Raw genomic sequence first — 136,759 nt, forward strand, 5'->3', positions numbered from 1 at the left:
AATCTGAAACACTTTTGGCCCCAAGTATTTCAGATAAGGGACAGTGAACCTTTACAAAGTGTTTGCTTCAAACTTCTAAACTACTGAACATATTTCTATTCAGAATTTCTAACTGAAAACTCATTTATTTCTGTGCTGCTTCATGCCAGTAAAGGATTAAAGGTGGTGCTGTTAGGTACTTCCTGAATGAAGGGAAATAGAAGCGTGGGTCCCAGCTGAGTGCATCAAGCTGCTATGTGTGTCTTTGGAGCCAGCTGGCCCCCTATTGGCTGGGCCAGTAGAGCCTGGGACTAAATCTAGCCTTCCCTCACACCCTGCTCCCTGTGCCAGAGACTCATTAGAGAGAAAGGCTACTTCAGACTTCAGTGGTCAGTTTGCATTTTAACATCTCACAAATTAAAAACCAAATTAACACTGAGGCAATATCTTTGCATTATATGCTAGTTTAAGAGACACCCATTTCCTTGGCACAGGGCACATATTTTTGTTGTTGTTGCTTCACAAACACACACATAGCCCAAAAGAGCAATGATCAAAATAAAAACATAAAACCAAAGTGACTTACTTCACATGTCTTTGTTGATCATCATTTTATTCATTTGTTTTCATGCCATAGAGATGTCATTCCTGAAAGCTCTTCTTCCCTATTTTTTTTCCTTCACTTAGTTCTTCATTTCATCCTCAAAGGGCTCGTCTCCACCATGGGTGGAGGATGGAGAGGGAAATGAGGGCTGGCCACTGGGACACTGTAAGTGGCAAAGGCCACATCGCTAGGAACAGAAATTCAACGGGCCAAGCTGAGAATACTTTGTGGACGACCCAGGCACAAGGTCATTATCTTCCATCACCATCCGAAATTTAAAAAGTACCTCCAAAGGAATTGTTTAGTGCTTTGTCTGCAAAAAGCACTATAAACAGCAAACCAAGGGGACGTAACAGCCTTTAGTGGATCATCAGAGCACTTAGGGAGACGTACATTGCAATTAGCCATATGCTCGACTTTCTCAGCCCGATGAGAAGCAGGCCTGATGGCGTGGCGTCCTCGTGGTCCGGTGTCTGGGGTCAAAAGCAGAATGGACATTGAATAAGGACTAACCCACTAAGGAAAGCTACAAAACCATCCCATTCTCTGGCTTCACACACACCAGATGACAACCGTCTTCATGTGTTTAGAATTGCAGTCACTTGCCGAGCTAGTCTATATGCCCAGCTAGAATTTGTGGCTTGGAAGGCGGGAAGCCCTCATTTAGCTTAAATCCCAACCTTAAAATCATTGAGAATGTGGGAACAATTTACTCCATGTGCAGAGGAATCAGAGTACAAATGTGTTACAAGAATGTTATTATATATTAATATTCCAGGTTCAAAGTGGTTCACAGATGGGAACCTGACAGTGGTCTTTGTTGTTAGAGGTAAGGGGAAAGCATAAACTTCTAAGAAGTTTCAGGTGTTACTCTGACAACTGTGTGACTTTCAGGATGTCCTTTAACCATCATAAGCATATTATTTAACCTCCTTTAGCCTTAATAAAATATCTGTGACTTGGAAATAAACAGTATACAAAATGTATTGGTGTGTATATGAGAAAACCCCATCCTGTACCACATTAAAAAAAGAGATATAAACTTCATTAGATTTGTACAAGGTTCCAGGACTAATAAAAGGTGGAAAACTTTGGCCTTGGCAGATTATCTGCAGGATTGGAAGATGACGCTGAGCATATTCAGTCTTGAGCTGGAACAGATCAGTTACAGGAGGATTTGATTTGCTCTGTTTGGATGAGAATAAGACACTCTTCTTATGCAAATGAAGAATGATAAAGAAGATGAGTTCATATTGTGTAAAATGCAATATGATCTTTTGGCTCAAATAGCTGTATACCAGTAAATTAAGGATTAATTTGGTTCTGAAAATCATGCAAATTCTCTTTGTGAATTAGTGCATTAATGCAACTTTCTACTAAGTGACTTTTACCATGGGGAGAGAATATTTTATTACATTCTTCCTGAGGCAGATAACCCGAGGGAGAAGAGTTATGGGACTGAAGAAGACAATGGATGCTATTTTAGTTAGCTTTTCTTATTGCTGTGACCAAAATACCCAACAAGAACAGCTTAGAGAAGGGTTACTTGGTTCACGGTTTTGGGGGGTCAGCCCATAGCCGGCTGTCTCCAAGGCAGATCCACAGAAGCAGGGTGTGTGGCAGAGGGACGCTGCTCTCCTGTCACAGGGGCCAAAAGAGTGAGAGGAGGAGACTGGGGACAATATAGTCCCCAAGACTGTACCCCCAGTGGCCCACCTCCTCCAGCAGTACCCCATGTCTGAACTTTCCTGCGCTGGGACCAATGCTTTCAACGCATGTCTTTTTAGGGGGCACTCTAATGCCAAAACCGTAATAGATAGCATCCTTTTTTATAGCCTGAGTACTTGGTTCACAGTGCTTATTTGATGTGGGGTTGATTTTATGATCAGAAAATAGAGCAAGCGTGCAGTTACCATAATCTACAGCTCCCTCTTCCATCTTGGGCTCACTTATCCCATTCAGTACGCTCATCCAGAAGGAAAAGTCCTGCACAGGAATCCAAGAACCACAAGGATGGACGTCATCCCTTCATCTGGTTGAACACTGTTTTCTTAGCACCAGAACACTGCCCAAGACAGACGATGCTCAGCAACCATTTGTAGAATGAATACTAGTAGTTATAATTCTCTGAATGTTTTAGGAGTCATGAGCCTGCCTTTCTGAGCCTAAAAAGACCAAGCCTATCAAACACAGTTCTTAGAAATCTACATTGGCTTCCTATGTTTTGAAAAAAATAAAAATTGCTGTTCTTGATGTATAAAATCCAGCAGGGTTGAGCCTCTCTCGATATGTACTTCATTACCATCTTTGTGCAATATGTCACCAACTGCAGTGGTTCAGGCTGTCCCAGGGAGCACCCATACTCAGTCCTGGGAAGCTGTGAAGCGTGTGTCCTCTCTAGGGCAATTTTCATCCATCCCCACTGAATCACAGTCCCAGTTTATTGACCTCCTGGGTATAGAATATTCCTCATTTCAATCTATTTTCCCTAGTTACAAAACTATCCTGTGTAAGAAATTCCAAGCAACAATAACAAAATAATAACAGCACTGACATTTTCATTAAAGATAGGCACTTAGGAAAGAATTTATTGCATTAAATGAATGTTCTATTATCTAAGCTCAGTGCCTCTTGGACTACAGGCAAAATTGGGACTCTGAGCACGCAGAACACTTTACTGTGTAAAAGCAAATATAATGAATGGCTCATTTCCCTCATATTTCATCTCTCTCCCTTAACCTCTTGAATTTTAGACCCAACTCTATTTATATTCTTTTGTTTTATCGCTAAGGTTTGAGACATGGAAATGGTCAATTTGTCCATATTAAATTTGGACCTATGTTAATATATGTTTTTCACCCATTTGACAATGTTTTTTGAATGAGGCTGTTGATTTGAGAGGCCCAAAGAGAAACTTCCATTTCCCTGTGAATTTCCCTCCTCCCTTCCTTCTTTTCTTTGTCCTTCTTTTCCTTTTCTTTCTTTTTAAATCCAGGAGCATTCTACCACTGAGCTACACCCCAGCCCTTTTTACGTCTTTTAATCTTGAAACGGGGTCTTACTAAATTACTAGCCTTAAACCTACAATCCTCCAGCCCGAGCCTCCCAAGTACTGGGATTACAGGTGAGCACCCACGCCAGGGAAGAATTCTGTTTTCTTCTTGCTTCTCTTTCCTTTGTTTTCTTTCTCCTTCCTCCTGGAAGGAGAAACATTCCCAGCTCCCTTGTGATTTGTTGGCTCCAGTCCTCTTTGCTGTGTTTGTTTCAGTTTAACGTTGACATATACATTTGCACCTTGGCTCTCTTTATTAGGGTATGTACAATGTCATCTCAGCATGAATGAAGGTTTACACAGAGGAAAAACGTTCTTCAGTTCTTCAGATTTTTAAAAACGCAGTGTCTCTGGGTACATTTAGGATGGCACAAAACACTGATTTCCAAGGATTTGAAAGAATACTTAACATATATGAAGTCTATTATCTTCCATACCAAATTTCAGTAGCCATCTCTGACATCAAATTACCAATGAAATAGATACACAACAGTGGTTAGGCGCACAGGGTTTTTTTTTTTTTTTTTTAAGATAACAATTGATTATATTTGCTTCCCACCTTTACATAATTTACCAAATAAAGTTAATCTTTTTTCTCTCTCTCGCTCTCTCATGGGCCAGAGGGTATGTATTTCATAGACACTGCATTTTTTTAGCATGATTTTAGTATTTTATTATTTTAAAGGATGTGCATTATTCCTGAGATAGATATAAAAGAAAGATACAGGTACTATAAAATTATGATAGACAAAGATGAAAAACAAATAAAAAATGAGAAAAAAATGTTCAGATGGGGAAAACATTCTCTCAAAATGGACCTCTGCTAAGCAACACAGATGCAATACCTTGAACCTCAGGAGAGCTTTAATTAGTCTGCTTCTTCCTCAGGCGCATGCTCAGAAGCTGACTGTAAATTAGGGCACAGAAATCCAGCAGGGGCCTGGGTGGGTTAAGGGGGAAGGGCAGGATCTTAAAGGGGCAACAGCTATTTAAAGGAGGAACGCCTGTCAGCCAACCACTCCTGTCACAGGCCCCTCAACTCTACCACAAACCCCCTCCCCTATCTGTGCTCCCTAGCTCAGTTAACAGTACGCATGCTCCTCCTGTCAACGATGGGCATTATTCCTGATCTCTCTCTATCAGAATCTGCAAAGGGTACTCACTATCAATATTTGAGATTTTACTTTAAATCTGACTTCACGTCTCCATTTCTGCTGTCATTCTTCTGGTTTCAGCTCTCATAAGGTCGTGCCTAGACAATTATAATAGTCTCTCAAATGGCATTATGTGTTTGCCCCTTCCATCGCTGCCAAATCATCTTTTTAAAATCACATCTCTGCCACTTACAACACCACCTCAGTGATTCCCCACCACTTGTAGGAAAGCGTCCCACTCCCTGGCACTGCGCACCTGGCCTCCTGAGCCCGCCTTCTGTGCTCACAGTGACCACCTGGCCACTGGCTTGCACAGGCTCAGTGTCTTCCTTACAAGGACCGGGTCTTGGGACGTCGTAGGTGTGGGATGGAGAAGCCCTGAAGCCCCACCTGTAGCTTGGGGGAGTCCAGGCGGAGTGGATCCTTCACAGCTTCTGCTGAAGAGGACTCGGCCTGTTAAAGAGGACTCAATTTCTTGAGTCACCTAAGTTTTCCAGAATGAAACATCTTTATGTTCTTCTGAGTTTTCTCAGACACTTTCTTATCCAGTATGAAAAGAGGATAGATATAGTAAGTAAAGGTAAGCATTGCTGAAAAGAGGATGTTAACACTTAATGATAATGTTAGTAATAATCTGTAGCTTCCCAAAAGAGTAAAAGAGAGGAGGCAATATAAAATACTTTTAATAATCCAACACATGGCTAGAAAGGAAAGAAGATGGTAAGCATAAAAATACAACACGAAAAGGTAAAAGTCATTTCAACACTATCACTTACAATAAATATAAAGGGATTTAACTTATCTAATACAAGGTAGAGGATATCCAACTGGGTGAAGAAAAGGAGCCCTTCTTCCATAAACACACCTAAAACAGAACAAAACTAAAAGGATTACAGTAAAAAGATGAAATAAGAGTCAAATAACATAAGGATCCAGGTGTGGTGGCCCACATTGGTAATCCCAGTATTTGGGAGGCTGAGACAGGAGGATCACAGGTTCACAGCCAGCCTCAGCTACTTAGTGAGGCCCTCTGCAACTTAGTGAGATCTTATTTTAAAATAAATAATAAAATAGGGCTGGGGGTATAGCTTAAAGGTAGAATACTCCTGGGTTTAATATCTAGTAACACACACACACACAAACACACACTACTATAAAGAAAACACTAATAATAACATATAAGGTGATGCAGTAAAATTAATATTAAACAAAGAAAAGAACTAGTTCATTATGGTTAAAGGACTGACAATATTTTTATGAGCCTGTAGAAATAAAAAGAGAAAAACTCAGAAGCAAAAATTTGGGAGCTTTCCATATATTTATTAAAAACTAATAAATTCACCAAAAATTTTCAGGAATAATATTAACTACTTTAATAAAATGAACACACTTGATCCAACAGATTATAGAGACTCTTACACCAAACAAATGGAAACAATATATTATTTTCAATATGTAGATACAGTTTTAAAAAATACTACATACTAAGCCACCAGAAAGCTAATATAATTTCTAAGATTTAATATTATCTGTCTATAAAATATTTAAATTAATGATCACTAACTTTATTTTATTTATTTATTTACTTATTTATTTATTTTTGTGGGTCTGGGATGGAACCTAGAGGCATTTGACCTCCGAGCTACACCCCCTGCCCTATATTTTATTTTTTATTTTGAGACCGGGTCTCACTGAGTTGCAGAGGGCCTCACTAAGTAGCTGAGGCTGTCCGTGAACCACGATCCTCCGGTCTCAGCCTCCCGAAAACTGGGATTATAAGCGTGCGCCACCATGCCCGGCCATCGCTAATTTTAAATAGCAACAACCTTTAATGGAAACTAAAAAAAAAAAAAATTACTAAAGATAGCTTATTGGTGAACAAGTAAACTACAATGTCATGTAGTATTTAAAATTATTTAAATAGCCATGATGTGGTGGCCCACTCTTGTAATCCCAGCGTTTGGGAGGCTGAGACAGGAGGATCATGGTTCGTGGACAGCCTCAGCTACATAGTGAGGCCCTTTGCAACTCAGTGAGACCCTGTTTCAAAAATAAAAAATAAAAAAAATCCGACTGGGGGTGTAGCTCGGAGGTAGAATGCCCCCGGGTTCAATCCCTAGCACTGCAAATAAATAGATAAATATAAAAAATAGAAAAGTAATAAAGTAGACAAGCTTCTAGAGAAGATTAATAAGAAAGGGACAAAAATGAACAATATTAAGAATGAAAAATGAGGCTAGGTGTGGTGGAGCATGCCAAAAATCCTAGTATTTGGGAGGCTGAGACATGAGGATTGCAGGTTCCCAGTCGGTCTCAACAATTTAGCGAGGCCCTCAGAGAGCAAATTTCAAAGTAAAATAGGGCTGAAGGTGTAGCTCCAAGGCAAAGATGCCCCTGGGTTCACTCCTTACACACACACACACACACACACACACACACACACACACACACACACCAATGAAAAACAAAACAGAAACTCAGATACAGCATGATTTTTTTTTTTGGTACTGGGGATGGAACCCAGGGGCATTCTACTTCCGAGCTACACCCCCAGCCCTATTTTTTATTCTTTATTTTGAAACAGGGTCTCACTAGGTTGCAAAGGACCTCACTAAGTAGCTGAGGCTGGCCACAAGCCTGGATCCTCCCGTCTTAGCCTCCCGAATACTGGGATTACACACCCGGCAGCATGATTTTTAAAAACTGTAAAAGAGAAAATGAACAAGTGTGTTCTGTTAAAAAACAATAGAAAAACTAAATAAACAAGAAATATTTGTAGAAAAAATAATTTTTATAACTTTTATTGGTACATTGTAGTCATACAATAATGGGATAAAAGATGGTGGAGACATACATGCACATATCACCCAATTAGCCCTTACCCAATCCCCACCCATTCCCTCCCCCTCCCTCCTTCTCATGCTTAGCTTAGTGATTGACTTTGATATGTTTAAGTACATCATGTGCTTTAGAGAATTTCCCTCTTACCCTCACCCATCCCCTCAGTTAGGTCACCTTATTTAGAAAAAATAATTTAAAGTAATACAAGCTCTTTCTCCCTCTACCCTCAGCCTCACACACATAAAAAGTATCCTTTTGTCAAACAAGCTAAATCCAGATGGTTAAAGAGTGGTCAGTATAGACATCATACTTAGTGGAGAATTTTAGAAGCAAAATTAGCATGCTGGCAAGACAAGGATACCGCTGGTTTATATCTCAATACTCTACTGGGGTCCATGATCTGGGCAATGGAATACCATGCAACTATAAAAATAACAGTGGAAAAAAAAGGATTATGGGGAAGAATGAGAGGACTAAGGCAGGCAACAGGGTCCTGGGCCTGCCACGCTGTCAGTCTCCCTCCCCCTCCAGCGTGGCGGCCATCACCTCCGCCTACAGAGGACTCCTCCGGGTGTTGTGTGTTTACTCTGTAAGTCCTGCAGGTTTATATAAGCCAGGGTAGCTGGGGTCTGGCCATCTTTTGCTTACCTCTCTGCACGCTTAACCACGCCTAGCACAGAGTAGGAATAGAAACTGACTGCAGGCTGTGCTCCCCGAGGGCCCTGCTCCGCGCCCCGCTCCAGGGTTTGTGCAGGCGCTGGGTGCTGGGTGCTGCGTGCTGGGTGCTGGGTGCTGGGTGCTGGGTGCAGGCCGGAGCCGCCCGCGCCGCTCGCCCGCCGCCCCGCCCGAGCCTCCATCCCCGAGCGCGCCCGCCGCACCCACTTCCTCCTTCCTCTCGCCGGAGTCGGCGCAGACTGCAGCTGCTCTCAAAAAATTACTCTTTCCGACTGGAAGCCCAGAGGCCGGCCGCCGAGCATCCAGCGCCGCCGCCCGCGCCCGCGCCATGGAGGTGGAGGAGGCGTTCCAGGCGGTGGGCGAGATGGGCATCTACCAGATGTACCTGTGCTTCCTGCTGGCCGTGCTGCTGCAGGTGAGCCCCGGCCCGCAGGGGACCGCTCGGGCCCACCCTGAGGGGCTGGGTGGGGGCAGGAAGGAGTGTGCGTGTGCGTGTGCGTGTGTGTAGGGAGTGGCAAATAAGGAAGGCAGAATTGCATTACTTGGAACACGCCGCAAAAATGAAAGGGAACTGTCGCCCTCACCTGCGGCGCTGTCACCTTGGAATCTAGATCACAACAGCCAGATGACCCGCGCGCCCCAAAGGTCGAGCTGGGGCAGAATCCTGCGCTCCACTCACCCGCCTCTTCTGGCTCGGAGAGGCTTCTTCCAGGGGCTTTCCGTGCAGTGGATTTGTTTATCTCTGGTTTAAGTTCTGCCGGTTCATTCAGCCCGAAGCCAGCTTTGGGTTGAGACTATTATAAGCCAAAGAGTGCTGTCTGAAATGTGTGGTTACTACGTAAAATGCCTTTTTCATCATAAAGAATTCTCAGAACCTGCTTGACAGCCCAGCTTAAAATGGTGGTTCCATATGCTTAGTGTCATTGCACATTAATTTTGCCAGGCAAGAGTTACTCCTTTGCGGGCTTAAAGGGCCCACTTGACATCAACTGCTTCTTCCAGTATTCTAAGGACATGACATTCAGAATCCTTCACTAGTACCTATAGGAGCCTGCCATGGTACTCCTCCCTTTAGCATGTTTAATGAGTGCCCAGCAGCTGCTGGGATGTGTACCCAACAAGTGTCTGCCTTCAGGAGGATGATGGGCCCTGCAGGCAGGCAGTTAAACAGGTAATTAATTAGTTAACACGAGCTGATAGTTACTCCGCAGTAAGTACAGAGTGAGCATGGGTATCACCACCAATCCACAAGTCAGCCTTGCATAAGGCAGTGGCTCAACTGGAAGATGTGCAGAGGTCAAAGTTGACTTATTGCTTCTCTTTTCCAGATAATAAGTTCAGTTGATTTCATCACCAGCAGGAAAAACAGTTCAAATGATGGACTGATACATGAAGACAGTTCTTTCTCCTAGCAGAACAGTTTTTAGCTCACAAATAGGCAGTATTCTGAACTTTTTAAAGCTTGCTTTAGGTTTAAATATACTTTTTATATGGAGGGCAAATGTTCATTCTAAAAAATAGTATTTAATACAGAGAAAATAGAATTGCAACCATGATATCTGATCTCCACTTATAACCATTTCTTCAAGAATATTCTTGTTCTCTTCTAACCAAGAATTCCAGGAGCCAGGTGTGGTGGCGCACGCTTGTAATCCCAGCATTTAGGAGACTGAGACAAGGAGGATCAAGGTTTGCAGACAGCCTCAGCTACTTAGTGAGGCCCTCTGTAACTTAGTGAGACCCTGTTTCAAAATAAAGAATAAAAAATAGGGCAGGGGGTGTAGCTTGGAGGTAGAATGCCCCTGGGTTCCAGCCCCAGTACCAGCCAAAAAAAAAAAAAAAAGAATTCCAGGAATGTACTCCCTGTCTGAACAGTCCTGCCTGCCTCCCCACCTCCCTACTCCTACCTTCTACTTCCTTCTTACCTGCCTAGCCAGGTATCCACTGACCTGGGGTAAGTTTGTCTGGAGTAGAGTGCGGCACTGCAAAGGCCAGGGTTTTGTTTGAGGGCGTGCTAAGTTTCACTTACTTTTATTGATGGTTGACCTAGTTGGTTGGAGTTTGCTACCATGGAGTTCCAAGTCTCTGACCCTGATTGTTCACTAAACCTTGTCTGACATTTGGTCAGTCTGTGGCGCAAAGACAGGTCTTAGAGTGTTTTTAGTAATGCCTGACTTGTTTACCTTGTGGGTGTGGGTGGGGAAGTGCCCAGGAGCTGTACCTGCACCAATGAAGGGGTCTAGGCTAGAGTGAGTCCTTCACAGCCCTCCGTGGTCAGGACTCAACCACCCCACTGAGATCCAGGGGGTGGTAGGCCACCCTCAGCAGTCCTGGATGTGAGTGGAGGCCCCCAGAAACTTCTCTATGAGTCATGGATGAATTCATCTTTCTTGGGAGGGGGGTGTTCTTCTTAAAAAATTGGCTTAACTAGAAAGAGGAAAGAGGGCTTGTCTGCTTTTGACATCAAAGGACTTTCCTGACTATTGCCCACAGAAAGCAGCAGCTCTTTTAGAGAGAGTGAGGCAGAGCTTTAAGTATTTTTTTGTATTGGCAGTTTGGTAAATCTTAACCATAGCCAGGCACAAAACTAGAGGGTGGAGATGAAAACTTTGTAGACCTTTTTACATTTTTTTCCTTCAGGCCCATTGTTAATATTTTTAACAGTTTTTACTCAGAATACATCCAAGTTCAAACTAAGAGGACAAAACCACATAACAAAGCCACTTCACTAGGTCTAGTCAGCCACTTTCCTGAATTATCCATAGTACCATGTATCATAGAGAATTGCCACACCATCTGGTTTTATTTGCTAAACATCCCTTCATACTCCGTACAAAGACCATTATGAATGTCTACCGTGGTCAGCTTCCAGATACATAAAGAAGAGATACATGTCAGATACATGTCAGCTTCTCCTCAGCATGAGAGGATGCAAATACTCCAATAACAGAGATATGTGGCTTTAACATACATTTAAAAAGTTAGAGAAAAAAGATGGCTCTTTGTAAAAATAGTGACTTATGAATAAGCAATTAGATTTACAACTTTACAATTAGAACAATTCTTACTATCAAAATATGCTTGCCTTCCCTAGGGTTGGAACTATTTGTGGTATTTAGCAATGAATAACTGTACTTAGTTTATTACTGTTCCTCTTTCTAGTGCTGTTAGGATGCCAGGAACTGTTTTATATTTGTATATGTGTGTGCTTCTTTGCCAGGGTGTTTGGAGGAGGCAGGATGAAATAAAATTCTTGTTTCTTTCTTCTCTTAAACATAAAACAAAACTGTACCTTGCTTCTTTGCTTAAGCCAGAGGCTCCAGCCCCTTCGTTTTCCTCAGGATCATGAATCATACATTATAGTATAATTCGCACAGAATTTAAAATGTACATTAACCAATAGGAACATGTAACCTATAACAAATATTAGTTTTGCCAGCAAAATCATGATGTTATACTGTGAACTTCATCTTGAGTACAGTATTCTTTTTTTTTTTTTTTTTTTTTTTTAGTTGCTGGGGGTAGAACCCAAAGGCTTTCTACCTCCGGGCTATACTCCCAGACCTATTTTATATTTTATTTGGAAGTAGGGTCTCACTGAGTTGCTGAGAGCCTCACTAAGTAGCTGAGGCTGGATTCTAACCTGTGCCATCCTCCTGTCTCAGCCTCCTAAGCGTGGGGATTACAAGCGTGCGCCACCACGCCCGGCTGAGGTCCAGTATTCTGAATTTAGGAATGTGTTATTTTTATAATCCCAACTATGTTTTTCAGATCCTAGAACGACAGAAGCACCAATGTTACCCATACAACAAATATCTTTTCACAGCATTATAGAAAGTGGAATAAGGAAACAGGTGTTTTGCAGAAGAGGAAACTATCATATAGTCAACACATAAAAAATGTTTACCTTCAGTGGTCATCTGGGACAGGCACCTTAGAATGCCGGAAATACCAGTCACACTTACTGTATTAGCAAACATTAAAAGATTTAATGTTATAGTGTGGCGAGATAAAGATATATAGAAACTATCTTGTTTACAAAACAATTTGGAACCATATAATAAAATTAAACCCATCATTGAGCTCCTGAGTATATACTCTATAGTATAGATTGAATATCTGTATAAGGAGTTATTTATTGCAGCTCTGTTTTTAGTAACAAAAATTAGAAACTACCGAAATGACTTTCAAAGAAGGACTAGATAAAGCATGGTGTATATCTGATAGACTAACAAATAAAAGGAATGAACTTAACTATATATTGCTATAGGACTGAATCTCTAAAACAATGTTTCAATGTTAAGTGAAAAAAATAAGCAAAATGATAAATACATGTAAGTTTTACTATGATGAAGATAGCAAATATTCTTTTTTGTTGTTGTTGTACCGGGGTTCCTGGAAGCCCTTCTACCTCCAGGCTAAATTCCCAGACCTATTTTGTACTTTTTTATTTTGTGAAACAGGGTCTCTTAAGCCAGCACGGCTGGCTTTGAACCTGCGTGATCCTCCTGTCTCCACCTCCCAAACGCAGGGATTACAAGTATGCGCCACCACGCCCGGCCTGATAGCAAATATTCTTAACACAAATTTTAAAGACATCCCAAACAATACTCTGTTTAAATAGTTGAGATGTGGCTCAGATGACAGCTGGTTCTTTTTTTTTTTTTTTTTTTTTTCTTCAGGTCTGGGGATAGAACCCGGGGACATTCGACCTCCGAGCTTTACTCCCTGCCCTAGTTTTTATTCTTTATTTTGAAACAGGGTCTCACTAAGTTACAGAGGGCCTCACTAAATAGCTGAGGCTGGCCGCGAACCATGATCCTCCAGTCTCAGGCTTCTGAATGCAGCGTTTCCAAGCGCGTGCCATCACGCCCAGCTGACAGCTGGTTCTTCTAAACTCCCTTCTCTAAGCAAGTGATGGAGCTGACGGCATAAACACTAGTGAGGATCTGTTTGTATCACAGGCTTTAAGACCAGCCTTCAGCACGCCAGGGGTTCAGCCATGATGAGAGCCTGTGGGTGTTAGCAAGAGCTTCTCTGTGTTGGCTCCCAGCCCCATCTACCAGGATTCCCTGCTACTTTGCACAAATTGTATGCAGCTTCTACCTGAGCAGTTTGTTCTGTTGGCCTTAGACAGTGGCTTGGAGTTTGGGTGTCATGAGAGTTTATGAGGAACTGGGGAACCCTCACCTGGTGTTCTTTCCACCAGTTTCAGTGGATGGGGCCCTGAAGTTAGGGAGACCAAAGCCCCACTTGCCCCCTGTGGCCCCCAGGAAAAGTTGTCTTTAGGCAGATACTACCCCCTGGTGTCACGCAGGTGAAGTCTCATGTCTGACATTCACCAATTTCCATCCAGGGAGGCTGTGGAGATAAGGGAAGCCTCCAGAAAGTGTAGAGGGCTTCCTTAGGTCCAGAGCATCTAAAAAAGTGGGATGTGCTTTGGAACACATCTGTCCTGATGCTTCTGTAGCACCCAAATGCCAGCAGCATGCCTGGCAAGGCACCCTCAGCTGTCCAAAAGAGAAAGGCTTACCTTCCAAGACAGCACAAGAGAAGTCATTAAGGCTGTTAAAACAGGCAATGTAAATAGGACAGAAAGGATGCTGGGCTTGGATGCTGTGTTGTCACTGTGCCGGATAACCTTAGGCAAATGACCCCGCAGTACTGTGCATGGGAAAGTTTAATTCCTTTTGCAGTCTTAAGATTTCTTAAAGTTGCCTGTTGTCTAGTAACTAATTTGAATAATTAGTTGACCTTGAGGTTTTCAGAATATTAGCCTGGTCTCTCACCACTGTTAGTGGCTGTGTTAGAAGAAAGAGGTCATCACATTCAAAGACACACATAGCTTGCCAGTCTCCTTTTTGAGGAGTCAAAATTTTGGGCTTGAGAAGAGTGGTGATCAGTCAACAGGCAGGAAGTGAAGTCCAGGGAAAAAGAATGGCCCCAAATCATGGCTGTGTGGGTTTCTAGACTTTGAAAAAGAGGAAAAAATATGTAACAAAAGAAAACCAAGAGCCAAATTATGGTGTAGCCATATATTGAAGCATTACACTACAGTCATTAAAATTTTCAAAATACAAGGCTGCTCATTTATGAACACAGCAAGGCATTTGAAACATCCCTGAGGGATAAAACTGGGTGATCACACACATTTCTGCAAGAAGATGAATGTCCACGTTTACATAATAAAAAGTCTAGGAGGCTATTCACTATTTATACAGAAGGCTATAATAAATGTGAGTATGTTTTACTTCTGAGTAGTACAAGATCTGCTGATTCCTTTTGTCTTGTTTTCTGCTATCACCATATATTATTTGTAAAGTACTATGTGATTCCCATGAAGGAAGATGTTGGTTTGAGCTGGGTCATATGGTAGGTCCATTCCCATTCTTCTAAGGATCCTCCACACTGATCCCCCCAAAATTATTTCTAATCTCATCTTTTTCTGCATTCTCTGACATCCCAAAGAAGAGCCTGCATGGTACAGTTAAGTGGTATGTGGAAATTGTATTAAACAGCATTAAAGTTAAAGGAATTTTCTGTTTTCATTTTTTACCCAAAAGAGAAAAATATTTTTTGTTATAACAAAGTGAATGAACTAGAATTGAAGAATTAAAGAAGGTTCAGACTTTGGCAGAAAACATCACCTAATGACATTATTTAGTTTTATTGTTTGTTTGTTTGTTTACAGTGCTGGGGGTGGAACTCAGGGGCATCTATTTCTGAGCTACACCTCCAGCTTTAGTTTTTATTCTTTATTTTGAAACTGAGTCTTGCTATGATGCAAAGGGCTTCACTAAGTAGCTGAGGCTGTTTGAGAACCGTGATCCTCCTGTCTCATCCTCACAAATGCTGGGATTACAAACATGCACCACCACACCTGGATTTTACTCTTTATTTTGAAGCAAGGTCTCACCAGGTGCAGAAGGCCCACTAAATAGTTGAGGTTGTCAGCAAGCTGCAGTCCTCCTGTCTCAACCTCTCAAGTACTGGGACTACAAGCATGTGCCACCATGTCCGGCTTAAAACTACTTTTTAAAATTATGAAACACTTTGTTTTTGTTTTTGTTTTTGTTTTTGTTTTGGTGGTACTGGGGTTCCTGGAAGCCCTTCTATCTCCGGGCTACACTCCCAGACCTATTTTTTATACTTTTTTTATTTGGAAACAGGGTCTCCTAAGCCAGCGCGCGCAGCTGGCTTTGAACCTGCGCGATCCTCCTGTCTCTGCCTCCCAAGCGCGGGGATTACAAGCGTGCGCCCCCACCCCCGGCCTTAAAATTATGAAACACTTTGAATGGAAAAAAATAGAAAGAATAATGTCACTAATACACACACACCTATTTCCAGACATAATCAGTGACAGTATTTTGCTATATTTGCTTACAGTTATGTCGGTTATAGTTCAACCACAGAGGCAGGAAACAGAACCTCTAGAATGGAGATGTGTGGTGTGTGTGATTGTGTGTGAGTGTGTGTGTGTGTGTGTGTGTGTGTGCGCTTATGTATATAAATTATGCACAATGTATTATAGAGCCTTGATCATACACTCTGTGGGAGCTGGTTCAGCAGTCACTATAATGTTCTTGTCTCTGTGTGTGATGTTGGAGCTCGAGGTCTGCAGGGCAGGCCATTTGGAAGGGACAGTATGACCTGCAGCCCGTCATAATTGGCTGGAATCTGTACCATTCTTGCTGCCTCCAGCCTTGGTGAAGTGGATGCCTTTCATTCATCATAGACTTAATCAGATCCCTGGTCAAGGAGTCAGAGCAGCTGAGGGAGCATGCAGGTGAAGGAGGGGCAGTGCAGGCCCAGCTGCTGTGCCCTGCAGAGTAGGCTAGCCAGTGAAGGGCTAAGCACAGGAGGCTCAGAAGCACCTGCCCCAGCCCCTGGGCCCCAGAAACAAAAAGAGCCGCCCAGATCTTGCCTGCAAATAACTCTTGTAGCCCACCATAGACAAAAATGTACTAGGCAACATGTGTCTGTGTAACATTGTGTTTAGTTTTGATTGTTCCATCTGGCCAGTGATATCTGTATTGATACCCAATTTTATTTTTATATTAATTTACTTTAGTTAAAACACTTGAATGATTTTTTATTTTTTGGTGGTACTGGGGTTACTGGAAGCCCTTCTACCTCTGGACTACACTCCCAGACCTATTTTTTATACTTTTTTATTTGGAAACAGGGTCTCTTAAGCCGGCGTGGCTGGCTTTGAACCTGAGCGATCCTCCTGTCTCCGCCTCCCAAGTGCGGGGATTACAAGCCTGAGCCACCATGTCTGGCTCACTTGAAGGATTTAAAAGAGGACTTTTTAGTAAAGAAGAGCAGACAAGAAAAAAAGGACATCTTAATGTCTTGCAAGGCTACTTGAGTGACTGAAGTTTGGGGAAAGCTGAGCTAGCCTGTAATATTTCACAGAACCCTAAAACTGTGTTCTTTACTCTTCTGACTGTTATTGGGTTCTTGCTCCTGCCAAAGAATTCCTTCCCCTGAGTTTTGTTGTAATTAACTCTCTAGCCGTCTTTCATAATCCCGCTCAAGTACCGCGTCACACACAGTCCCTGAGTACCCTGGGGAGGATCCACATCCTCTTCCTTTGTTCTCTCCCGGACTTCCTTTCTACCAGGGCTCAATCGGTCTGGTATTTACAGCGTTGGATAGAATCGTCCTCACTTGAATGTATGTGCCTTGAAGGAAAGATTTGGGTCTCACCATGTTTGTTATCATCTGATCTACATCATACAGTGTGTTGAAAAGTGTTGCTAAAACCTTTTTTAAAAATTATACTGAAATAACAGGGGCAGTAGTCAAGTGGTGATATTCCCATTTTACTTGAAAGAAATATCGATAAAATAATTTGTCCACTCATTTTCTGTGTGTGTGTTTGTGTGGTACTGGAGATAGAACCTAGGGGCATTCTACCTCCAAGATACACCTCCAGCCTTATTTTTTATTCCTTACTTTTGAAATAAGGTCTCAGTGAGTTGTAGAGGGCCTCACTAAGTAGCTGAGGCTGTCCATGTACTGTGATCTTCCTGTCTCTGTCTCCCAAATGCTGGGGTTACAAGTGTGTGCCACCATGCCTAGCTTGTCCACTCTTTTTTTTTTTTTCTTGCGGGTCTGGGGATGGGACCCAGGGGCATTCTATTTCTGAGCTACACCCTCTGCACTATTTTTATTCTTTATTTTGAAATAAGGTCTCACTAAGTTGTGGAGAGCCTCAATAAGTAGCCGAAGCTGTCCGCAAATCGCTATCCTCAAGTCTCAGCCTCCTGAATGCTGGGATTACAAGTATGCGCCACCATGCCCGGCTTTGTCCACTCTTAGTTTAGCAGTAGGAACAAAGATTGGGCTCCATAATGACTGGCTTTCAATTCATATGTCTATGTCTTTGGCCACACTATTCTGTAAGGAATTAGTTTAAAAGTAAGTGTGAGCCGGGCGTGGTGGCGCAAGCTTGTAATCTCAGCATTTGGAGAGACCAGAGGCTCTTGGTTTGCTGACAGCCTCAGCTACTTGGCGAGGCCCTTCGTGACTCAGTAAGCCCTTGTTTAAAAAAAAAAAAAAAGACTAAAAAAATAGGGCTGGGGGTGTAGCTCTGAGGTACACTGCCCCTGGGTTCCATCCCTAGTACTGCAAAAAAAAAAAAAAAAAGTAAGTGTGGTAGGCTTTTATGTACATATTGGTGTATTGGGTTATTTTGGAGGGATATAGAATTATGTTAAGGTTTTTTTCCTATAGGACAAAACAACTCATAGAAAATTAGAATTTGACCGTCAACACAAGTAATCATACAATGAAATATTGCCCATTAAATAATGCAGCCAACTCAATGTTGTAAAAATTAAGAAAGGAAACACTGGTCTACAGTGGTTCATTGGAGCATTCAGAGATAGATTTGGGCTTGAACTGCACTTTGAGGCTTGAGCTTAGTGGAAAATGGAAAGGTCATTTCAGATGGAAAAACAAAATTTGGAAAAGCATAAAAGGGAGACTCCCTATTTTTGCTATACAGAGTGTGGGCCTAGCCAGCACACTGGATATTCTGTATTTATAGCTAAGATTCATTAGAAAAGCAGAATATCAGACTTTGGTCAGACTCTGCTTATTAAAGTCTGAGAAGCATTAAGCCGGGTATGTAAGGCGCACACTTGTGATCCCAGCATTTGGGAGGCTGAGATTGGAGGATCGTGGTTTGAAGACAGCCTCAGCTACTTAGTGAGGCCCTTTGCAATTCAGTGAGACCCTGTTTCAAAATAAAGAATAAAAAATAAGGAGCCGGGCGTGGTGGCGCACGCTTGTAATCCCCGCGCTTGGGAGGCGGAGACAGGAGGATCGCGCAGGTTCGAAGCCGGCTGCGCTGGCTTAAGAAACCCTGTCTCCAAATTAAAAAAAGTATAAAATAAAAAATAGGTCCGGGAGTGTAGCCTGGAGGTAGAAGGGCTTCCAGGAACCCCAATACCACAAAAAAAAAGAACTGGTACCTCAAAACATTAAAAAAAATAATAAAGTTTGAGAAGCACTGGATACTATTTGTATTGGGCCATGCAATTTGCTGTCGACTGGAGAAGCCTCCCATTTTCTTTTTAGGATAGGCCAGTTAGATGTGAATGAATTAAAGAGGTCATTGCTCAAGGTTGACCGGAGCTGTGGCTTAGACTTGAGTATACAGATTCATGTGCTTTTACATTACACAGTGGAAAAAGTTGTGTTTAGGAAATTGCATAGCTCTATGCAGAAAGCTTGAATGTGGGTTAATTACAATTGGGGCCAAGGAAACATCACTTTTCAATTAATATGTTTTGACAAGAATAGTTTCTTGAGGTGTTTCAGGAAGACTGATCTGGTGGCATAATGTGGTTGAATTAGTATGGAGAAGAGAGCATTTCAGGCACTAGTTATTCAGAGTAAATATATTTCAAAATTTTTGTGGTGCTGGGGATTTAAGGGGTGGGTGGTGATGATGATGATGATGATGGTGGTGGTGGTGGTGATGGTGATGGTGGTGGTGGTGGTGAGGATGGTGGTGGTGGTGAGGATGGTGGTGGTGGTGATGGTGGTAGTGGTGGTGGTAATGGTGGTGATGGTGGTGGTAGTGGTGATGGTGGTGGTGGTGGTGAGGATGGTGGTGGTGGAGGTGGTGATGGTGATGGTGGTGGTGGTGATGGTGGTAGTGGTGGTGGTAATGGTGGTGATGGTGGTGGTAGTGGTGATGGTGGTGGTGGTGGTGAGGATGGTGGTGGTGGAGGTGGTGATGGTGATGGTGGTGGTGGTAATGGTAGTGATGGTGGTGGTAGTGGTGATGGTGGTGGTGGTGGTGAGGATGGTGGTGATGGTGGTGGTGGTGGTGATGATGGTGGTCGTGGTGGTGATGGTGGTGGTAGTGGTGATGGTGGTGGTGGTGGTGGTGGTGGTAGTGGTGGTGGTGAGGATGGTGGTGGTGGAGGTGGTGGTGGTGGTAGTGATGGTGGTGGTGGTGGTGGTGGTGATGGTGGTGGTAGTGATGGTGATGGTGGTGGTGTTGGTGTTGGTGTTGGTGGTGGTGGTGGTGGTGGTGGTGGTGGTGGTGATGGTGATGGTGGTGGTGGTGGTGGTGGTGGTGGTGATGGTGGTGATGGTGGTGGTGGTGGCGGTGGTGTTCTGCCTCTGAGCTACATCCCAGCCCAGCCCTATTTCTTTTTTTTTTTTTTTTTTGGTGGTACTGGGGGTAGAACCCAGGGTCTTTCTACCTCCAGGCTATACTCCCACACCATTTTTATATTTTGTTTGGAAACAGGGTCTCACTAAGTTGCTGAGAGCCTCACTAAGTAGCTGAGGCTGGCTTCGAACCCGTGTGATCCTCCTGTCTCAGCCTCCCAAGCGTGGGGATTACAAGCACGCACCACCACGCCTGGCCTCCTATTTCATTTTTTATTTTGAAACAGAGTTGTTTCAAATGCTAACTATGAAAAATAGATACTATCAGTAAGTCAGCCAATCAGTACTTATCAGATATCCCTTTGTACTGGGCAATGAACACATGGTTCTGCCTTCATGATTAGGGTCTTACTTACTCCAGTATTGCTTTTGTTTGGGTCAATCAGATAACGGAGTACTAGATGCAGAAAAGACTAGTAATGGCAACGATAAAATCATCTTTGGTGGTGTCCCCTTGTTTTCCCTGAAGAAAATCTCTGGCCCCCAAATCAGGTGGCTCTCATTCGTATCCTGGATTACTGTTAGTGGTAAATGAAACTTTGAATGATCCAGTTAGTCGTCCCCTGTCTCATTCTTCCTCACAAAACAAATATCACACTTCACCATGACCTCACAGTGCAAGCTATTGTGATGAGATAATTTATGGGAGACTCTTTTGGTTTCCTGAGAAGTATTACAAGAGCTCATAATGTTGTTAATATGAAATTACTTTAAAAACCTTCCCTTTTTGAGACTTTTAAATTTTCAATCCCCTAGTGTGTTTTAGTCATTTTTCTACTTCTAATTACATTGAAAGGGAGAGAGGGGAAAAAAATCCAGCCATCTGTGGCACTTGTTCTTCTTCCCTGGAGGTAGAGCCAGAGAAGATAATGATTTACTTGAGATGTTGTTAGTCCCACTTGGAAGGAGAATGGATGTTGATTTCATATTGTGACTTAAAGGTCCATCTGCTGATGGGTGCCATTTGTCGAGATGCGAATGTGTTTAGTGATACAGTAATAGCAGAGAAAATAATGAGAGAGCGCCCCCCACCGGGAGGAAAGGAGCAGGATGTGTGAGCCATGTGAAGTTGTCCCAGCCAAAGGTGGAAACTAAGGAAATCCACCACCGTGGTGTGTGTGCAGGTGGTGCGTCTCGTGGCTAGGCGCTTGCCAAGCCACCCTTGACTTCCTGTGACGGTGTAGCCCTGTGTGTGGTCTGTCCTCAGAGTGTAAGCCTCACCTCTCTGACCTAACCTCCTGTGACCCTTGCATGGCATTATCCCTCCATATCCTTACTGCCTGCAGACTCTGCCACCCATGGCTGGCAAAACTGAGTATGTTATGGGTTTCTGAGGTTCCACTGAGGCTGGCACTGCAGAGAAGAGTTGCGGGGTCTGACCTTTCTGGTGACATACAATTGTGGCCTTGTGTGTTTTGTGGAGGACTTGGAATGTGTATGTATTTGTGTGTGTGCACATACACAGATGCATCGGGTGGGCCAGGGAGGCATGGATGGGAGGACGGCATAGAAGATGAGATTGCAGATTGCCAGGAATAAAGTCAGGTAATAACTGGTTCATACACATAATACCGATTAACTAGGTTTCACTGTTCCCTACGTTATGAATACAGGTATATTTGAGTATCTGTCCCTTGTTTTTTAATTACTTTCTCCAAATTGTAGTGTTTACTGAGAATAGTAGCCTTCATCATGAAGCACACTTCCAATTAGAGGACCTCTGTACCTAGAACACAGCCTATCCTAGAACAATCCAGATAAAAATATGTGTTAGTGTGTAGCCAACAGGAACTTAGGCCAGTGCTGGCACCTGGCGCCGAGCTGCCTGTGCTGCTGTTACTGGTGATCTGTCCTGGTAATTTGTTCACAGCCTCGCTGGATGTGTTGATCTGGGTCATTCGCTTTGGAAGCCCAAAGTTGAATGGAACATAAATATGCAGTGAAGAAAGCGTTTGTGTTCTAGAAAACTCTAGATGGAGCTCCGGGGGTGAACAGAGGCAGGAGAGGACTTCTGGAGGCTGGCGAGGAGGGCAAGATGGGAAGGAAGGCGATATCTGACGCTGCATCTTGGGGGATGGGAAAAGTCCCCCCTCCAGGTGAAAAGAAAGCTGAAGGGAGCTCATTGAGAGAGAAAGCAATGTCAGTTTGCTTTGCCTGGCGGGAGGCCGTGTGTTCACCAGCTCTGAGCCGTCTCCCCTCCGTTCCCTTGCTCTGTGATTTTCATTTCTTTATACACATCAATTAAATTTCAGCAGATTATAATCAAGGGGTGCAGGGACTAAATGGATGACAGTGGCTTTGTGATTGTAGTGACTGCTAAGTGAATCATCTGTCTGTTCTTGTGATTATTATGGTTTTTATTTTTATAAGCTGATTACCTCCCCTCCTCAAATGTCCTTAGTAGTATGCAAATAAGGGTCAGGGAACATGTGAGCCTAGGAACATGTTTTCTTTTGCATCTTATAATAAATCAGCACACCTACTGCCCTGTGGCAGCTTTGTACATCGACAGAAAGGCCCACAGTCCATCGCTGTGAAATAGATTGGGACTGCCTTGGGTCCTTCAGCCTTACCAAGAAGGAGAAATCACATCCTAGGTTTTACATTAGCTTTCTGTTATGACGCACACAATGTCGTGACTCCTCTCTTTCCTTGACAGTAATTCCATCTTGCAGTGGTGATAAATGGCTCTGCCTCTAGCTCCTTCGCTTCTCCACTTAGCTGAAGATGCCCCTGCAGGTCAGGGTGTATGGAGCCCCTGCTTGCGTTCCCTGCACACTGGAGAGGAAGCTGTTGGCAAGTCTCTCCAACTTCACAGGACTCAGCCCAGAGCGCACATCCATGTGTCCCAGAGAAATCTTATGCTTTGTGGTTTTTAGACACTTATTCTGTTTAAAAGTATATTAAGGCCGGGCGTGGTGGCGCATGCTTGTAATCCCCGCGCTTGGGAGGCGGAAACAGGAGGATCGCGCAGGTTCGAAGCCAGCCGTGCCCGCTGGCGTAGGAGAACCTGTTTCTAAATAAAAATATAAAATAGGTCTGGGAGTGTAGCCCGGAGGTAGAAGGGCTTCCAGGAACCCCAGTACCACAAAAAAAAAAAAAAAGTATATTAAGACACCAAGTTCAAAGCTAATGGAGATGGTTTCATGATTGTCACTCTGGAGAAGACTAATTATGTGTTTTCTTTTTTGGTACTAGGGATTGAACCCAGGGGCATTCTGCCACTAAGTGATACCCCTCTTCAGCCCTTCTTATTTTTTATTTTGAAACAGGCTCTCACTAAGTTTCTGAAGATCTCCCTAAGTTGCTGAGACTGGACTCAAACCTGTAATCCTCCTGTCTCACTCTATCAAGTACCGGAATTATAAGTGTGTACCATCATGCTTGGAGAATTATGTAGTTTCTTAATACATGTTAAGCTTGAAATAATAATTTAACAATGAGAGCTAATATAAATGGGAATCTATAGAATACAAAAGCCACAAAGGACTCAACAACTTATAAAGCCAATTGTGAGTAGCAGCCACAGAGCCTGAACAGTCAGTGACAATTACACATGTATTCAGTAACTAGTGAATGAATGAACGAATGAATGAATGAATGAAGCATTTTTCTTTGGTGTAGGACAATTATGGTTAAATTAAACCAAGATCATATCCAAGTAAAGGTTGTGAAGTGAATATATATCCCTGGGATTTTGAATTTCTTTAAATCTTATTAGTTATATGCCATATTTGGAGTGGTATTGGTTATTGAACCCAGAGGCATTCTGACTCTGAGCAATACCCCTTGCCTTTTAATTTTTTTTTTTTTTTTTTTGAGATAGGGTCTAACTAAATTGCTAAGGCTCTCACTAAATTGCTTAGGCTGGCCTCAAATTTGTGATCCTCCTGGTTCAACCTCCCATATACTGGGATTACAGGTATGTGTCACTGTGCCCAGTTACATACCATATTTTAAAATACTATCTATTCAAATATATGCTATACTCACCTGCTTTAGTAAAGCAATAGTATGGATACTGTTTTCTGAGACATTCAACTGTGCTGCAGACAATGTCTTGTTTAGATCATGATTCCAAGGGCAAGATACTCCTGGCCAGAATGGCAGTCTTTGAAATCAGAGCCCATGATACGGCCTTCGCCTCCAGTGTCAAACCACCTAAGCAGAGTCCTCAGCATCAGATATGCCCAGATATGAAAGGAAAACCCATGGAAGGAGCATAAAGTCCTCTGCAGGTCGACTGTTCTTTATGTACTGCGTGAAGCTTTCTTCTCATAGGGTTCTCCTTGGTTTCTGATGGGGTTCATTTCTGTAGCTCATAAAAACACAAAAGCAAGTAGCAGACCCTTGGAGGCCTGCAGGCTTCCTGAGTCCTCCCCGTGCACAGCTCAAGTCTGCAGTATGTGATTTCGTGTGTTTGCTCTTTCAGCTCTACGTGGCCACGGAAGCCATCCTCATTGCGCTGGTCGGGGCCACGCCATCGTATCACTGGGACCTGGCTGAGCTCCTGCCCAACCAGAGCCACAGCAACCAGTCAGCTGGCCAGGACCAGGCCTTTGGGGACTGGCTCCTGACCGCCAACGGCAGCGAGATCCACAAGCACGTGCACTTCAGCGGCAGCTTCACCTCCATTGCCTCTGAGGTATCCACAGGCCGTCACCCCAAAAATGGCTTCCTTCCTCCTGATGCAACTCGTCTTTTTCTCTTATGATTTAAATTTCAGCCACATCTCCGGGTAACTTTCTTGTAAATGTAAAAGTTAAAGGTCTTACTGTACCAAAGGAGACTGTCATATAAAAACACATTCTATTCTTTCTGCTCCCTATACATGGGAGAAGCATGTGTCTTGCCAGTTGAGTTAGGTGGAATTCTTAGAAACTCCAAAAGAGCTAAAACTCCTATTTTGATTATAGCGTCCTTTGAAAGTGAGTTAAAACTTTCATCTTTATTGCAAAGGAAAGCAAGAGAACCGTAGTGACCCATCTATAACATCTGTTCATTTTAAAGTCCAGTTCAGTGTGGAGGTCACAGGGACCACCTTGGATGCACAATGTACAGATATGGTTCTACTGGTGTGAGCAGGAAGCTCTGCTTTGAGGGGGCTTTGCAGCCAGCCATAGGCTCTGGTCCTGCCTAGCCAGCCAAAGAGAAAGACACGGAGGGTCCATGGCCTGGTGAGTTGAGACCCTAGGATAGGAGGGGCCGGAAAACACTGGTACTGCTTGTGAAGACATTGAAATCCTCCCATCTCTATTGCCTACTTGCCAGGGCTGTCCATGTGCCTGTCCCCACTTGGCCTGTTGTTGGACCCTGTGACCCAGTTAAAAGGGTAAATGCCTGGAGCGGCAGGGAGCCTCGGGGCCCTTGCACAGTCCTTGGTCCTGACTGCCACGAAGCCCTCTGACCACTCCCCTGCAGGGACAGCGCAGCGGCTGCCAGATGCCCTGAACCATGGCCAGTGCGGGCCCTGGACACGCTCTGCATGTGTGTGTGCAGTACGGCCCCAGCCAGCCTTTCCTATCGTCGTTTTCTTTTTTTGCTCACTAGCCTCTGGGTAGAACATCCTAAAAACAGAAGATAAGCTAAGGGTGGTGTTTACTTGGTCTTTCCTTAGAACTGATAATTACTAGATTAACTTCTTAAGCAACTGCAAAGCAGCATTTCCAGCGAGAACCCAGTCGTGGCACTGCTTACTCAGAAACCTCCAGTGACTCTCCCACCGCACACAGGACATAATGGAGACCCAAGGCTCTCACACGCCGCAGCGGGCTCGGCTGTACTCTCCAGTGCTCCTGCACTTCAGCCCTGCCCACTCCTTTCCCAGTAATATTACAGTTTCCTGCACAGGCCCCGGGCTCTCAGCCTACGCCTGTCATGGGGTAATGATGCCATCTCCAGCCACCCTAGCATTTACCTGTGCCGTCCTCGGCCACTTTCAATGTCACCTACCCTGTGAGACCTTCCCAGCTCACTTCCCAGAAAGAATTCTCTTTTGTTTCTGCTCTGGTAGCATTTTGCTTGCACTTATGCTACCAGCTACCAGCTATTGTTTTTGGCTCATCTGTGTGTGTGTGTGTGTGTGTGTGTGTGTGTGTGTGTGTGTGCGCGCGCTTTACTGGAGATTGAAGCCAGGAGTATCCTGCCACTGAGCTATATAGCCCTTTTTCTTTTTTAGGTTGAAACAGGGTCTCACTAAGTTGCTGAAGCCCTTGCTAAGTTGCTGAGATTGGCTTCAAACCTACAATCCTCCTGTTTTAGCTTCCCAAGTGCTGGATTACAGGTGTGCACCACCATGCGCGGATCAACTCTCTGTTTTTTTGTTTTGTTTTGTTTTTGTGGTGCTAGAGATTGAACCCGGGGGCATTCTACCTCAGAGGTATAACCTCAATCCTATTTTTTATTCTTTATTTTGAAACAGGGTCTCACTAAGTTATGGAGGGCCTCACTAAGTAGCTGAGGCTGACTGCAAACCTGAATCCTCCTGTCTCAGCCTCCCAAATCCTGGGATTACAAGCATGGGCCGCCACGCCCAGCTAACTTTCTGGGTTTTTTTTTGTTTTGTTTTTGTTTTTGTTTTTGTGGTACTGGGGGTGGAAAACTGGGGCTTTCTATCTCCAGGCTATACTCCCAGACCTATTTCATACTTTATTTTTAAACAGGGTCTCACTAAGTTGTTGAGAGGCTCACTAAGTAGCTGAGGGTGGCTTTAATCCTGTGCAATCATCCTGTCTCAGTCTCCCAAGTGCTGGGATTACAAGTGTATGCCACCACACCCAGCTTAACTCTCTGATTTAAAAGGTTTTTGAGGTCAGATATCATGTTTGGTCGCCACTGTACCTGCAGGACACACTAACAGCTGCAGTAACCACTGCTGCCACTAACATATTCACATAACAAATGGCATTGCAGAATGACTACCACATGCCAGACACTGGGAGATTTTACAACCCTTGTCTCATTTAATCCTCGCAATAAGTCTATGCAATATTTTTTCTCCATTTTAGAACTGAAGAAATTGAGCCTGGCGTGGTGGCACACACTTGTAATCCCAGCGCTTGGGAGACTGAAACAGGAGGATCACACAGGTTCAAAGCCAGCCTCAGCTACTTAGTGAGGCTCTCAGCAACTTAGACCTTGTTTCCAAATAAAGTATGAAATAGGTCTGGGAGTGTAACCCAGAGGTAGAAAGCCCTGGGTTCCACCCCCAGGACCCCCCCCCCACACACACACACACAAAGAACTGAAGAAATTGAGACTTCTGGAGGTCTCAATTTTTTATTTAAACCCAAATTCATCTTCACTGAGAAGCCTGTATTCTTAATTATTGTACTTTTTAGGAAGTTATCCAATCCAAATTGGCATGCACATCTCTTAAGGTTCTTTATTTGTTAGGTAACAGTAGCCAAATAATTTTTAAGTCTTTATTTGTAAATAATTTTAAAGTTATAGAAATTTTAAGAATAGTATGAAGAATACCCTTACATCTTTTAATTTTATCTCTTGCTAATATTTTGCTTCAGTGATGTTACTGTTGTCTTTGTTTTTTCTAAGCAGTCTTAAAGTTGCAAATACCAGCACTCTTTTACATCCAGATACTTCAATGTGTATTTCTAAAAGTAAGACTTTGTATTATAACATCACCTAGTACAGTTATCAGGTTAAGTCATTTGGTATTGCTACTAGAGTTTTACTTAAATTTTATTAGTAATGTTGATATACCATCCATATCTGGTTTTATCACTTGACCCAATGTAGTCCTTGATAGAATTGGATTCTTTGCTAAATGTACTGACCAAATCATTCAGAATTACATATTCTATTTGGATGTTATAACTTTTAGTATCCTTTGACTTTCACCTTTTATTCTCTTATATATGGATATATACATGTTTATGCACGTGGTATGTGTGTGTGTGTCTGTGAGTGTGTGTGTGTGTGTGTGTGTGTGTGTGTGTGTGTGTGTGTGTGTGTGTTGAGCTCAGGGCCTTCGGATGCTGGGCAAGGGCTCTACCTCTGAGCTATATTCCTAGCATTTTTAGTTTTATTTTCAGCCATAATCTCACTGAGTTGCCCAGGCTGGCCTCAAACTTGTGATCCTCTTGCCTTCACCCCCTTCCAGTAACTTGGATTACAGGCATACACCACCACGCCCTGATTATGAAATTGTTGATATTTTTAAAGAATTGACACCCTTTGCCTTTCCTTTTAAAAATGAGACCATCTTAGCCGGGCATGGTGGTGCACGCTTGGGAGGCAGAGACAGGAGGACCACGCAGGTTTGAAGCCAGCTGCGCTGGCTTAAGAGACCGTGTTTCCAAATAAAAAAGTATAAAATAGGTCTGGGAGTGTAGCCCGGAGGTAGAAGGGTTTCCAAAAACCCCAGTACCACCAAAAAAAAAAAAAAAAAAAAAGAAAAAAAAAAGAAAAAAATGAGAGCATCTTTATTTTTGTCCTACCTGATGATCCCTCCTTTTGGTTGGTTAGGTATCTCTGATCAGAACAGCCTATAAGCAGTGTTTCCTTCTCAGGATGTCACATCTGGAGAGACACGAGATCCATCTGCCCACTTTCGGTGATGTTTATTTTTATTATTATTCCAGCTGTCTTCTGAGATTCCCCCCCTCGTAGCCTTAATTATCTTGGGCTCTAGCGGACGCTGCTTGCTCCGAGGTCCCGCCATGGAAGGTTGCTGCTTCAAGCAGCTCCCTGAAAATTGTTCCATGGGTCCTGCCATGGAAGGTCACTGCCCTAGGCAGCTTCCTGATAACAGTCTTCTCGCACAAAAATGACACGGAGTCGGTATAATAATTTGGAAAAAATATATTTAATATTTGGGGGATCAGGGAAGAGAGAGATGACAATTCTCCTGGCCTTCTGTAGTTTAAGTCCCTTTTTATTGAGGGTTTAAACAAAGCAAACGGCCAGGAGGTCACCAGTTAAGTTGAGGATTACAAGGTAAGTTTTAGGGAAAGACAGTCTTGGCCCAGATTTGGGGAGTGGCACGGTGAACATTTCAGGGAGAGCAGGAGGTCATCAAAGTCCGCCTTTTGGTCCCATCAGATCCCAGAAAGTTTGTCTGCTTGCAGTTTCCACTTAGCATGTGTTGTGTAGATAGCTAAGCGTCTGAAATGGTGACCTCACTGCATAAGCTAAGACTGCTTTCAACAGTTACTATTGTTTCATTTCAAGGAATAAAAAAAGAAAATCTCTGGGATCACTTTCAGATTATGTAAATGTATTGTTCTTTATCAGATTCCCACTTTCAATTTAGTATTCATTGATGACTCTTGTATGGACCAACCTCAGTGGTGGCAAAATGGTTACTTCTTAGTCCAGCACAAAAGAGCAAAAACAGTTTGAAAAGGAATAAAGCAGGAGAAAGCAGCCCACCTTCCCCTCCATGTTACTAGTGTGCATCCTGCTCTTTCCCATAAGCAAGAGCCCTCCCCCTTGGGTGCTTGTCTATTAGCCTATACGTCTTAAGTGTGTACTCACAGATTCCTGTTATTTTCAATGACTTACACTTTATTATAGACCTTAATTATTCTGCTGCTCAAAGAATCTCCAGTTTACTAGTGGGAACCTTTTCAAGCTGGCTTTTGCATCCTTTTAAAACTTTTTAATTAAAGTTTTATTTTGAAATAATTGTAAATTTACATGCACTTGCAGGGAATGGTAAAGAGAAAGTCTGTGTACTATTTCCCCAGTTTCCCCACTGGTAACATTTTCCCAGACCATTCTGTGCTGTCACAGCCAAGCACCTGACACTGATACAGCTGAGACACAAAACATTCCCATAGTGGAAGGGATCTGTCTTGGCCTTAGGCTCCCTCCAGAGGGGTGCCCCTTCCCTCCCTTACTTACTTTTTCCTAATCCCCCCTGACTATTGATCATAACTTTGTCATTTGAAAAATGACATAAAAAGGGAATCATACTGTTGGAGCCCTAGGGGACTGACTTTTTCTACTCAGCATAATTCTCTACAGGTGCATCTAAATTGAGTTATATTTTTGCAATTATTTAATAAGGCTTAGAATAGAGTAAATTGATTTTTAATTGTTTTTCAAGATTGTTTTTGCTATTTTAGCTCCTTTTCCTTTTCATATAAATTTTAGAATTTTTGTATCTATATCTACTAAAAATATTTTTGGGATTCTGATAGGAGTTGTCTTAAACCCTTATATCAGTTTGGGAGAATTGACATTTTTTAGTGTGTTGAACTTCCAGTATATGAGTACTATATGTTATTATTATTTTTTTCAATTTTTTTTTGTGGTACTGGGAATGGAGCCCAAGGGCATTCTACCTCCAAGATATACCCCCAGCTCTATTTTTTATTCTTTATTTTGAGACAGGGTCTCACTGAGTTGCAAAGGGCCTCACTCAGTAACTGAGGCTGTCCATGAACCGCGATTCTCCGGTCTCAGCCTCCCGAATGCCGTGGTTACAAGCGTGCGCCACCACGCCCGGCTACTGTATGTTATTTTGAATTTCTTTGATTTCTTTCATCATTGCTTCATAGTCTTTAGTATACGAGTTGTGAACATATGTTGTTAGAAAAACACCTAAATATTTCTCTTTTTTATTTTTAGTGCTTGGAAGTAGGACTGTATTTTAAATTTCAGTGTCTAGAAATTTAATGATTCTTATATATTTATCTTGTATCCTTTGATCTTTGTGAAGTCCATAATTCTAGGAGTATTTTTTTTTTTTTTTGTGGTACTGGGGGTGGAACCCAGAGGCTTTCTACTTCCGGGCTATACTCCCAGACCCATTTTATATTTTATTTGGAAACAGGGTCTCACTAAGTTGCTGAGAGCCTCACTGAGTAGCTGAGGCTGGCTTCGACCCTGCGCGATCCTCCTGTCTCAGCCTCCCAAGCACGGGGATTACAAGCGTGCACCACCATGCCCGGCTAGGGGTATTTAATCCTGTCAAAATAGAGGCAGTTTTAGTTCTTCTTTTAAAATCCTGCTCTGGTTACAGTTTCCAGCATGAGGCCAAATGAAAACACAAGCAGTGACTTAGTGAGGTACGTTTAGTCCTTCACTATTAAGTATAATGTCAACTCTTTAGTTTTTGTAGATTTTTAAAAATCAGGTTGAGGAAGTGTTCCCCACTTAATATTATTTTTCGTATTACGGATTTAACCCTGGGGTATTCTATCTCTGATCTACACCGTCATCAAAAAGTATTTTTGTAACAGGGTCTTCACTAAGTAGGTAGGCTGGCCTTGAACCTACAATTCTCCTGTCTCAGCCTGCCAAGCCACCATGCCTGGCTTCATTTTAATATTCTTGAGAGTTTTTATTATAAATGTGTTAAACACTTTTTCTATATCAGTATGGTAACAGTATGATTTTTCCCCCTATACATTCTAATTTTGTAGATGTGTAACACTGATTAATTTTTATACATGGAGAAAGAATATAATTCTTATTATATATTGCTGAATCTATTTGCCAGTAATTTGCTAAAGACTTTTTGCTTTTATGTTTGTAAGAGGTTTTGGCTTATGTTTTTATTTTGTATTATCTTTTTATCTTGGTAACAGGGTAATACTAGCTTCATAGAGAAAATAGGCCCATTTTGTCCTCTGGGAAGTTAACCTCCCTCTGTGTCTTCTTGGTCATTTCTAAGCACTTCAAAGATTTTTGGCATAACAAGATATCCCAGAGTTATCTTTCACCCACCTGCCCCAGCTGTGGCATCTGTCATTTCTCCTGAAAGCCCTGTTTCCATCAGAGTGACCTGGGTATCATTGGTGCAGAACTGTGCTTAGTACTTTAAGTTAGTCAATGTAGCAACACTCTGCTCCGGTACATCAGGCACTCAAAAAATTTAGTGAAATTAATGTGGCTGAAACCACAATTAGGAGCCCTTTTAGATATTACCAGAAGGATATAATCAGGAACAAACGTTCACTGAGCAACTACTACTTGCCTCATGCTAAAAAGGTTTCCAGAAAAGGAAGGAGAGCTGAAGGACCCGATGCTTCCAGGCAGGAGGACTGGGCACCCTGACCCACTGTGTGTGGTGTTGACATCCCAAAGGCTCACAGTAAACAGTGCTCGACAGGAGACTGAAGACGGAGGGAAGGAGAATCAACCAGATAAATTAGAGGGCTACTTCTCCCAAGACAGAGTTGGTCAGAGTTGACAGAAGAGATGGAATTACATGGTTCCCTGGCAAGTGTTGACACTCTCTAACCAGGTCTGAGAGCGATCACTTTCTTCTTACCACCTGCGTACTAGCCCATTAGGGTGCGCCTGGGAGTTGCTGCCGCCTCCCCGCTGTCTTGTTTGCCTGCATCTCTTGTCTCCTTTCTCCTTCCTCCCTGCCTTCCTTCCCCTCCATGGTTCTCTGTCGCTGTCATTTTATCTCTGTAAATGTTTCTGTTTCTCTCTGTCTCCCCATACATTCTCCCTGTCTGTATTTACCTCCCTATCTCTTTTTCTGTTTAGCTGTGTTGCGCTCACCAATTCTACCTTGCTCCTCTCTCCCTCTCCGTCTGTCTGTCTTTGTGGGCCTCTGTGTCTGTCTCTTGCTCTGATGACCTCCTCCCTGTTACTCATCTTCTCATCTTTTCCGTTCTCATTCCCACCCAGTTGTAGCCACTAAGACACACACACACACACACACACACACACACACACACACACACACACCTGGTGCAATGGCGCACACCTGTAATCCCAGGACCTGGGAGGATCACCGGTTTGAGGCTAGTCTCAGCAACTTAGCAAGACCCTCAGCAACTTAGTGTGATCCTGTTTGAAAATAAACAAATAAATAATAAATAAATAAAAAGGGCTGGGGTATAACTTGGAGGTAGAATGCCCTGGGGTTCCGTTCCCTATACAAAACAAAAGAAAAAAACTTTTTTGCTTTAAATCATACACCTAATAAGCTGTTATTCTGGGATTCAGTGAGCCCATAGTCTTTTGATTGCACCAGTGATTTCTAAATTAATAACAAAAACAAAAACTTTTTTTGGTTGTAAGTGGTATCTTAGATGCCATGTCAGTTTATTTTATTTTATTTTATTTCATTTTTGGTGGCACTGGGGGTAGAACCCGGGGGCTTTCTACCTCCGGGCTATACTCCCAGACCTATTTTATATTTTATTTGGAAGCAGGGTCTCGCCAAGTTGCTGAGAGCCTCACTAAGTAGCTGAGGCTGGCTTCGAACCTGTGCGATCCTCCTGTCTCAGCCTCCCAAGTGTGGGGATTACAAGCCTTCACCACCATGTCTGGCACCATGTCAGTTTTAGAAGAGCTAAATGCTTTGCCGTCATCATTGAAGAAGGGCAGGTTTTGGGGAGCCCCTCTGATACGCCCAGCCTCCCATGTAGCCCCAGAAACACTTGCAGGACAACAGGGCAGAGAGCTCGCTCTGCCTGGGCCGCCTGCTCTTTGGCAGTGGCGTGGCAGACGTGCTGGTGGCAGGAGGGGTCGGGGTAAACTGGCAAGAGGGTCAGCATTGCATTGACTGTGGGAGGCGGTCCCTGGGCACACACACTGGGCCTAAAGCCATGTGGATTGAGACTCACCTGCCTTCGACGGAGTGAATTCTAGGAGAGACAAGAAGACCACAGTGACACCCCTGTTGTAGTTTGCACATTGACAGGAGAACGTGGGCTCGTGGCAGTGGAGTTGCTTACTCTGTCTCCAGCGGAGCTTGCCCTCCTTCCCGTGGCCCTCCCACTGTGGCCCAAAACAAGCAGGAGGGTGCGGGAGGCAGCCTGTCCTGAGTGGTGTCCTGCACTCAAGGTTGCTTGTATCTGACTTGTGAGGAGTCTGGATAGCGTTCCTGCACACACACCCCTCAAAGACGATGGCGCACGCTTGTAATCCCAGCATTTGGGAGGCTGAGACCGGAGGATCGCGGTTCGTGGACAGCCTCAGTTACTTAGTGAGGCCCTCTGCAATTCAGTGAGACCCTGTTTCAAAATAAAGAATAAAAAATAGGGCAGGGGGTGTAGCTTGGAGGTTGACTGCCCCTGGGTTCCATCCTCAGACCCGCAAAAAAAAAAAAAAAAAAAAAAAAAAAAGACGGTGGAAATAGTCATGATTCGGTTCTGCCTTATTAACTGTCAAGCCCAGGTACGACATGTTTCCTGATACAACAGAAAATAACAAAGGAGTATTAAATACAATTAACAAATTCCCTGTGCCTCAGCAGCTTACTGTGCGACCAGAGCTCTGCGGCCATCTGCCAGCGGCAATACCACCCTCCTGCATCTCTCTTCTCGGAGTAGACCTGGAGACCTGACTAGGGCCCGCACTGCTTTGCACTTTCAATGCAGAATCTCTTGTTTTTGTCCAAAGTCCTTTGGTTTAATTTGGAGGTTGAGGTCCAGGGTCCACACCCTCTGCCCCGGGTTCCATGCATGTGAGTTCTGAGCGAGTCTCATTTGGCTTCTGCCCTGGGAGTTGGAATCGTGTGTGGGTGGTCTTCTGAGTTCTGGGGTGGTCTGCAGCAGATGGTATCAGAGGCTGGGATCCAGGTTTCCTGCTGCTGCCCAACCCACAAGTTAACAGAAAATAGGAACAGCGCAGAGGAACAGCAGTGGTGCCCAGGATGGGCCCCCACCACTCCGCAGTCAGCGTCCTTCGCCGTCTCTGCACTGAGTTGAATGAATCTTCATTACCCAAGTGCAGCTCTGAGCCAAACCTCTACGTAAGGGCGATAATTCAATTTTGGTTGCTCTCTAGATTTTCAGTTGCTTCTCCAATTTCCAGAGTGGGAATACTGAAACAATCTGTGGTTTATAACAAAAATAATATTTTATTTCTTAGTTTAAAAATTTAAATCAAAGAACAAGTCATCTAGTCGGGAATGGCGACATACACCAGTAATACCAGTACTTGGAAGGTTGAAACAGGAGGATTGCGTGTTTCAAGACCAGCCTCGGCAACTTAATGAGATTCTCAGCAATCTAGTGAGACCCTGTTTCAAAACTAAAAATATAAGAAACGACTTGTGGGATGGGAGCAGGTAGGTAGGAGATAGAATGTCCCAGGTGTTCAATTCCCAGTACAAAAAAAAAAAAGTTATCTTTGCCAGGCGTGGTGGTGCACGCTTGTAATCCCAGCATTTGTGAGGCAGAGAAAGGAGGATTGTGGTTCGCAGACAGCCACAGCTACTTAGTGAGGCCCTCTGCAACTTAGTGAGACCCTGTTTCAAAGTAAAGAATAAAATATAGGGCTAGGGGTATAGCTTGGAGATAGAATGCCCCTGGGTTCCATCCCCAGACCCGCCAAATAAAAAAAAAAAAAATTGTCTGTATCTATCATATGAAAGTCCTGAAAATAAATATCAAGTTGTGCAGAACTCTGTAGTTTAGGATGTTATATTTAAAACACACATTTTAAACTGTGCATGGTGGCGTACACTTGCAATCCCAGTACTTGAGAGGCTGAGACAGGAGGAACGCAGGTTCAAGGCCAGCCTCAACAACTTAGCAAGGCCCTCTGCAACTTAGTGAGACCCTATTTCAAAATAAATAAGATAGGGATGGGAGTGTAGTTTAGAGGTAGAAGACCCCAGGGTTTTATCCCCAGTACAACATACACACAAGAAAAATAATAAAAAAAATTAAAACACAGTTTTAGTGCAGGGCGTGGTGGCGCACACTTGTAATCCTCACGCTTGGGAGGCGGAGGAGACAGGAGGATTGTGCAGGTTCGAAGCCAACCTTGCTGGCTTAAGAGACCCTGTTTCCAAATAAAAATATAAAAATAGGTCTGGAGGTATAGCCCGGAGGTAGAAGGGTTTCCAGGAACCCAAGTACCACCAAAAAAACAAAAACAAAAACAAGAAACTTAAAACTCTTGCCCAGAGCCAGGTGTCGTGGCACATGCTTGTAATCCCAGTATTTGGGAAACTGAGGCAGGAGGATTGCAGGTTCAAGGTCAGCCTCAGCTACTTAGTGAGACTCTGCAACTTAGTGAGACCCTGTTTCAAAAAAAAAGAATTTAAAAAAAAGTAGGGTTTGGGTGTAGCTCTGAAGTAGAATGCCCCTGGGTTCGATCCTAGTACTGCAAAACAAAACAAAACAATAACAACCTCCTTCTCTGCATTTTGGGGAAGGTTGAATAAAAGGTTAGGTAGATGTGATTCTTTGGGTATTTAATGCAAAGAAAAAATCAACACCAACCCTCTAATTTAGTAATCTTTACTATTCTAAAATGAGCTAATAGCCATTGGGGTGAATTTATGTTGCAAATTGCTGTCTGCTGTATTCAAATTATTCCCTGAGCTCTGACTCATAGAGAAAACACCAAATATCACGGAGACACACAATTATCATGCTTAATTAATGTTTGCAACCAAAAAGTGGAAGGTTGGAATCTTTAATATCATCGTGGATATTGAAGAGCTGAAATTAACTGACTATTATCTTGAGATTAATATATTTTCCCCAAGCCATACCCTGGGGTCAAAAGACCCGGTATTAAAACTATTTGAAAAATTCACTGCAATTAATTGCTTTAGGGGCTAATTTTTTTAATGTCTCGCTTCCTCGTGGCTGTACTACCGACTATTATAGCCTGCACACTTCACGCATTAAGTGGTAATTCAGACTGACAACTACATTGAAATGCAGCAAGTTAGTTAATCACCGTGAAACTGTTCCTCAAATGCCCTGGCCAAGTACACCCTAATCACGGGAGGCCTCTGATTACCTGATTTTCTCCTGCAGGGAGACTTTTCTGTACAGAGTTGTAGATAATTTTTTATGGGAGGTACAGGACAGGGGAGGCCTGAAGTTTGATTGGAATTGTTCTCAGAACTGTTTGGGAGCTTTCACAGCAGAGCAGTAACCATCACCCTGGCTGCTCAGAGCCCTCAAGGCCAGCCTTTGGGGTGTTGGGGGAAGTCCGTGTGTTCTAGAACAGCACCCCTGCGATACTGACTTGATTGGGCGTCAGGGTTGTGGCAGTGGTTGCCATGTGACTTGGTTTCCCCTCAGAGAACTATGGGGCCACCGGGAGCTCAGCCGACAGGCACCTGTGTGGTCTGGTTTGGCTGTTGTGGTAGGGCTGCCTGGACAGCCAGAGGAAGCTGCCCTCTGTCCCTGAATAGCCCTGTGCTCTGTCGTCCTTTCTAGCTAGTTGCCCTGGGCTCTGGAACAAGAAAGTATGGCGCTGGCATTGAGATACTGTATGTGAAGATGCCGGTAAGACTAGAGCGTTCACTCCTGTTACATCAATAATTCAGCAAGTATTATTTCTGGCAGATGCTATAAGATCAGCATTTGCAATACAAACCTGCCCTTATGGAGTACGCAGCATCGTAGGGGACGGACAAGTGAACACGTGATTCAGCACGCATCAGGTTTGGTGGTACTGGGGGTGGAACCCAGAGGCTTTCTACCTCCGGGCTACACTCCCAGACCTTTTTTTTATTATTATTATTTTATTTGGAAACAGGGTCTCACTAAGTTGCTGAGAGCCTCACTAAGTAGCTGAGGCTGGCTTCGAACCCGTGTGATCTTCCTGTCTCAGCCTCCCAAGTGTGGAGATCACAAGCGTGCGCCACCACGCCCGGCCATGCATCAGGTTTGGAACAATAATAGGGGAGATTTGGCAGCGAGGAGAGAGGGCTGGCTCTGTCGAGATGGTCGGCAATTCTCAGGGACATGCTGCAGAGGATGAATAGGGCTGAGCTGGAGTGGGGGGACTAGGGTACAACGAGTATGAATATCTGTTCCCATCAGGGTTCAGGCTTCCTGGCAAAGGTAGAATGAGCATTCTGTTGGTTTCCTCTTGGTGGCCGAGCCCTTACCCACCATTGCAAGGCAGTGGACCCAGATTATTCATATATGGGTAGGCAAAGTCGGTCACCTGCCCTGAGCCCAAGGAAATGACCCTAGGCTTGGTGTAGATTCATTGACTGCCTTCTCTATTAGAATGGCCTGTGCATATGGCATGTTTCCCAGCTATTATTTCATAAAATGTTGTCATGAACGAGGAGAATAGGAGAAGGAAGAAGAGAATGGGCAGCTTAGGTCATGGGGAAGCCGAGGCAGGGACACACTCATGACGCTGACAGAGCTGACGGGGCGTTGCTCAGAGCAGTGACCGGGCGTGCCTCCTTTCTCAGCAGTAGTCTTCCTGATCATCATGACCATCTTGAGAAACATCTGCTCTTCTTTCTGACCTGGTTACTGTAGGAAAGGACTCAGCAGCACAGCTTTTTTCAGTGGAGGAAGGAAAAGAAAGAAGCCTGAGGTGCGTGGCTTCGAGTTGTGTGGCTGCACTAGGTCACACAGACAGCAAGTCATCATATGAGTACAATTTTAAAAATGGAAAATTTGAGCTGGGCGTGGTGGCACACGCTTGTAATCCCAGTCCTTGGGAGGCTGAGACAGGAGGCTGAGACAGGAGGATCGCAGGTTCGTGGCCAGCCTCAGCTACTTAGTGAGACGCTCCATGACTTAGTGAGATCCTGTTTCAAAATAAAGAATAAAAAATAGGACTGGGGGTGTAGCTCAGAAGTAGAATGCCCCTGGGATCCATCCCTAGTACTGCAAAAATAAATAAATAAATAAATAAAGACTGGAGAGTGTAGCTCAGAGATAGAACACCCCTGGGTTCCATTCCTAGTTCTGCAAAAATTAAGAAAAATATTTTTAACCGGAAAATTTGTTATGTGTTTGTACTTAAAATGTGTTGTGGAAAGAGATAAAGCCCAAGAAAAAAGGGTAGCCAAGTATGAAAAAAAAACAATAAAAACCACTTTGGAGGTTGACTTGAAAGTGGATTTTCTCTTCTCCCTCACAGGCCTTCTTCAAGCCGTTGTCCGAGTACACGGGCACGTTTGACACTCAGCCTTCCTTCCTTTCTTCCTCCCTCCTTCTGGTAGCACCTGATTCTTCTACTCTAAGTCATAGGAATCTATTTGTTTCTAATATTCCTTTTTTCTTTTTTTTTCTTTTTGGTACTAAAGGCTGAGCCCAGGGTCATTCTACCTCTGAGTTACACTCCAGCCTTATTTTTATTTTGAAACAGGGTTCTCACTAAGTTGCTGAGGCTGACCTCGAACCTGTGATCTTCCTGTCTCAGCCTCCTGAGTACTGGGATAATGCTTTTAATAGCCCATTGACTTTCTTCTATAGTTTCTTGAGTAGAACAGATACTGAAGGTTAAAAATAGAGTCTCTATCCAATATACTGTTGTTCCTATGCAAAAGGTAGCCGTGAGGAGGACCAGTAGGTAATGTGCATGTTGGTTTGGTAGCTGGTTGTAGGATGCAGCAGCCTGCCTCTCTGACATACCTCTGATATCTGTATTTTTCCTTGCTCAGCTGCTAATTTTGTGTTGAGCATTATATAAGCATGCAGTTCATTTTAAAACAGAACTTTAGTTTTTCAGATGATCATATTTCTGCCTTGTCAAAAGATGATTGACTGGACTTGTGACGTTTCCATTAAGCTTAAGATTCAATTAATTCAAGGGACATGCTAAAAATCACCTTTAAAACTCATCTTCAAGCTTTCCTGCCTGTTGATCTCATCCATCCTGCTGGCTTCACGTAATTCCTGCTCACGGACGACTCAGTCTGGATCCCCTCCTTTCCGGGTCTCCGGGTCCAGCGTGAATGCATGTTCTCCCCACTCCGTGCAGGGCTTTAATGGGCCTTCCCACTGCCCTTTGCCACCTCCACTGCACCCTCTGTATTGCAGCCAGGGCAGCTTTTATTGACCTGCATCTATACTTTGTCACTTAATAAAACACTGCTTATTCTTAGTCCCTGAGTCATAAAAGCCCAAAGATTCAATGAAAAGCATCCCCAGTGCTTCACTAGTGTCTCAGTCCTCCTCACCTCTGTGCGCCTACCTTTTGTCCCCTTTAAGAGCTGGAAGGCTCCGCGTCGCACCTGGTGCTGTGCGCACACCTGTATTTGCCATATTTATGGGCCTCTCATCTTTTATGTTAGAGGTACCTGCTGTTGGGTCGGCCCCAGCGGTGCCTGCTTTGCTCCCAGGTCTGTTTTCTTCAGGTGAGTGAATGATGGCCTCGGTGCTTTTAATGGCATGGCCCGCGAATCCTTTTGGAAAATAGAGTGTAATAAATGCTCAACTCATGAACTAAAGTTAGTGATTGTGGTGAGTTTATGAACGAAAATACAGATGTTGGTTATAAAACAAAAATAGATTTAGATAGGTCAGCCTAAGAGACTGAATATATTTGTTTTTAGATTCCTCCTATTCTGTTACTGTACATGAAAATCAAAACGGATTTTCTGCTTTTTCAATTTAAAAATGATTTTTCAATTTGAAAGGAATTTGTATAGACTGAACATTCATTCTATAGCATTAGATTTGGTCCGCCATTAACAATAATAAGAAGAAAAGCATTAACTTAATAAACTCTAGGCAATAAGGGCTTAAATGATTTCCAAATTTGTGATTTTAGCAGGGTGGTGGCACACGCTTGTAATCCCCACGCTTGGGAGGTGGAGACAGGAGGATCGCGCAGGTTTAAAGCCAACCACGCTGGCTTAAGAGACCCTGATTCCAAAAAAATTTTTTTTTTTTTTTTTTTTTTTTTTTTGGTGGTACTGGGATTCCTGGAAGCCCTTCTACCTCCGGGCTTCACTCCCAGACCTATTTTATATATTTTTTGAAACAGGGTCTCTTAAGCCAGCCCGGCTGGCTTCAAACCTTCCCGATCCTCCTGTCTCCGCCTCCCAAGTGCGGGGATTACAAGCATGCACCACCACGCCCAGCCCCTGTTTACAAATTTTAAAAAATATAAGAAAATAGGTCTGCGAGTGTAGCCTGGAGGAAGAAGGGTTTCCAGGAACCCCAGTTCCTGGAATAAATAAATAAATAATAAATAAATAAATAAATAAAAACATATTTGTGATTTTAAAGTTTAAAGCCATTTATTTATTTATTTATTTATTTATTTATTTATTTATTTGTGGTACTGGGGTAGAACCCAGGGGCTTATCTACCTCTGGGCTATACTTCCAGACCTATTTTATACTTTATTTGGAAACAGGGTCTCTTAATAGCGAGGCTGGCTTCGAACCTGTGTGAGCCTCCTGTCTCAGCCTCCCAAGTGCTGGGATTACAAGTGTGCGCCACCATGCCCGGCTAAAGCCTCATATTTAAAACACACATTTCCTGGGAATGTCAGGGCCATACTATTTAGGTTTATTATAGTTTAATTTTCATTGTGCTAGTATATCCTGGTTTGGGTTTTGCCCTGCCACTAAGATTGACCAATAAGGCAAGAAAATGAACTAGCAACTGAGTCTTGCCTGGTAGACCTCTTTCCCAAATGATAAAAATAGTTGCACCATTGTGTTTTCTTTAATACCATAGGAATCACTGTCCTAGTTATCTTGTCTGAGCTTTGACAAAACCTTTTGATCACATACAAGGTATGAGATATACATATAAGTGACTTTGAAAAATACTTAAAATTGAAAGCAAACAAAACATTTAAGCCATAATTCTGGGAGCTGGGGGCTGTGGAAATCTGGTGCACAACATATTGTCCTCAACCCTTGAGTTAGTATCTCTGCACCAACCGTCTGCTGTTCATCTAGATCTGCTAGGGAGATCTACTGGGTCACAGCTTCACATTCTCTACTTTGCCATTTTAAAATCCACTTTGCAATTTTTCTATGAGTTTCCGAATGTATTCCAGGAGAAATGGGGAGCTACATTAGCCCAACCAGCACTGACTTGAGGAAAACTTACTAGAAATTACTTTGACACTTGGAACTGGGAGCCTGAAAATCAGAATTTGGAATTTGCTGGCCAAACATCCCTTGGGCTATTTTCTCCTAGAACTAGCATCCAAGTTGACAGTTATCTGGTTGCTGGAAGCGTGGTATTATAGCCTTTTTGATGGATTTGAGAAGTTTTCCAAATGTCATCAACAGAGTAATTGATTACAGAGTAGCCAAATTAGCCATTTCTTACTGATTAAGCACTAAAAAGATGAGTGTGGACCTAGCTATGTTGGCCATATAAATAGACTATCAAAAATTGAGGTGCAGAATAGTCAAGGCTTAAGTTATGGGGCAGATTTTATTGTTTTTTGGGTTTTTTTTTTTTGTGGTACTGGGGTTCCTGGAAGCCCTTCTACCTCCGGGCTACACTCCCACGGGCTACACTCCCAGACCTATTTTTTAACTTTATGTGGAAACAGGGTCTCTTAAGCCAGCGAGGCTGGCTCCGAACCAGCGCGATCCTCCTGTCTCAGCCTCCCAAGCGCGGGGATTACAAGCATGCACCACCACGCCCGGCTCTACAGGGCAGATTTTAAAAGCAGGAAAATTCCAAAGTGAACACTAAAGCATGAAAAACATAAAAGCAAATGTTTGAGTTTCAAGGTATTAAAAACAAGTACATTATTCCTGTGACCAATATAGGTCTGTCTTTTCTAGAACAACCCAGTGTCTAATATTAATTCCTTTTTAGACCTGGAAATATGTCATCATAGCTATTTTTCATGAGTCAAAAATTCTTCCATTGAGCTGGGTGTGGTGGTGCACGTTTGTAATCCCAGCGCTTGGGAGGCTGAGACAGGAGGATCACACAGGTTCAAAGCCAGCCTCGGCTACTTAGTGAGGCTCTCAGCAACTAGGTGAGACCCTGTTTTCAAATAAAGTATAAAATAGGTCTGGAAGTATAGCCCGGAGGTAGCAAAGCCCCTGAGTTCCACCCCCAATGCCACAAAAAAATAAAAAGTAAATTCTTTCATAGAAATATCCATGTATTCCAGATAAATTATTTTCCCCAAAATAAAAATTCTTCAAATGCTAGAGCTCTTTTCATCTCTTTTATATGAAACTTTAGAATGTATCATCCCTTCCTTTATAGATCCTTAAATCAAGGCATATTAACGTGATATAATAGTTTTCAATGACCAAGACCATACTTCACATGGAGGTCTGGAGGAGGTGAGAGGGTGTTTGAGCAGAGGCCCTAGAGGGAGTGAGATAGATAACTAAGGGGGGTAATCTGAGCATGAGTAGGATGCACAGAGTCAAGGTTTTAGAGGTGACACTATTATTGAAGATGGTAACCTGATTGTCTATGAAAATCCAAATACTTAAATATACAATTCCTAGGGTGTTATCAAAGACTTGAGCACCTTCCAGTTTTCTACTTCACCATCCCTAAAGTATAGCCTTGTCCATCACGTACCTGTAATAGAGATTTTTTTTTTTTTTTTTTGGTGGTACTGGGGTTCCTGGAAGCCCTTCTATCTCCGGGCTACACTCCCAGACCTATTTTTACATTTTTTTTTTATTTGGAAACAGGGTCTCCTAAACCAGCGCGCATGGCTGGCTTCGAACCTGCGCGATCCTCCTGTCTCTGCCTCCCAAGCGCGGGGATTACAAGCGTGCGCCACCACGCCCGGCCTATAATAGAGATTTTACAAAGATCTCCAGCTTTCATCTGGGCATTCTAAACAGTGGACAGGAAGAAGAGGCCAAGGGAAAACCAGCTGACTCATAAAGCGAGTTCCTGGGAGCTGTTGCCTGACACCACTGCCCAGAACTTGAAACATGGCCGTACCAGAACTCTAAAGGAGACTGGGACATTTTTAGTTTTTATTCTAGGTAGTCACATGCCCTATTCTGTTAATATTCTGGTATTCTGGTATTCTGTTAATATGGAAGAAGAATGGATGTTTCAATGACACTGTCATCACTGCCTAAGGAAAGTGTTGTCACACAGTTGGCTAATTCAATCTTCAGATGAATTTCCACCTTCTAAATGTTCCACTACCTCCCAGTAGTGCCACAGGCTGGTAGCCACACCTGTAACTTATGGGTCCTTGGGTGGCATTTAAGATCTGAAACATAGTACTCCTCCAAGTACTTTCCTCTACAAGTTTTTTTTTTTTTTTTTGTGGTACTGGGGTTCCTGGAAACCCTTCTACCTCCGGGCTACACTCCCAGACCTATTTTTATACTTTTTTAAAATTTGGAAACAGGGTCTCTTAAGCCAGCACGACTGGCTTTGAACCTGCGTGATCCTCCTGTCTCCGCCTCCCAAGTGCAGGGATTACAAGCGTGCGCCACCACACCCGGCTTTTCCTCTACAAGTTTATCTTCTCTGCAGAATTGTTCTCGTCACCTGCATAATGCTCAAATATATGCCATCTTTATTATTGTGTGTGTGTGTGTGGTAGTGGTGATTGAACCCAGAGGCATTCTATCTTTGAACTACACTCCCAGCCTGTTTTAATTTCTAATTTAGAAACAGGGTCTCGCTATGTTGAGAGTCTTACTGCTTGCTGAGGCTGTTCTCAAACTTGTGATCCTCCTGTCTCACCTTCCCAAGTACTGGGATTATAAGCAAGTGTCACCACGCCCGGCTTATGCCATTTTTAATAAAGCATATCAAAAACCAAGTGTGGTGTTGCATGCTTGTAATCCCAGCATTGGGAGGCTGATACAGGAGGATTGTGGTTCGTGGCCAGTCTCAGCTACTTAGGCTCTATGCAACTCAGTGAGACCCTGTTTCAAAATAAAGAATAAAACGTAGAGCTGGGGGTGTAGCTCAGAGGTAGAATGCTCCTGGGATAAGAAAGAAAGAAAGAAGAAAGAAAGAAAGAAAGAAAGAAAGAAAGAAAGAAAGAAAGAAAGAAAGAAAGAAAGGGAAAAAGCATATCAATAACTGCTGGGCATGGTGTGCACACTTGTATTTTCAGTACTTGGGAGGCTGACAGGAAGATTGCAGATTCAAGGCCAGCCTCAGCTACTTAGTGAGGCCCTCTGCAACATTGTGAGACCCTGTTTCAAAATAAGGAATAAAAAATAGGACCAGGGGGTATTGCTCAGAGGTAGAATAATCCTGGGTTCAATCTCTAGTACTGCAAAAAAAAAAAAGCCTATCAATAACCCATGATCTCACATACCTGCCCAGATACTGTCACATTTCTTGGCTCACCTTCATGGCAAACCTTCTTGAAACCTGCAACCTGCAATTCTTCAACCTCTCCCAATTCAGTATTCTCTAGTCTGGCTCCCATTCTCACTCCATTGAATTGAGGCTTTTTAAGTGTCCGCTTTGCTCCAGATGGGCATGTCACGCCTCTGTCGCCATCTTCCTTGACCTCCAGTGTAGCATTCAACATACTGGACTATCCCCTCCTCTCAGAATCAGATTTCCTCTCCTCGCACTCTCCGGTTTTCTTGCTGCCTCTCCGAGTTCTTCTTCTGAGTTTTCTACACTGGTCCAGCCTCTGCTTGTGGGAGCGCCTGGACTCCAGCCCTGAGCCGTCTTCTCTATCTGTAGTTTCATAACCACTCAGAGCCTCTTCCATGAGCTGGACTCTTGTCCCAGTGCTTGCTTTGCTGAGCTGCTTCAATGTTTTATGCGCATGCTCTGTATGGACATGTCTAAACAGAACCTTGACTCCTCACCACATAAGTCACATGTCTTGCAGCCTTTTCCATCTCCATAAATGTCACAACCACCCACGAGTGGCCAACACTCGGGTTCTGCTCCTCTTCCACCCTCCACTTCAGCCGGTCCTGCCATTATGCCTGCGCAGAGAAATATACCAGTGCCTAGGTCCTCCCTCCTGTGGTCCGAGAAACTCAGGCCCCTTCCAGGTTTGGCGTTTACCACCCCATTCATGTTGCATCCTAAATGCTTTGCTGCTTTGAAATTCTCAAGCCAGGCATGGGGGTGCACGCTTGTAATCCCAGCATTTGGGAGGCTGAGACAGGAGGATCACGGTTCACGGACAGCCTCAAGTACTTAGTGAGGCCATTTGCAACTAAGTGAGACCTTGTTTCAAAATAAAAAAATAGGGCTGGGGGCGCCTGTCAGTGGTAGAATGCCCTTGGGTACCATCCCCAGTACTGGAAAAAAAAAAAAAAGGAAAAAGAAATTTTTTCCACCAGATAAACTAACTTATTTAAGCTCAGCCCTGCAAAGTATCAATCAGGACATGTATAAAATACATCAAATTTTTTTTTTCCAAAGTGTGACAAGGATAGCTTTTAGAACAATTTGGAACAATTCCTAGTGATCCTCACAGCCATCTGAAACCACATTAGCATAAACCTTTCTTTCCACATTTCTGTCAGCATTCTGGTTTTCTGTACCTACCCCAATCCTACCAGATTTGCGTGTTAAGCTCTGTTTAAATATTCTATGTGTTTCTTAGCCTGCTCTTCAAATCAGTTCTCCTGTAAGCCAGTTCCAAAGGTCCCTCCACATCGTCAGGTATGGCTGTGGTCGATGGCCCCACTCCTCGTACCACTTTTCTTTGTTGGTCAGTTTTCTGTCATTATAGCAAAATATCTGAGATAATTAACTTATAAAAATAAAAGGTTTTCCTGGTTTATGGTTTTATTTCTTACTTTTGATTTAATTTTATAAGATTTATTATTATTTTGTGATGCTAAGGATCCAGTCCAGGGTTTCCCACATGCTAGTCAAGCAGTCTACCACTGAGCTACATACCCAGCCCTGACTCACGGCTCTAGAAATTCCAATCCATGATCAGGTAGACCAGTTGCCTCTAGACTTCTGGTGGAGTGCTGGATGGTAGTGGCTGGGAGTGTATTGTGAAGTGAATTGCTCATGTCAGGGCCAGGATGCAAAAGATGAAGAGGAAGGGGATGGAGTTCCATAGTCCTCTTCAAGGGCTACACCACCAATGACCTAAATACCTCCCATTAAACCCTGCCTCCTAAATGTCCCACTTCCCCCTGCTATTAACACCCTTCTGACCACGCCTTTGCCACATGGGTCTTTGGGGCATCAGCCATCCAAACTTCAGCAAAAGTCTAGAAAAAGCAACTAAGCAGCTGATTAACCTTGTTAAAAATTACATGTAGAGCTGGGCGTGGTGGTGCACACTTGTAATCTCAGCATTTGGGAGGCTGAGATGGGAGGATCACGATTCTCAGAAAGCCTCAGCTACTTAGTGTGAGGTCATCATCTTTGTTTCTTTGTTTTGTTTTTTGGTGGTACTGGGGTTCCTGGAAGCCCTTCTACCTCTGGGCTACACTCCCAGACCTATTTTTATATTTTTATTTGGAAACAGGGTCTCTTAAACCAGCAAGGCTGGCTTCGAACCTGCACGATCCTCCTGTCTCTGCCTCCTAAGTGTGGGGATTACAAGCATGCGCCACCATGCCCAGCAGGTCATCATCTTTATATATGTCCCCATTTTTTAGTCTTTTTTTTCTTCATAGAGATGTTCTGAAGGTGTCTTGTCTTTAGCAATCCAGGCTTATAGAAAATATAAGGAGAAAGAGAAATTAGATGTGCTTTCTGAGTCATCATGACTGGTTTCCAAGCATGGGACAAGGGTGGGGAGGAAAGGTGGAGAAGGGCAACCAGGAAGGATAGCAACTTGCAAGTTCCAGACAAGGAGGACTTCTTCATACACTCATCATGGCTCCCTCTAGGGAAGGAGACTGGAAGAGGAAAGTTGAGCAGTCGGCTTGTTCTCTGAGGTTGTTTCTGTGGTATAGGTACACTCTTATCCTGTAGCCAAATTCCACTAGCATATCACTAGTCAGACTTCAGATAACAGTGCTTGAAGTACAAGATGATAGATTTTTCTAAGTTTTCCTAAGTTGCCCTAAAGTAGAAAATAATGGCAGATGAGGAATTTTTTATTGTGGTAAGTATATATAACATAAAGCTTACTATTTTAATCATATTTAAGTGTACAACTCAATGGCTTTAAGTACATTCACACTGTTCTACAACCATCACCATGGTCCATCTCCAGGACTCTATTCACACTGAATAATGACTCCCTGTTCCCGCTCCCTCTGGCTCCTGGTAAGCACTATTCTACTTTGTGTCTCTGTGTAGCTACCTCAGATAAGTGGATGCTCCACTGAATTCTGCTTAATAGTGGGCCCTGTGGTGGAGGAGTTATTACCATGTACAAGTTTTTATTGTACATTACTAACTCTGTCCATCTCTTTCACTGTGACCTAAACATCTCTCTTTTGTTTTTTTTCTTCTTCTAGTGGTTTTTAATTGCCAATAGATCATACAAAGTCAGCGTGGCGAGCTCCTTTTTCTTCAGCGGTGTGTTTGTTGGTGTTATCTCTTTTGGCCAGCTTTCAGATCGCTTTGGAAGGAAAAAAGTCTATCTCACAGGTAATCTGTTAGAGTGTTCATGAACTGAATATGAGGATCTATTTTCTTAAGGTTCTTAAGAAAATAACAGGGGATCTATTTCCTCAAAGTTCTTGAGGAATTGTCCTGGAGGATACAGACTTTATTTTTATTATACTGGCCAGAGACCAAACTGTGGCAAGAATTGGGTCTCCATAACCTTGCAGGGAACCCAGTTCTAACTCTGAAAATGCATCTGTACTGAGGCACTTTATGCAAATACAGGTTGAATATCTCCCACCTGGTTAAAGCCAGATACTTGTGTTGAAATTTTTTATAAATTATGGTACTTTTTTTCCCCTGTGGTACTAGAGACGAAACCCAGGGGCATTCTACCTCAGAGCAACACACTCAGCCCTATTTTTTATTCTTTATTTTGAAACAGGGTCTCACTGAGTTGCAGTGGCCTCACTAAGTAGCTGAGGCTGGCTTCGAACCTACATGATCCTCCTGTTTCAGCCTCCCAAATGCTGGGATTACAAGCGTGCACCACCACGCCCGGCTACGATGGTACTTTTTGTAACCCCCAAATTGCAATCTGTGCTGTGTTCCTAAGGAAAGCAGCAGCAGACTGAGACAGTCTTCTATATCCATCTCCTGGTATCTCTCCATGTTGATTCATTTCAAACAAGCTCTACATGGCTTAGTGTAGTTCTCTTGACAAGCTGAGTATAAGCGAGGATTTTCAATTTCTAGCATTATTATGAATAATTGAAAACTGTGTGTGATTGACAGAAATTGTAGAACAAGAAAAGGGAACCTGTTTTTCTCTACAGTTTTCAAGAAAAACTGTTCGAAAAAAATATAGCCCAGAAAATTCAAGTTTACGAAGGCTTATTTTACAAACTAATGAATATAATTTATTACTTTCATCCAATTCTACTTTGCCTCTGAATCACTGAATATTGTTCCTCCCTTTCTAGGTTTCGCTCTTGACATCTTATTTGCTATTGCAAATGGATTTTCCCCCTCATATGAGTTCTTTGCTGTCACTCGCTTCTTGGTGGGCATGATGAATGGCGGGATGTCCCTGGTGGCCTTTGTCTTGCTAAACGAATGCGTGGGCACCGCCTACTGGGCACTTGCAGGTACTACCTAAATCCATGCACATCTGGGCCTGGTGAGTGGCTCCAGAAAACCTTGCAGGGAACCCAGTTTAACTCTGAAAATGCATCTGTACTGAGGCACTTTATACAAATACAGGTTGAATATCCCTTATCTAAAATGCATGGGACCAGCCGGGCGTGGTGGCGCACGCTTGTAATCCCCGCGCTTGGGAGGCAGAGACAGGAGGATCACTCAGTTTCGAAGCCAGCCATGCTGGCTTAAGAGACCCTGTTTCCAAATAAAAATATAAAAATAGGTCTGGGAGTGTAGCCCGGGGGAGCGTAGCCAGAGGTAGAAGGGCTTCCAGGAACCCCAGTACCACCAAAAAAATAAAAATTAAAATAAAAAATTAAATCAAATAAAATGCATGGGACCAACAGTGTTTCAGATTTCAGAGATTTTTTCAGATTTGGGAATGTTTTCATAGTTGTAATGAAATATCTTGGAATGGGACCCAACCCTAAGCACAGAACTCATCTACATTATATTTGCCGCTTATACACATAGCCTGAAGGCAATGTTATACAGTATCTTTAGAGTGACCATATCACAGGAGGTCAATGTCCTATTTGAAGTATCATGTCCGTGCTCGAACAGTTTTAGATTTTACAACATTTCAGATTTTGGATTCTCAGAGCGGGGACATGCAGTCTGTATTAGATTTGAGTTCCCGAGTTTGCCCTGTGTGACATCAGGGGAGTCATTTTGTTCAAATTCCTCGACATTTATAAAGTCTCCCCAGGGCCTGTGTCACAGATGGAGACCTCGCCTCCCACTCCCGGCCTGTCTACAGATTGCTGCAGAGAGTGTCCGTTTCCTCAGACGGCATCAACTGCTTTTTGTATTAAAGAGGGAAATAATGCAGAGATAGGAAGTACTAGAAACTGCTTTCTTGGAAACTTATTAGATTTTATTAACTCCTTGTTTCATAGCCTTTCTTATTTTTACTCTTTTTTTTTTTTTTTTTTTTTTTTTTTTTTTGCAGTACTGGGGATGGAACCCAGGACCCAGGGACATTCTACTTCTGAGCTACACCCCAGCCCTATTTTTTATTCTTTATTTTGAAACAGGGTCTCACTGGGTTGCAAAGGGCCTCACTAAGTAGTAGCTGAGGCTGTCAGCTCAGAAGTAGAATGCCCCTGGGTTCCATCCCCAGTACCAAAAAAAAAAAAAAAAAAAAAAGGAAGGAAGGAAGGAAGGAAGGAAGGAAGGAAGTAAAAAGCAAACTGCCATAGTAGAGCCTGATGCTTTGATGAATGTTTTGATGGCATTCGAGACCAGGATGAGAGAATTCTCTGGTGGTGGGGACTGGGACCTGGGGCCCAGGACAAAAGGAAAGGGATGGAGCCTGGAACACTTTGGGGAGAGCTTCTTTCTCTACTCTCCAAGTACCAGGGTCTTGCCCAGAAGTTTGTCCTTGGCCTTTCTTTTTAAGCCAGTTTCTCTCCAGCACAGTCTTACACACCCTTATGGCTTCAGATCCACTTGTGCACTGTGAGAGGCTGGAAAAACTGTACTTGATAATTAAATAATATTTGCAGTACCTGTATAATACTGTGTGAAGTATGCACAGAAAAGGTCCCAGTATAGATTGAACGAATATATTTCTAATTAGCTTATAGTGAGGCCCTTAACAAGAATAAGGTTTATTGAAAGTTACTGAGAACTGGGAAATGAAATAAAATACTACAACTATAAAGATTTGATACTTTCATATTTTTATATTTTCTTGATATCTTTTTTTAAAAAACTGATTCACAAGTCAAACAAAAAATAGATAGTCCCAGCCACCTGAAAGCAACCACGCTTAACACATTGCTCTGTGTCTTTCCTGAGCCCTTTCCTGTGCAGATCTGTTCCATAGCCCCGACTCCTAAGCACTTGGGGTACGATGGGTGGACAAGACGGGATGGGTGAGGGAGGTTCCCTTGCTATCATGAAGCTTGTCCTTTAATGAGGAGAAAATACCAAGCCATTTCATAAAATTTTAAGGACAGTAAAGAAAAATAAATGGGACAATGAGCTAGACAGGGATTTAGGAGTAGTTACACTCAAGAGGATGGTTAGAGAAAACCTCAGTGAATGACAGGAAGACCCTGTCAGTGAAAGTCTAGACAAGAACTGTCAGCAAAAGAATGGCGAGGACCAAGGCCTGAGGCTTGGGAGCTTCTCGGAGGGCATGAAAGGATGCCTGGGGTTACAGATGAAAGTTAGGGGAGGAGGGAGGTGATGTAAGGTTGGGAGGGGCCCCATGACCTAAAGCCCCTGAGGAGCCAAATGATCAAGTGACCAAAGGATCAAGGTTCGCAGACAGCCTCGGCTACTTAGGGAGGCCCTTCATAACTCAGTGAGACCCTGTTTCAAAAAAAATAAAAGAAGACTACATAAATAGGATCGGGAGCATACCTAGGAGGTAGAGGTAGAATGTCCCTGGGTTCTATTTCCAGTACTAAAAAAAAAAAAAAAAGTTTGCTCTAGTAGGCTCATGAAGAATACATAAGAGGAGAAAGTAGAAATTGAAGGATCACTTTAGAGGCTGTGCAGTTGCCATGTGCAGCCCACAGTGGTTCAGACGAGGAGAGGAAGAGGAGGAGGATGGAGAGGAAGAGGAGAAGGGGGAGAATAGGAAATAGGAGGAGAAAGAGGGGTAGGAAGGGATGATTGAGCGGGTGGGACACGACCTCCTGTCTGAAAACTGGGCATCCTTCAGGAAACGAAGCCAGAGCTATACGCTATTGTCTAACCAGCCCCAACTGAGCTTTCACTGAGTACAAAGTGAACAGGAGCGGCAGACTTGAAATTAATTAAAAGTATGCAGAAACTAAATCCCAAACAAAACAAGTATAAGTATCAAAAGTACAAAGCCACCGCGATACTCCACAATTATAAAATGCAGAAGTGGTGATTTGAAGTGTTCAATTTCTTTTCTTCTTTTCTTTCCTTTCTTTTTTTTTTTTTTTTTTTTTTGTGGTACTGGGGATGGAATCCAGGGGCTTTCTACCTCTGGGCTACACTTCCAGACCTATTTTATTTTAAATATTTTATTAGAAACAGTGTCTCACTAAGTTGCTGAGAGCCTCACTAAGTAGCCGAGGCTGGCTTCGAAACTGTGCGATCCTCCTGTCTCGGCCTCCCAAGCGCTGGGATTGCAAGCGTGCGCCACCACGCCCGGCTGAAGTGTTCACTTTTTAATTAGTGATATGAACTAAGTAACAGCGTTATCACATCTACAGCTCTAGCGTCATTTCCAGACATCCATGTGCAGCTTCTTGCTAAACATTAGATATGACTGTCTGTGGCCCTTTAAATGCCGATGCTTTCTTTCCACCTAAATCAACATGGTCTTCTGGGACCTCTGCTCATAGGAATGTCATCACAGTATGTAAGGCCATCAGTTAGCTACCTGTGAATCATTTCCTCTCGTCCATCGTATCCAGCTGAGGCTAATTCTTAATGGTTGTGCTAGAGATTCAACTCCTAGGAGCCTATCTATGGAGAGAAATCATTTGATTCACATAACCAGGCCATGGAATCAGGTCCTAGTGATGCAGGGAGCAGGAAATCTGATGCTTTTTCCCCTGCTCCCATCCTCTCTCAAAGTTTCCTTTGCTCAGTCAGAAATGGGCCCAGTAGCCAGCCGTGGTGGCGCACGCTTGTAATCCCAGTACTTGGGAGGCTGAGACAGGAGGATCGCACTGGTTCGAAGCCAGCATCAGCTACTTAGTGAGGCTCTCAGCAACTTAGTGAAACCCTGTTTCCAAACAAAATATAAAATAGGTCTGGGAGTGTAGTCCGGAGGTTTGTAATCTCAGCATTTAGGAGTGAGTCAGGAAGATTATGGTTTGAGAACAGCCTCAGGTACTACTTAGTGAGGCCCTTTGCAATTCAATGAGACCCTGTGTCCAAAAAAAAAAAAAAAGAAAAGAAAAGAAAAGAATAAAAAATAAGGCTGGGGGTGTAGCTCAGTACCTCAAAAAATTAAAATAAAATAACATAAAAATAGCAGTTATAGAAAGTGTATCAAAGACATAGCGCTTACAAGGATACTTGGCAAGTCAAGTGTGTTTAATTCCTATCCCAAAACTTATCTCAAAAAAACATAGAAGCCAGACGTGGTAGTGCATACTCATAATCCTAGTACTTGGGAGGCTGAGACAGGAGGATTGCAGGTTTGCAGCCAGCTTCAGCTACTTAGTGAGATCCACTACAACTTAATGATATCCTGTTTCAAAATTTAAAAATATAGGACTGGGGTTGTAGCTCAAAAGTAGAATGCTCCTGGGTTCAATTCCTAGTACCACACAAACAAACAAAAAAAATGCCTAAGAATTCTTTAAAAATCTATGGTTGAGCAGGCATGGTGGCGCACACTTGTAATCCCCGCGCTTTGGAGACGGAGACAGGAGGTTCATGCAGGTTCGAAGCCAGCATCACTGGCTTAAGAGACCCTGTTTCCAAATAAAAAAGTATAAAAAATGGTCTGGAAGTGTAGCCCGGAGGTAGAAGGGTTTCCAGGAACCCCAGTACCACCAAAAAAATAATAATAATAAATTTATGGTTGGTATTTCTCCATCAGCATGCTGGGGAAAATAATGTCATGCTCCAAGGAACTTACAGTCTACTTGGGAGAGAGGCAAAAACCAAATATAAAATATGGTACATCTAAGCCGGGCGTGGTGGCGCACGCTTGTAATCCCCACACTTGGGAGGCAGAGACAGGAGGATCGCACAGGTTCGAAGCCAGCTGCGCACGCTGACTTAGGAGACCCTGTTTCCAAATTTTAAAAAAAATGTAAAAATAGGTCTGAGAGTGTAGCCCAGAGGTAGAAGGGCTTCCAGGAACCCCAGTACCACCAAATATAAATATATATATATATATATATATATATATATATATATATTACATCTACAAATATAAAATATGGTACATCTAATGGTGGTAAATTAAGCAGAGAATGGCGGTAGGGAGAACTTGGGAGTGGGCTGTGATTTAAGGCAAGGATTTTAAGGATAGCCTCTGTGGTAAAGATGAAGACCCATCACTGCAGGAACCACACGACCTAATAACCATCCCACCCATGTGGCACAACTGTTTCCAAGCCGCAGCCACAAGTGCAGGTGGAGGTTGGCACAATATTCTGTGCAGAAGGCCTTCAGCCGAGCCCTGCCCGGGCATCTCATCTTCATGTGGTTTGTACTGATCTGCTCTTCCTCCATTTCCACTCACTCTCTGGCCTTTCTTGTCATTTTGTCTAATGATGCTGAACATTTGAGTAGACTCTAGCCTTGCTCCCCCGCTCCAGGGGCAGACCTCTCTGGAGGAAGGGGCTGGCTCCCTGAGTTGGGGTTGGAAATGGTGCTGCATGTTTCTTGGTGCTGGAAATGGGTGCATCCTCCAGTGACGGTTCTCTTCTCCCCAAATTAGGATCGATCGGCGGCCTCTTCTTTGCAGTTGGCATCGCGCAGTATGCCCTCTTGGGATACTTCATCCGCTCCTGGAGGACTCTGGCCGTCCTCGTTAACCTGCAGGGAACAGTGGTCTTTCTCTTGTCTTTGTAAGTAGACTTTCTTCTTCGAGTTCTAATGTAATAAGCAGAAGGGACTTGAGAGGATGCTGGTCAGGGAGCGGCATAATCCTTCGCAGGAACTTGCCTTCCCTGGCTCTTGGGAAGAGCTAACAGCCACAAAATTTCCAGTTATCAGCAACTCCTGGGAAGAGAGATGCTACTTAATCAATCCAGAATGCAGGTATTAGCCAGGCAGTACTTGAGAGGCTGAAAAGGAGGATCCCAGGTGCTAATCCAGCCCCAGCGACTTCATGAAGCTCTCAGCAACTTAGCAAGACCCTGTTTCAAATAAAAAATAAAATAAAATAGAGCAATAGAGCTAGGGGTGTAGTCTGGAAGTTATAATGCTTTCCTGGGTTCCATCCTCAGTACTACTACTAGAAAAAAAAAATACAAATATCTGTTGTTTAAAGTAACCTCTCAGTAGATTGCATTTCAACCTTCAAGTTATTGGCATAGTGAGACAATTTCTCTTTTAACCTAACTCCTCAAGCTTAAAGATCTTCATTCAGGCTACATCAGACCCTGGGTTAGCAGTGTGGACCTGTATGAGGTTGTAGAGCCAAGCGTTAAAACTGAATATGTCGACTACAGATGAGTCTCATTTCAGGGCCTCTAAATGTGGGCTTGGGCAGAGGGACTCAAGGCAGCTCAAGGCTGATTCCCTGGTCAGAGCCAGGTCACACTGCGGTGGTGACCTACCAACTCCAGCCCATTTCACTGATGTTTAAATGTGGCCTGTGCAAGGTTTTTCTTCCTGAAGGCATTTGATCCCCCCCACACACTCACACTGAGAATGGAACCCAGAGGCATTCTACCTCCAAGCTACACCCCCAGTCCTACTTATTTTAATTCTTGTTTGTTTGTTTGTTTGTTTGTTTGTTTTGTGTGGTACTGGGGGCTATTCTCCCAGATCTATTTTACACTTCATTTGGAAACAGGGTCTCACTAAGCTGCTGAGAGCCTCACTAAGTAACTGAGGCAGGCTTCGAACCTGTGCGATCCTCCTATCTCAGCCTCCCAAGCGCTGGGATTACAAGCGTGTGCCACCACACCCAGCTTAATTCTTTATTTTGAAACAGGGTCTAAGTTGCAGAAGGCCTCACTAAGTAGCTGAGACTGTCTGCAAACCTTGATCCTCCAGTCTCAGCCTCTTGAATACTGGGATTACAAGTGTGTGCCACCACACCCAGCTCATTTCTTTATAATTATTGATTCATATATTATGGTACTGATGATTGAACCCTTGGGGGTCTTCTACTTCTGGGCTCTCCCAGCCCTACTTTTTTTTCTTTGTGGTACTGGGGATTGGACCCAGGGACATTCTATCTCCAAGCTACACCCACAACCCTATATTTTATTTTATTTATTTTTATTTATTTATTTATTATTATTCTTTTTTGTGTGTGTGTGGTACTGGGGTTCCTGGAAGCCCATCTGCCTCCGGGCTACACTCCCAGACCTATTTTTACATTTTTATTTGGAAACAGGGTCTCTTAAGCCAGCAAGGCTGGCTTCGAACTTGTGCGATCCTCCTGTCTCTGCCTCCCAAGCACAGGGATTACAATCATGCGCCACCATGCCTGGCTTATTTTTTATTTTGAAACAGTGTCTTACTAAGTTGCTGAGAGCCTCACTAAGTAGCTGAGGCTGGTCGAAAACCTGTAATCCTCCTGTCTCAGCCTCCCAGGTTTTATAAGGATCACAAGCTTATGCCACCACACCCGGCTTATTTTATTTTTTGAGACACTAAGTTGCAGAGGGCCTTGCTAAATTGCTGAGGCTGGTCTCAAACCCATCTTCATATCTCAGCCTCCCAAGTACTGGGATTACAGGGGTGCTCTACCATGCCCGGGTCTGATCTCTAATTTTATCCATTAAATAAACACAGTTTTCAGCCCATGGTGTCAGCCTTCTTCTGTGTCATAAAGTAAGAGGGGAGCTGGGCGTGGTGGCAAGCATTTGTAATCCCAGCATTCGGGAGGCTGAGACAGGAGGATTGCTGTTCGTGGACAGCCTTAGCTACTTAGTGAGGCCCTCTGCAACTTAGTGAGACCCTGTTTCACAATAAAGAACAAAATATAGAGCAGGGGGGATGTAGCTTGGAGATCAGATGCTCCTGGGTACCATCTCCAGATGTGCAATAAATACATAAATAAAAAATAAAAAAATAAAGTAAGAGGGACCTGTGGTGATATTTAAATTCAGGTAGCTCTCTTAGTGGCTCATTATTCAGGTTCTGAATTAGTGGGCACTTAACTAAAATTTGTTTTCATCCTATCTTTGAAAGCAGGGGAATTGTTAAGTGCAGAAATGAATACAGTAGAAATAGTTAACCTGTATTAAAGAAAATCCAGTGAAGGTATTTAGTTATGTGAATTGGGGGGAGGCCATTTTATTAAGCAAGGAGACCCAGAGTACTTTATTGGCTTATATATTGCACATTTTCTTAAATAATAAATGAGCGTCTACTATTATTGAAGGGTCAGGAGTTAGTAAGCATTATTAACATCAGTTACTAAGCACTGATGAGTAAGTGTGTTTTCTTTTCAAATGTTTAACGAGGCCTGTGCTTCCTCACCCCATCTGGCTCTCTGGCAGGGATCTGAGCCACTCTGTTTTTCTTTTTCTGAGTTTTCAGTCTGCATTGGTTCCTGCTTGGTGCCAGGTGGGGACAGCTCCTCCCTGAGAAATGAATTCAGGCCCTGAACAAATAGAAAGCAGAAAGGAGGGGACACATGAGAATTAAATATGTCCTCAGTCCCTAACAAACCTGTAGTGTGAGGCTCCCCACACTCCGCCTCCAGGCTGCCTTCCTGACTGCCTCCCTTCCTGTGACCTCCTCTGCTCAGGTCACCAAGCTGCCCCCTACCCAGCTGCCTCTGCTCAGTGCTGGCCTGCTCGTGTGTGTGTGTGTGTGTGTGTGTGTGTGTGTGTGTGTGTGTGTGTGTTACTGGGGGTAGAACCCAGGGGCTTTTCTACCTCCAGGCTCTACATCCAGACCTATTTTATACTTTATTTGGAAACAGCTGAGGCTGGCTTTGGACCTGTGAGATCCTCCTGTCTCAGCCTCCCAAGAGCTGGGATTACAAGCGTGCGCCACCACGCCCTGCTTTGCCTGCTCCTTTAATGCCCTTCTCCCTGTTTCTGCTTAGTTAATCCTCAACTATCCTGACCGGATTGCTCCAGTGCTACCCACCAAGCTTTTCCTGACCATGCCTCCCTCATTTCTAAATTCCACAGCGCACACTGGATTCTTCCAAAGGCCCTGGAAACTCCGCCTCATGCTGATGCCCTGTCTCTCTCCAAACCAGGAGTCTCCAGACAGCAGAGGCTCTCGGTTTTGTGATCCTATTTCCCTCCAGCACCAGAGCCCAGCACCTCCCACACAGTAGATCTCTCATGTCCATTGGACACACATTGGCACAGACTCACAGAAACATTTGTAATCACTTTCAGAATCAGCCATCTGCAGCATTATTCTAGAGTTACGTTATTCTACAGTCATACCTTGTTTGCCGGAAACATTTTTGCCTAACTTAAAAGTTCCTTATTTTCACAACACTTGAATTTAAATAGTTTTGTTTCCCTGAAAACCAGTATCCTCTTAGTTTACAAAGATATACCACCTTTAAAGATCATTACAGAACATTTTTGAGCAGAACAAAATTTGTTAAGTCAACATCTTAGCTTCTGAAGGTGGCCATAGGGTGACTCTACTGCTGTGTCCAGAGCAGCCTGTTCAAAGACCTACTTTTTGTCTGTGTGGTCCTGGGGATGGAACCCAGGGGCATTCAACCTCTGAGCTACACCTCCAGCCCTATTTTTTATTCTTTATTTTGAAACAGGGTCTCACTTGGAAAGGGCCTAAGTAGCTGAGTCTGTCCGCGAACCGTGATCCTCCTGTCTCAGCCTCCCAAATGCTGGGATTACAAGCGTGAGCCACCACACCTGGCAGTTTTTTTTCTATTTTCTTTCTTTCTTTCTTTTCTTTCTTTCTTTTTTTTTTTTTTTTTTTTTTTTTTTTTTTGGTGGTATTGGGGATAGAACCCAAGGGAATTCTTCCTCTGAATTACACTTCCAGCCCTATTTTATTTTTATTTTTGAAACAGGGTCTTACTATGTTGCGGAGGGCCTCACTAAATTGCTAAGGCTAGCAGCAAATTTGTGATCCTGTCATCTCAGCCTCCAAAGTACTGGGATTACAAGCATGTGCCACCACACCTACTTCTACTTTTCCTTTTAAAATCATGTCTTGCTCTTTTATACGTATAATCTTCATGTATTCGAGCTCATATTTCTAAATCTGTCCATGGCAAATAGATGATCCTTTTAATAAATAAGCTATTTAGTCTCAAACTGCAGAGACAAATAAGGTCCTAAATTGGCATGGTTAAGATAAATCATTTCCAGCCAGGCATGGTGGTACATGTTTATAATCTCAGTATTTGGGAGGCTGAGACAGGAAGATAATGCAGAAGCCAACCTCAGCTACTTAGTGATGCTCTCAGAACTTAGTGAGACCCTGTTTCCAAATAAAATAGAAAATAGGTCTGGGAGTATAGCCTGGAGGTAGAAGGCCCCTGGGTTCCACCACCAGTACCACACGTATACAAAAAAAAGATAAAACTTTTCCAGTAGAAATAGTTTTAGTAACTCAGAAGCAAATTTCCAAAACCTGAATGTCTCTCAAATGACATCTTCAAAACGATTTATGGCCAGGCGTGGTGGTGCACGCTTGTAATCCCCACACTTGAGAGGCAGAGACAGGGGGATCATGCAGGTTCAAAGCCAGCCTCGCTGGTTTAAGAGACCCTGTTTCCAAATAAAAATATAAAATAGGTCTGGGAGTGTAGCCCGGAGATAGAAGGGTTCCATCCCCAGTAACACCAAAAAAAAAAAAAAAAAAAAAAAATTTTATAAACCAGGTGTGATAGCGCATACTTGTAATCCCAGTACTTAGGAAGCGGAAACAGGATGATTGCAGGTTCATGGCCAGCCTCAGCTACTTAGGCCCTCCACAACTCAATGAGACCCTGTTTCAAAATAAAGAATAAAAGCCAGGCATGGTGATGCTTGCTTGTAATCCCTGCGCTTGGGAGGCTGAGACAGGAGGATCACACAGGTTCGAAGCCAGCCTCAGCTACTTAGTGAGGCTCTCAGCAACTTAGTGAGACCCTGTTTCCAAGTAAAATATAAAATAGGTCTGGGAGTATATCCCTGGGTAGAAAGCCCCTGGATTCCATCCTCAGTACCAAAAGAAAGAGTGGGGGGGGGGGGGTGGCGAACACTTGTAATCCCAGCACTTGGGAGGCTGAGACAGGAGGATTGCATGGTTCAAAGCCAGCCTCAGCTACTTAGTGGGACCCTGTTTCCAAATAAAATATAAAACAGGTCTGGGGGTATAGCCTGGAGGTAGAAAGTCCCTGGGTTCTATCCCAGTACGACAAAAAATAAAAAATAAAGAATAAAATAGTGCTGGGGGTGTAGCTCAGAGGTAGAATGCCTCTCCTCTGGGTTCAATACACAGTACTGAAGAAAAAAAAAACCTTACAAAGTTTTAAAGTTTTAATTTTTCAATTTTCAATTCTTAAAATACACAGGAGCTTGGAGGCAGAGACAACTCTTATTACCAAAGATAATGACTGTTAACATTTAGATATATTTCCTGAAGGTTCTTTCACGCCTTCCAATTCTGCCCACTATTAGTCTTTTCATCATATGTTTTCTATATATAGTCATCACAATGGTCTTTTATGTTCTTTTTATTTGTTTTTAGACTAATCAGGTAGTTTTACATAGCAGCTCATAGTCTGTGCATAAAACCAGTTAATCCAATTTATGATTGGCAGCCCTGACTTCCAACAGAACAATATTTCACCTGATTATTTACTTGTATGTCAGTAACAATGATCAAATGGCAACGAAAAAGTAAATAAAAGGATTTTCCACTGTGTCTATGGGAGATGGGAATCTTCTTGCTTTTGTTGACATTCAAGTGTTATGCATGGATATTTTCTTCCCCGGTAGCAACATTCCTGGAAAAATTGTTGCTGTCTCTAGCCTCTTTCCTCCCGAGCACCTTTCACATTGCTCTGTAGAAAAGGCTCAGGCTTCATAAATTATTATTGACAGACCAGCCATTCATTAAGCTTCCAAATACTGTGGTATCTGTTGCTAATTTACCATCTCCTTGAAAGGCTCAAGGAATTCTATAAAAGCACCTTAAACAGCTAATATTATTCATTCAAGTTTTATTTTTAGCAGAAAATGTCAAACTAGATTTTTTTTAAAGTACTTGATGTTGTGTTTAGTAAACAAGGCTTCTATGCTTTTTGTCTTTGAAAAGTCCTCCTAAAATATAGGCAGGATAATGAGAGTGGCCCCAAAGGCACATAGCATCTAGGTCTTGAAACTGTGTAAAGATACCAGTGGCGATAGACTTGTTCAACTGCCTAGTAGTGCATTAGAAATAATGGGTATTTTGTAACTAGAAGTTAACCTGAAAATAACTTTTAGCCTTTAAGATTTTGGCAGATCAAGAAAGGTCCTCAGGATTTATTAAAGTTGGTGTGTTGGATGAGTTGAGGATTTTGCAGCAGTAAATGCTTCAAAATAGCTAAGATGTCATTAACTCTGTTTCATTTTTTATGTCTTAAAATAATCTTTCTCTCCTGAATAACATATCACTGTATTGAAAACATTCACTTTTTAAAATTTTGTTTTTCTGATGAGATAATAAGAATTTCTTTCTTGATGTGAGATTTTTTCAGAATTTAAAAATCCCACTAAGCTGGATTTGGCGAACATACTTAAAATCCTAATACTTGGAGACAGGAGAATCACAGGTTCGAGGACAGCCTCAGCAAGTAGCGAGGCTCTCATCAACCTAGCAAGACCTTGTTTCAAAATAAAAATAAAATATGGAATATAGCTTGCAGGTAGAATGCCTCTCAAAGGTAGAATGTCCCTGGGTTGAATCTCCAGCACCACACAAAATAAATAAATAAATAATCCCACTATCTCTGTTATTCTTTTTTCCTTCCTTCCTTCCTTTCTTTCTTTTTTTTCTTTCTTTCTTTTTGCAGTTCTGGGGAGAGAACTGAGGGGCATTCGACCTCCGACCTACATCCCCTCATCTCCTGCTCTAAGTTTTTATTCTTTATTTTGAAACAGGGTCTCACTAAGTTGCAGAGGACCTCACTAAGTAGATGAGGCTGTGTGCAAACTGCAATCCTCCGGTCTCAGCCTCCCAAATGCTGGAATTACAAGTGTCCGCCACCACACGCGGCTTTTTCTCTGTTGTTCTAACAACACTTGGTTGGAATGTAGAGCTGTGTTTCCGGCCTGTGCTTTATGAATAATTAACTGTATTCGGCACCACAGACTTGCCATTATTAGTTAAAATTTATTTAAAAATAAAGGTAAGCTGGGCATGGTGGCGCACACTTGTAATCCCAGCATTCAGGAGGCTGAGATCAGAGAACTGTGGTAATCAGATAGCCTCAGCTACTTAGTGAGGCCCTCCGCAACTTAGTGAGACCTGTTTCAAAATAAAAAATAGGCAGGGGGGTGTAGCTTGGAGGTCAAATGCCCCTGGATTTCATCCTTAGACCTGCAAAAAAAAAAAAAAAAAAAAGAGGAAAGAAAGGAAGGAAGGAAGGAAGGAAGAAAGAAAGAAAGAAAGAAAGAAAGAAAGAAAGGTAGCTGGACATGGTGGCTCACACCTGTAATCCCAGTACGTGGGAGGCTGAGACAGAGGAGGATTGCAGGTTCGTGACTAGCCTTAGCAACTTAGTGAGGCTCTCTGCAGCTTAGTATGATCCTGTTTCAAAATTAAAAATAAAATAGGTCTGGGGTTGTAGCTGAGAGGTAAAATGCCTTCTGGGTTCAATCTCCAGTACCACACACATAATAAATACAATAAAATAAAGCAAACTGTTTGCCTTTTTTACTGGTATTTTGAAATTATGTTAAAGTAGGCTACCCTAATGTAGGTACATTGTTGAAAGTAACCCTTTCTCGGCCAGGCGTGGTGATGCACGTTTATAATCCCAGTACTTGGGAGCCTAAGACAGGAGAATCACAGGTTCACAGCCAGCCTCAGCTATTTAGGCCCACGAAACTTAGTGAGACCCTGTTTCAAAATAAAGACTAAAAAAAAAATAGGGCTGGGTTGTAGCTCAGAGGTTGAATGCCCCCGAATTCAATCCCCAGTACTGAAAAAAAAAAAATGTAGATAGACCTTCCTTTCTCTTTCTCCTCTTTATTCTGAAGATGAAACACAGTTGTGGTGAGGGAACTCTCTTACTGAAGGGTCTCCTTCCTCTGCTCGTGTGCCCATGTGAATACACAGCCTTTAATGACGTCTCTTTCAGATTCATTCCTGAATCACCTCGTTGGTTATACTCCCAGGGTCGGCTGAGTGAGGCGGAAGAGGCTCTGTACCTCATCGCCAGGAGGAATCGCAAGCTCAAGTGCACCTTCTCACTGACACACCCGGCCAACAGGAGCCACAGGGAAACCGGGAGTTTCCTGGATCTGTTCCGCTACCGGATCCTCTTAGGACACACACTGATCCTCATGTTCATCTGGTAATTCCATCCAACCGGGGCTTTGCTGGTCTTCAGCACAGGTTGTTAAAGGGTTGTTAAAGGTCTCTTGATAATACATTCCTTCTTCAGGGTTGCAGAAAACTTTACCTTGTTATTTTTATTTATTATTAGTGTGTGTGTGTGTGTGTGTGTGTGTGTGTGTGTGTGTGTGTGTGTTACTAGGAATTGAACCTAAGTGCTCTGAACTACACCCTATTTTCTTTTTATTATTGAAACAGGGTCTTGCTAAGTTACCGCGCACCTGTCTTGAACCCGTGCTTCTCCTGTCTCCACCTCCCAGTACTAGGATTGAGGACATGCCTCAACATGCTTTGCTAAAACGTTTGCCTCTTGTAAGCATGAGATTGTTTTTCCAAAAGCAAATCCCCTGTCCCCCAGCAGCCCACAGCCCATCTGTCTCAGCAGGAGAGGATGGTGTCTTGGGGCAGCTTCCCTAAATTAGACCACAGAGAAACATCTTTGCTCATAAGGCATTTAATATAAATATTTAAAGTTCCACCCTCAAAAAAAGAAAAAGAAAAAAAAGCAAGCCAATTTGCCAAAACCAAAGAGTTTCTAAACAGGACTTTAACCTACCTTTGGCCTTGACCCTATCAGTTCCATAGCACACATTTTGGGTATCATTCCTGCTCACTGACTCCAGAGGTGGGTGAAGTGCTAGAGATCCAGAAGGCTGGAAGGAGGGACCCAAGGCCACACACCAGATCAGCAAATGAAAGGATCAGCACTCTCTGCACCTGATTTTCTGGTTGTTGAGCTTTTTTCCACCCGCCTTTCAGAGCACTTTCAGTATTAACCTAAGTTGCATTTAGCAGTTCAAGATGGTTCTATTTCAAAAGCAAAGTTATGCTGGGTGTGGTGGTGCACACTTGTAATCCCAGCGCTTGGGAGGCTGAGACAGGAGGGTTGCACAGGTTCAAATCCAGCCTCAGCTATTTAGTGAAGCTCTCAGCAATTTAATGAGACCTTGTTTCCAAATGAAGTATAAAATAGGTTTGGGAGAATAGCCCGGAGGTAGAAAAGCCCCTGGGTTCCACCCTTGTACCACACACAAAAAAGGCAAAGTTATAGAAAGACCATAGATGGGTATGTACAATTTGTATCTTGTGTATGTTTTTTTTTGTGTGTGTGTGTTTTTTGTTTTGTGTTTTGCGGGTCTGGGGATGAAACCCAGGGGCATTTGACTTCCGAGCTATACCCCCTGCCCTATTTTTTACTCTTTATTTTGAAACAGGGTCTCACCGAGTTGCAGAGGGCCTCGCTAAGTAGCTGAGGCTGTCTGCGAACCGCGATCCTCCGGTCTCAGCCTCCCGAATTCTGGGATTACAAGCGTGCTCTCTTGTGCATGTTTTGATACCGTACATTCTGCTAATGTACCTTGAGTATTATTTTGCCCAAAATCTGCTTGATCATCAAATGTTCTGCCCCAAGGGATGAGCATGCTATATTTCTATGTATTTGCCATGAAGGGTTTATGGAAAACTACATTTTTCATTGAAGGCATAAAGGAAAATGACTTTATATGAAAACAATGATATGTATAAAGCTTAAAAGAACAGTAGTTTGAGAATAAGAAGCAGAGAAGTTGTTTTTCTGAATCATGATTTTCTTTCCCTACCCACACACTGGCTGCCACCTGTATGGTGAGGGGCCATGTCCCACCACCTTGCCTCCCCCAAAGAGCCAGCACAGTGCAGGGGCGTCACGGGCACACAGTAAGCACTGAATGAAGACCACAAGCTGGGAGGCACCAAGATTTTGAGAACAAAACCTGCAGCATAGCATACGAGTTACTAATTTGGTGTTTGCCTGTTGAAAAGCAAATGCAAGTTCTGTTCAGGTACTTAGGGCTCCATAAAACTCTGCATTTGCACAAGCAGAGACGGTCAGACTGTCTGCGTTGGAGGAGACAACTGCTTTTTGGAGATTACATACTGTTTTTATTTTTGCTAAAGGTTTGAATTTTTTTCCAAGTACATTAGCTTCAGGATTCTGGCCTTTACAAAATTAAAAAAACAACAACAACAAAACACACAAGACAAAACAAACAAAAAAGAAAACTAGACAGGGACAGGAGGCCTGTTTCTGTTTATTTTATGTCTTATACAGTCAAAAGGAGCTCTTTTCAAATAAGCTTCTTCCCCCTGGGATCTGAATGTAAAAACGTGAAAATAGAGATAGTGTCATTCCACAGACTGCTGTTCTTTTGGAAGATGCCATAAAACTCTCAGTTCCTTTCTGTGGATCTGTCACTGAAGAAAGCCTTAACTAGGGAGTAAAATTATATCTCGGTGTCTAACATCTGTTCCTTTGATTATTTCCTACAATAGTGCCTTTTTGTATAGTTCTTTATATGCCCTAAATATACTGTTAAATATTATGCAAGCATTATAAATTTTTTTTTGGTGCACATAAAGAGGATCAACATGATTTTAATAGCTGTCATTATGGATCCGTACAACCAGCTCTGCCAGGCAGGCAACTTGCAGAGAGAGGCCCAGCCTCGGAGGGAGGTATTTCATACCATGCCTCCAGCTTGCCTGTTCTCTCTCACCTCCAGCTGGCAACTAAATTCCCCTCTTATGCTATACCGGCTTGGTTTATTCTTGTCATGACTTGATACCATCCCCACTTGACTTATATAGGTGTGTTTTCATGGCTAGAATCACCTCACTAGGATTTCTATTTTAAACACAGAATAGATGCACACTCACACAGAGACAACCCACTAGGAAATAAAATTATAGAAGAGGAGGGCTTCTCCTGCAAGTGGAAACCATTTTTAAAATATTTTAGAAAAGGGTATAGATTTAAATTTGGTTAGCCCCTGCTTGCAGGCAAGGCACCCAGGGGACAGGAAGGCAGGTAACTCTGGTGGCCCTGCAGCCTTCCCTGCGGGGTGGAGGCCGCAGCATTGCGCATGTGCCTTAGCCCCTGAGAGACAGCTCCACCCCATAAGAAGTAAGGGGAAGCAGCAGTAGCCGCTTCTGGCTCACGTGGGAGTCCAGATCCAGGGTCCCTCGTCCTTCCTTCCCAGCCCTTCATGCGTGTATAGCACAGCCCATTCTTAATAGCCCTGCTCACATCTCCCCCTGCTGTGTTTAATTGCTTGTATGAGAATTTATAGTTTACCAAATGTTTTTATAGACTAGCAAAGTATAAAACACTTTAAATTTATAAATTTAAATTTATAAATTTTTGTGTGTGTGGTACTGGGGATGGATCCCAGGGGCTGGGGATGGAACCCAGCGGGGCATTCTACTTCCGAGGTACACCCCCAGCCCTACTGGGTTTTTTTAATTATTTATTTTGAAACAGGGTCTCACTACGTTGTGGAGGGCCTCACTAAGTAACTGAGGCTGACTGCAAACCTGTGATCCTCTTGTCTCAGCTTCCCAAGGGCTGAGATTACATGTGTGTACTAGCACACCTGGATTTTTCTGAAGTTCCTATTACCACCTCATTTTGTCGGATTTAGAGCTTCAGGTTGGCACTCTGATTGGCTGAACTCCTAGGCTTTTTCATCCCCACCCTCAGGAGAAAGACTTAGTACCTAGCACCATGCCAGCCACCTAGGAGGCGCTTCCTAAGTGTGTGTTTCAGGAATGATGGGCATAAATAAATTAGCAACTTTTTAAAGGGCTCTTCCCTCTTGGTATATTTGGCGATCCTGCCTGTGCTGAGACCCTGACTTTTCTTTCCTGTTCTGGGTACCTATAACGCATGCACCTGCTGAACGCAGGACAGAGTTGAGACCTGGGCTAGGAAGTGGCTGAACCCAGGGCATTGGAACACCGGTCATTTCTGACCGACAGTGACCCACCAAAGACCCAGCCACTTAAGGTCACATTCTCCAGTCCTCAGCTTTCTCCCTGGGAGGCCGTCTCCAGAGTCATTTTGATAATAGCACAACACCTGCCTTTGGCAAGTCTTCCACAAATTGTTAAATTAAATACAGTTAAGAATAGGGTCATTATTTTCTATTCAATGCAAAAACGCTTGAGAAAGCACAAACAATGTCTTTCCCCCTGTGGAGCCAGCCATCCATTGGCTGTATGTCTTTCTTTCCCCCTGTGGGGCCAGCCATCCATTGGCTGTATGTGGCATGAAGACATCAATCACTTCTGAAGCCCCATCATGTTTTCGTTACTAATGCTGCAGATTGCATTATATCAGACCAATACTGTTTTGATCTTCTCTAGAACACTCTCACGTGTTTCCCTGTTGTCTCCTTATCTTTCTCTTCCTGGTCCTGTGCCCCCCTCCCCCACTCCCCGCCAACCCTGCAGGTTTGTGTGCAGCTTGGTGTATTACGGCCTCACTCTGAGCGCAGGCGACCTAGGTGGGAGCATTTATGCCAACCTGGCCCTGTCCGGCCTCATCGAGATCCCATCCTACCCTCTCTGCATCTACTTGATTAACCAAAAGTGGTGAGTATGGATGAGGCCGGAGTGCGCCATGCGGAGAGGGTGTACACGTGGAGGAGCCCACCCCCTCTCCTGCACAGAAACACACAAAGAATATTGTCAGTAGGCAGACTCAGCTAGTCACTGTGGTGATTAGAGTTTCTCACAGGCCAAATGGAGTTAGCATTCAATTTTTAGAGCAGTATTTCTTGAGTTTCATGTGTATGAGCTTTTATGTAATGTTCAGTGCAGCGTCTAAAGGCAATACCATGAGAGTGTTTGAGTAGTCTGTAAATTACTAGGCTCTCTGTAGGAGAATTCCACCAACTCAGTAGTATTTAGAAGTTCTCATAAGCAGGAAGACAATGAACTAAAGGAACTGGAAAGACTTCCCTTACCTCCTGAGACCCACTTTGTTGAAAAGAAGAATAAATGTATCCTGCTTTTGCTACTCTGGCTCAGTGGGCGCAGTTTTCCTTTTCTCCCCCCCCCTTTTTTTTTTAGGTACTAAGGGTGGAACCCAGGGGCATTCTACCACTGAGCGACACCCCAAGCCCTATTTATTTTTTATTTTTTATTTTGAAACAGGGTCTCACTGAGTTAGTTGCAAAGGGCCTCACTAAGTAGCTGAGACTGGCCGCGAACTTGGATCCTCCTGTTTCAGCCTCCCAAATGCTGGGATTACAAGCATGTACCACCATGCCCGGCTATGGACGTAGTTTTTTTTTTTTTTTTTTTGCGATACTGAGGATGGAGGATGGAACCCAGGGGCATTCTACCTCTGAGCTACAAGTACTCCAGCCCTATTTTTTTTTTTTTTATTCTTTATTTTGAAACAGGGTCTCACTGAGTTAGTTGCAAAGGGCCTCAATAAGTAGCTGAGACTAGCCACGAACCGCGATCCTTCTGTCTCAGCCTCCCAAATGATGCAGGGATTATAAGCGTGTACCACCACACCCAGCTTCAAAGTTATTTTATAGAGGCTCCTTGCCTCAGTTTTTGTTAGCCCTTGACTAAGGCAAGTCAAAACCCGATTCTGTGTAACCTAAAATCAGTTGGCCTGTGCAATTTCTCCTTCTCCAAAAATTATCATTCTAACCCCAAAAGGGCTTCCTGATTGTGCCTGATGCTGCAGTCAGGGTGCTTCAACTGAGAACACTCTCGGGCAGGGATGGCTCTGTCCATCAGAGGCTTTCTCCAGGGGAGCGGTCCAGATGCCTTAGCTGACTCCTGCGAATGGCTGGGCTCACTCTCATCATGGCCCAAAGCCCCATAGACATCACACTCGGGAATCTGTCCCCCATCCCAGCTGTGCCACACTCCTCCACTTCTGCTCCCCTGCTGCTCTGCTTTCTGAGAGTGCTCCTGACAACCACTGACAGTGCTCAAGGAAGCCGTCCATTGGTGCATTTGGTACCTTTGCGTCCCTGATGCTTACCGTGATACTTGACACTTGGAAGGCATTCTGTGCTGCCTGTAATATTAAACAAAATGACTCAGAAAGGAAGACTCAAGACTGTTTCTGTCTCCCAGCAACTTCTGCCTAGAGTCAGGGTAAAATCTGAAGCACAGAGACACTGCCCTTGGGGCCAAGCAGACCTGAATTCAAGGGCAAGCTTCACCATGGGTTAGGTTTATGACTCTGACAGGTTCCCTCTTAAGGTTCCATTGGTACTCAGTCTCAAAGCAGGGATCATAAAGTTCCCCTGGGAAAACTGTTATCAAAATTACAAGATAGTAAGCTTCCTGACAGGGTACAAAGTATGTTGCTGACCACTAAAATAGGGAGTCTTATTTAATGTTAATATCTTTCTCCCAAGTCTACAGCTCTAATTGAGAATTACTTTAAGGCATGCAATACATTTTGCTTAATTCTAACCCCTAATGAGAATTTTTTTTTCTGTTTGTATTTTTAAAAGAAAAAGACTTTTAAAGGTGTTTAAAATTGTTAACCCCGTAAGATTTAGGTAATCAGAAAAATTAAATAAACTAGAAGGTCCCTATTATTTTTTATTTTATTCTCTAAAAGTTAGAGAATGTGACATTGTATGCTTCTGGGTTTATTATTAGAATTAAAAAAGATAATAGGCGCCAGGTATGGTTGCATATGCTTGTAATCCCAGTACTTGAGAGGGTAAGACAAGAGGATCTGAGTTTGCGGCCAGCCTCAGCTACCTAGTGAGGCCCTTTGAAATTTAGTGAAACTCTGTTTCACAATTAAAAAGAATAAAAAATAGGGCTGGGAGTATAGCTCAGAGAGAGAATGCCCCTGGATTCAATCCTCAGTACAGCAAAAATAAATAAATAAATAAATAAATAAATAAATAAATAGTGAAAATACTTTGAAACAGTATCTGGAACATAGTAAACACTAATGGAAATAGAGTATTTTTACCTTTTAAATAAATTGATCATGTCAACCCTTTTTCTTTTTCTTTCTTTTTTTTTAGTATGGCTATTTATTTTATGTCCTGGTTAGTCTCCTGATCAGTCACATTTGCCAGCCAGTCCTTAAAAAAGTTGAAACTGAGGGCATTTAAATAGGAAAGTTTGGAGAAAGGAGCAGCTGCATTTATAAGATTCTTAAGAGAAATGTGTAATTTCTTTCTATTATTAGGTGTGGCCGGAAGCGGACATTAGCGGCGTTTCTGTGCCTAGGAGGGCTGGCTTGTCTTATTGTAATGTTTCTTCCAGAAAAGAAAGGTATGCCTTTCAAATTTCTACAAGGCTTTTGATCGGCACTTTTATCACAATGAATCTCAATATAGTCGAGAGATTACCATATGCCATGCTTCATTTCTGTGATTGCATATTATTTAGCAATTGTGTGGGATATAATGGGCCAGATTCTTTCTGTTGCCTAAACTATCCTCTGGGTGAATAATATGCTTAGAGGTACACTATTAATTCTTTCAGGCTATTAAGCTGCCATCTGGGGTGGCTGGGACGCAGGACTGGGGATGTTAGAGTTGTTGATTTGATGAGGAGGACGGGTTAGTTCTGTGTTGAAAGAAACTCCATCCAAGGCTACAAACAGCGTTCCCCATTCCAACCAGTCCTGAGGTTGTGGACGAGAGACGCTGGTTCTCAAAGGTTCCCCAATAACAGTAACAGCAGCAGTCGTAAGAGTAATATTCACTGTTGGTCACAGTGAGTGTGCTCTCAATCTTATGTTAGTTGTGCATAAAGCATCTTTAGTAAACTTTTGTGTTTATAAATGTATGTGTGTGTGTTTATGTATTTTTGTATACTTGTAACCCACCTGTGTAGCAAACATAACTTCAAAAAATATCCCTTTGGCATCCTCATCTAACTTGATTAAAACTCTCTCTCTATAGAAATTCTGTAGACACCACAGAGTTTTCTGTTTGTTAGTTTGTATGTATGCATGCACTATCATACCTGAGGCATGCCAGCTACTGCATTGGGAACTGTGTTTTTGGCAGTGGTCTTCCATAAACATTTGTGGGTCATAATGACCCTCTGTTAGAGGGGCATCTGGTATAACAAAAGGTCTGGTTGGGAGGCTTTTAGATTTTTATGGGGCTCTATTATAGAGATTATGCTCCAGCTGGGAATCATCATAAGATGGTTTAACATAAAGTTTTGACAACTACTAGAAGTGCACGAAGCATTCTTTTCCCACGAGAGCATATCGTGTATTGCTGGTTGTGCTGCTGTCTTGTTGGTAGCCTTGGGGGGCTGCCTCTTGTTCTGTGACCTTCCAGTATACCTCCCCTGTCCCTGGTCACCCCAGAAGCTCTGCGTCTTGAATCCAGAGCACAGATCATTTACTAGTTAGAGCTCATTCCAGTGTTTAAAACAGCCTGTGATTTTCATGGGATCATGGAAACTAAAGAATTCAGCAAATGTGTCCATTTTTCACCCTCTAAGTGAATTGGTGCCTTTTCCAGTGCCAGGCTGAGAATAATTCCTCAGCTCTTCCAGGGCCTGTAAAAACGAAGTGCCCTGCTCTGTTTTTCTAGAGAAAACAAAAAATGGGCTTCAAATCATCACAAGCTTTGTGCTCAGCACAGTGTGTTTTGTGCAGGCACCTTGGAAATTCAGTTGTTTTCTTCCCACAACAGTCCAGTGTTCCGTTTATCACCTCCCAGGACAAAACCTTTTGTTATTAGTATAACACGTGCTATCCTCATAGGCCAGTCAATGTCTTTCTCCCTTCTGCTTCTTTGCACACTCTAGGCTAGAGTAACCCACTCTCTAGAACTGTGCACAGCGGCCCTTCTTAAAATCATCTCTCATTATAAATAACAAAACAAAGATCCAAGACGAAGGCAAATGCCTAGTCTATCATCAAGAGAGCCAGTGCCTCTCTGCTTGGTGCCACTGGGTTTTAAGAAAGCAGATCGGACCCTTGGTGGATTGTGCCCCTTGGTGGACGAGTGGGAAACCGTGCAGCAGAGTGTGTTTTGCACACTGTGAAGGCGCCTCCGCAACATGATACTTGTATTATACTTAGAAAAAATCAACATCTAGGCTATTTTTAAAGATTTTCTGGGAAAGAAATTCTGTAATATCCCATAGTATATCTTTAAATAACCATTACCGTTAGAATGATCCTCTTCTACTCTTGAGCCCATTTGCTTTTATTTAATTCATCACTAGAGATGGATAACAGATGGTCACCATTTTTTTTTATAATCCCTTCTGTACTTGCAGAGTCCTCTAGCTATTCATATATTTTCTCTTCTTTGAGCTGAAAAGTATTCTTTAAACCTTCTTATTTACTCTTTATAGCATTTTGTCAGCTTTCTGCTAATTCTGTTTTTTCACAGTTTTAAGCTACATGTTATGAAAGTTCTGACAAACACATATGAAAAGATAGACTCAGCAGTTTAAAAAGTCTATTAGTGTCTTGTGTGAGCTTGAGTCTGCTCATTTCCTTGCTACTTTTTTTGCTTGTCTGTCCTCGATTTTTCCCAACAAACGAGTCTTCATCTCTCTGATCTGCCAATTAAAGTGCCTCCACCCACCCACCTCTTTTTAGCTTCTATATATGATTGTGGTTCTGTATGTCTGAGGCATTTGTGGATACTGTGACAATATATCTCTATAGAAGAGACAGCCAGGAAGCTAGAAAATAGGTTTGGCATTTCACATGCTGTGGTTTATAATGACAAGTTAAGCATCCCTAATCAAAAACTCTGAAATTTGAAATGCTCCAGAATCTGAAACTTCTTGAGCACTGTCATTATGACATGAGTGGAAATTCCACACCTGACCTTGTGGTTAAAATGTAAGTTCACAGCCGGGCGTGGTGGCGCACGCTTGTAATCCCAGCACTGGGGAGGCTGAGACCGGAGGATCGCAGTTCGCGGACAGCCTCAGCTACTTAGTGAGGCCCTCTGCAACTCAGTGAGACCCTGTTTCAAAATAAAGAATTAAAAATAGGGCAGGGGGTGTAGCTCAGAGGTCAAAATGCCCCTGGGTTCCATTCCCAAACCTGCAAAATAAATAAATAAATAAATAAATAAAATGTAAGTTCACTAAAAATATTTCGTAAAGCTAGTGTGGTGGCACACACTTGTAATCCCAGTACTTGGGAGACTGAGCCAGGAGGATCCGGGTTCACCACCAGCCTCAGCTACTTAGTGAGGCCCTCCACAACTCAGTGAGGCCCAGTTTCAAAAAATAAAGAATAAAAAATAGGGCTGGGGGTGTAGCTTGGAGGTAGAATGCCCCTGCATTCAATCTCCAGTGCTGAGAAAAAAAAAAACTTGATATATAAATACATATATATATATTTATATGTATTGCATAAAATGGCCTTCAGACTATGTGTCTAAATTACATATGAAACATAAATTAATTTTGTGTTTAGACTTGTGCTTCATCCTCAAGATATTTCATTAAGTATATGCAAATATTCCAAAAACAAAAAATTCAAAACATTTCTCGTCCTAAGCATTTAAGATAAGAAATACTCAACTTGTATTAGACAAAAATTTCCTATCCAGTGTATTTTTGCATACTGATTAGCCTTCAAATAAATATTCTCCTCTATTAATAATGTTAACAGGTAGTCATTAATTTTTCTTCTACAAATTGGTTATCAGACATTTTACCTTATCTATTATATTCTTGCTGTAGCATCCTGTGTTAGTCAGATTTCTGTTGCTGTAAAAAAATACCTGAGAAAAACAGTGTAAAGGAGGGAAGACTTTTTTGCTGATGGCTGCAGAGGTTTCAGTACATGGTCACGTAGTCCCATCACGTTGGGTCTGACATGAAGTAGAACATCATGGCAGAGAGTAGTACATGGTGGAGCAAAGCTGTTCACCTCACGGTGGCCAGGAAGTAGGAGGTGGAAGGGGCCAGGGGCAGGATATGCCTGTTAAGGACATTCCCCAGTGACTGACGTACACCAACTAGGCCCCACCTCCTAAAGTGCCTACCACCTCCCAGTAGCAACTGGCTGGGGACCAAGCCTTCATTCAACACATGAGCCCTTCTGGGGTGGGGGGTATTCCAAATCCACATTGTAACATTCTTCCCTGGCCCCCAGAATCTCCTCCCCATCTCACAGTGCAAAGTGCATTTAGTCCATCTCCAAGAGTCTCCATAGTGTTTGACAGTGCCAGCACTGCTCAAAAGTTCAAGTCTAAAGTCTCCCCTGGACTTCCGGGAAGATGGCGACCGAGAAAAGCGGGGCTTAAGAGTCCCGCTAACAACCAATCTCCATTACCACAAAAAGAGCGCCTTTCATAGCCAGAAAACACCATCACCAGAAAAACAAAAAAAAACACCAGGCTCCAGAGAGAAAGCGGACTGAGAACAGAGCTCAGGGCCACAGAGGAGACACACGAGCCCGAGGACGCGGCAGCAGCGCCATACTGCCGGCGGCAGCGGCAAACTCAACGGACGGCTACAGCAAGCCAGGTGAGCCGCTGCGGAACAGCCAGGCGGGATCTTTCGGCGCAGACAGCATTTAAAGCTCCCAGTGGCTGAGCTCAGCACACGCTGCAGGGATTCACAGAGGAAATCAAAACCAGAGAAGAAAAAATACGCCAGCCTCATGGCCGAGGGCGTGGCAGAGGTGCCATATTGCCACCGGCGGCGGCAGCAGCAGTGAATTCACCGAGTCCAGTACAGCTACATCTGCGTACTCAAGAACAGTGAGTCAAATTGCGGGCCACAGAGGAGAAATCTCAGTATTGGTCCTCCTGGGACTTGACCCAGTGAGGGAGTGGTGGTGGCAGAGATATCACACCATAGGAGAACGTGCAACCTGGCACCCCCCATAGTTTAAAGCAGCCTCTATCGACTCCCTGGGTCGGAGACTCTGTGATACAACCCAGTAAAGGAGTAGTGGGGTCTGAGATAATACAGACTCGAGATCCAGAGCACCTTAAGTGAAGCCATAGTGACCCAAGGGAAGAACCCAGAGAAGGCACAAACCTCCAAAATTATGGGAAAGAGGAATAACACTGGAGTAATGAATGTGCACAACCCCACAACATCAGAACCTGATAAAACAGAAAATCAGAGATTTCTAGAAGATCAAATCAGGAAAATAACTGTAGAAATAATAGAGGTGCTTCGAAAAGAACTCAGAGAGAGCCAAAAAGAGATAAAGGATGCAATTAATGAAGTAAAGGCCTCAATTCAAAGCACAAACAACCGAATAGACCACATGGAGAACAGAATCTCGCTCTTAGAAGATGAGCAATCCAAAAATGAATGCATAGTTTCTAATCTAGAAAAAAATATCCAACAGCAGGAATCTGACATTGAAGAAATATGGGCCCATCTTAAGAGAGCTAACCTAAGAATAATTGGAATAGAGGAGGGAAAAGAAAGTGATACCAAAGGGATCAACAATCTCTTCAAGGAAGTAATAGCAGAAAATTTTCCAAATATAGAGCAAGAGGTTGATACACAGATCCAGGAAACTTATAGAACTCCCTTTAGACAGGATCGGAGAAGAGGATCCCCACGCCACATAATTGTCAAAATGACCAATGTGGAAGCCAAGCAGAGAATCTTAAAGGCAACAAAAACAAAGGGCCAAGTGACATTCAGAGGCAAACCAATTAGAATCACTCCAGACTTCCCAAACCAAGTCATGAGAGCCAGAAGGGCTTGGAGTAACATATTCCAAACTCTGAAAGAAAACAACTTCCAGCCAAAAATTTCCTATCCAGCAAAACTTTCTATCAAATTAGATGGAGAAATAAGAAGCTTCCATGACAAACAGAAACTGAAGGAATTTATGTCTTCAAAACCAGCGCTAGAGAAAATACTCAAAGAGATTAACTACAAAGAAGAAATAGGTAACACTCACCAGAACCAGAGAAACAAGAGTTTCCATCCAACAGACAACTAAGATTGGTTATCTGTGGAGATTCATTATTTATGTTAGTCTTTTACCTATCTCTAAGTTGTATTGTTTGCCTTTATTGTTGTTAATTTTTAGGATTTCTAGTTGGAATATTAATATACCTTCAGATATAGCATTTGGAAATATTTTATCCAATTCTATTAGTAACTGTTAACTCTGTTTACATTGTCTTTGGATATACAATATTTTCTTTTATTTTTTAGGGAGTTTGTATATTCTTCTGTTGCCTGTGCCATTGAAATCATATCCAAGAAATCACTGCCAATTTCAATGTTGTGAGGTTTTATGACCCAGATTTTCTCCTAAAAGTTTATAGTCTTAAGATCTATATTTAGGTCTTTTATCTATTTTGAGTTAATACTTGTATATGGGATTAGGTAAAGGTCCAATTTTATTCTTTTCCATGTAATTATTATTTTTCAACAATATTTAGTTAAAAGATTATTATTTCCACCACCAAATGTTCGTGGAAACCTTGTCAAAAATAACTTGACAATATAGGGAAGAATTTAGCTCTAGGCTTGTATTTAACTCCAATGGTCTATATATCTGCCTTTAGAACAGTACTACACTGTTTCAATTATTGTAGCTTTATATGGTTTGAAATCAGAAAATATATATCTGCTAGCTTTGTTCTTTTTCAAGATCGTTTTGGGTATCTAGAATTCATATTCCATATTAGGATAGATTTTTTTCTGAAAAATAAATATATAAATATATGATAGTTTCACCTAAAAAAACAGAAAAAAATATGCTCTAATAAGAAAGAAAGCAAAAAGAAATATTGAAATGCTATCTTTAAATCATCAAACACTTGATATCAGACAAATGAAACTGTTATGTGAGATTATCATTTTTAATTTTGGATAAATTGCTATAATACTAGATGTCAACCACTAAGCCAAGCATGGGAAGGAGGGATGGGGAGAGAATGGGGTGGGGTTCGGGTGGGGGCTGACTGGGCGATGTGTGCATGTATGTCTACAAAAGTTTGTATTCCACTATGATGTATGAATACAGTGCACCAATAAAATAAAATTAAAAAAAAAAATAAAGTCTCCCCTGAAACTCAAGGCAAACTCTTGTCTGTGAAAAAATAATTAAAAAAAAAAAAACTGTATCCTTCCAACATACAGTGGTGGGGCAGGCACAGGATGAACATTGTGGCTGAACTGGGGAAATACTGAAGTTTGGGGAGACCAGATGGATGGAGTTTGTTGGGCAAAATACCATAGAGGAGTAAGATAGACAAGAAGACCTCCAGAGATCTGCAGAAGGAGCCTCTGAGCCTTGGCTGCTTGCTGACCTGAGCATTATTTGAAGAAAGTAGTGAGGCCAGGGGAGGACGACCAGATAGGAGCAGCAGAACCATCCTTAGAACCTAGAGCCATGAATGCTTTGCACTCTCTTCAGCAGGATAGAAACCTCGTCTCTAAGCAGCTCTAGAGGAAGGGCTGTTTTCTATTTTCCCTAAAAATGCTTAAGAACAAAACTCCAAAGAATCAAGTGATTCTAAGCAATGTAACTGCATCAGACAAAGACCAAACAATATCTAAAGGATTAGAATAAAGTCCAGTTGCCAGCAGTGTCACAATCCAGTCCCAATTACCAGGCATGCCAATGAGTGGGGAAATACCTCCACACTAAAAGAATCCACGGAAACAGACTCAAAAATGGAACAGATGGTGGGGTCAGGAGACAAGAACATTAAACAGTTCTTACAGATATACCTCATATGTCTGAGAGAGTTGAAGGAAACCAGATCATAACAGGCAGAGACACTGAAGACAAAAACGACATGCCCTGAGGCTGTGTTAGGTCTTCATTCAAATATTTCTTTGTTTTATTCTGAATTGTTTCTTTTGTTACATTTATAAATTCACTGATCTTTTCTTCTGTAGTGTCTAATCTGCTGTTAGTCTTCTCTGCTATGTTTTTTCAGATATCATAAGTTCTATCTATAGAAGTTCCAGCACTCATTCATTATTTAAAACAGAACAACACCAAACAAAACAAAACACCCAGCAACTAGGAGGGAATTTTCTTTAACCTGACATAGGGTATCAAGGAAAAAGCTATAGTTAATTTCACATTTACTAGTGAAAGACTGATTACTTATTGGCTGAGATAATAATATCTACTTTTATGGAAAACTGTATACAAAATATAGGAGACTCATTTAAGTCAGTAAAAAATAAATGGAATCCAAATTGAAACAACAGGAAAACTTTATCACCGGATTGCATAATTGTCTTCACAGAAAATCCTAAGTAAAATTTAATATAAAATCTATTAGAATTAATAAATGAGCTTAGCAGAGTCATGTTACACATAATTTTTTTACATTAACAACAATTATTTTTGTGATACTGGGGATGGAACCCAGAGGCTCTTCTACCTGCAGGCTATACTCCCAGACCTATCTTTAAAATATTTTATTTGGAAACAGGGTCTCACTAAGTAGCTGAGGCTGGTTTCCAACCTGTGCGATCCTCTTGTCTCAGCCTCTACAGGCTTGCGCCGCCCCGACTGGCTCAAGCAACAAGTAATTTGAAATTAAAATAAAACAATGCCATTGGTGGTACAATAAGAAATATGTAAGATTTAGAGATAAATTTTACAAAATATCACAAGGCCTATACAAACCTACTGAACAATGGCAAAATAAATTGAATAAATCTAAATAATTTAACTGGTAATGGTAATAATAAATAAATAGATTACCATACTCATTCATTTTGGTTCAGTGAACTATGACTGTAAAATAATGGGGCTTTTTTTATTTTTTGTTGACCTCAAAAAGGCTCTTAGAAAACTAGGTCTGAATATAATGCCCTTAGTAATTGCACCACTGGAAAGAATTTATAACCTCATTGAATTGGGGGCTTTGAAGGATGTTTTGAGAATTCCCCCTTTTTTTATTTTTTAGAAAGGCAGACTGCCATGTGCAGTGCCTCATTTGGATGTATCTGGAGTCTTAGAAGCTTGACTACCCTATGTTCTCCTACAAATGGACCTTGAGAGCTTGTTTGGAGGTTCTAGCAGGAATAGCACAGCTATTCCTATCCTTTGACCGAAGATCGGTCCTCCTCTATTCGGGGAAGGTCGTTCTCTTCGACTGAGGGCACAGTTTCGGGAAGGACGCACATGGAGCGGTGAGGGAGGAAGGGGACACCCGCCTAGCCAGCCAGATCAGTCAAACCAACCCTGGCGATCAATAGGGTGACAGATGCTGCAGCCAGATCGTCCTCACATCCAAAAATTCTCTTTTAAAAAAAAAGATAATTTCAAGCCAGGCATGGTGCCGCACGCTTGTAATCCCAGCATTTGGGAGGCTGAGATTGGAGGATCAGGGTTCTAGAACAGCCTCAGCTACTTAGTGAGGCCCTTCGCAACTTAGTGAGACCCTGTTTCAAAATAAAGAATAAAAAAATAGGGCAGGGGGTGTAGCTCAGAGGTCAAATGCCCTGGGTTCCATCCCCAGACCTGCAAAAAAAAAAAAAAAAAAAAAAAAGAATTTTTAGCCGGGTCTGGTGACGCATGCTTGTAATCCCAGTGCTTGGGAGGTTGAGACAAGAGGATCCCACAGGTTCAAAGCCAGCCTCAGCTAGTGAGGCTCTCAGCAACTTAGTGAGACCCTGTTTCCAAATAAATATAAAATAGGTCTGGGAGTATAGCCCGGAGGTAGAAAAGCCCCTGGGTTTCACCCCAGTACCACCAGAAAAAAAAATAATAATAATAATAACAATTTCACTTTGATTTTCTCTTTTCAGTCACTTTTTCCCCTAAATAATCACTTTGGACATTCATTAGAAATAGCCAGTAATGCCGGGCGTGGTGGCGCACGCTTGTAATCCCAGCACTGGGGAGGCTGAGACCGGAGGATCGCGGTTCGCGGACAGCCTCAGCAACTTAGTGAGGCCCTCTGCAACCCAGTGAGACCCTGTTTCAAAATAAAGAATAATAAAATAGGGCTGGGGGTGTAGCTTGGAGGTAGAATGCCCCTGGGTTCCATTACCAGACCTGAAAAAAAAAAAAAAGAAAAGAAAAGAAATAGCCAGTAATATCTGATTTTTAGTCAAAGAACTCGGGAGAGAAATCTGGGGAAATAGCCCCGTGTCTATGAAGCTTTTCCAAGCACAGCCAACAAACAGCCCACAGCTGTACAGGAAGCTCTAATAAACCCAGCTGTCTCAAACTGACATGGGCTACCTTGGAGAAGTGAATTCCCCCTGGCTCAAGTGGGGCCTGCAGATCTGCTGGCAGGAACATGGGAGAAACGTCTCAAGCAGCAGATGGGGTGTTGGACAGATGGGAGCCCTCTGTGGGCATGTGGCTGCAGCTAGGCTCCCAGGAGTGCCCCAGCTGGGGGCAACCCAGGCTTCACCCCGGAGGCTCCTCCCAGCTTTGGATTTTGTGGGAGTTTAAACGATCAAGTTTCTGTGTCACACCATTTGAATTTAGATTTCAGGACAGCAGTCTTCTATCCGGTTGTTAAGATGTCAAGTGCTTCCACACGGGTCTGAAAGATGTCATTCTATATGTATGGAAATCTGTCCCAAAGACTATTTGTGGTCAAGCACATGAGTGTATTTCTGTTTGCTCCCAATATCTTTTTCCCTGGCTCAGTTTTCTGAAAAATGATGAATAGACTTTGCCCTTATTATTGGTTTCAGTGAAGAATTTCTTGATCTCAAAAGTACAAAAACAAATCTTGGTATGCATGCTGAAAGGCATGATATTTTTTTCAGAATAAATGCATACCTTAAAAATATACAGCACTTAGCCGAGCCTGGTGGCACATGCTTGTAATCCCCGCGCTTGGGAGGCAGAGACAGGAGGATTGCGCAGGTTCGAAGCCAGCCTCGCTGGTTTAAGAGACCCTGTATCTAAATAAAAAATATAAAAAATAGGTCTGAGAGTGTAGCCCGAAGGTAGAAGGGTTCCATCCCCAGTACCACCAAAAAAAAAAAAAAACCCAAAACTATATATATCACTTAAAAGAGCTAACTTTCACTTTTCTTAATTTTTTTTTTTTTTTTTTTTTTTTGGTAGTACTGAGGGTGGAACCCAGGGGCTTTTCTACCTCCGGGCTATACTCCCAGACCTATTTCATACTTTATTTGGAAACAGGGTCTCACTAAGTTGCTGAGAGCCTCACTCAGTAGCTGAGGCTGGCTTTGAACCTGTGTGATCTGCTGTCTCAGCCTCCCAAGCGCTGGGATTACAAGCGTGTACCACCACGCCCAGCCTAACTTTTCTTAAATATTGTGTTAGAGGAGGAGAAAGCAGCTGCAGATGGTGAAGGCTGGTAGTGCCTGCCCACTATTTCAGGACACCATCTCAAAGTAAAAAAAGATTCATTTCATCAACAGGAAAGGAGAGACTTTTTTTTTTAAAAAAAAATAAGCATATTATATACCTCCCTCTGGAGAAGTTGAGAGTGCATGGGCAGATTCCTTACACCAAATCAATTACTATTGTAGTTTTTTCGCTTCTTAGTTCAAAAAATATTTAGTGAACAACAGTCCTATGGGAGAAACCGAGGGAAACAAAAAATGAGATAACCCAAAATATATTTGGGGTAGACAAGATGGAAAAGTAAGCCGCCACAAGGACGTATCTGGGACATGCCAGTTTAATGGATTAAAAGTAGGAGCAGTGGAGGTTGAAGGAAGGAGAGAATATTCCACTGGAGCTAATGAAGGAGAAGAGAGGTTCATGGGAGCCACACGGTCCTACAGAAGGAAGGAGACTGTTCCACTGGGCAGAAATGTCAAGGAGAATGCCAGGCAATTGCCTTTGGTAATTAAGCCCTCGCTCTTGACCTTCAAGAGCTGGAACTTGAGAGGGATGGTATTGGAAGCAGACAGCCTTGGGTCTGGGCGCTGGAGTGCTTGAGGAAATGGAATGGTGGCCACTCCCTGGCAACGCTTGGTAGTGGAGGGAGGAGACATAACAGAGTCGTTGAGAATATCTGGAAAATTGTTATTTTGAAGGTAGAAGCAAATAGATTATTGAAGGAGAATAGTTAAATATGTTTAACAGGTTAAAAAAAAAACTGTAGGATCCCAGAAGACGTACTATTAATAAAGGGAAGAATCACTAGATAGTGACAGATTTTTTTTGTAAGGAAAAAAACGGGCATAAGATGTTTTTTGCATTTTATGTAAACACATTACATTAAGAGATTCAAATGTTATTACTGTTTAAAGTAAGAAGTTAGGAAAGAGGAAAAACTACAAGTTTTTCCATTATTTCATCTCTCGTTCCTTAAAGAATGCAAGTGTCTTATTGGTCAGAATGTAGTGAGATTATCTCTTGCCTTCTCAATAGAACGTACAGTGGTTTGAATCCTGGATGTCTCTCAGAGTGCTAGGGCCCTGTTGGGAGGGGTAGGACCTTTAGGATGTGGGGCCTGTTGGAAAGACATACTGTTTGGGGACAAGCCCTTGAAGGAGACACTGGGACCAGCTCCTCCTTTTCCTCCCTTTCTCTTCCCTGTCACCAAGAGGTGAGCACATTGTTCCACCGTGTGCTCCCAGCCACAGCCTACCGCCTTCCACAGAGGGCCACTGACCGTAGACTGAAACCTTCAAAACTTTGAGCCAAAGCAGACCTTTCCTCTTTATACACTGATTACCCAAGGTGTTTATTACAGTAACAGAAAGCTAACGCAAACACCAGGGCGTGCAACTGCTCTGCCTCATGTCTGTCAAGGCCAGTCACGCTGACCACTGTCTCACATCACTGATTGTTTGAAAAAAAAAACCAAGAAGTGAGGAGAGTCCAGTAGCACCTTTGGTGGATGCACTTACTTCTTCCCATGCAGAAGTTTTCAGGGGCTCTCAGGAATGAGTGCAAATTCCACCTCATTTCATGGCAAACAGTATCAGATTTCACAGCAATAGCCCAGACACTGAGGAATGGTGCGGATGTGTTTGTGTGTGATCACTAAACCTTCCAAATGAGCATTCAGTTGTGCCTCCTCTTTGCTGTTTGAGACCAACATGGATGCCTCTCGCTAGAATGGAATGGACTGGGCCATTTAAGGGGACTGCCATTGTGTGGCCCTCACAGCTGTTGACCTGTCCTCCTCAGACACAGGTGTGTTTGCAGTGGTGAACAGCCATTCCTTGTCCCTGCTGGGGAAGCTGACCATCAGCGCTGCCTTTAACATCGTTTACATCTACACCTCTGAGCTCTACCCCACCATCATCAGGTAAGTGCTCTGTGTATCCTGAGTCTGCTCGCGTCAGCAGAGTTGTGGTTCTCCTGTCCTCTTGCTGGTAGACTGTCCTTCACCTCTGGCCTGAGCTTAGTTCCTTCGTGGGAACGCTAAGAGAAGTGCTCTGTACCAGACACAGAGCTGGGAGCTGTTTTTACTTTGGTGGATTTATTTTACACAGCCACTCACCTCATGTCAGGCACATCACTGACAAGGAGACCACGTGCCTATTCTCATAGAGCACTGTTTTACACAGAACATACACATACTCTTTTTTTTTTTTTTTTTTCAGTCCTGAAGATGGAATCCAAGGGCATTCAACCTTCGAGCTATACCCCTGGCCCTATTTTTTATTTTTATTTTTTTGCAGGTCTGGGGATGGAACCCAGAGGCATTCAACCTCTAAGCTACACCCCCTGCCCAATTTTTTATTCTTTATTTTGAAACAAGGTCTTAATGAGTTGCAGAGAGCCTCACTAAATAGCTGAGGCTGGCCATGAACTGCGATCCTTCTGTCTCAGCCTCCCAAGTGCTGGGATTACAAGCGTGTGCCACCACAACCTGACTACACTCAAATTTTTAATAATTTGTTGTGTTTAAATAACTGGGCAAGCCGGGTGTGGTGGTACACACTTGTAATCCCAGCATTAGGGAGACTGAGACAGGAGGATCGTGATTCGTAGATAGCCTCAGCTACTTAGTGAGGCCCTATGCAATTCAGTGAGACCCTGTTTCAAAATAAAGAATAAAAAGCCAGGCATGGTGGCGCAGGCTTGTAATCCCAGCATTCGGGAGGCTGAGACAGGAGGATTGTGGTTCGAGGACAGCCTCAACTACTTAGGCACTTTGCAACTCAATGAGACACCCTATTTCCAAATTAAAAAATAAAAAATTGGGCTGGGGGTATAGTTCGGAGGTAGAATGCCCCTGGGTTCCATCTCCAGTACTGCAAAAAATAAAAAAAGAATAAAAAAAAAATAGGGCTAGGGGTGTAGCTTGTAGGTAGAATGCCCTTGGGTTCCATACCCAATACCGCAATATAAATAAATAAGTTCTGATATGTTCTGATAACCCACTACCATCAGACCAGCCAAAAAATAAATAAACAAATGGGCAGACTTTTTTGAATAGAAAGACCCCCCACCCGCCCAGCTTTCCCACAGCACAAAAACACATAAAAACATTTGGCAGCAGATATTCAAATGCCTATTTCTGCATCATTCTCTATAGACTCAGTGTCTAATATGGTAGTTATCACCCTCATGTGGCTAGTTAAATTTGAGTTAATGAAAATTACATAAATCAGAAATTCAAGCTGAGCATGGTAGCATACACCTGTAGTCTTGTACATGAGAGGCTGAGACAGGAGGATCTCAGATTTCAGGTTAGACTCAGAAACTTAGCTGAAATAAAGAAATATAAAGGAATAAAGAAATAAAGAAAATAAATAAATAAAATAGGGCTGGAGGTGTAGCTCAGAGGTATACAACACCCTTGGGTTCAATTCCCAGTTTCAAAATTAAAATTAAATTTAAATGTAAAGTTCTGGGGTTGTAGCTTGGAGGTAGAATACCAATGGGTTTAATCCTAGTACAAAAAAAAATTAAGTTCCTCTTGCTCACTAGCCATATTTCAAGTACTTAGTAGCCGTGTGTGTTTAGTGGTGTCCTTATTGGACAATGTAATTACAGGACATTTCTGGCATCAGAGAGAGTTCTACTAGGCAGCACTGTTCTATAGGATTCTATGCTTCTAATTTGGGATATGCTCTTCTGGGCCCATTATCTCCCCTCCCCCACCAGCATCTTTAAATTATCTTCCTAGGGGAGAAACCTAAGTGGAGCCAGGGAAAGGGGTCCCACTAGAGCTCCCCTTCTAAGAAAAAGGGGTGGAGAGGGGGATCAGTGAAGGAACAGCTTCCACGGACACTATGTCCATATGTGGGAATACCAAAGTCAACCTCAGTGCCCTGGAGAGGAGAGGAGGGAAGGGGAGGGAGCTGGGGAGCCCGCCAAGCGCCGTGAGCTGCATTATGATGTGAGGCTATCATGCACCAACACGTATAAACAAACTCGTCCTCCTAGAGCCTGCTGGCCCATGCTTTACGTTTCCTTCCTCCTTTCAGGAACGTCGGGCTTGGGACTTGCTCCATGTTCTCCCGAGTCGGCGGCATCATTGCTCCCTTCGTGCCCTCACTGGTTGGTTTGTACCTCCTGTTTTTCTGGCTTCTCTGCTTTGGAAATGTGTGTGCTTTTGCATAGAAAGAGGTAATGAACAGGTGCCATTTGCGGTCAGCTGACACAAATGTGTACCTTATGCCTTTTAGATCCAGAGCCCAGGACTCTGTGAGCGCGGGTGGACAGGGCTGCTTTTACCCCTGATGGGTTTGGTCTTCTGTTCATGGGAGGATCAGCTGATGCCAGTGAGCCTTTCTCCTGACTCTGTGAAATGGACACTGTCACCTCTGTGCTAGAGGTGACAGAGGATCAGAAACATATTAAATGCCTCCTCTAAAGGCATGCCATTTAGAAAAGAAATTAGAGGAGAAAGAAAAGAGAAAATTAGCAATGTGCCTGTTCATTTTCTTTCTTTTCTTTTCTTTTTTTTTTTTTTTTTTTTTTTTTTTTTTTTTGGTGGTACTAGGGATGGAACCCAGGGGCTTTCTACCTCCGGGCTATACTCCCAGACCTATTTTATATTTTTATTTAGAAAAAGGGTCTCTTAAGCCAGCAAAGCTGGCTTCGAACCTGTGCGATCCTCCTGTTTCCGCCTCCCAAGCACAGGGATTACAAGTGTGCGCCACCACGCCCGGCCATTTTCTTTCTTTTCTTTCTTTCTTTTTTTTCTTTTTTTTTTTTCATTCTCTAACTTTCACAGCCCCAAAAGAGGCTATAGGAGAGCCCTAAAATCCTCCCATCTTAACAGGCTCAAGTTCCCTGGTCTGGTCTATGCCTTTCTAGCCAAGCCTTGCTGAAAGGTGACTGGATCGAGCGTGCAGCGCAGACCTCTCTAGACAGCTGTCCGTCCCTCAGGTGGCCTAACCCCCTCTTCCCAGGGCGGGTGTCCCTGAAATGCCGCCAGAACGTTTTCAGCCTTTTGAGTTGCAGCACACTTCTTTTTTCTGAGTATCTCTCTCCATGTCTCATGATCAGATTTTTTTTTTTTTTTTTTTTTTTTTTTTTTTTTTTGGTGGTACTGGGGATGGAACCCAGAGGCTTTCTACCTCCGGGTTATACTCCTAGACCTATTTTTATACTTTACTTGGAAAAAGGGTCTCACTAAGTTGCTGAGAGCCTCGCTAAGTAGCTGAGGCTGGCTTCGAACCTGTGCGATCCTCCTGTCTCAGCCTCCCAAGATTTTACAAGCGTGCGCCACCGCGCCTGGCTCATGATCAGTTTAAGGTCACAAGATCTTTTTTTATATAGGAATCATGTTATTTTTGTTTCATTCAGCAAAATACATGTAGGACATTAGGTGTCTATTAAAGCTGTCTGACCTTGGATGGCTATTCTAGGACATTGTAACATCCAGTACCGTGCCTCTGTTGATTCCTGAGAGAGGGAAAGTGCTGTGTGCCCATTTCTTCAACAACACCCTGGGCCTGTGTTTGCAGGCAAGAGAGTAGAGAGATCCCCCACCTTCCTTCTCTCCTTTTCCTCCCTTTTCTCTCTCTGTCCCTCTGTCCTGCTCTCTTTTCTCCTCTCACACTCTCCCCTCATCTACTTCTTTTACCTTCTCTATCATCTCTTCACTTTTTAGTCTTTATTTAATTTTTTTTTTATATTGTGAAGTGGAGTCTCACTGAGTTTCAAAGGGCCTCGCTAAGTAGCTGAGGCTGTCCACGAACCATGATTCTCCGGTCTTCACCTCCTGAATGCTGGGATGACAAGCGTGCACCACCACGCTTGGCTCATCTCTTCACTTTTGAGAAATTAGGAAAACGTTGTCTGATGGAAATCCGAATTAGTACCTACATGATTTGGAAGTCCAAACCAAAGCATTCCTCCTGTTCAGGAATTCTAGAACACCAGTCAGCTCAGAATGGCTCCAAAACAACATCCTGCAAGGAGTTGTCTTTTTGTGTTTCTTCAAACCTGTTTGAATTGAAGTAAAACATTAGCTGGGAGCAGTGATAACACACCTGTAATCTTGGTACTTGAAAGGCTGAGACAGGAGGATCACAATCTGAGGCCAGCCTCCGTAACATAGCAAGACCCTGTTTTAAAATAAAAATAAGAAGCCGGGCGTGGTGGCGCACGCTTCTAATCCCAGCATTTGAGAGTCTGAAACAGGAGGATCATGGTTCATAGACAGCCTCAGCTACTTAGTGAGGCCCTCTGCAACTCAGTGAGACCCTGTTTCAAAATAAAGAATAAAAAATAGGGCTGGGAATGTAGCTTGGAGGTAGAATGCCCCTGGGTTCCATCCTCAGTACCAAAAAATAACTAACTAAATAAATAAAATAAAAATAAGAAGTAGGGGTGAGAGAATGGAGTGAATTCCAAATATTACAGTGCACCAATAAAAGTATAAAGAAAATAAAGAAGAAATCATTATTTATTTTTCAACTAATAAATAAAACACAAAATTCTATATAAAAATTTTTAAAAGATTAAAAAAGAGCAGGGCGTGGTGGTGCATGCTTATAATCCCAGCTCTTGGGAGGCTGAAAGAGGAGGATCGCACAGGTTCGAAGCCAGCCTCAGCTACTTAGTGAGGCTCTCAGCAACTTAGTGACACCCTGTTTCCAAATAAAATATAAAATAGGTCTGGGAGTGAAGGCCGGATATAGAAGAGCCTCTGGGTTCCACCCCCAGTACCACACACACTCACTCACACACACACACACACACACACACACACACACACAATTTTAAAAATTGAAATAGGGCTGGGGCTGTAGCTCAGAGGTAAAACACACCTTGGTTCAATCCCTATTACCAAATATAGAAAAAAATAAAGAAAAAGTTAACTTTTCCTTAAGAATATGTTGATTTTAAGTAGTTTACAGACCATATGCATGAGGTGGGTTTTTTCTTTTCAGGGTTCTTATCCCTTTAATCCTGGGCTTCTCCCTAATGGTGTTTTGGTATATGGGCAGACTCAAGAACTCAAAAGTTCACCCTAAGCAAATATTTTGGGGTGTCTCTCATGTGAAGAATATGTGGAGATCACTGTGTTGTAAACTCTGACCTCAGAACAGAAGTTGGACCCCAGATTTCCTGTAAACTCTGACCCTGTGGCCTGCCCTGCCCAGACACCTCCCACAATTCCACCTGCAGGAAACAGTGATGCTTCTGGTCCACATTTCTCTGCTGCCTCCGGATTTCTCAGTCTCCTCGCCACATTCCTGGGGAATCACTCTATCATTTCCCAGGCTAATGCTCTATGAGGAAAGAAAAGGTGGTTTATAGCGTTCACATGGGAAGGCCCAGATAATAAAGGCGACAGTTGTTGGTCATGGGACTGCTGATGTCATCTGCTATGGAAACTGACACCGGGTTTTGTTTGTTTGATTCCTTGCCACCCTCACAGAAACACGTGCAGTGGTCCTTGCCCTTCATTGTGTTCGGAGCCACGGGCCTGACCTCGGGCCTCCTGAGCTTGTTATTGCCAGAGACTCTTAACAGCCCGCTGCTGGAGACGTTTGCTGACCTTCAGGTGTACTCTTATCGGAGGCTGGGGGAGGAGGCGCTGTCCTTACAGACTCTGGATCCCCCGCAGGTAGGACAATGTTCACCTAAACTATTCACATCGCCCGCTTGGATGAGATAGCGGTTCAAATATATGATGCCTGAGTTTGATTCAATAGAATGAAGAACCAGGGGTGGGATCCAACAGTAGATGATTTGCAGAAAAATAAAGATGAGTGATAATGTGTTGGTTTTCTTAGAACACTCTATGGGCTACTTCTTGGAGGAATAGAGATCATAAAAATCTCCGTGGCAGGTGACAAGCCAGGAGATAGTTTTCGTTTTAGGAATGTAATGACCTCATTTTCCTGCCCTCTGCTCCTTTCCCACGTCAGCCTTCAGACAAGGAGAGCATGTTTGGGAGCGAGAGTGAAGAAGAGGAAGAGTTTTATGATGCAGACGAAGAGACTCAGATGATCAAGTGAAGAGGAGGCCATATTCCTGCTGAGAAGCCAAGGTCCATCTTTCACGCCTCTGGCCAAGGCAAGGTCCCCTCTGGGTCCTCAGAGCTGCAGAAAGACAAGCTTGGCTTGAACGTACGCAGATGGTCCTCAGCGTGGACTGATTTTTATTTTTTAGGCACAAAGGAAGCTGGAGAAGAGATTTCATAAGAGAAAACCTCACTGCATTGAGGAATCATTCTCAATTTGCTCAGAATTCGAGTTCAGCTCGGCTTCATGACCTGTGGCCGCACAGCTCAAGGCCACACTCCAGGTTGAGAGATGGACTTGTGTCTAGAAGTTTGTTCTTGCTGCTTTATCTTCATCGTGATCCAGAAGCAATTACCTAATGTCTCTCACCATTTCAGAAGGATTTGATAAACTGTCTTTAAAACTTAATCTTTATACTGTTTTGACCTTTGCCCCTATCACTTGCTCCCCAGCCCCGGGTATCTTCTTATACAGGTTGGAAGTATTTCAGTTATGCAGGTAGGAAGAAGCTCTCAAAGGCCCTATGTGTGGCCCAAGCCCCTCAGCTGAGGAAATTTGAGTCTTTAGTGTGGTCCCCAGAGTCTTGGTGTACTTGGCTCCTGTGCCTTTAGTTCCTGAGATGATTCACTAGGAAAAGCCCACCTCACCGCAGCAATTTCCTAGAGTCAAGATATATGAGCCGGGTGTGGTGACGCACGCTTGTAATCTCAACATTCGGGAGGCTGGGACCGGAGGATCGCAGTTCGCGGACAGCCTCAGCTACTTAGTGAGGCCCTCTGCAACTCAGTGAGACCTGGTTTCAAAATAAAGAATAGGCCGGGCGTGGTGGTGCACGCTTGTAATCCCTGTGTTTGGGAGGCAGAGACAGGAGGATCGCGCAGGTTCGAAGCCAGCCGCGCGTGCTGGCTTAGGAGACCCTGTTTCCAAATAAAAATGTAAAAATAGGTCTGGGAGTGTAGCCCGGAGGTAGAAGGGCTTCCAGGAACCCCAGTACCACCAAAAATAATAATAATAATAATAATAAAGAATAAAAAATAGGGCAGGGGGTGTAGCTTGGAGGTTGAATGCCCCTGGGTTCCATCCCTAGACCCCCCCACACACACACAAAAAAAAGATATGTGGCTGGGGCCTGGTTGCCACCTTTGCTACTTCAGTGATGTGATTTCCCATTTATAAGCACCTTCAGAAAAATTCCTTCTGTGAGTCTAGTGCCAGCAGTCATCTCAGAATCATGCACAGCAAACAATTAAGCTTTGTGCAGGTAAAGGGCAGTTCAAAAGTAACATGTTGAGTATTTGTATGTTTGCAAAAAAAAAAAGAGTTGTAGTTTTTAAAAAGGGAGCAAAAAACTAGCATTTGTAATTCTGTTTGTTTATTTGTTGTGTCATGAGCAACTTGAGCAGCACTGAGGAACCTGAACTCTCCGTGCCCTCGATCAGCCCTACCTGTTTAAGCAGAATGGAAGGCACAGTCATTTCATAGGAAGTGCTGGATTTTCATTGAGTGCTCCCAGCTTCCAAATGAATTAACATCATACTTGTCTCCTAAGGTCATGTGCTAAAAATAGCTGTTTCCCATAAAACCTGAATACTGTCTCAAGAGTATAGAGTCAAGGAGTTTGGGTAACATTACTTTACATCATTGTCCCAACCAGGAAATTTCTGTGTTTTCAGAGTTTCCATTTCTAACCACTTGGAGAAAGAGAAATTACATGAGTGTTTAAAGGAAAGGTGTCACAGGGCTGGTTCCAGAAAGCTTAGAAGCATCCTGCCCAGTAGACTCTGGATATGTTCGTTCTCTCTCTCTCTCTCTCTCTCTCTCTCTCTCTCTCTCTCTCTCTCTCTCTCTCTCTCTCTCTCCCTCTCCCCCCCTTCTCTCCCTACCTCCCCCCACCCCCCGTCTGTTTTAGTTTTTCGTTGTTTTTATGTTTATAGCACTTGGAATAAAACCCAGGAGTATTCTACCTCCAAGCTACAACCTCAGCCCTTCATATATTGTTATACCCAAAGTCCGGGATCTCAGGGGGAGAGACCACCAACACACAATAATACAAAGGCAGGAAGGAGGGGGTTATTGGGGACTAGCTCGAACTTGGGTCCAAGTCCCTCCAACACAGTGGAGTTTTGACAAGGACCTCGAGTCTTTGTTCCAAGGCAGTTTTATACATTTCAGTCGTTCGGGTGGGCTGTGATTTACATTTCAGTCACTCAGGCTTTGATTTACAAAGCAGTTATCTTTAAACCAAAAGGAATCGTTGCTGCTGTTATCATCACAAGCAACTGGACAGGATACTTGGTGCCTCCCATTTGGTTCGTGTCTCCTGAGGTTGGTTGGGAGTTTTTCATCCTGACCCACATGCCAAAACTGGCACTTAACTGTTAGTTGTATTCCTGGGAAACTGAAACTCAGGCCTGGCGTTTGCTGTATGGATAAAGTCTGTCATGGCCCTTCTTTGGTCCTACAGTATATGTGTATGTATATGTGTGTTTTGAAACAGGGTTTTGCCAAGTGGATGAAGCCGGCCTCACACTGGTCATCCTCCTGTCTCACTCTCCCAAGTATTGGGATGATGGTATTCTCCCTGGGCTATTCATAAAGGAGCTGTCTCTACCGCTGTCAGTTTCTCTCTGCTGTGCCCATAACATTGATCTAGATACAGCAAGTATATACTAAATACCACTGTTTCTAGCCATCAGGGAGATTGTAGAACTCCTCTTAGTATCACTCCAGCAAATTGTGGGATCCTGCTTCTTTTCTGGAAAATGAAAATCAGCCCTCCATCAGGAAAGGAAGAATTTACAGAGACTCTTTTTTTAAATTTAAGTTGTTATTAAATGGTCATGTATTTAAAAATAAAACAATGGACTAATGTATATGTAATTTTTTTGTTGGCTGGAGCTCTTTTTACAAGAGTAATACATCCCAATACGGAAAAGTTATCACCCATAGGCTCAGCACTCTGAGATAGCCAAGGGGATGCCTTTGCTCCCTTTAAGGACTAACTGGGAGACCATCTCACTGTTGGTAGTGGGATTTCTGCTGCTTCTATATAAATGAGAGTTCAATTAATTCATTCCCTGGGATTTTTCTTTCCCAGCCAGGAGATGGAAGTAAGAAGAAAAAGATCCACAGTTTGAATACTTGCTGTGTATAAAGGCTGGGTTTGGCTATCAATTGTTCCCATCAGATGTATTACCAAATTTTGTTTCCTTCTGGATAGTCCTTTAGCAAAGTTTAATATTTACTTTTTAAAAAATATTGCAATGCCTTGACAAAATAGAGTTCTTTTCGCATTTGATAACTATTCAAGAATATTGGTTGAGGCAGGCATGGTGGCGCATGCTTATAATCCCAGTGTTTGGGAGGCTGAGACGGGAGGACTGCAGTTCGCGGCCAGCCTCAGCTACTTAGTGAGGCCCTTTGCAACTCAGTGAGACTCTGCTTCAAAATAAAGAATAAGAAATAGGACTGAGGGTGTAGCTCGGAGGTAGAATGCCCCTGGGTTCCATCCCCAGTACCACAAATAAAGAAAAGAATATTGGTGTTTATCACATAATGGGCACATGTGTACAAGTACTTTCATTAAATCATCGAAAATTCTTTTAATTGGTAGGTAACATACATTCCTTATGCAGATGCTTTGTAAAAATATCCTGTTTAATTTTAAAATTTTATTCAAAATTAAATTCTAAAAAGAAAAATATAAGCAAGAAAAATATAAGAAATTCCAAGGATTCCAGAGCCAAAGGTCTTACTAACAGTCTGTGTAGAATCTTCGCATTACACAGTATGTTGAAAGAAACCATGTTGGAGTTTCCTGATTTTGTCTGTTAAAACCGTGGCCCATTGAAAAGCCAAATATTTACCTCTTGGCTGCTTTCAAGCAATGTAGATATTCTCTGACCTTTAATAATGAGAAAATAGAGGGGGCGTGGTGGCACACGCTTGTAATCCCTGCACTTGGGAGGCGGAGACAGGAGGGTTGCCCTAGTTTGGAGCCAGCCTCGCTGGCTTAAGAGACCCTGTTTCCAAATAAAAAATATATATATATAAAAATAGGTTTGGGAGTGTAGTCCAGAGGTAGAAGGGCTTCCAGGAACCCCAGTACCACCAAAAAAAAAAAAAAAAAAAAAAAGCGCAAATAGAGCCAGACATGGTGCCACACACTTGTAATTTCAGAATTTGGGAGGCTAAGACAGGAGGCTCGTGGCCAGCCTCAACAACATAGGGAGGCCCTTTGCAACCCAGTGAGACACAGTTTCAAAAAATAAAGAATAAAAAATAGGGTTGGGAGTGTGGCTCAGAGACAGAATGCCCCTGGGTTCCATCTCCAGTACCACAAAAAAAAAAAAAAAAAAAGAGAGAGAGAGAGAGAGAGAGAGAGAGAGAGAGAGAGAGAGAGAGCAAATAAACAAAAAACAACAAATAAGAAAATAAGGTTTCTGAGCTACTGTTTATGTGACTATACCCTGAACAGGTGTTTTTACGGGGATCATTGAGGAAGATACTTTTAGTAGATGACTTACATTCTTTAGAAATATACATTGACATAATTGTCGCTATTTTATCAGAATTAAAATATACCTTTTAGTGGGACTTACTTCATACAAATTTTTGATAATTGATCCCTATATCAGAAAGGTATCTAGAAAGGACTAGATTTTTAAAATAAAATAAAATGCAGATATTTGAGTTTTTAATTTAATAAAGGATCCTAAAACACAGGCCTAGTCTATTATTCTTACAAAATGTGTCAAGATGTGCAATAGCATTTTTGAAAAATATAGAACCTGCTAGAAATCATGGGTAATGTGCAGAACAGAGGTTAGCCGGGCATGGTGGCGCATGCTTGTAATCCCCGTGCTTGGGAGGCAGAGACAGGAGGATAACGCAGGTTTGAAGCCAGCCGTGCTGGCTTTAAGAGACCCTGTTTCTAAATAATAATATAAAATAGGTCTGGGAGTGTAGCCCTAAGGTAGAAGGGCTTCCAGGAACCCCAGTACCACCAAAAAAAAAAAAAAAAAAAAAGAACAGAGGTTATAGCAAAGTCGGGGAGTCAGGCACAAATGGTAATGCTAATAACATTTATAAGAGAAGAATGCAAAGATCATGCATCATAGAAAATTCATAGATATATCAAAGTAGAAAGACCTTGTGGTCATGTCAATAGGTACGTAAAGATTGCTTGATAAAATTCAGCACTCTTGCAAACTAAAAGCTATTAGTGGCCAGGAATGCCGGAAGCTTCCTAACCAAAATAAGGGGGTATTACAGTGGATATGGTGAATTAACATAAAGTATCTGCTCACCCTCCTGGCACCTTGGGCTTCAGCTTTCTTGATTCTGAAATAAGAATAAGAAATAACTACACACACACACACACACACACACACATATATGTATGTATATATATATATATATACACATATATACATATATGTATATATATTGATTTTCTCTCTTCCCACTCTTATAAAATATACATATATAATATCTATAAAGTATGCATGTGTATTTGTGTGGCTTTCATGAAACAATACTTATTCTTATGAGACACATAATGATAAAATATTTTGCATCAAATGCAGACTTAAAAGAACTAGACTTCTCAGATATCAAAACTTATGAAGTCATAGTTTGGGTCAACGATAGACAAGTCAATCAGTAGAACATAGCAAGAGCCCAGGAAAAGACCAGGCACGTAATTATTTGGCCATTTTTTAATTTGACATGAGATGTCAGCAGGAAAAGAACAAACTATTTAATTACCCACATGGAAACAATTGTATTTTCATGTAAAAAACAAAATTAGGTCCTATCTTCTCATTCCATTAAAAAAAAAAACTAGATTGAAGACCTAAATGAAAAAGGAAAAATTATGAGAAAGTATTATAGGAGAATATTCTTATGACTTTGGAAGATAGATGAATTTCACAGTTAAGAATCTTAAACCATATAGCCAGGCGTGGTGGCACATGCTTGTAATTCCCACGCTTGGGAGGCTGAGACACATGGTTCGAAGCCAGCCTCAGCTACTTAGTGAGACCCTGTTTCCAAATAAAATATAAAATAGGTCTGGGAGTATAGCCAATACCACCACCAAAAAAAAAAAAAAAAAAAAAAAAATCTTAAACCATTTAAAAAAAATGTATTTAACTATAATTGAATTTTTTTTTTTTTTTTTGTGATACTGGGGTTCCTGGAAACCCTTCTCCGGGCTACACTCCCAGACCTATTTTATATTTTTATTTGGAAACAGGGTCTCTTAAGCCAGCGAGGCTGGCTTCGAACCAGCAGGATCCTCCTGTCTCCGCCTCCCAAGCGTGGGGATTACAAGCGTGCGCCACCACACCCTGCTATATTTGAATTTAAACTTTTCTGCATGACCAAAAATACCACAAAGTCAAAGAAAAGCAATAAACTAAGAAAAAATATTTGCAATGTCTACAAAAGACAAAGGTTAATATCCAGAATATATAAGATTTACTATAAATCACAGAAAAGTAATAGAAAAGTTTATAAAAAAAATATCATTAAAGCCGGGTGTGGTGGTGAATGCTTGTAATCCCAGCATTTGGGAGGCTGAGACAGGGAAGATCACGGTTCTCCGACAGCCTCAGCTACTTAGCGAGGCCGTTTGCAACTCAGTGAGAACCTGTTTCAAAATAAAGAATAAAAAAATACGGCTGGGTGTAGCTAGGAGGTAGAATGTCCCTGGGTCCTATCTCCAGTACCAAATATACATATACATATATAATCTAATTATTCGCAGTTGAAAAGCTGTTCAACCTCACTAGAGGATCAGGGAAATGCAAATTGAAACAAAATTAAGATATCATTTAAAAAGCCGGGCTTGGTGGCCCCCACTTTTAATCCCAGCATCGGGAGGCTGAGACAGGAGGATCAGGGTTCATGGATAGCCTCACCTACTTAGTGAGGTCCTCTGCAACTTAGTGAGACCCTGTTTCAAAATAAAGAATAAAAAATAGGGCAGGGGATGTAGCTCAGAGGTCAAATGTCCCTGGGTTTCATCCCCAAAAACGCAAAAAAAAAAAAAGAAGATATTAAAATAGATGCCGGGAATGGTGGCGCATGTTTGTAATCCCCGCGCCATTAGAAAGCCTGGCGTGGTGGCGCATGCTTGTAATCCCAGCATTCAGGAGGCTGAAACTGGAGGATCGTGGTTCGCAGACAGCCTCAGCTACTTAGTGAGGCCTTCTTCAGCTTAGTGAGACCCGGTTTCAAAATAAAGAATAAAAAAATAGGGCAGGGGGTGTGGCTTGGAGGTCAAATGCCCCTGGGTTCCATCCCCAGACCCACCAAAAATAAATAAATAAATAAATAAATTAATTAATTAATTCATTAGATTAAGAAAAATGAGTCAGATTATCAAATGTTGAAGCTGAGAAGAAAAAGGAATTTACTGACATACTGTGGAAGCATAAATTTATTCACCAACTAGGTTGTCATTGGCAAGTCAAATTGATGAATATATGCCTAGTCTATGATTTAGAAATCCTGCTCCTGTGTACATGTCATGAATGTTTTGGTTTAAATGGTGGGGATTCTTTTTCTTATTCAACTAAGGTTTGTTAAATAAAAAAATTAAAACTAACAGGCAGCTCAGTGCAGCTTTAACAAATCTTTATTATGAAACAGTAGGAAATAGAGCAGTAGGAAATAGAGAGGGAAAAGCAGCATGCTGACCTGCAGGCTGGAGAGCCCGACAATGGAACCCTGGCCCCTTGTGGGGACCCCAGCTTTAAATAGATTTTGTATTCGTGTCAGCGTTTCCAAGGCAATGGGCTAGTTACTTATTCCTTAGGCAGGTGGTGCCTCTTTGTCTCTGGACAGTGCACTTACTAAGTGCAAGGGTCAAGAATCTACCTGGCCCTTGTCTCTATCTTATTGGACAGTATTAGTTGCTCATCAACTAAGGTGCTTTGAAGCCGCACACAAACTTTACCTTCCCTATGCCCAGGCCGGCTCACAGAGGAGAGGAGGTAAACAGAGGCACCGGTGGCCTCTATTGTAGTTTTAGGGCTAAAGGCTTCAGTTGGCTCTAAGGCCTTTACTATAGGATAATCATTACAATGAAGGGCAAAGACAGAGAGGAGCTCTGCATTGTAATAGCTGCAGCCCCTCCCTGCCTGAGTGCCTGCACAGCAGCTAAGCTCTGACTATATTTTATTGTTAGGTAAAATAAAAAATATGTGAGTACGGCGGAGTGTGAAAAACACGAGAGAAGTCCGGCACATGTGGCATGTAAAGTTTTAATTGCACAGCTCGGCTCTCCGGCTCTCCCGGGGATCAGACCCGCTTGTCTGCAGCTAGAGGAGATGGGCTCTCCTTTTCAAGGTATGCATCTTGCGAGATGGGGGTTTACTCGCGGGAAACGCCCAGTTCTCACGGGGGTGGGGGGGGGGTGGGGGGGTTCCGCCCTCCCCCCAAGCAGAGGTCATGTGACGCAAAGTCACACGAGTGCAGGACCCAACTTATCATTTATACTTTGGAAATTATCAAAGCAAATTTCCAGTGCCCTCACATTAATACATTTTGTTGCCTCTTTCCAATACTGGTTCAATGAAACAGTGTTTTTATAACTTTTTACTGTAACCCATTGTAAGAAAAAATGTTTTACATAGTGACATACAGTATGTCTATATACATATGTAGTTAGGTAAGTAGGTAGATAGATGATAGATGATAAATAGAATGGTTTCATAAAACAAAAATACCTATAGTATCTGCTATATTACATTTTCTCCTTCAATTTATTTATTTATTTATTTATTTTTGTGGGTCTAGGGATGGAACTCAGAGGCATTTGACCTCCGAGCTACACCCCAGCCCAATTTTTTTATTCTTTATTTTGAAACAGGGTCTCACTGAGTTACAGAGGGCCTCACTAAGTACCTGAGGTTGTCCACGAACTGCAATCCTCTGGTCTCAGCCTCCTAAATGCTGGGATTACAAGCGTGCGCCGCCATGCACGGCTCCCAGCCCTATTTTTTAATCTTTATTTTGGAACAGGGTCTCACTAAGTTGCCGAGGGCCTCACTAAGTAGCTGAGTCTGTCCATGAATGGCGATCCTCCAGTCTCAGCCTCCTGACTGCTGGGATTACAAGCGTGTGCCACCATGCCTAGCATACTTCATTTCATTTTAAAAATAAAATAATATATATTTTTTGTGGTACTGGGGATGGAACCCAGAGGCTTTTCTACCTCCGTACTATCCTCCCAGACCTATTTTATATTTTATTTGGAAACAGGTTGCTGAGAACCTCACTAAGTAGCTGAGGCTGGCTTCGAACCTGTGAGATCCTTCTGTCCCAGCCTCCCAAGCGCTGGGATTACAAGCATGCACCACCATGCCTGGCTAAAATAATATTGGTTTGACACATGAAGGTGATTCACAATTCATGAACAAGGAAAGATAGGCAGTTAGAGAAATGAAGCATACACCAGGCAAGGTGGTACACACCTGTAATCCCAATACTTGGGAGGTTGAGTCAGGAGGATCCCATGTTCAAGGCCATTAGTAAGACCATGTTTCAAAATTAAAAATTAGTAATGGCTAGGGGTATAACGCAGAGGTAGAACACCCCTGGGTTCAATTCCAGGAAAAAAGGGAGGGAGGGAAGACACGAAACATGCTTTCCTTATTGCCTTACTTCTTGCCTGGTCATAATGTGCAAGGAGATATGTTCAAAGAAGTCCTTTGCAGCATTATTAGTTGTTATAAGACAATGAAATTACATATACATTTCAGTATATAATAGATAAATGTATGTATACAATTTCCTATGCACAGGGTGGAATAGAAACATGCGAGTTCTGTGTATTGAGGTACAAGCATCTCAAGAATGTTGAACAAAATGTTGGCAGCTCTTTGCTCCATCGAAGTCGTGTCATGGCTGAATTCTCTAGGAAATAACTGGAGTTCTTGCAAATTAAAGACTCACAGCAACTTTTATGCCATACTCTGCAGTCAGGATGATATTCTTTGCAGAAATTCAGAAGCCTGGCTCTTAATTCCCACCCAAATGAAGAGGAATTTCTTTTCTTCGTGCAGAATATTACAAATGTGGCCATCTGTTGGTCCAAGTTTCTTCTGAAAAAGGGCTGTTAATCTGTGAAAAGGTCTAGATAATCTCTCAGCCAATCCCTAGATCCCTGCATTATAAAGTTATAAATCACTTACGTATTGAAAAATATCAAGGGCAGATGTAACTATGATAGTATCAAAAGAACCTCAGTCTAGGACTTGCCAAACAATTGGTTTTGAACAGAACTGGTTCTTATAGAATTGCTTTGCTTAATACATAACTTGAAGAAATAGAACAAAGCCGGGCGTGGTGGTGCACGTTTGTAATCCCAGCACTTGGGAGGCTGAGACAGGAGGATCGCGTAGGTTCAAAGCCAGCCTCAGCTACTTAGTGAGGCTCTCAGCAACTTAGTGAGACCCTGTTTCCAAATAAAGTATAAAATAGGTCTGGAAGTATAGCCCAGAGGTAGAAAAGCCCCTGGGTTCCACCTTCAGTACCACAAAAAAAAGAGAAAGAAATAGAGTGAAATGATTGTCTCTAATGGATGAAAACCACACACACACTCAACCTGCATAAGAGTTGAGTAAGTGAGTAGTTTACCAGTATATGAGCAGGGCCTCCAGCAACCTAGAGTAGCGGGGAGCCTGTGGTGAGAGGAAGCCCACCCAGTCTGGGAGACTCGGGCTTCTGGAAGCCCCCAGCCTGTGAGTTGGGTCCAGAAAGGCAAATGGAAGATATGTACCACTTAGAAGATGGTGAGTATCCATCCCCACAGATGAAAGGGTTTCAGAATTGTTGGAGCTACACCGTTGGCGGTGGTGATAGCATGACAGATAGCATTCCTAGAGCTACGTACTACTGTGGGTGTGTTTTCCCTTACCACATACGCCATTGTAGAAGGCACGCTGCCACTGAATTGTGAGGCAGGCTCAAGTTCCATGCATATGAATGTAAAAGAAGAGGGCCTAGAATATGCCTTACGTTGTCCATAACTGGAATATAACTTGCCAAACAACCCCCATTTCCCCGTCCAGATCATTTGATAGGTGCTGAATGAATATCAATAACCGAAGGACTACATCACATCAGGAACCCCATTTTGCCACAGGAGCAACTCTTTGAGGAGAACAAAGATTGACAGTGATTGGCAAATGCTTTATAAAGACTCACAAACTGCCCCATCACCTTGATCATCTGACAGAGCAAAGCAGGGACCCAAAGAGAACTGTGATGTCTACAATATGCTTGCTTCTAACGCTGTATAGTGAGATTAGAGACTTAACTCTGAAATTAATAGGGAAGAAAATTGGTAGAGAGTAGCAGCTTGCTTTCAAATAATTGTCTTAAATTCTTTATTGGAATTAATTTTTCCATGATAGCTTACTCTGAGTGGGTACTATAACCAAGGGAGAAGAGGAGGAGACATAGTTGGCTTTGACAGAAGAATGACTACAGAAGAGAATGGTTAGAATGTGCCTGTCAAATCAGCTTTTCCATAAAGAATGCTCCCCAGGGCCTTTCTAGTTATAAGTTATAAAGTGTTGTATTAGTTTCCTATTGCTGCTATGATCACAAACAGTGACTTTGAACAAGGCTATTCTTTTTCTGTGATGATGGTTCGGGAGGTCAGAGTATAGAGTAAGTCTTAAGAGGCATGACTTTCTCACTGAAGATGTCAGCAGAGCTGGTTTCAGGGTTCTCTAGAGGAAAATGCGTTCCTAGCCTCCTGCAGTTTCTGGGGTGTGTGGCAATCCTTGGTCCTGACAGCCTAGCCCTTCTTATCTCTCTTCTCCCATCACCTTGCCGACTCACTCTGATCTCCTGCCTCCTTAGATGGGCCTTTGTGATTACATCAGCCTGCCCTGATAATTCAGGTGAATCTTTCCATCTGAAGATCCTTACCTTAAAAGGTAACATTCATAGGTTCTGAGGATTAGCATGTGGATAGCTTGGGGAGCCATTAAGCAGCCTGTCCCAGATGTCCTAAAGTGTGTCCTTGAGGCATCCTAAGTATGCAGAACCTGATCTAGTCATTGGCAAGTATTGTAAATAGAATGAAATAATTCAGTCATCATCTGGAGAAGCCAAACCCAGGCCATGGGCAACAGCCCAAATGCATTTATTATTAATGTTTTCTTTTTCTTTTCTTTTCTTTTTTTTTTTTTGTGGTACTGGGGGTGGAACCCAGAGGCTTTTCTACCTCCGGGCTACACTCCCAGACCTTTTTAAAAAATATTTTATTTGGAAACAGGGTGTCACTAAGTTGCTGAGAGCCTCACTAAGTAGCTGAGGCTGGCTTCGAACCCATGCGATCCTCCTGTCTCAGCCTCCCAAGCGCGGGGATTACAAGTGTGCACCACCACGCCCGGCATTATTAATGTTTTCTACCCATTTGGCTCAGCCTGAGGTCTCCCACTTAATGCCTTTTACTGCTTATGTTTGAAAGAATAAGCTGCTTACAAAAGATTTGTTTCTGAATTTCTTATGTCATGGTGTCTTTTAAATTTTTTCTTATCTTTTTGGTCTTGGGGATTGAACCCAGGGCCACACGCTCAACCACTGGGCTGAACCCAGCTTACAGCATTCTTCCACAGAAAATGACAGGTCTGGAAGGACAATAAAGAAGAAGTCACTGATTTTATAAAAGCCATATTTCCTCAGTTACATTAATTGTCAAATGAAGTGGATCAAGCAAAAATATGTTTTCTTGAGATGTTTCTTAATTTTTTTTTTTTTTTTTTTTTTTTTTTTTTTTTGCGGGTCTGGGGATGGAACCCAGGGGCATTTGACCTCCGAGCTACACCCCCTGCCCTATTTTATTCTTTATTTTGAAACCGGGTCTCACTGAGTTGCAGAGGGCCTCACTAAGTAGCTGAGGCTGTCCGCGAACCGTGATCCTCCAGGTCTCAGCCTCCCGAATGCTGGGATTACAAGCGTGCGCCACCATGCCCGGCTTGTTTCTTAATTTTCAGCAGCTGCCTTGTCAACATTAGTTCTATTTCTACCTATACTTTTGCTGTGTTCTCTTCAAGCATCCTATACTTTTCCATGACAGTATTTACTGTGTAATTTAATAAATGAGGACGTCTTCCTTTCCAGGCCATAAGCTCTGTGAAGACAGGGGCCATGCCATTATTTATTGTTGGTTTTTTTTTTTTTTTTTTACTACCTCCTAATTCATACTGATGGAACTAGCCTGTAATAAGCACTCAAATATTTTTTAAGAAATGCATGGACCTCTTACCACTCTCCCATAGAGCTTCATAGCTCTGATCTCCTGCCTCCTTAGATGGACCTTTGTGATTACATCAGCCTGCCCTGATAACTCAGGTGAATCTTTCCATCTGAACTCAGAGGCAAACATGGAGGGTGACTTGTTCATCTTAATTACCCTAAGAATTAGTACAGTCTCTAAGACACATTAAGCATTTATTCAAATTTTAAATAAATTAGTATTCAAACACATGGCATTTATCTAGTGATATACTGCCTCAACACCAATTTGAGAAAGGTCTATGCATAATTTAGCTCTGAGAAGGATACTCATAGATAACTAGAAAGCCCCTCATTCTACCTTAATCTCATTATGCAATCCCACCATTTTGTGCAAGGCTATAATTAACATTTCTCAACATTTAACAAAGTTTATGATGTCTACCTTGAAAATAGAAGCAAAAAAGACTGATTATTAAATAATAATCTTGCCCATGTATTTATAGATTTATTACCAAAGCTTGAGTGCAGAATAAAAGGTAGGTGTGTGTGTAGTGTGTGTGTGTGTGTGTGTGTGTGTGTGTGTGATATGTATGTGTTTTGTTTTTTGTTTTTGCGGATCTGGGAATGGAACCCAGAGGTATTCGACCCCCAAGCTACACCCCCTACCCTATTTTTTAATTCTTTATTTTGAAACCGGGTCTCACTGAGTTGCAGAAGGCCTCACTAAATAGCTGAGGCTGTCTGCGAACTGCGATCCTCCTTTCTCAGCCTCCCGAATGCTGGGATTACAAGTGTGCGCCACCACGCCCGGCTTGTGTGTGTATTTTAAGCTGATCTCAGACTGGCTGTATCTCTCCCCATAGAGAGGCAATCCCATGCAGATATTCTTTGGGGGAATTTTTGGCATAATCACCAATCTTGTAATATTCATGTTTCTTAAAATAATTCATCTAATAATAACATACAAACAATCAGAAATGCTGTCATTTTGGCTCCAGGCATTTGAGGATAAATACATTAAGAAAAAATAATTGGATATTAAATGATGTTAAGCTTTTTCTGCTTGCTAGGTCTCAAAATCTGGCTCTTCTAGATGAGCTAAATTATAGGTCACCACTGATGTGTTGGTGAAATGGATACATACCCAAAAAGAACTGTGAATAAAGCCTGGGGGCAAGTCGACAGGCTGGCTGTATCTATTCTTCCATCCCACTGCATCCTCGACAGAGGTATTTATTAGTTGGTAAGTAGGTTCCAAAACATCTGCAAAACATTTGCAAAACCAGAAAACAAACAAACAAAACATCTAGGTGCCCCGGGGCTGTTGAATTCCATAGCTATAGGCTCACTAAGGTAGGAGAGACATTATAAACAGATGCACCTTAACAGCGAAGGAATTTATAATCTTCCCAATCTAGTCCACCAGCCAGCAGAGGGTAAGGCTGATAAGGAGTCAGCTGATAAGATGGCAAGGTGAAAGCCCAGCAGCAGAGAACCTTGGGGGGAAATGTCATCAAGAGCAAACTTGGTGAGTTAGTGTCACTTTGGTACAGGGGATAAACTATTGGAGTGAGTTAAGCTCACTAATCATGAATTAGTTGGCAGAGGTGTCACAACTTGACAGCTGGATGTGGAATAAAGGGGCAGCCTTGGAACTCTACATCTTGTTTCCTTTCTAGCCTTTCAAACCACTTCACAGAGCTTGAAGCTTATCCCTAAGTAGATGTGCATAAAAGATCAAAAGATTTGTTCAAATAGTTTCTAGTATTCAGGAGAAATTTTTTCAGGGGGAGAATGGCATTTATTTATACATTAGCCTTTTGGAGTACCCACTATGTTGTTTTGGGTCTTATTCTACGTGCTGGATTTGTGTGTGTGTGTGTGTGTGTGTGTGTGTGTGTGTGTGTGTGTGTGTGTGTTTGCGCACGCACGCCTGGTACTGGGGATGGAACTCAGGGGCATTCTACCTTGGAGCTATACCCCCAAGCCCTATTTTTTATTCTTTATTTTGAAACAGGGTCTCACTAAGTTGTGGAGGGCCTCTCTAAGTAGCTGTGGCTGGCTGTGAACCTGTGATCTTCTGTCTCCGCCTCCCAAATAGGATTACAAACATGCGCCATCATGCCCGGCTCAGGCCCACCGGTTTTAAACTTTGAAATAGGGTCCCACAAAGTTTTGAAGGGTCTTGCTAAGTTGCTGAGGCTGCCCTCAAATCTGCTATCCTCCTGTCTCAGCCTCTCAAGTACTGGAATTACAGACATGCTTCACCACATTTGGCTTTAAGTGCTGGATTTAAAACAAGAACATAAACTGGGCGTGGTGGTGCATGCTTGTAATCCCAGCATTTGGAAGGCTGAGACCGGAGGATCACGGTTCGCAGACAGCCTCAGCTCCTTAGTGAGGCCCTTTGCAACTCAGTGAGACCTGGTTTCAAAATAAAGAATAAAAAATAGGGCAGGGGGTGTAGCTCAAGGGTCGAATGCCCCTGGGTTCCATCCCCAGACCCACAAAAAATAAATAAAAAAATAAAACAAGAACATGTATTATTTTTCCCTTGGGCTCTGTTTAAAATGCATTCGTTGGGTACCAAGTATTGTGTGGCCATGTGAAGTACATTCCATAATTAGGTCATGTAATTCTCACAGCTCTGTAGAGTGGGTTAATAATCTCTGTTGATGAAAACAAGGAAACTAAAGAGACATTAAATACTCTCTCAGGGTCACAGCTAGTAAGTGGCAGGGCCAAGTCCAGATCCCATTTTTCATAGAACAAGACACATGCACTTAGTCGCCCCTTCTGCCCTGCCTCTTGTAGAAGGAATTAACTCAGGAGGAGAAGGGGCACTTCTGTGTCAGAGACTCTTGGAACAGGGCGTGGTGGCGCACGCTTGTAATCTCAGCATTTGGGAGGCTGAGACAGGGGATTCGAGGTTCGCAGACACCCTCAGCTACTTAGCCAGGCCCTTTACAATTCAGCGAGACCCAGTTTCAAGAATAAGAAATAGGCCGGGCAGGGTGGTGCACGCTTGTAATCCCAGTTTTTGGGAGGCTGAGACAGGAGGATCCCAGGATCTTGGCCAGCCTCGGCTACTTAGTGAGGACCCAACACATAGTGAGACCCTGTTTCAAAATAAACAATAAAAAACAGGGCTGGGGGTAGAGCTCAGAGGTAGAATGCCCCTGGGTTCATCCTCAGTGCTCGTTTATTAGCTCGATCCAGCTCAGAGCCTTCCCACAGTCTTACACCTGAATGTGACCTGTTGGAGTAGGGAGTGCGGAAGGCTAGGGAGAGGGACTTGAAGGACCCCAAAGGTGGTCATGTGAAATTAGAGAAATCCTCAGATATCTAAATCTACAGAATTGGTCAGCAATAGACATGTGTTTACTTTCAAGGGGGAATTTCTTGAGAAATGAGATTCAAGCTGAGATTTCTGCTAGGCATTTGAAGGACGTCTAAGTCTCATAACTTCTAAGCTCTCCTTCACCCTAAGCTTTCATTGCACTACTAACTAGAACCTGTTATTGGAGAGAGGAAGCGTGAGCTAGTGGTAAAGGGGTATGAACATAATATCTTGCAAACACCTCTCCTCTTATCAGCCAGCCATGTGTCAAAGCCCAGGGCCAAACAGTTAACTTTTGAACCCAAGGCTTTTCCAACAGCCACCAATTTTCCTTTTACATTCCTCATGGAATTTCTTAATTTGGTGCTCAATAAATTTTAGCTTTAAAGTAGTTCAAAATATTCCCAAAAACATTTTAGTATGTTTTAAACTTCACATTCGATATTGTGTAATAAATCAATATTGTGTAATAAAGTTTTAGAATAAGAGTGGCATTCACATTTTCATCTGTAACATAAACTATTAATAATACTATTTGTTTTATAAGTCTTTCTGAAGATGACTAAATGATGTGTTTGTAAAATCCCAATTGCCAGATAGTACAGCTTCAATAAATTGTAGCACTTATCAATTGTCATAAATTTTTAGACAAGGCTCTAATGCATGGATTTTTAAAAGTGTGTGTGTGTATGTGTGCGTGCGTGTGTGTGTGTGTGTGTGTGTGTGTTTTAGCTGGACAAGGTACAAGTATGTAACCCTAGCTACTCAGGATTCTGAGGCCAGAGAATCACTTCAACCTAGGAGTTCAAAGCCAGCCTGGGCAACAAGCAAACTACACCTAAGAATATAAATAAAAGCCAGGCATGGTGGCACATGCTTGTAATCCCAGCCTTCGGGAGGTGGAGACCAGAGAATCAAGGTTCAGTTCGTGGACAGCCTCAGCTACTTAGCAAGGTCCCTCACAACTCAGTGAGACCCTGTTTCAAAATTTAAAAAAGAATAAAAAAAAAAAAAAATAGGGCTGGGCTCAGAGATAGAATACCCCTGGGTTCCATCCCCACTACCAAAAAAAAAAAAAAAAAAAAAGAATACAAAGACTTTATCTAAAAAAAAAATAAACAAAGGAGCTGGGGGTACAGCTGAATGAGAAAGCATAAGCTTAACATGTGTGAGACCTTAGGTTGAATCTCTAGCACCAAAAAGCCCATAAAACTTATTTAAAAATTAATAAAATTGTTTAAATAGTTTTTATTATTTAAAATTTAATAAAATATTAATTTAATATAAGTATTGATAATTTAATTTAATAAACTATTTATTAAAATTATTTTTAAAGTTGCCTCTTAAGGTGCTATACTTTCTACCAAAAATAAAAATGATAGGAAATATTTAAAGAAAACGTATTTTCACGTGATTCACTTCATTTGCCAACTAATAATATAACTGAGGAAATATAATTTGTTTTGTAGTACTGGGGATGAAACCCAGGGACATTCTACCTCCAAGCTACACCCCCAGCCCCATTTTTTATTCTTTATTTTAAAACAGGATCTCACTAAGTTGCAGAGGGCCTCACTAAGTAGCTGAGGTACCCACTAAGGTACCTCGCTAAGTAGCCGTGAACCCAGGATCCTCCTGTCTCAGCCTCCCAAACACTCGGATTACAAGCAATGTGACCATGCCCAGTTTGGAAATACAACTTTTATAAACTCAATTCCCTCTTCTTGCCCTTGATGAGTTGTCATTTTCTAAGGAGGAAGGAATTCCTGTAATCTGCCTTCCCCTTAGGGAGAAGCAGACCTCCCCTCCCACTTTTTTGAGGAATCTGGGTTTGGAGAAGAGATTATAGCCTGCAGGGGGTGGGGCCTGGGGAGTGTGAGAGGGTTATATAAAGCACCACGGCCTTGGACCCTGAACTAGACTTTCTTTGCTTTTGGAACCAGGGTGAATGGGTAAGTGTGGAAAAGTAACTGGTGTGTGTGTGTGTGTGTGTGTGTGTGTGTGTGTGTGTGTGTGTGTTCTGGCTGTAGGTGTCCTCAGGAAGTGTAATCTTTCTAGAGTGACATCTGTGTTTAACATATGTAAATCCAAGGAAGCTTTGGGCTCAGGAAGCAAATTCTTCTACACTGCTGTGTAGGCTACCCTTAAGGTTGATGGACAGATCTCTTTGATTGAAGGACAAAATATATGATCAGACTCAGTGACACCTAGTCAGTCTTTCATGTGTACCTGCCCTCCTTTGCCCTCTTCCCTTTCTACTTTATATACTATCCTTGAACAAGCTTAACACCTTTGGCTTGGAATATTACTTTGTTGTCTTGTCTACTAATTTTTTCTGATTATAAAGTAATAGTATGTTGATCGTAAAAAGCAAATTATTGGACAATATGGGAAAAGTTCGAAGGGAAAAGAAAGATTAAATGCAATTTGGCCGCACAGAAAGAGCCACTCCTAAGGTATTCCCCTTGTTTGGGGGATGTTTGCAACTTTCTTTTATTTCATTTGTCAATATATCACAAGCATTTTTCTGGTATTAACCATTCTATTTCTATGTTCCTTTTAAAGGCTGCAAGTCTTGTGTTATATGGCTGTATTGTCATTTATTTAGCCAATGTCTTTGTTGCATATTTATTAATTAATACTATTAAATTAATACTATTTATTTAATAGTATTAACCATTCTATTTCTATGTTCCTTTTAAAGGCTGCAAGTTTTGTGTTATATGGCTATATTGTCATGTATTTAGCCAATGTCTTTGTTGCATATTTAGCTTATGTTTTCCCTTTTGTGAGGCAAACTGAGAGCTGGCATGCCTCCCATGTTTCCTTTAGATCAAACTTAAAATGCAGATGTGTTAGAGCGATGGGCATAATTTGAAAAATTATGTTGAAAATCCTTATATCGATTACACTGCTATTGGCAACATATGAGGACCAAATTCCCCACAGTCTTCTAAACACTGTGGCTTTTAACCTAATTATCTAATGATGGGGGGGATGTCTTTTGGATGGATAAGAACATTTTCATCATTAGGACTTAATTTGCATGTTATTGGTAACTAGAAATGTAATCATTCTTATTTATAAACTAGCTGTATTTCTTCTTTCATGGATTGCCTATTCATTTTCTCTGCTAACTCTATTTATTTTATTTTATTTTTTGAGGTACTGGGGATTGAACCCAGGGTCGTTCTACCTCCGAGCTACATCCCCGAGATACAACCCCAACCCTATTTTTTATTCTTTATTTTGAAACAGGGTCTCATTAAGTTACAGAGGGCCTCACTACATAGCTGAGGCTGGCCACGAATTTGCGATCCTCCTGTCTCAGTCTCCCAAATACTGGAATTACAAGCATGTGCCACCGTGCTCGGCTGCTCACTCTGTATTTTGAAATCATGTTTTCTAATTTTTTGTGTGTGCTGGGATTGAACCCAGGGCCCTAAACACACTAGGCGAGTGCGTGCTCTACCACTGAGCTTCGCCCCCAGCCCATGTTTTCTAACTTTGAAGCTTTAAATTCTTATTCAGCTAAGGCTTTTTGTACCTTTGGCATAAGTGACTGTTACATCTAAATTCAGTTAAATGTTCATTTTCTTGTTCTTCGAGTTCTTTTTACAATGCGTTTTCACGTTTACCTAGTTAATTTACTTGGAATTTATTTTGCTGTCTGATGTGGTATAGGGACCTGTCTTTGGTTTAGTTTTGTGTCCTGACCGGGCTGAGCATCTTTCTAGCACTTTCCGGTCATTCATCCTGTCCTTACCAGTTCAAGGTGCCATCCTCACCCAGGTCCCTGAGAATCCAGTGTTCTTGGATGGTCATAATTGTGTAGGTAAAAGAAGGAGTGGGGTGGAAAGAAATGAGCCAGAAAGTAAGGAGATTTCAATTTTATAAGTAGTATTTAGTCTGTTATGTATTTTTTAAAGATCAGCAATGAAAATCATAATTGTTTTCATTTTTAAAGTTTAAATAAATGGGTTCAAGAGTATTTCCTGAGCTGGGTGTGGTGGTGCACGCTTTAATCCCAACATTTGGGAGGCTGAGACTGGAGGATCCTGGTTGGTGGACAGCCTCAGCTACTTAGTGAGGCCCTCTGCAACTTAGTGAGACCCTGTTTCAAAATAAAGAATAAAAATAGGGCAGAAGGTGTGGATGGGAGGTTGAATGCCCTTGGGGTTCTATCCCCAGACCTGAAAAAAAAAAAAAAAAAAAAAAAAAAACTATTTCCTGTGTTTCTCTGGTGCTCTAAAAAAAAAAAAAAAAAAAAAAGTATGGAGCTGGGCTTGGTGGTGGTGCACACTTGTAATCCCAGCATGTAGGAGAGTGAGACAGAAGGATCACCGTCAGATACTTAGGGAGGCCCTTTGCAACTCAGTAAGACCCTCTTTCAAAATAAAGAATAAAAAGCCGGGTGTGGTGGCGCAAGCTTGTAATCCCTGCACATGGGAGGCTGAGACAGGAGGATCACGTAGGTTCGAAGCCAGCCTCAGCCTCAGCTACTTAGTGAGGCTCTCAGCAATTTAGGGAGACCCTGTTTCCAAATAAAATATAAAATAGGTCTGGGAGTAAAGCCCGGAAGTAGAAAGCCTCTGGGTTCCACCCCCAGTACCACCAAAATAATAATAATAATAATAATAATAATAAAGAATAAAGAACTGGGCGTCGTGGTGCATGCTTGTAATCCCAGTGCTTGGGAGGCTGAGACAGGAGGATCGCACAGGAGGATCAAAGCCAGCTTCTCAGTTCGACCCTGTTTCCAATTAAGTATAAAATAGGTCTGGAAGTATAGCCCAGAGGTAGAAAGGCCCCTGGGTTCCACCCTCAGTACCACGAAACAAACAAACAAACAAACAAACAAACAAACAAAGAATAAAAAAATAGTGCTGGGGGTGTCTCTCAGAGGTAGAATGGCCCTGGGTTACATCCCCAGTGCCACACACACAAAAAAAAAAGTATGGAAATTGTGTATCTTCTGAAGTTCTGAAAGAATTATCAGCAAAGTGAACCCAGTGTCTTCTAAATAAGGAAAACACTTAGCAATTTTATAATTTCTTCTATGGTGGTTTCTCTTTAAATATTCTTACTTCTTTTGAGTCAATTTTCCTAATTTTTTCTGAGACATCATCCACTTTATTCACATTTTAAATGGATTAGCGTAAGGCTTAAGCAGAGTAATCTCTCCCAAACTGTGACTGATTATGTCTTTCTGATTCCTATTTTTATATTGTTATTTTCTTTTTACTTGATTAGATCAACCAGCATGCTTTTGAGTGTCCTGTCCTTGCTGTTGTTTTTTAATTATTTTAAAATTTTCAAGTAGTTCAAATGATCTGTATATGATCATTTTAAAAAATTTTATTGGCGCATAATAATTGTACATAATTGTGAGATTCTTACATTCTTAGTGACACATTTGTATATACCCATCACATTATTTGTCACATATATGTGCATATGTGCACAAATAATGTATTTGCATTTCTGAAGGAAAGGAATACTGTTTCCCGAACCTCTCTCTATCCTTTCTTTCCCCTCCTTCCTCCTCTGATTCCCTTTCTCTTCCTTTTTTTTTTTTTTTTTTTCCTGGTACTGAGGATGGAACCCAGAGACATTCTAACTCTGAGCTACACACCCAGCCCTATTTTTTAGTCTTTGTTTTGAAACAGGGTCTCACTGAGTTGCCAAGTACCTGAGGCTGTCCTCCAAGCTTGATCCTCCCGTCTCAGCCTCCTGAATGCTAGGATTACAAGTGTGTGCCACCATGCCCGGCTCCTCTCTTCCATTTTTATGAGGTTCTTTTTTCTCTGGCTTCCACGTAGGAGAGAAAGCTTGCAGCCCTTCACTTTCTGAGTCTGACTTACCACATTTAGCACGATGCTCTTCACTTCCACCCCTTGTCCTGCAAATGACATAATTTTGTTCTTTATGGTCGAATGAAACTCCATTGTGTATATTTCTACATTTCCATTGTCCATTCATCACTTGGCTATTGTGAGTTGTGCTGCTCTAAACATAGGTGAGTGTGAATCACTATCGTGTTCTGACTTCAATTCTTTGGGATAAATACTGAGCAGTGGTATAGCTGGCTCATAGGGTGGTTCAATCCCTAGTCTTTCGAGAAACCACCATACTGACCTCCATAGTGGTTGTACTAATTTACAATCTTACCAACAAGTGTGTAAGTGTTTTTCCCCCTACATTCTCAGCAACTTTTATTATTATTTGTATTCTTTTTTTTTTTTTTTTTTCGGCACTGAGGATTGAAGCCAGGGGCATTCTGCCTCTGAGCTACATCACCGTCCCTATATTTTATTATTTATTTATTTATTTATTTATTTATTTATTTATTTATTGGTACTGGGGATGGAACACAGGGCCATTGTACCTTTGAACTACACCCCCAGCCCTATTTTTATTATTTATTTATTTATTTATTTATTTATTTATTTATTTGGAGGTACTGGGGATGGAACCCAGGAGCTTTTCTACCTCCAGGCTATAAGCCCAGACCTATTTTATTTTTAATTTTTTTTTGTGTGGGTCTGGGGATGGAACCCAGGGGCACTTAACCTCCGAGCTACACCCCCTGCCCTATTTTTTATTCTTTATTTTGAAACCGAGTCTCACTGAGTTGCAGAGGGCCTCACTAAGTAGCTGAGGCTGTCCGCGAACCGTGATCCTTCTATCTCAGCCTCCTGAATGCTGGGATTACCCTATTTTATATTTTATTTGGAAACAGGGTCTCACTGAATTGCAGAGGGCCTCACTAAGTAGCTGAGGCTGTCCTAGAACCGCGATTCTCTGGTCTCAGCCTCCCAAATGCTGGTATTACAAGCTTGCACCACCACACCCGGCTTTATTATTTGTATTCTTAATGTATAATCACTTTTATCATTTTTTTCTGTAGACAAAAGACATCACAATCACAATCTTTTTAGAATATTTAAGTTCTCTTTGCCATGATTTTCTCATGCTTTTTATGAGCCCTTGATGAGATTGTCCGTGTTTCTATTTTAATAATTTTTGCTTGCTTAATTGCTCAAAGACTGCAAGGAATGTGTTTAAAAAGTGGTAGCATATATCTATAGTCTCAGATACTTTGGAGACTGAGGCAGGTGGATCACAGATTGGCCAGCTTGGACGACTTAAGAAGAACTTGTCTCAAAATTAAAATAAGAAAAAGGCTCAGATTTTGGCTCAGTGGTAGAGTACTTGCCATGTGTAAGGCCCTGGGTTCCAGCCCCAGTACCACAAAACAAAGAAACAAAAACAACAGCAAGAAGAAACCCTCCAGTGACCACTGTGTTCTTGCCAACTTTATTCTGTGCTCCTAGTAATGTGATTGAATAATTATTTATATAAATTATGTCTAGAGCCAGACATGATGGCGTTTGCTTGTAATTCCAGCTCTTGGGAGGCTGAGACATGAGGGTCGCACAGTTTCAATGCCAGCCTCAGCTACTTAGTGAGGCTCTCAGCAACCAAACCAGGTTTGGTTTGGTTAGGTCTGGGAGTATAGTCCGGAGGTAGAAAAACCCTGTTTCCAAACAAGTATAAAATAGGTCTGGGAACACACTTGCAATCCCCGTGCTTGGGAGGTGGAGACAGGAGGATCGTGCAGGTTTAAAGCTAGCCTTGCTGGCTTAAGAGACCCTGTTTCCAAATTTAAGAAAGTATAAAATAGGTCTGGGAATGTAGCCCGGAGGTAGAAGGGTTTCCAGGAACCCCAGTACCACCAAAAAAAAAATAAAATAAAAAAAGGTCTGGGAGTATAGCCCAGAGGTAGAAAAGCCCCTGGGTTCCACCCCCAGTACCACACACACACACACACACACACACACACACACACACACAAGTCCTTTGTCTATATTTATTTATTTATTTATTTATTTATTTATTTATTTATTTATTTTTGTGGGTCTGAAGATGAAACCCAGGGGCATTCGACCTTTCGAGCTGCACCCCCTGCTCTATTTGTTTTATTCTTTTTATTTTGAAACAGGGTCTCACTAAGTTGCGGAGGGCCTCACTAAGTAGCTGAGGGTGTCCGCGAACCTCTGTCGTCCTGTCTCTTCCTCCCAAATGCTGGGATTACAAGCGTGCGCCTCCACGCCCAGCTGGTGGTGTGGAATTTTTTTATATGTTCTGTATATCAGTCTCCTATCAGATGACTTGGAAATGTTTTCCCCGTTCATTAGGTTTTCACTTCATTTTCCGGACAATGTCTTTTGATATCCAAGATTTTAATTTTGATGCAGTCCAGTTCATCTGTTTTGAGGATTTGCCAGTGCTTTCGGTATCATATCCAAGGAATCACTGACAACTTCAGTGTCAGGAAGTTTCCTCCCTAGGTTTTCTGCTGAGAGTTTTATGCTTTTCATGCCTGCATTTAGCTCATTCATCTATTTTGAGTTAATTTTTTGTACGGTGTAAGGTAGGGCCCAACTGAGTTCTTTTAAATGCGGACATCATTTTCCCAACCTGAATTTGATCAAATTTTCAGGGTAGGTGTGCAGTTGTATGCTCTCTGAATTATTGTCTATCCAAGAATATTTTTGCTATTTACAAATGTGTGAAACCATGTCCCTTTCAAATTCTGTCAACATGTTTAGTCGACATTTCATCTCATATCACTATAAAGAAAGTCATGCTAGCCCATTTTTTAAGTTGGTTATTTTTCTGTGTTCTGCATGTTTATAGAATTCTTTGCTTGTCATTTAAATTTTGAAGAGTTAACACATCAAACTAATCTTTTCATTTATATTGTGTGGCACATGTGAATACTTGGGTCCATTTTTACTAGTGGAAAGCTTCTCCTATTTAATTATTGATTGTTTTAGGACCAATTTTCAATTTATTGGACTTCCTTTTATTTTATTCTTTATAGTCATCACTTCTCATAATTTCAACATTTTTGTGCTTTTTCTTTGCATTAGAAGAGATTTATCAAGTTTGTCTTTTATATGATTTTTTTTTGTGGTATTGAGGATAGAACTTAGGGGTATCGTACCTCCAAGTTACACCCCCAGCCCTATTTTTTATTCTTTTTATTTTTGAAACAGGGTCTCACTGAGTTGCAAAGGACCTCAGTAAGTAGTAGCTGAGGCTGGCTGCAAACCATGATCCTCTGTCTCAGCCTCCCAGATGCTGCGATTACAAGTGTGCGCCACCACGCCCGGCTTAACTTGATGGGTGTGTGTGTGTGTGTGTGTGTGTGTGTGTGTGTGTGTGTGTGGTACTGGGGATCACTCTTAGGACCTCATGCATGCTAAGCAGATGCTCTTTCCCTGAGCTACAGCTCCAGATCATTCATGAGTTTATTAATGCAGATTCTTCTCATTGTCTTTAATTTTGTTTCAAGCTCATTTTTTATTATTTTCACTTTTCTCATTCTTTGTAACTCAGTTCAGCTTTATCAGTGGCTCTCACGACATCGCTCTTCACCTCTTTCATCAGTTCTGTTTCTTTAAATTCTTCTATACTCTCTGGAGCAGAGTAAATATTCTTTGTTAGAGTAAATCTTTCGTAAGTGTCGTCTTATGCCTCCCTTGAATGGTGCTTTTTCTCTATGATCTCAGGTTATGTAATAATTTCACAGCCCCTTGTTAATTGTTCACTGATTTATAAACCAAAAAAACAAAAACAACCCAAACGTATCTGGCCTCGATGCATGCCAAAAAATGTTAGTGTCTTAGGTTTTTTGTTTTTCTTGCTTTCTTGTTTGTTTTCTGTGCTACTAGTGATGGGACCCAGGGCTCTGTACATGCTAGTCAGGCGCTGTACCACTGACCTACATCGGGGCCCTTGACCTGGATCTTTAGAATTCCACTCCCTAGATTCTAATTTTGGTAGGTGGTTAAGAAAAGTTTCCCTGGCTAATTCAACACTGCAGGACTTAAAGGGAGAATATAGTGCAGGGCCCTGTGCCTAGAGGAACTTAGTCTCCTCTAGACCTAGAGAAGCCAGTGACCCGAGTCTGGTTCCCGAGTTGATTTTCTGTCTGGCCTGGCTGCCACCCCAGCAGTCGGTGTGGCTGTGCCTGCGTTCTCACGAGTCTATTCTCCTCAGCTCTAAGAAGAATCACTGCGGAACTCCTTCCTCTCTAGCCATTTCCAGTGCAGTAGCTTCTAAGGCTGGTCTCCCCCAACTATGGGCTGTGAATTGAGAACGGTAAAGACCTTCTCCTGTGGCCTGAGTCTACCTTCTCTCTCTCTCTCTCTCTCTCTCTCTCTCTCTCTCTCTCTCTCTCTCTCTCTCTCCAAATTAGGGATTATTAATAGGTTTGGGCAGAACTTGAACTAACCTAATGTAACACATATCCCACCCTTATTTTTATTATTATTTTTTGTAGTACTGGGGATGGAACCCAGGGGCCTTCTACCTCCATGCTACATCTCCAGACCTATTTTATATTTTGTTGGAAACAGGGTCTCACTAAGTTGCTGAGAGCCTCACTAAGCTGCTGAGGCTGGCTTCGAACCTGTGATCCTCCTGTCTCAGCCTCCCAAATACTGGGATTACAAGTGTGCATCACCACACCCAGCTTTTCACCCTTATTTTATTTTATTTTTTGGTGGTACTGGGGTTCCTGGAAGCCCTTCTACCTCCGGGCTACACTCCCAGACCTATTTTATCCTTTTTTTTTAAAATTTGGAAATAGGGTCTCTTAAGCCAGTGTGGCTAGCTTCGAACCTGTCTCTGCCTCCCAAGCGTGGGGATTACAAGCGTGTGTCACCACGCCCGGCAAATGGTTCCTTTTTGTGTGTGACCACTAACATCTGTGCTCAATTGGCTTAATTAGTGGTCAGCTAATAATTGGACATAAATTTTTCTTTTTAATCACCAGGAACCAGTAAGTTTCCTGGCCCTTGTTAAGGGCCTCTGCTGTGTGTTGAATTACTTTAACAAAGAGCCAGGTGGTTGACAATTCTGCACCAGTCTTCACTTCCTGCTAGTACAGAGCCTCACAGCAGCAAAAGTAAGAGCTTATGGCCTTCTCTGGTCTTTTCTGACCCTGTTTTTCAGTCCCCTGGGCACAACTCTATGTGTAGACATGGTCTTCTATATTTCCAGAAATCGGTAGAAACTTTTCAAAGTCCCAAGGACACCTCATTCCCTGGCTTGTTCTCTGAGCTCTTTGGTCAGTGCATTATTTGCATTGTCCATTTGTTCAGACAGCCATGAAGTTAAACAATTGCTTATCATTGTTTTGAAGAATACTCAGGGGAAGGCTGGGTGGCTGGGGGAGAAAAGCGTCAGGTGCAATATGAACAGAAACCAGGTCTCCCAGGGAGCCCCTTGCCAGTCAGATCATGGCATTTCTCAGGGACTGAGACTTTTAAGGAACTCAGTTCCCATTTTGTTTTGCTTCCTCTGGTGCCTGCCAAGATGCTGGTTCTCACCATGAGTCGGAGTGATTAATTTTCAAAGCCACTGCAGAGCTGACGAGTGAAATATGGGGCATGTCAAAACACCACAAAGCTCTTTCTTCTTACCAAGGTTCACTTTTATTTTGCATAAATGCTCCCAGATGGCTATAAATCTTTTAAATTTCTGATTTCTAAAACAAATTGATTCTTTCCATTTGGGCCAGTTTTCGGGTTACTCTGATGGATTAGGGAATTTGGGAAGGTCTATATCTACTGTTCTCAACGACATTGCTGGCATGAAGCTTTTGAACCAATTTTGTCTTCCTGGGTTCCTGGGGTGTCCTTCCTTTCTTAAACTCTCATGATTCCTTCTGCCATTCCTAACTCAGTTTCAATCCCTCTTTTATCAAGGTTTCAGTTGACAATATTTATTTCAATATTTAAAATTCATTTAAAAGCCAGGCATGATGGCACATGCTTGTAATCCCAGCATCATAAGCTGAGGCCAGAGGATTGTGGTTTGCGGACAACCCCAGCTACTTAGTGAGGCCCTCCAAAACTTAGTAAGACCCTGTTTCAAAATAAAGACTAAAAAATGGGGTATAGCTCGGAGGTCAAATGCCCCTGGGTTCCATCCCCAGACCTGCAAAAAAAAAAAAATTCATTTAGATTATTTATTTAAAATTTATAATATTTATTTATATTATTGTCACCCTATATTGCAATTAAATATTAATGTCTTGCTCACCATTAAAGTGGGCTCCTTCTGTTTCATGAGTTTATGTCTCTTCAGTATGGAGCCAAGTTTTGGTTTTTTTTTTGGTGGTACTGGGGGTGGAACCCAGGGGCTTTTCTACCTCCGGGCTATACTCCCAGACCTATTTTATACTTTATTTGGAAACAGGGTCTCACTAAGTTGCTGAGAGCCTCACTCAGTAGCTGAGGCTGGCTTTGAACCTGTGTGATCCTCCTGTCTCAGCCTCCCAAGCTCTGGGATTACAACCATGCGCTACCATGCCTGGCTAGGGGCCAAGTTTAATATAAAGAAAATTGTTGTCAGTTTTCTACAGTTTAGCATAAACACACACAACTAGTCTGAGAGACTTGACTTATGTCTTCAAAGGGGAAAATGTAAAATCCACTCACCAAGAGAATAAGACCAAATAATTTGTAGATCTCCAAAAGTCAGAAAGCGAGCTGTGTGTGTTGGTGCATGCTTGTAATCCCAGCATTTGGGAGGCTGAGGCAGGAGGATCCGGGTTCGCGGATGGCCTCAGCTACTTAGTGAGGTCTTTTGCAACTCAGTGAGATCCTGTTTCAAAATAAAGAATACAAAATAGGGCTGGGCGTGTAGCTCAGAGGTAGAGTGCCCCTGGGTTCCATCCTCAGTACCAAAAAAAAAAAAAAAAAAAAGGCAGCAAGCTGGTCAGTCCTGTGTTCTTCTGTCTGTTTTATCTAGCAGGTCTTCTGGGAGTTCTTGGCTCTTAAACAACTCTGTGCTATAAAGTATATGAAGAATTACGGTGTCCCTAGCTTGGAAAGAAAAGCTATTATGATTCCATAGTAATTTCAGCCATGGTTTGGTGTATCTCACTGGGTCATCTCCATTAACCTGAAATAGTTAAAAAGGATAGTTTTGTCATGGAAGCTTCTAGAAGTGGTTAATCAAAAGGGGTTATGTGAGCAGCAGTGGACACCCAGGCCGAGGTGCGGCGAGCTCCTGACAGGGTTGGCCTGCACGCCATTTCTTTCATTTCCTTTCTGATGGGCCCTTTATGTGATTCATCTGCTGCCCGTGTCATTCAGCATCACCTCTTATCTTAGATCATTTTAGACTCATTTAATGTCTAAGGCAGAGACTGTGCGGAGAAGCTGAGGGTTAATGTAATCTTGCTCCTAATGGGATATTAATGAGGAAACCAGAATCTAAGCAGTCCCGGGTACCAGGAATCCTCTGGTGCTAATGACTGGCTACCCAGTGCTAGACTGTGGCAGGAATCCACCAAGAGACAAGATCATTACTGGAAATGAAGCCACATGAGCTGGGGATAAAGACTTCCTCGTTCCTTCTGATTGATGGTGTCCTCACTGCTTATGATTAATGGAGCTTGTCATAGTAATAACGGAGAAGGAATTGGGAGGGGACTATGATGGGCATTCATGATGGAGGGAGCACATTGGTAATAGGACTTTGTTAATGGTCTTTTTGTGTGTGTGTGACTAGGGCTTCAGATGTCTTGCTGCCCCTCCCAACACCATAGTGTAAGAAGAAGACAGTATGAGTATCTGACAGCTCTGTGAAGCAGACTTGTCCCTGGATTTACTCCATTTTCCTCTGACCCCAAAAGACTTAGATACTGAGACACAGACACAGTAGAAAGAAAAAATTTAACATCTTTATGATAAGAACTAAAGCCAAATATAAAAGAGCTATTTCCAGTGGTGCCGTCATCAGCCTGTGTTCGTTCCACCAGTTATTTTTATGGAATGTCTAATGATACAGACTGATCCGTGTTTAGGTGTCAAATAACATTCTTTTTTTTTCTATTCTTTCCTATTTTTTTTTTTCTGGATGAACTGACCTCGATCACTTTTGTTGAAGGGTTACCTGCTCAAAAGGCCAAATTTTATCTTTTTCAGCATTGATGGCAAATCCTAAGCTCCCGTAAACCTCTGGCAAAAGCCACCTTTTCCTTGGTATTTGCTTTCCTCAATCATGTTTCAAAAACAAACACTGTGGTTTCTGAGTGGTGAAGATGGAGATGTAGAGTCTGAGTGTTCCTCCTGTCATTTCTGATGTTGAGGCTGAGAAGTTTGATCTTTATCAGGAAGGAGAGAGGAGTGCATTGGAAATGTCCCATGTGGACCCTTCACTTCCTGGGGGAAAAGCTGGAAGGAAGCTTTTGCTCAAGTAGATACTCCATTTAGATGCTGTGTCCATCCAATGTTCACGATCATTCGAATACCTGAGGCTCAAGCTTTATTTGGCGCATGGTTGTGGAAGTCCAAGATATACCACTGGCCTCTTCTTGGCACTGGTGAGGGCTCCATGGCTGATGGCATCCAAGCCAGAGTGAATGCAAGAGGAATGGTGAGACTGGAAGCCAAAACGTGGGGAGGAGCCAGACTCCTTTGTAGCAGCCCTTGTATGAGATGTAACTCAGGATGCCCTGGGAACTATGCTGTTTTCTTCAAGGGCAGTGCTCCCAGGGATCTAAACTCTTCCCAGTAAGTTCCATTCCTGAAGGGCTCCATCGCCTCTCAACATCTCAACTGGAGACCAGGCTTCCCACGCATGAACCTTAGGGGGACATACTCATACCACATCTAAACTTAGCAGATGCCTGTGTCAGAAGCTCTGTGCCATCACAGGCATCTGGAGACTTCTTTAAAGAGTACCTGCAAGGCCTTCCAGAGAAAAACAATAAAGCAAGAGTGAGGAATTGAGGTGGTGATGCTAATAGCTTCCTGTGATCCTGGACAGAAAACTCCCAAGTCAAGAGGGGAAGTCCAGGCATGGTGGCACATGGTTGTAATCCCAGCATTCGGGAGGCTGAGACAGGAGGATCGTGGTTCGTGGATAGCCTCAGCTACTTAGAGAGGCCCTCCACAACTTTAGGAGACCCTGTTTCAAAAATAAAGAATACTGTAATTGCAGCATTTGGGAGGCTGAGACAGAAGGATTGTAGTTCGAGGTCAGCCTCAGTTACTACTTAGGCCCTTTGCAACTCAGTGAGACCCTGTTTCAAAATAAAGAATAAAAAATAGGGCTGAGGCTCTGAGGTAGAATGCCCCTGGGGTCCATCCCCAGTACAGCAAAAAACAAAACAAAAGAATAAAAAATAGGGCAGGGGTGTAGCTCTGAGGTCAAATGCCCCTGGGTTCCATCCCCAGACACACACACACACACACACACACACACACACACACACACACACACACACGATGGGAAGTAGAGCTGGGCTCAGTTTCTGGAGGAGTTGGGAATAGGAGCAGAAACGTGTAGACAGGCCCTCGCTCCTCAGAAGGCACTGGCTGCTACCTCGCACAGTAGCTGGTTCGTGGGAGGCAGAGTGCTGTGCAGGGTGGGGCTGTTGTGCTGTCTCCCTGTAGCTTCTGGAAACCCAGGTGAGTTCTTCTACAGAGGCGTTTTAGTCTGTTGGAATACCATAAAATGCCCCCCCACAAAAAATCACCCACAGACTGGATGGACTAAACAACAGTTCAGTTTTTCATGGTCCTGGAGGCTGAAGTCCAAGCCTAAGGTGCTGTTAAGAGTTGGTTTCTCCTGAGACATCATTTACCCATAATAACTTTTTTAGTGTGTGATGCTGAGGATTGAACCCAGGGCCATACTACCTCCAAGCTACTCTCCTAGCCCTTATTAATTAATTAATTAATTTTGTGGTACTGGAAATGGAACCCAGGAGCATTCTACCTCTGAGATCTACCCCCACCCCTATTTTATATTTTTTATTCTTGAAACAGGGTCTCAGTGAGTTGCAAAGGCTTCACTAAGTAGCTGAGGCTGTCCTATAACCTGCGATCCTCCTGTCTCTGCTCCCCAAGTTCTGGGATTACAAGTGTGCGCCACCACGTCCGGCTGAGAGACAGACATCTTTTCATGCTTATAGATGTTTTTATGGGGCCTCTCTGTGCCCACACCTGTCAGATTTAATTTCCTCGTCTCATAAACACACCAGCAATATTGTATTTGGGCTTTCCTCTTATGACTTCATTTAACCATAACTTTTCTTTTTTTTTCTTTTTGTGGTGCTGGGGATTGAACCCAGAGGCATTATACCTCCAAGCTACTCCCCCAGCCACCCCCCTTTTTTAAATTTTGAAACAGGGTCTTGCTTAATTACTGAGGATCTTGCTAAATTGCTAAGGCCAGCCTCAAACCTGCAATCTTCCTATCTTGGCCTCTCAAGAACTGGAGTTACAGGAATGAACCACCATGCCCAGCTATAATTACCTCTTTAATGTCCCCTTCATAAATACAGTCACATTCTGAGGAACAGGAGCTGAGAACAGAATTCTCTAGCAAAGGAAAGGCATCACTGAGGAACTGAGTGGAGTAGCTTTGTGAGGGAGGTCGTGCTTGGATAGACAATGGCTAGGATCCCTGAGAGCAGTCATTCCAGGTAACAAGCAGGAGACTGTTCTTAGACGTCTCCTCTCCCCAGTCCCACTAGTTCAGTGCATAATGTGGTCACCTTGACCCAGCCCCCTGCCTGTAACCACAGAGCCTCTACCTGACGTCACGCAGATTGTGTGCTGCACAGAGCTGCCTGAGCCAGGGGTGGCTTAGGCTGAAATCTAGTGTGCCATCAACACCTGGGGCGGACTGCCGCGGCCTACAAGGGCCTTCTCTCCCCGGTGTGGTCAGCTTGCTACACCTTGGCCCTCAAGGGTCGGGTTTACCCAGAGAGACACAGTGAGCAGCAGGCCTGAGTCCCAGGATAACAGTGAGCTTGACACTATCCTGTCCTCAAGGTTAACAGATAAGGAGAAATGGATACTTCCAGGGACAACTAGGCTGCAAAGCAAACACTTTATAATTATTATTTTTTAAAAAATCCAGCTGGGCACGCTTGTAATCCCAGCATTTGGGAGGCTGAGACCGGAGGATGGCGGTTCGCGGACAGCCTCAGCTACTTAGTGAGGCCCTCTGCAACTCAGTGAGACCCGGTTTCAAATTAAAAAATAAAAAAATAGGGCAGGGGGTGTAGCTCGGAGGTCGAATACCCCTGGGTTCCATCCCCAGACCCGCAAAAAAAAAAAAAAAAAAAAAAAAAAGAAAAGAAAGAAAAAAAATCCTTCAAAGGCTCCCTCTTCCCTGCCTTCACCTAGAATTCAGGGCCTTGTGCAATCTCTCCAAGTCAACCTGGCGTCCTGGGGTGGACCTCGCTGGCCTCCACCCCTAGGCACGTGTGTGAGGTGTCATCTCTGACGAAGGACCCCTCCCGCCGTGGCCCTGACCTCAGTGTGCGCTCAGTACTCTCCTCCAGGATTCCCCGCAGCAATTACCTACCGTCTGGGACAGTTGGGCTTTGAGCCATCAATCTGAGGCAAGATGCCCGCTCTGTACATTTTGGCCTTGACTCTAATTTTACCTACAGGGATGACGTTATGCATTCAATAAGATCATTGCATTTCTAGCATCCAGCACAGAATCTGTACCAGGCAAAAGTGCAATGAATTTGGTTGTAGAGTCTGAAGATTATTTCTAAATTTCCAATGTACTTTCGAGTATTTCTATTAAACCCTTGCCCTTGAAATGGTGTAGCAACCTTGAAAAGATAGACGTGTACTGAGAAATGATTTATGAGTGTTCTATTGCTGCCTCTGACCTACATATATTTTTGTTTCCTTTTTTATTTATGTATTTTCTTTCTCAGCATGATGCTTCTTAAAAAAGAAAACCAACACAGAAATGCGTACTTCACAGCCATATTAAGAATATTTTTCTACTTTCAAACACTTATGTATGGATTTGGACTATTTTCTAATTATGCAGTCTAACGTTGGCTAAACTGGAAAGCAGATAAAAAAGATTTATTTTGTTTTTTTAATAGCATTGGTAGCATTTATACCTTTTTTATAGTAAATAGCATATGCATAGAAAATAAAAAATGTATAAAAACAAAAGTAAAAAGCCCATAATTCTGCCTAAATAACAACTTTGATATGTTTGTATTCTCTCTGGGTTTCTCTAGCAAGCTCTCCTTTCTCCCTATACTCTTAAAAATTTCCAGAATGCCTATTTATTAAAATGTAACCATTAACCAGGGGTGGTGGTACATGCTTATAATGCCAGTACTTGGGAGGCTGAGACCGGAGGATTGAAGGTTCAAGGCTAGCCTGAGCTATTTAGTGAGGCCCTTTGCAACTTAGTGAGACCTTTTTTCAGAATAATAGGGCTTAGGGTATAGCTCCGAAGTGGAATGCACCCTGGCTTCAACCTCCAGCACCCCAAAATATATATGTTATATATAATTTTCTGAATGATATATAGTGACTCTAATTTTACCTAAAGGGAAGATGCTATGGGATCAGTAAGGAAAGACACTGTTCAAGGCAGTAACAGAATTTTTTTTTTTTACATACCCAGAATGACCTCCTGCTTTTTCACTCATTTGACTTAACTTAAATGTGTTAGCTATCTGGTCTTGTGTGTGTGTGTGTGTGTGTGTGTGTGTGTGTGTGTGTATGTGTGTGTGTGTGTGTGGTACTGGGGGTGGAACCCAGGGGCTTTTCTACTTCTGGGCTATACTCCCAGACCTATAAATTTTATTTGAAAACAGGGTCTCACTAAGTTGCTGAGAGCCTCACTAAGTAGCTGAGGCTGGCTTCGAACCTGCGCGATCCTCCTGTCTCAGCCTCCCAAGAACGGGGATTACAAGTGTGAGCCACCACGCCTGGCTGGTCTTAAGATTTTAAATCAGCATTAGCATTTTAAAATTAGCAATATTTGAGCTTGGCATGAGAGTGCACGTCTATAATCCTAGTACTTGGGAGGCTGAGAGAGGAGAAAGGCAGGTTCACAACCAATCTCAGCAATTTAGTGAGGCCCTCAGCAACTTAGGGAGTCCTTATTTAAAAAATAAAAAATACCCTGCTTAAAAAAAATAAAATAGGGAGTGTAGAATGCCCTGGGTTCAATCCCCAGTACACAAAAAATAAAAAATAAAAAAGCAACTCTTGAGATCTAATAATGAAAGCTCAAAATAGACACTAATTATGTCACACAGTACCTATATTTCCCCCCCAAATAACAGAGAATATATATTATCTAATAAGAAACTCATAAATCAACTGTATTTTCATTATAATCAATATTTTTAGGTAACTTTATATTTATCTTATGATAAAACTTACTTTTCAAATCTTGGTGAAAGATTCTATGAGTTCTTTTTTTGTGGTACTGGAGATTGAACCCAGAATTGCTCTACCACTAAACATCATCCTGGCCCTTTTTACTTTCATTCTTGAGGCAGGGTCTGGATGAGTTTCAATCTTCTTGCCCCCGCCTCCCAAGTCACTAGGAATCCAGGAGAACATCGCTGCACCCAGCTTAGGCTTTATGAATTTTAATACATGACTCATGAAATCACCACCAAAATCTGTATACAGAACAGAAACTCCCTCCAGGTTTTTCTATACAGTCACACCTCTATCTCTGTCACTGTAGCTCCACCTTTTGAGAACAATAAATAATATAATATCGAGACCCTTGGAGATTGCTTCTTTCGCTCAGTATACTTTCTTTAATATTCATTCAGGTCACGTAGAGCCATAGTCTATTACTTTTATGGTTAAGCAGTGTTCTGTGATAGTTGATTCATTTGCCTTTAGAAAAATACTGAGTGTCTAGCTTATGGCTAGCTCGAATAAAACTGACATGAACACTTGTGGACGGGGACAGGCTTTTGTGCAAACCAGGTTTTTATGTCCCTAGGGTATATATTTAGGAGAGTGGAGTTGCTGGTTATATGGTAAATTTTATTTATTTATTTATTTATTTATTTATTTATTTATTTATTACTTGGTACTGGGAGTGGATCCCCGGGACTTTTTTATTTTTACCTCCAGGCTATACTCCCAGATATATATATATATATATATATATATATATATATATATATATATATATATATTTTTTTTTTTTTTTTTTTTTTTTTGTGGTACTGAGGATGGAACCCAGGGGCTTTACCTCCAGGCTATACTCCCAGATCTATTTTACATTTTATTTGGAAACAGGGTCTCACTAAATTGCTGAGAGCCTCACTAAGTAGCTGAGGCTGGCTTCAAACCTGTGTAAGCCTCCTGTTTCAGCCTCCCACTTGCAGGGATTACAAGCATACACCACCATGCCTGGCCATATGGTAAATTTATAATAATTTTATCAGAGTTCCAGTTTTCCTGTATACTTATTTGTCAGCACTTGATGTTGTTAGTATTATTTTAGCCATTCAAGTAAGTATATATAAGTAATGGTATTTATTTATTTATTTATTTATTTATTTATTTATTTATTTTGAGGGTCTGGGGATGAAACCCAGGGGCATTCTACCTCCATGCTACACCCCCTGCCCTATTTTTTATTTTGAGATAGAGTCTCACTAAATTGCAGAGAGCCACACTAAGTAGCTGAGGCTGTCTGAGAACTGCGATCCTTCATTCTCGGCCTCCCAAATGCTAGGATCACAAGTGTGTGCCACCATGCCCTGCAAGTAATGGTATCTTGATGTGTTTTTAATTTGCATTTTCCTACTGGCTAATAACATTGTCTTTCTTTTCTTTTCTTTTCTTTCTTTTTTTGTGTGGTACTGGGGATGGAACCCAGGGGCTTTCTAACCCCCGGGCTATACTCTCAGACCTATTTTCTATTTTATTTGGAAACAGGGTCTCACTAAGTTGCTGAGAGCCTCACTAAGTAGCTGAGGCTGGCTTCCAACCTGTGCGATCCTCATGTCTCAGTCTCCCAAGTGCTGGGATTACAAGCGTGCACCACCACGCCCGGCTTCATCTTTTCCTTTTTTATTTGTCATTTATCTGCCCTTTTTGGTAAAATGTCTGTTGAAATCCTTTATCCATTTTATTATAATTATTAATGCACATTAATTGTGCAAAATAATGGATTTTTTGTTACATTATCATACATGCATATAATGGAATTATATTTACCCTATTACCCATTTTTTAGTTGTGTTGTCTTCTTAATGTTGAATTTAGACTGCATCTTTTATATTCAGGAAACAAATCCTTTCTTGGGTATATAGTTTTCAAATACAGTCTTCTAGTCTAGATCTTGTCTCTTCAGTCTTATGACAATGCCTTTGGAAGAACAGAGTTTTGTTATGTTTTTAGAATTTTTGAAGATTTGTATTTATTATTATGAACTTAACAATTTCCCCAAAACTAAATGAAACATTGAAAATGCAGCTAGGGAGTCGTGAAGGAGGTAAAATACCAGCCAGATTGTCAAAAGCTGCTGCTTTATTCGGACCCGGCACCTTTGGGGAATCAGCAGGCCATGGGGAAGGGACCAATGAGCCACGCGTTTGGTGAGTCCATTGTAGTCCCGGTTGGCCCACTGAGTCACGTGGTAGAGCGGAAGCACCGAGGTTTCATAGGGATTCTCTCGTGACATCTGTAGTCTTTCGACCTCTGGAGTCTGTCTCGCGATGTTCGGAGTCTTGTGACACCTGGGGTCTCGCGATATCTCCCCTTCTGGCTTCCAGGGTCTGCCTCCAGTCCCCGCTGAGGTGTCATGAGGGGGAGGGGAGGGGGACCCGACCTATCACTAAACACTCTACTAATGACCCTGATCATAATATTGGCTTTTGCCTGGTGGGGTGGCACGTGCTTGTAATCCCAGCATCTGGGAGGCTGAGACAAGAGAATCGTGGTCGCAGACAGCCTCAGCTACTACTCAGTGAGGCTCTTTGCTACTCAGTGAGACCCTGTTTCAAAATAAAGAATAGAATATAAGGCTGGGGGTGTTGCTTGGAGGTAGAATGTCCCTGGTTTCCACCCCCCAGTACTGCAAAAATAATATATATTGGCTTTTATTTTTTCAGTATTTGGGATTGAACCCAGGGCTTTGCATAAATTAGGAAAGTGCTCAACTACTGAGCCATACCCTTAACCTCAAGGAATGTGATGTTTTGTTTTTGTTTTTGTTGTCCCTGTTATTGGTACGGTGCACTGAACTCAAGGGCAATCTACCTCCAAGATGCACCCCCAGTCCTTTTTATGTTTTGTTTGGAATAGAATCTTGCTAGGTTGAGAAGAGTCTCACTACTTGCTGAGGCTGTCCTGGAACCTGCAATCCTCCTGTTTCAGCCTAAAATACTGGGATAACAAGTGTATACCACCACACCTGGCTGAAATGTGATTTTTGATGTAATATATTTTCAAGATATGCATAACTTTCTGAACCATATTTTTGAAAAACTAAAGCATGACACAATTATGCATAAATAAATGACATTCAAATAGACCAGTGGATTTTAATCAAATAAAGTACTGAAAGTTCATTGATAAGGTTTTGTTTATTTTTTTATTTTTACTTTTATTTTTTGTGGTCCTGGGGATGGAACCCGGGGTCATTTGACCTCTGGGCTACACCCCCTGCCTTATTTTTTATTCTTTATTTGGAAACAGGGTTTCACTGATTTGCATAGGGCCTCACTAAGTAGCTGAGGCTATCCTGAACCTTGATCCTGTGATCCTCTTGTCTCAATCTCCCGAATGCTGGGATTACAAGCGTGTGCCACCACGCCCGGATTATTTTTTGTTTTTGAAACATTGTCCCTTGCCAGGCGTGGTGGCGCACGCGTGTAATCCCCGCGTTTGGGAGGCAGAGACAGGAGGATTGCACAGGTTCGAAGCCAGCCTCAACTACTTAGTGAGGCTCTCAGCAACTAAGTGAGACCCTATTTCTAAATAAAATAGAAAATAGGTCTGGGAGTATAGCCCGAGGGTAGAAAGACCCTGGGTTCCACCCCTACTACCACAAAAAAGAAAAAAAACCCGCTGTCCCAATAAATTGTTGAGGCTGGCCTCAAACGTGTGACCCTCCTGTCTCAGCCTCCCAAGTACTAGGATTACAGGAGTGTGCCACCACGCCCGGCTCCCCTTCTACTTTCATATCATCTTTATTCTCTCCCTAGAGCCCACACATGAGAGAAAACATAAGACTTGTTTCTCTGATCCTGGCTTACATTTCTTAACATGATGATTTCCAGTTCCATTCATTTTTCTGAAAACTACATAATCTTGTTCTTCCTTACAGCTAAATAAAACTCTGGGGTGTGTGTGTGTGTGTGTGTGTGTGTGTGTGTGTGTGTGTGTGTATCACATTTCTTCATCCATATATCAATTTTTAGGCATCTAGGCTGGTTACATAACTTGTTCATTGTGAGTAGTGCTGCCATAAACACAGGCGTGCAGCCAGCTCTGGAGTGTGCTGGCCTTAATTTCTTCAGATGGCTACCTGGGAGTGCTCCAGCCGCGTCACCCGGTAGCTCCAGTTTCAGTGTTTGAAGGCGCTCCATGCCGCTTCCACAATGGCCGCGCTATTGCCCGTCCTCATCAACAGTGTGTTCGTGTCCCTTCTCAGCCACATCCTTGCCGGCATTTCCAGGATGGCTAATGATGTTGAACGTTTTATTTATTTATTTATTGGTTATTCGTACTTCTTTTGAGAAGTGTCTACTCATTTCATTTGCTCATTGTCGATTGGATTTCTTGTTCTTTTGGTGTTAAATGTTTTCCTTTACTTATATATTCTAGATATTAGTCCTCTGTCAGATGAATAGCTGGCCAAGGTTTTCTTCTATTCTTGTAGGTTGTCTCTTCACTCTGTTTACGGTTTCCTGTGCTAGGCAGAAGCTTTTTTAATTTGAAGTAATTTCATTTTTCAATTCTTGTTATTATTTGGAGTCTTATCCAGGACATTGTTCCTTATACCTGAATCTTAAAATGGACTCCCTATGTTTTACTGTAGTAATTTCAAAGTTGCAGGTGTCCAATAAAGGCTTCTGATCCCTTTTGAGTTGATATGTGTACAAGGTGAGGGACAGGGATTTAGCTTCAGTCTTCTACAGGTGGAATCCAGTTTCCCCATCACCATTTGCCGAAGAGGCAATCTTTTCTCAACATAATTTGGCTCCTTTGTTGAGAATCAGATGGCTATGTACACACAGATTGAGTCCTCTATTCTATTTCTTTTGTCCACATGCCTGATTGTGTGCAAATGGTATGCTGTTTTTGTTACAGTGGCTCTGAAATATATATATTTGTATGTATGTATGCAATTCTTTTATGGATTACCTAAGAACTCTGCCTAATTCTAGGTCACTAAGATATACCCTATATGTTTTCTAAAACCTGTAAGTTTTACATTTTTGAGATGCATGATTCATTTTGAGTTGATCTTTATATAAGGTCTGGACCTGATTTCCCTATGGATGGCCATGGATGATCAGTTGTCCCATACTATTAGTTGAAAAGCTCCTTTTTCCCACGGAATTGTGTTTATACTCTGTGGAACGTCCACTAGCCACCTCTGCATAAATCTATGACGACTTTCTGTTTTGTTTCACTGAGCTGCATGTCTGTGTCTGTACCTGACGGTCTCTTTTAACTAAAAATGCTAGACAAATTTTCACGTCATGAGCAAAGGAGTGCGGGGCTGGGGAAGGGTCTGTCCCTGCGTGCCCCGCAACTAGCAACAATTAATTCCCGTACTCAGCTCCTTCCTAACTCAGCTCAGAAACAAGTGACCAGTTCAATAAAGTGTCCAATAGCCACATGGCATAACAATAAAAACAAATGCTGCCTCCCCAAATGCTTTCCCTCACTGAAAGGTTTGAGCCCCTGCCCGCAGGGGGCGGGGCCGGAAGCTAGGGGGCGGGGCCGGAATGGACCACGCCTCTCGATCAGAGAGAAGAGAGTTCAGAGAGAGAGAGAGAAGCCAGATAGAGAGACAGAGAGACAGGCTGGGGGGCCAGCTGCCGACTCTCCACGAATAAAGGCATCCATACCACCTATAATGGATTTCCGCGTGTATCTGTGCGCGAATGGGACCCGCCGCATCTTTATTTATTAATCACTCACCCGCAGTGTTGTTTGGTGGTATCAACTTAAAGTAGGCTACCTCACGTGATGCATGGCAGAGAGACGTTACAGATGAAAATATTTTTTTAAACCAGGCTGGAAGATAGGACTATAGAAACATCTTTTACTATTTGATTTGAAAATAACGGATCACTCAAGCCCTAGTGGGAGTTTTGACAGCCAGTCTCTGTTAAAAATAAGTTTCCGGGTTGCCTTCCAGCCCGAGTCAGTTGAACAAGGAAAATCCAGAATGGCATCGTAGTGCATAAGATGTAGATAGATGGACAGATGGAAACAGATCTGGGTGTTCTCCCTCCCCCAGCCCAAACTGGGTCACTTATTACACGCTATGTAACTGAACCAGGTCGTCTTTGCTGCACGGAAAGCTGGAGTTGACAGCACTGGTCTCTCCTCATTCTTTCTCATTCATCATGGGCTGTTCAGCGACAGAGCTGTCTGTGTTAAGGAAACACTAGCTTCTTCCTCCGGGCTGATGTTGGAGGGCTACCCCTCTTTCCGGATGTATTCCAATAATAATGACAGCTAGGAACTAAATGTACTTTTCATTGAAATGGCCAGATGGAGCCATGACTTTTAGCAAGACAGGTGGGTTTTTGGCTCCCAGAGCCCACATGACATGTTATCATTATTTGGGCAGCGTTTGAGCATTCCTGACGGCCTTGACTCTCCTCTGACTCGCGCTTCTTGAGCCAAAGGCAGCTTTTTCAAGGGACGGTTCTTTCCTTTTATAAATTGTGTTCCCAAATGAACCAGTGAGAGTTTACTCATCATTCAATTTACTTTTTGCATTTTTGTCATATACCTGCAGGTAAGGTGGCATTACACTGATGAATAGGAAAAAGGGCCACCCTCACTTATTCTTTGGCCCATTCATTCATTCATTCATTCATTACCTGAGTACCAGCTATATGTAAAATATAGGTTTGAACAAGGTAAACCTTTGCCTTTAGAACAGCACTCATTTAAGTAAAGCGCTAGCTGGATGTGGTGGCACATGACTGTAATCCCAGTACTTTAGAGGCTGAGACAGGAGAATCACAGGTTCAAATCCAGCCTCCTCAGTTTAGCAAGGCCCTTAGCAAGGTAGCAAGTCCTTTTTTCAAAATAAAAATAAAGCCAGGCGTGGTGGCGCATGCTTGCAACCCCAGCATTCTGGAAGCTGAGACAGGAGGATCACGGTTTGAGGACAGCCTCAGCTACTTAGTGAGGCCCTCCGCAACTCAGTGAGACCTTGTTTCAAAATAAAGAATAAAAAATTAATAAATAGGACAGGGGGTGTAGCTCGATGGTTGAATGCCCCTGGGTTTCATCCCTAGACTCACAAAAAATAAAATAAAATAAAATAAGTCACAGTGTGTAGCTCAGAGGTAGAATGCCCCTGAGTTGTTCAGTCCCTAGCAACACACACCACACATAAAAAATAAATAAATAAATAAATGAGCAGAATGCAGTGCGAAAAAGTGAACATTGGAGTTTAGCACTGGGTGGTGCAGGGACACATATTCCCAAGGCTCTAAGCCTTGAGAATCAGAGAAGGCCCTCAAGCAGATGGCACCTGAGGCTGATCTTGGAGAATGATCATGGAAAAGCTGGCTAGGGAAGGAGTGGTGGGAGTACAGGAAGGTGTCCAGGCAGAAAGTTCTGCCTGTGTAAAGGCCCAGAGAAGACATCGAGCTCTTCCGGGGAACAGCAACTATTTTAGAGTTATAGGAACACACAGTGCAGAGGAAGGGCTGGTGGACAGTAAAAAGGAAAAATGACAAAAACTTCAACAATTTAGGATGTCCTAGGTTGGGCTTCTGTTCTGGACCTCCCTTTCCATTCTCATCTCCCTTTCCATTGTTCTACCTGGCCCTGACTTATTTTACGACCTGCCACGCCCACATAAGCATTTGAGTCTGGGCTCCCTTACCCCAGAACCTAAACAAAAGATCAAGGTCAAAAGATTTGAGCTGCTGTTTCTAGTGGGCGAGGAAAGGAGATCAGCCTTTTGGCAGAACCATCGGGAATAACTCACTGAAAGACCACAGCCACCAAGTCAGACCAGAGCTACCCGCATACAGTAAGTTTCTCCTTAGTGATTCAACTAGATTATAAAGACAAATATTTGCTGAGTTCCTGTCGCGTACCAAGTGCTGTACTAAATTCTGTTATACCAGGCCTTTTTATAAAAGGAGATGGTAATAAAAGCAGTTACAGGTATATATATGTGATCTAATTTATAACTTAAGCGATTTTGTGTGCCTTGAAATATTTTACTTTAATAGAATGTCCCTTGAGCACAATCAAATAAATATTTTAATGATAATTATTGAGGGTCAGTTGTGTGCTAGTAGTGACTTCACTGGAGGTACAGGATGGGCATGGTTCTGCCTCAGACAGTTCACTGTTGTAAATTTTATCAGAGCACAGACAATTATCTCTGGCTGGTCTTCTGAGCTGTCTAATTTGAGTCACTCCAGATTAAAGTTTTTTTTTTTTTTTTTGTACTGGGGATAAAACCCAGTGGCTTTCCACTTCTGAGCTACACACCTGCAGCCCTTTTTATTTTATTTTATTTTTTTAAATTTTGAAACAGGGTCTCACTAAATTGCTGGAGAAGTCACTAAGTTACCGAGACTAGGCTAGAACCTGCCTCCTATCTCAGCCTCCCAAATACGGAGACATATGGGTGCAGGCACACCCTGCTAAAAGGAAATCTTCGAAGGAGCAAATCAGAGTCTATAATTCCAGTGGACTTTAATAAATTTATATGTTTAAGATTAAAGTGGTGATACCTGCCTATGGTCCCAACTTCCCAGGAGGCTAAGATAGGAAGATGGCTTGAGTCTGGGAGATTTAGACCAGCCTGAGCAACTCATGAGACCCCATCTCCAAACAAACAATAATACTGATTTGGATCAAGCCAATTGTTCTTCTTGGCACATAAATCTTGACCATCCAGTAAATCAGTAAAAATCATTTCTAGCTGGGCATAGTGGTACATGCCTGTAATCCCAGTACTTGGAGGCCTAGTCAGGAGGATCACAGGTTCAAGGCTAATCTCAGCTACTTAACAAGACCCTCAGCAACTTACTGAGACCCTGTTTCAAAATTAAAAATATTTTTTTAAAGAGGCATAGTTTAGAGATAGAATGTCCCCGGGTTCAATCCCAGTACCAGAACAAAAGAAAAACTCACTTCTGTTGGTGAAGTAGGGTAAACATGATCTTCCTAGGGCTTCTCATGTTGAAGGTTTAGGTTCAACATAAGATTCTGAATACCTTGTTAAACTGGCTTTTAAAAATAAGTTCTTGGTCCTCACAAAAGAAATTGAGCCAAAGCTGGTTAACATTATTAAACCTGTTTTCAGTGAGAGTCAGAAAAATGAAGGTATTTATTTCCTGGGGGCAGGGGAAGAATCTGAATGAACTCTGATCCCCTTGGTGCCTCACGCACACTGTTAATATTTTTTTTACTGATCCATGATCCAATTGGTCAACCATCTATATCCACCAAGAAAGTTTGTCGCCACCACCGTGTCAAATACAAGCTGTCAGAGAGTCTGCATTTGTGAGATTGTCTTCTATTGTGGAAGCTGTTCTATCGGAGTAAAGAACTAGGTTGTGTTCATACTGCACCCCATGTCCTGGACGGGCCTCCTGGTGGAAGAGGACGGTGGCAGGCTGCTCTGAGCACGCTCTTCTGTCTTCCCCCAGATCCCCAGTGGCTCAGCTCCGTTTTCCCTGGCAGGTGTCACAATTGCAGACATAACATTTTAATCGGTTGCGGTACTGGAGCAACAGAGATAGGTGCAAAAATCGGGAAGGTTCGCAGATGTGATAAACGGACCCTAGTTTGTTAGGAAAGGCCCCACCAGAAGAAAGGGACGTCCGCATTGATGATTCCAGTGGAATCAGGAGGGAGGGCTGCAACTAGAGCCTGTGGGAGGTACGGAGACTTGGTGAAGTTGAACATGGGGTGTTGAGAAAACTCTGAATGGCAGGTTCACAGGAGAGAAGGCTCTTGTCACATCTGTGAAAACCATCATGACCATTTGGCATAATCGCCAGTGGTAAGGGAAGCCAAGGGAATAAGATTCTGGAATACTTGAGAACATTTGATATAAAAAGAAAAGGATTACAGTAATTACCTAAAAAAAAGAAAAGGATTACAGCAATTACCTACAGAAGCAAGTGGGAAATCAAGGCACTTTTGAAGGGGTGTTAGGCTATAACTATTCAAAACAAAACATAAAAGCATATATATGAGTATATAACAAAAAGTAGTATATACATACAACAGAATATTATTCAACCATAAAAAATGAAATTCTGATACAGGATACAACATGGGGGGGATGCATGCTGAGAACATGCTGAATAACTGGGTTCAATAGCACATGCATGTAACCCCATCACTTGAGAGGCTGAGATAGGAGGAGCGAAGGTCTGAGGCCAGCCTCAGCAATTTAGTGAGATCCATAGCAACCTAATGAGACTTTGTTTCAAAACAAAAAAATAAAAAAGGGCTGGGGTTGAGCCTTAGAGGCAAAATGCCCTAGAGCTCAGTCTCCAGTACCAAAAAAAAAAAACAAAAAAAAAAAAAACAAATGAGCATGTTAAATAACCTAGACCCAAAGGACAAAGATTTCAGAATTCTACTTCTGTGAGGTACCTACAGTCAGCAAATTTATCAGGACAGAAAGAAAATTTGCCATTACCAAGGCCTGGGGAAGAGAGACATAATGGGAGTTGTTGTTTAATGGGTAAAGAGTTTATGTTTTAGGTTGATAAAAAAAAGTGCTAGAAAGAGAAATTGGCTATACAACATTTTGAGTGTGCTTAATGCCACTGAATTCTACATATATGAAAATGTTCAAAATGGCATATTTTATGTTAGATGTTTTTTTAAAACAATATAATAATAATCTACTTAAAGGGAAAGATTTATATCAGACTATGGAAAGTTAGGGCTGGACAGGATGACTAGGGAGGTGGGCGGGGCACAGAGGCTGATGAAGTGGCTGACCTAGGAGGATATGCAAATGCCGGGCCACAGAGAGCCAGTCCCGGTGGCCCAGTCCTTGGAGACCACTTCCTGTGAAGTATTGCCCAGAGTGAGCTCAGTTCAGCCCTGTCATTCCCTTAGATCACCTGATAGCCGACTGTGATGTTTACCAGCTTCAGGGAGATCCAGCCCTTGTGAATTTTTTTTTTTTCCCCTATAGTAAAACCAGTCCCAGCCAGTCAGACTGGGAACTTACTGCCTTACTGAGCTGTTTTCCAACGTGAGTTTTACTGGCCAAACCAGACGTGTTTCCTCCACTCTCCAAGGGCCTGTTTACACCGACTTTATTTTTAATGCCAGCTCTCAAGTGAGAAGAGAGAAATCACAGTTAAAGGTCAGCAGGTGAGCAGAAGGATTCCTGTCCTGCCATTCCTCCGTGCGTGCCCCGTGTGTAAGCAGGCCTCTCCTGTGCGTGTGGGTGTGCCTGTGTGTACGTGCATGAGTGCCCGTGTGTACCCGTGTGCGTGCTTGTGTGTGCATGATTTCCAAGATGCCAGTGCTGAGCATGATCTGGCTGACAGCA

The 136,759-nt window shown here is 42.5% G+C and overlaps 1 protein-coding gene across 1 annotated transcript; it reads left to right on the forward strand.

The window, feature by feature from the left end:
* Positions 1-8,633: 8,633 nt before the first annotated feature.
* On the forward strand, positions 8,634-89,550 carry SLC22A15 (solute carrier family 22 member 15; the record flags this gene model as incomplete). The annotated part of the gene is made up of 12 exons (XM_080692815.1): positions 8,634-8,720; positions 24,435-24,647; positions 47,997-48,129; positions 49,071-49,235; positions 54,680-54,809; positions 63,200-63,415; positions 67,726-67,866; positions 70,460-70,545; positions 83,306-83,426; positions 85,558-85,630; positions 88,968-89,156; positions 89,461-89,550. 12 exons carry the CDS (start codon positions 8,634-8,636, stop codon positions 89,548-89,550), a joined length of 1,644 nt encoding a protein of 547 aa, XP_080548941.1.
* Positions 89,551-136,759: the final 47,209 nt, after the last annotated feature.

The sequence above is a fragment of the Muscardinus avellanarius genome (assembly GCF_963383645.1).
Source record: "Muscardinus avellanarius genome assembly, chromosome: 3".
Taxonomy (NCBI): Eukaryota; Metazoa; Chordata; class Mammalia; order Rodentia; family Gliridae; genus Muscardinus; species Muscardinus avellanarius.